At 38.6% G+C, this 144,179-nt stretch overlaps 4 protein-coding genes across 10 annotated transcripts; 2 read left to right on the top strand and 2 right to left on the bottom strand.

Annotated features, from left to right (window-relative positions):
• Nucleotides 1-41,540: 41,540 nt before the first annotated feature.
• LOC306828468 (cystathionine gamma-lyase-like) lies at nucleotides 41,541-50,809 on the bottom strand. Its single transcript, XM_079350975.1, has 12 exons — nucleotides 50,492-50,809; nucleotides 48,753-48,834; nucleotides 48,478-48,573; nucleotides 48,258-48,367; nucleotides 47,789-47,923; nucleotides 47,600-47,657; nucleotides 47,099-47,176; nucleotides 46,617-46,769; nucleotides 45,647-45,768; nucleotides 45,053-45,105; nucleotides 44,554-44,692; nucleotides 41,541-42,769 (listed from the first exon to the last, which is right to left on the bottom strand). The coding sequence occupies exons 1-12, from the start codon at nucleotides 50,675-50,677 to the stop codon at nucleotides 42,752-42,754; spliced, it is 1,230 nt and encodes a 409-aa protein (XP_079207101.1). The 5' UTR covers nucleotides 50,678-50,809; the 3' UTR covers nucleotides 41,541-42,751.
• Nucleotides 50,810-52,955: 2,146 nt separating this feature from the next.
• LOC306828412 (ankyrin repeat domain-containing protein 13C) lies at nucleotides 52,956-78,445 on the top strand. The gene is made up of 13 exons (XM_079350879.1): nucleotides 52,956-53,571; nucleotides 55,419-55,460; nucleotides 62,393-62,497; nucleotides 67,575-67,660; nucleotides 68,718-68,763; nucleotides 69,467-69,533; nucleotides 70,790-70,934; nucleotides 71,735-71,866; nucleotides 72,446-72,607; nucleotides 75,910-75,989; nucleotides 76,615-76,713; nucleotides 77,090-77,190; nucleotides 77,382-78,445. Exons 1-13 carry the CDS (start codon nucleotides 53,199-53,201, stop codon nucleotides 77,510-77,512), a joined length of 1,569 nt encoding a protein of 522 aa, XP_079207005.1. The 5' UTR covers nucleotides 52,956-53,198; the 3' UTR covers nucleotides 77,513-78,445.
• Nucleotides 78,446-80,092: 1,647 nt separating this feature from the next.
• On the bottom strand, nucleotides 80,093-87,667 carry srsf11 (serine and arginine rich splicing factor 11). 3 transcript variants are annotated; one of them, XM_079350967.1, is made up of 12 exons: nucleotides 87,278-87,667; nucleotides 86,055-86,188; nucleotides 83,129-83,238; nucleotides 82,781-82,870; nucleotides 82,653-82,699; nucleotides 82,420-82,553; nucleotides 82,120-82,201; nucleotides 81,853-81,966; nucleotides 81,597-81,686; nucleotides 81,393-81,464; nucleotides 81,123-81,300; nucleotides 80,093-80,877 (listed from the first exon to the last, which is right to left on the bottom strand). In XM_079350967.1, the coding sequence occupies exons 1-12, from the start codon at nucleotides 87,397-87,399 to the stop codon at nucleotides 80,671-80,673; spliced, it is 1,380 nt and encodes a 459-aa protein (XP_079207093.1). In that variant the 5' UTR covers nucleotides 87,400-87,667; the 3' UTR covers nucleotides 80,093-80,670. The 3 variants fall into 3 exon arrangements, with proteins under 3 accessions (XP_079207093.1, XP_079207092.1, XP_079207094.1); XM_079350966.1 differs by having other exon boundaries at nucleotides 80,093-80,898; nucleotides 87,278-87,666; XM_079350968.1 differs by lacking the exons at nucleotides 86,055-86,188; nucleotides 87,278-87,667 and adding an exon at nucleotides 83,502-85,762 and having other exon boundaries at nucleotides 80,093-80,898.
• Nucleotides 87,668-88,303: 636 nt separating this feature from the next.
• On the top strand, nucleotides 88,304-141,386 carry xxylt1 (xyloside xylosyltransferase 1). Of its 5 annotated transcripts, XM_079350969.1 has the most exons (7): nucleotides 88,304-88,941; nucleotides 89,884-90,513; nucleotides 98,623-98,770; nucleotides 106,743-106,875; nucleotides 116,090-116,405; nucleotides 121,881-121,954; nucleotides 126,825-126,882. In XM_079350969.1, exons 2-7 carry the CDS (start codon nucleotides 89,983-89,985, stop codon nucleotides 126,865-126,867), a joined length of 1,245 nt encoding a protein of 414 aa, XP_079207095.1. In that variant the 5' UTR covers nucleotides 88,304-88,941; nucleotides 89,884-89,982; the 3' UTR covers nucleotides 126,868-126,882. The 5 variants fall into 5 exon arrangements, with proteins under 5 accessions (XP_079207095.1, XP_079207096.1, XP_079207098.1 ...); XM_079350970.1 differs by lacking the exon at nucleotides 121,881-121,954 and having other exon boundaries at nucleotides 88,305-88,941; nucleotides 126,825-126,935; XM_079350972.1 differs by lacking the exons at nucleotides 121,881-121,954; nucleotides 126,825-126,882 and adding an exon at nucleotides 141,070-141,386 and having other exon boundaries at nucleotides 88,308-88,941.
• Nucleotides 141,387-144,179: the final 2,793 nt, after the last annotated feature.

The raw sequence follows: 144,179 nt of genomic DNA, 5'->3' as shown, positions 1-144,179 counted from the left end.
CAGGCAGAGCATTTTCATTTGATATGGAACACGTACAATTGAACTACTTAGTTTGACTCTAACAGGAGATATTTTGGCTGACTTTTTTTTGTTTTGTTTTTTTCCATTTTTCACCGTCACCTCCTTCAATGAATGACCTTTTTTTAATAATTGGTAAGTATCCTAAAACAAATGATGTTAAAGACATATTATCCTCCTAAGGTGGAGTATGAAACATTATCTTACATCCTAATGATTCATGTTTTCTGCATTGAAACAGCTTGACTTATGAAGATGACAATTTAACTGTGAATGATGTGATTGTTTTTCTCTGCTGAATGTTTAAAAACTGTGAATGTTGTTAAAAAAAATGCTGCCGGCCAGTGCAGGGCATGTGTAGGCTCCATTGTTTGTCAACCTTGTGTAATGTTTTTCCCGTGGGCCAATAAAAAGAACAATGTGGCACTAAACACTGCATGGAGAAATCATTGCATACTTAAGAGATGATGCACCACACTAAGTGTTCCCTATATTACTTCCTAAAATAAATGGATGCAGCATTTAATATATGCTGCATTTTTAAAAAAAAGACAGCACCCAGGAAGGTCACATTCTACACAAAGCTCATTTGTTAAAGCATTAGTAGATAGGTGGATTTGTTCAGCTGCTTTACACCTCCTCTCTGTTTCTGGGCACATGCAAGCATAGTGTAGAGACGTGATTGGTTCATAAAACAAGTATCGAGTGCAGACATTGGTCAAAGTTGTTACGTGTTTACAACTGCTATAGAGGACATAAATATATTTACTTTCAGGACCCAAAGACAACCTCAACTAAAATTAAAAAAAAAAGTTTATCTGAGGGAAATTACCTACCTGCCTTTAATTTGTTGATTGGTTGTGGAAATGATCAGGTTGAGTGTCTTGCTACCCTGCACACAATGTGGTTTTATTGCTGAATAAAGCTGCTGTCTGAATAATTCTGGTGGGCTTCAATGGAAAGCTTTTTGTTCAATTATTTATCCCTATTAAGTTCAGTAGACTGAGGAAAGACACATTTGAAATGTTTTGATTTTGTGGCAATTATTAAAGTAACTTTCATAAGTTAAAGTAAAATCAAAGTTCTTTACAGTCGCCTTGACCTCCGACCTTTACCAGAGACTTCTCTTTTTCATGGGCTCTGGTATTCAAAAATGTCTCTAAACCTCTACTGCTATTGTTTCTTTACTTTAGTGCGCTACCTCCATGGACCATTATGCTAAGAGAGATAAATGTCGTTTTACTCTGAATGACATAATTGCTCCTAGAGGACCTCTCAGGGAGAAGCAGAGCCATGACTTTAACTGAATTAATCAGGTTGGTGATGGATGCCTCTACTTTAACCTTGCTTATGCTTTTAATATATACTCTAAATGTATGGACTTGCACTTTGTGTGTAGACTTTGGCGGTACAAAGGCATCCACAGCTGCTGGGGTTTCTGAGTTTTACTTAATATCCCAAGGTCAGGTAAACAACTAGGGGGGGTCAAAACAGAAGATCCTGCAGCATCCCTGTATATAATTACTGTTGTTGGATTATTTGAGGAAGGAAGGTTTGGCTGTATATCCTCATGACATTCTTCTATTATGCCTTAAAATATAAGAGAGTATGTGTCATTTGCACACAATTAAATCGCCCCAACACACATGATTTGACCCCCCCTCTAAATTCTGTCTCTCTCAGTCTTTACCTTGATTAATGTTTTCTTTTTAAATAAGAACATGGTTAGTCTTAGTCTATCAGTTTCTATCGGACAGTCTGTCATTGTTGCTCTCTGCTGATCAAACCGGAACTAATGAAGCGATAAATCCATCCAACAAATGCTTTGCAATTCCATTTCAGCCAAAACAGCTTGACTGTGAGCAATAGTTATTTTATTCATGCAGTCAAGCAAATGGAAAAAAAGAACACAAATTCCTTAGACAATTTCCAATAGTCTTAAAGGCTGTGTGATGTTGCACACTCAGTGTTCATTGTAATAATCTGCTTTGGCCGCATATTCTGATTGTTGCCTTGGGTTCATATTGATGATACTGTAAGAGTGGCACATTGCTTAAGACTTTTGAACCTTATTACCATATTGTTTATTTTGTTGCAGACACATTTTCATAAAATGTGACTGCTCATAGGCAACGTATAAGATATGAAATGTTACTAATGACAACAGTATATACTACACAGCTGCAATCAACTTAATACATTATGTGGGAAAAATTGCACTAGTACAGCAAGGACACAAAACATTAGCTGTGAGTTGCAGAAGCTGCATTAAAATGATTTTCAGCTTCTTAGCAGCACTGCTATTTTATACACATGTAATACAATATTGAAAAATATGTACCTATGTTTAAAACACAAAACAAGAAACAAGACAAGAAAACTTATTTTTATGATAATTATAATAGCAATAACTTTATTTATATAGCACCTTTAAAAAAACAGACAGATGGCAAGAACTCTGACACAAAACAATAAACATCAACGGTAAGGCCAAATACAGACATTTAAACGGATGTACACAGAGACAATTTATGACAACAGGTTGAAAAGACAGTTAAGACCATTAAGCAATTTTACTAAAAAAGACAACCACATCACATCACATTACAGGTAATCAAAATAAAAATTGACACAAAAAGGGGTGAAATAAAGATAGAAGATGAAAATATAAGAGCAGCAAAGGTCAGAAGAGTGAGAAAGAAAACATTTATGATGTAAAGGCTTAGCCATTAAAAGAAGAGTTTAGAAGGGGTAAAAATAAAATTCATTTTCTTACGAATAAGAAACTGAGTGAAGGAAGTGAAACAGAAGCAATCACATAAAAGCGAGTCTATAGTTGTGAGGTTTAAAAAGTGATGTAAAAGATTTGACTGACTCTACCGACAAGGAAAAACAAGTGACACAACACCTCATTTGTAGTTGTGATTATTTTTAATGTTGTTTATTCTATTCATAGAACAGAGTTTTTATTGCTGTCATGAAAAGACATCAAAACGGTACACAGGAGGTTGTTTAATCAGCTACATCCCTGGCTTGCCAACAAATTATAGAATTGAATTTAATGGAAAATCTTTCAACAGCACGGTGTAATCCAGGAAAAGATATGTGTGTATGTGTGGTCTTTTTTTACAAGCTTGTCAATAAAGCTTTTTATGACCTTGCTTGATTTTATATCATGATACAAGGAAAACCAAACAAATAGGCAATGAGTCTGAAAGGCTTTTTTTCACCGTCTCAATATTGCTGCTGTAACACTGTAAATGTCTGTGTTTGTGAAATGAATAAAGGATTGTCTTATCTCTTATGACATTCTATCATATAATGTTTTCAGACAAACACTTTTATTAATGTGTTAGCATGAAGTTTACACTGTAACTTTGCTTCTCACAGAAAACAAGACAAAAAGACTTTGAATCCAAAACCCGGTTTGTTTCCATGGTAACATTGTTGCTTGTTGATGATGGCAACTTATCCTTGAAGTGACATTTTCATTGGTGTGAGATTAAAACCTAAATTGCTTAAGGTTGTCTTTTGAATTTGCCAATAAAAAGCAAATGAACAGTTGGTAGGAGAGTATAAACTAGTAAGAGAGAATATAAACACTAGACAGTGTAATGCCATCCGGCACAGAGTGTCGAAATTCAATACTCTTTAAACTGTTATTTCTCTTGGGTTTTCTGAAAAACCAATAGTCTCCTGCTCCATATTTAGACAGCTGTATGCACTATCCCTTCTGCAAGCGGCCCACTACAAATGTGCTTTAGTGCTGTCAACCGAGCTCAAATGAAGCTCTGGCAGTAGATACTACAGCACAACATAATTCCCATGTTCTAAAAGTGAAGGTGCCAAATTCATCAAGATTCATCAACTTATTAAAAGCATCTCAAGGTCAAACTCAATATGAAGGGAACTTCATGAAGATCTGCCTCAGCTTTTAAATAGATAATGGATTTAAGTCTGGACGAATGTGACAAACTAACTGACAGGTTGCAAAGCCACAAACGTTCCAGGTATTGCACTGTTACAAAGAAAAGTATTTTTCTTTTGTAACTGAAGCATTTGTTCTATCCACTGTTTTTTTTTTTTTTTTTTTTTGCTGACTGTGTACCAACTGTTTATAAATGACCAAGCATTAAATAATCCATCTCCTCTCCTTGATTTATGCACTGTTTGTGATCAATAGCTCTTTCTTAACTGCATTTGCATGTTAATATAGCTGTTCTTGAAAGAAGTTAAAGACAATTTAAGGCAACATGTTGCAGAATGTAACCTGTAAAACTTGATTTTCTGGGAATGCAATCCACGTATAGGGGGAATCTTGTTTAAAATCAGTAACCAAAAGAATGGAAACATCATTAAAGGTTGTGGTTAAAGCTCCCTGTTCACTATTTTACACAAATGCAGTAAAAGAAAGCTACATAACAGACTAATAATTACTTCATTTTACTACATGTTCTCCAGGGAAACACCGCAATAAAGGCAGTAATATCACCCAGTACGCTGAAGCTTCAAATATTTTAATAGACTTGTATATTTGTTTCCTTCTCAAGCCCTCAGAGTCTGCCACAGTGCAAAGCTTCTTATCGTTTCCCTTTTTTTTCAGTCTGTTAAATGTTTCAATTGGCTGGCCAAAAGTCTTTAGAGTCTCATGTTTCTTATATGGCTAGGCTCAGTAATGTCTGTCTTAGATGGCTCTCAAAATGACAGGCTTAGCATCCTGCTCTCTTCTTGGCACTGCAAAAGCACTGAAGGGCCATTTTCAACCACATACATCTTTATAATAGCTCTCTGAACCTGATTTCTCCTCTTTGGCATCCTGTCTCGGTCTTTCTTACCACAGAACAAAAATGACGTAAAAAAGATAAGCAGTGTGCTGACTTTTTTAGTTTTCTTAAAAATGTAAAAAAAAAACAAAAAAAACAAGTGTGACTGATGCTGACATCCCTTAATAGGTAACTTGATCGCAAACTATGAACAAAAAACATTGAAACAGACCTAATATCCTGGCTTTAACCTAACGTAACTGTAACAAGCTGTTTAATATGTTTTCCAGTCTGGTTTATGATATGCGCTATGCGTTGGTTAGCATATGCTTGTTTGCGGCTAACTGGTTAAATAGTGGAAATGCAGGGAGGATTCTGTAACTTGCTGCCACTTGCCAAATTGTTAAATAAGTGCAGGGACTTTGGGCTTCTGTGTTAGGAATGAAGGAAAATGGGAGTAAAACAGTCAGAAGTATTGCAAACTTAAAACCTATGCGGACCAATCAGTCTGTCCTCGGGTCAAGTTTACCTCCTACAAGTAAGTTAAACACGGCACATGGATTTCTTTGTGATCACTATGGCTTCAGGTAATACGATGTCCTGATGTGGTTGTCTGAATTTCTAGATGATTTGTTCAATTATTGTATAGACACTGACAGTAACAAGAAGACAAATAAAATTAATTTGTGGTCTGAATACAACAGTAAAAACCACTCTTAGCTGCATGTTTAGACACTTTCATTCATTCTTACATTTATAGAACAGTCAAATGTTAGAATTGCCATCTCTTACATATCCATGGAAAATGGTACCTTAAGATGAATAACCTCATGAAGAAATCTCTTTCAAAGTTGATCAAATATCTAAAAGAGCTCTATAACTGTGAACACTGCTGTGTACTGTAAAACCATCATCTTCATTTAACAGGTCCCCTGCTGTCCTCTATTTACTAATAATTTATTTCTTTGACACACACTAGTCACTTTAAGCAGCCACTCTTTCTCTCTCTGAGTGGATCACTTTTACTTTTGAAAAAACACATTTTTGGCTTTTTGTTTTTATTGTGGGAAAGATCAGAATTGAACCAGATAATATGGGGCAATACCTTGCATTAAATCATCTTGCAAGCTTTTACTGATGTATTCCTGTCGTAAAATACATACACTCTGTGTGTGTGTGTGTGTGTGTGTGTGTGTGTGTGTGTGTGTGTGTGTGTGTGTGTGTGTGTGTTTATAGTGGAATGTGCAAAGAGGGGGGCTCTCTCTGACTGAGAGCCAGTTGCCTGCTGACTGGCTACCGGCATGGAAGGGAAAAACCTGGTGGCTGCTACTGTAATGTTATCCATTGTTGAACAACTTGGAGTGTAATATTGGACTAGTTTTTATAACTCAACAACCCTTCCTTTGTGGAGATAAAACATTAATCATAATGTACATTAGCATGTAAAGAGTAATACAAGCTATATAATACATAAACTGCCTTTGCAAATAAATGTCAATCTGAATATTAATTATTCAGATTCATGTGTAAGAGCAGACATTTAATCAGAATGTGTAACTTTGCTCATCTAATCCTTTACACTTCAAAGGGATCAATGAAAATATTGTCAACACCAGTAGTCATTTTGGACCAAAACATTGTTGAACACGGACCGACTGACTCATGATTTTGACATCTTTTTATTTCATTTTCCTATTTATTGTATTTTAATTGTTTTTATTGTCTTTTTTATAGTGTGACTTCTGCCTGTACAGCACTTTGGTCAACCAAGGTTGTTTTAAATGTGCTCTAGAAATAAACTTTGATTGATTGATTGATTGATTGATTGATTGATTACCACAAATAAATAGATGGATAATTGAAAATTCTGACAAAACATTAATTTTAAGGACATGACACTGACGAAATGTCAATTTGAAAGAAAAAAAAAGACATTACTGTACATTAGATTGAGGCTAACAAATGGAGCAATACGATCGGATGACAGCTTATTCATGGTCAGTTTTGAAATGGCCTATTGACTTGTGTTTTTCCTGTATTGACATTTCTATTTGTTTACATAAGAAATCAATCTCTGAACATTTATAATTCATTTTTCCTCATGATGTAATGGGTTTTCCAATTTTACTAATATGGTTTCACTGGGAGAAATAGCCCTTTGCTGAGCCTGAATGGCCACCACTCTTTTTTTCCCGATGGGAGTTTGTAGTTAATGACTTTAGTAAATTACATTTTCTAGGCAGTAAGTGCATTTCTTTTCCTCCTATGTGTTTGAAGTACAAAGAGGAACAACAGGAAGCATTCTTTTTTCTGGCTAAGGCAAGTTGTTCTGTGAGTCTGTGGTGGCCAGTCCCATCCTGTTGGCTGTTGCGTGCTGGGGCAGCAGGCTAAGGGGAAGCAGACTCCAACAGACTAAACAGACTAATTCGCAAGGCCAGCGACATAGTGGGGGTGGAGCTGGACTCTCTGAGGACAGTGTCGGAGAGGAGGATGCTGTCGAAGTTGTGTGGTATCCTGGACAATGTCTCACACCCACTCCAGGACGTGCTAGTCTCGCACAAGAGCATATCGGAAAACTGGATGTGCAACCGCCACAGGAGGTTATTCCTGCTTATAGCCATCAAACTCTCCTCCTTTGAGAGTCAAACACTAGGACACTGTACTATTTAACATTGTGCAATCTGTATAATTGTGCTATTTGTCTATGAAGCAGTCATACACCTCTTCTTCATATTGAACTCTATAAATACGACATACGATATCCATACTGATTACTCATTGTATATATTAGTAACTGTAAATATTGTTTCATGTTCTATCTTTAAGTCACTTGCGCTTGTACATAGCTTTTTATTCCAGTCCTTCCTGGTACTTATTGCTTATTTTATTATATCTATTTGATTATATTTTTAAATATCTTCTATACCTCCGACTTCATACTGTCTTAGAGCAATGGTAACAATCGGATATCCCCCCCGGGATTAATAAAGCATTTCTGATTCTGATTCTGGGACATTGAGAAAGCAGATATCCTTGATACCCTGCATCTTATTTTCAACCCAACAAAAAGCATAGGAGGCATAAGGAGAAACTTAATGAAAGTTAAGAAAAGAAACTAAACATTTTCCACAATGAACACCCTGCCTTTATTATTGTACAGCAACTATTGGAAATGTGGAGGTGACACAGCCACTATCCCTGGTTGTCATTATCATCAGGCTTAGAGTACAAAGGGACTCACTCACTTTAGGAGAGAGGAAGGCAGTGTCAAGACACCAACCAGCCACTGACATTGGATCATAGGATTCGTCAACCTCAAGATCTCATGAGTGTCCCACAGACAACCTCTGAGGAAGCTGGCCTGTAATGTCTTGTACATATTGCTTCTATTCAGTTGTCCTACCTCTGAAAGAAATGACAAAGGATAAGCAGGGAGCAGGGTTGTGACCTCTATGGTTCAGATGTAGCTGTAACAATTCTTACCCACATCGGGTGATGTTCTTTATGTCAGGTGTTGGAGCAGATAAATGCCATGTGTACCGTAGTGTTATCTGGTTTGTATCTAAATTATCATGTCATGTCCTGTACTGAATTCCCATTTGAAGACAAAAACAAACCTTGAATGGATTCTACCTACAAGCACTGATTGATATGTATTATTCGTTTGTGCCATACAGTAGAGTTCTATTGTTGTCTTATACTATAAAAGAAACATGAGTTTCCACTTAGACCGATGTTGACATTATTATTTTATTATGCTGAAGCAAAACAAAGTAGTTTATTTTGAATGGAATTTAATTAAAGCAGTAAACCACCTAATCATTAACTATTTATCTCTCTAGTGTGGATGTGGTGTTAACAACAGAGGAAAACTGAGAAAGAACCCATGAAACATCACCTACACTAATTTTATAACTTTTTTGTCGAAGATAAAACATGATTCAGAGGAACAGTCTAGCTGGGACCAGTTGAAAGCACTAGGATATGGACAAATGCATTTTTGGCTTTAAAGTCGGTCATACCAGTTTGTGACAAGAAGAACTATTTCAACAAAATGTCAACCTTATAAACCCCTAATTAAGCAAAGATAAAGACTGGAACCTAATGAAGAATCTGTTCATTTAAATTAATAATCAAATTATAAATTGTTTTTAAAGGACCAATACGTAACATATCTACCGAAATAAATCAGAAAGTAACCTTTCTATAACATCAGATGTTAAGGAGTCATCAATGCCTCTCAACGATCAGTCATTGTGTTCATCTTCCCCGCAGTGAATGTGATGTGAAGCTAGATGTTTCAAGTCAACCCATTGTCTTACTCTCTGGATATCGACTTTGTTCTGCAAAATTATAATTAATGTCACGAAAATCATAAAAAAATAAAAACTTATTTTGTTCAGGGAAGCTCATGCAAAAGAATGGGATACTAACAGGACTTTTTTTTGCTGTTAAGATACAGCTTCATTAAGCCACTGTATGCCCCTACTTGTGGACAACTCTCATTGAAACCATTACTGACAGAACTGAAAACATTGTGCAAATAAGGTAAAATTCAATTCATGCTTAGTCAAGAAAAGAATGCATGTGTGGGTTGCTTTGACCTCAAACACACTCTCTATTTACTGAAACAGACAGTCCTATCAAGGTCCCCATGTTCGTTTATTCGGAAGTCTCAGGATGTACAAGGCCAATGCTAAACCTAATCTGCATTTTTAGCCACATGTCAGTTTTAAGCGCTCAAGGTTTTTCAGTGCTCATAATGCTAGTTTGTGGCATCATACAAGATTAAGTTCATGTCCAATTCTCGCACAGTTTATCTAAGCCAACAATTCTTTGTTGACATTTTCCGGCCATAAAGCTGATTAAAAGTTTGAAGAAGGATCTTTTGACATGTCAGGGTCAAGACTAGTCTCCCTTTGGAATAAACATGTAACTGACAAGAAGAAATGATATGATATGATATACTCATACTCCTTAGTACAATTTAATTATGAATTGATTCATTTTAGTAATTTTTTGGATATACCATTTAAATCTATCTACCATCTTAGGGTAATTCTTCTTTTAGGTCTGTCTCATATGTGTAAGAACCTGATAGCACCAGATCTATATTTGGATAGGGGCCATGTGTGTGTGTTGTGAGAAGAGGAAATATGATATGCTGAGGTTTAAGAAATGTATATGGCCGACAAGTGAAGGTAATATCTTTGTTTTAGCCTATTAGAAGTGCATATAAATAGAAAATAATCTATAGGCTGTACCTGATAACCAAATATTAGCAAGACTTACGAACAAAAAACAAAAAACAAAAAAGTTTGTCATCCATGTGCGTTTATAAGTTCCAGATAAGGACATTAAAAATAATGTGAATCACTTTATCTAGTCCCTGAGATCGTACATGTTAGGAGTTGATTCATTGTTCATGAAACGTCCTTTATCCTCAGTGCAATTGCCTCAATGCATTTTGGCACAAAACAGCACAGGCAATTTAACACCTTCCATACAAAGAATTTATTATGATATTTTGGAGGACAGGGAATGAATAGAATGTGTTTCCATTAGGCAGCTTGTGTCATTACTTTGAAATGGGAGCAGTGACAATGCCATGGCTGGCTGTTAGAAGAATCCTTGGTACTTGAAATATATAGCTTTTCAAAAAAAAAAATGAAATAGTGCAACATCCTTTCTAGTGGAGTACTACAGACAGGGCTTGAAGTAATAAATTGTCTTTTCTTCCTTTGACCACAAAGCAGTGCAAAGTCCTGTTTGAATGCATTTCACATTAATTCACATTGGACAACATAAGAGCTGATCATTAGGAACAAATCAGTGGTGATTCGCTTTTTCAAAAGAATTAACCACGTTGACCATCAACAAATACAAATAATGACTCAATGTGATTACATATAAAGGGGACTGTCATAATCTGAAAAATTACAAATTGGTCCCAATTGCAGATACCAAATAACATTTTTAGTTAAGCAAAAAGACAGAAGGCAAACAAAAGGTTACTTCATTAAAATGTCCAAACTGAAAACTCCACAAAAGGTCAAAAACACAGATAACCAAAGGGAAAGACTGACAACTAACATCTTAATGGACGGGGTAATCAAACACAGCGGAGACAAACAAGAAGACAACAAGGGCAATCAAAGCTATAGGGAAACACAGGCAGGAAGAAATACTATGGACATGATATACAGGGGTAAAAACTACAACGTAAAATCAGGAAACACTAAAGACAGGCTGAATGTAACAGTAACAATACACACTAGAAAATTAAAGGCTAAACTACCATTAAGAAATACACAAGGGAAACAAACACCAGGAAAGAATGAGGAAAAACTAAAACAAGAAAACCTAAAGTCTGAAATTACAAAACTAAACCAGACCAGATCATGACAGGGACGTACACCTCCCTCGCTTGATATCAATTGATAATGTAATTAATAGAGTAAACCAATCCAGAACTTTTAAACACTGTAGTTATCACCTGTTTTTTTAAACTTCAGTTTATTTAATAACAGCCTGAGGTCATCTGCATATTCTGTAGTTTCTACTGTGCAAAGTCTCTGTGTATTTTCCATTCACATGCTTGTGTAAGAATCTTCCCCTTACAGAAAAGATGGTGTTGATGTTTTTCATGTTTTGGTCATTGCATTATATTTCATCTTGCAGATTACGACAAACAGCATTTTCTGATCTCATGGCTGTTAGCACGAAGACATCACAGATAAACAACACTCCCATGTACCACAGCCATCACAAGTGAAGTAATTCAAAACAGTGAATGTTATGAAATGTTCACTTGAATTGTCTTCAACCATACACATGGAGTTTTGTTTCAAACATGAATGTGCTCCGTTTTGTTACAATTACAAATTGGATTTAGTATTGCCAGACATTGACTTTCTGTCACGTTAATCCAGTTGTCCTGGTGTATTTCTGTTTTATTGCATCCAAAGTTTTCATCTGCTGTAGAAATAGAATTTTCTTTCCTGCTAAATAAATGGACTTGATTAATTTTTCAAAGGGAGGAAATGAAAATTTATTCTTGAGAGCAAAATTTCAACCACACAGACTTATCAAAATAAATGCATGGGATCTACAAAAAAGGAGCTGTGTTCAGATTGACTGCAACTATTGAAAGGCAATTTTCAAATAAGCAAGTTACTGTTGGGTAGAAAACGGGTAAAAAAAAAAACAGGGAGGAGGAGGACCCAAACCCAGAAAACTAAAAAGGCAAAAACACAAACAAACTTACTAGTCTAAACAAATCCAAAACAAGAAAAAACCACAAGCATAACACAAAGTAAATCCAGGGAGTAGAGAACACGGGGAAACAAGAAAATCCAACTGCATTCAAAGAACAAAAGACAATGAACCAACAAGAGGGTAAGAAAACATAGAGACTAAATAGACAGGGGTAATCAGACACAGGCAAGACTAATGAGACAGGTGAGGACAATCAGGGTAATGAAGACAGGAGGGAAACACAGAGGCAGGAAACCAAACAACACTGAAGACCAGAACTACAATTTAAAAACAGGAAACACTGAAGACTGAACTAAGAAACATTAATGCTAAGAAACATTAAAGTAAAACAGGCAACAATATTAAAGACAACATAGAAGGACACGATGAAACAAAGTAGCATGGAAAAACGCGAGGGAATAAATAAAACAGAACTCAAAACTCAGAAATACAACATACACAAAACCAAACCATGACAGTTACAGCTTTTAAACAGCATCAGTCATTTTCCTTTCAGACAACTTAATGGTGCTGTGATATTGTGTAAGATATGTCATACAGTAAGTTGTTCCTGTTTTTTTTCTTCTTCTTTCATTCATGTTTCAGATTTCCTATGTCCTGTTTCAGTTTGTCTTTTTCTTCCCTGGTGTTCCTGGTGGCCCAGTGTTTTTATTTTTAATGTCTTATTCCTACAAATTTCAATCCAGACATCTTGCAGGATTGGTTATTCGATTAGGTGCTTGTTTCTGCTGCAGCCATAAAGTGGATGTGAGGTTCAGACTGCACTGATTGTTTTCAAATGTGTGCGTGTGTTTGAGTTTGTTGTCTGTCCTTCTGTGTTTCATGTGTCATCTTCCTATGTCATCTGGATTTGTAGCTTACCTCCCAGTGATTTGGTTGAATGTTATCCTCATTGATCTGGTTGTTTCCTGTGTTTGAAGGATTGGATCTTTTGTTGGACATTTACTCCCGGACTGTTACAAAGTAAGTCCTGTTTTGCCTTTTTGATCTCTGTCCTTAAATGATTATAGGTTTTTTTTATCTTTTAAATTCTGCACATAGTTCCTAATCTTTTTTTCTTTAATCCCCAGAGTGGCAAAAAAGGCTTTCAAATGATTCATTCATTTCCAAGAAAATTAAGTACTCAACTAGCAGGTGTGAAGAGTAAACAAAACATGACACCATAACATTTTAAAATTAACAGGCTATAAGTGAACAGGTGCATCTGAAATGTTCATTAGAGGGAGTCAGGAAGGTTGAATCTTGATTGTATATTAATGTCTGCCTGGTTGTTGCTTTCATAAGCAGCAAAACACTGATTTAACTCAACACAACGAAACACAAAACAATGTTGTTTCCTGATTATTTTTATTTAGACAACTGTTGAACAAAAGCTGTTCTTAATGATTACTTTGTTGGCCAGAAAACCTCAATTTATTGAGGTTGATAATTAGATTTTATCATGACATCTCTACGACTACATTGCATCTTTGTTATAAATAGTACAAAAGTAACAACCTATGCCAAGTTTTTAAGTAATCTTTCTGTCTGGCAGACAGCTGCAAAGCAGGAAGCAGACTTGTGTTATTATAGTTCACCTGCCAAGAGTGTATAATGATGTCCGGGGACACTTACGCCAGAAATTATTTATGCTGTTATCAAAGGTAGACTAAATATGCTGACTCATTTCAAAGGCCGATTGTGCCATTGTGGGCGATTTGAATTGTGAATGAATTCAGTTCATTCAGACGCATCATTACCAATGAAGGTCATATGTAACAGTTTAAACACAGGGAAATGTCAAGGAAAATCTTTGGTCAAATCCCTCCCAGCTTCTTGGTATTAACTAATGGGAAGTCACAATGAATAACAGAAGAAGTACTTAAATATTTGAAGGCCAGCACTCAAGTCTGATGACTCACTTGTCATTTACCAGAGCTGTCAACCTTCCTTGGTAAAGTGAACTACATCAGTACTTGATAGTGTTCTGGAAAAGATGAAATACATTTGGCATGGCGCGTATTTGATGATTGAGACAATAAAGAACACTTTTATTGCCTTACAGCCAGAGAGACAGAATATATCTGTCCGGGGTTGACAGGTTTGATCAAAAGCAATGACTTAGCATTTATTTCTATTAAGTGCAATGGCCCTGCAGAACTGATTTTCCAGCCAGTCATCTCTAGATTCAGACTATAGAGTCAACCACAAAGGATGTTTACAGTCTATCGAGTGAAAGTAAAGTTATATTTTAAGTATTTCAAAAAACTGCAATGTAAATTTTAAAAAAAAGTCAATCATTAAAAGGCATCACTGTGTTTTAACTAAATAACGTTTGATTTGCCAACATTATCTATAGTGATACTCTTTTCATCATCTCTTTTCATTATCAATATAGATTTTGGAGAGGAATTTTATCACACATCAGAGCAAAAGGCCAAAGCAGCAGAGGTATGAGGCAATACCAGGCAGTGTGGAGAGAGGTGAAGAGCTGTTTCAAGAAAGAGACAATTAGTGTTGCCATTATGATAAGTGTGCATTACTCAAGTAGAGTCGTTATATTGCAGCAAATCTACATTGTACTTTTAACAAACATACTTCGTCTAAGTGCTTTTTCGTTCCCTGACAAATGATCGCCAGAAGGGCTAGTCAAGCCTCTCCAATAGAGAATAGCCTGGGAGTGGCTGAGGAGGCCAAATAGCCCAATGCATTCTGGGTGTTAAGTAATTGAACCATTTGAGGTGTAAGGGATCAGTTCAATACTTACTTGACATATAAATGTATCCTATATTCTTTCCTACATTGACTTTTTCACTCCATTCTAATAATACCTCACCTAATATTAGCCACTGCTTACAGAGAGCTTTGTTATTTTAATGTGAACATGGCCTCTGGACTGAAATTACTAATGTCATTTTAGTTAAGCTTATTAGTACATGCAGCTACTGTTTTGACAAGAAGCTGCTTTTTTAAGGCTTGCCACTCAAGAAAATAATTTAGCGTTTTAAAGCATGTGGAATCTTGTGGAGTGGGACAACCTGTGCAACCTGATTGGGCTGCACACCGCTTCATGGTACCTGCAGTGACAAAGACAATAGCGGAACACAAAACGGAGGAATCTGTCAGGATGGATAAGGAAGGAGCAATTGTCTGTTTCCACGACATGCAAAACAATTCCTTTTATGGGTTGTCTTGCCTCTGCCTTTGTTTTTGTTGCACCTGTTGTTACTTTCATTTGCAACAAAGCAGGTGAAATGGATCTATATACTTGTAAATTATTCATATCCCTGAAGTTTATTGGACTATGTGTTATACTTTATGATGATTAACTGTTCCCTTAACTTTTTTTGAGTAGTGTACTTTGAAGTTATAAAGAAGTTACAAAGAAAAACTTACAAAAAGGATATTTATCTGTTCTCTACACCCAACATATTAAAATAGTTGTGACCTTGTGTACAAGAACACAAGGTTAAAAGCAAGTCAGCTTTATCTCTGGCCTAAGTCTTCAAGTATTAAAATAATTGTGGCTTTTGAACTTTAAGTACTTAAAAGCCTTAAAAGCTTTTTACTTTTTTCCCCTTGAATTATGTTTCTAACTCTGTTGAGCCTACAAATGCAGGTTTACTTTATTTTGTAGCTATTGAGTACAATTCTATGTTGTGTACTTTGGGCCTTTACTTAGAATTTTACTCTCAAAGGATGAGTTTCATATCTCACCCAACGCTTAATTCATGTTATATGCATGTGGAAATGCAATCTTTTAATTTAATGTAACACGTACTTAACCCACACATGCATTACTGAGATTACAAATCTCTTTTACATGAGTGTTCAGGCCAAGACAGGCAGCAACACATGTTACAGGCAAAGAACATAGAAGTTTGACAAATAAGTTTGTTAACATGAGTTTTGTTTAAACAAGACTCAACCCATGAAAAAATCTTGTATACAATACCAAAGGCATCTTAAGTGAGCCTGATACTGCAGTGAAGCGCAATCATGGCCCAACAGACCTCCATCTACAAAAACAAAAGAACAGAAGAAATCTCTTTTCCTTCCATATTGTTCAAGTGAAAAGTAATTTCTGTCGTGTGTAGTGGAGAAACAGAACTGTAATTACCTCTTTTGTGTGGGATTTCTATTAAACTAGACCCCTATGGACACAACAATACCACCATTGTGGACCAGTTTTACATGTGAGAAGAAATCCTTTTTCTCTTTAATCTTGTACTTTCTCATTTAGAGCCTTTTCCTCAAAAAATAATTTGCAATTCTTTATTACAGCTGCAGAGTTAAATTCACACAAAGGTATTTCTTTGTGTAAATTTCTCACAAACTACCGTAAATTCCGTACTATTGAGCGCACCTGGATATAAGCCGCACCGGCTAAAAATAAGTAAATAAATGTATTTGTACATATATAAGCCGCACTTGATTATAAGCCGCAGGTGTCCACGCTATAACAAGAGCTATTTACACAGACGTAGGCTACCGGTAACATCCGCAAATACTGTAGCGTCCGTACGGACGTTAAAGGACGACGAGAGCGTTCAAATAATAATTTTTAATAACCCGATCACTGTCGGCCGTGACCACGCCGTTTACAGCAGAGAGCAACACATAACTTGCCGTAACAATCCAACTCTCTCCTCCAGCGTTCTCTCATACAGCCACTCAACACGTTCTCGGTGGTGCATTCACTGACTCTCCACATAATCGGAATTATGAACACATTATCAACTACTGACTTTACAACATGAACCGTTACAATACGAAGCCTAGCCGACGGTGTCTGTAACACGGCTGATGAAAAAGATGACCGTAATATATTTCACAAGAAAAAGTCCATCCATTCACTGCCTCAGAATGACTTCATTACTCACTTCCTCAGTCTCTGTTGTCGCTGTCAGTGTCATCTTAACGTGCAGCAGCTCTGTTAGCTTTTTTGACAGCCAGGTCGATCGCCTTTAACTTGAAAGCTGCATCATATGTATTTCTCCGTGTGTTTTCCATCATGAGGGTGCGTGCATGAAGCGCAAAATGACTGATATTAAGATCCGACGTGACGAAGTCAAATGTTTTTGCGGCAGAAGCTCATTGTCCCCCATAAAAAATCCATGCATTAGCCGCACCGGAGTAGAAGCCGCAGTGCTCGAAGTGTGAGAAAAAAGTAGCGGCTTATAGTCCGGAATTTACGGTATGTTTTTTTTTTTAGAATGGATCCAGGAGGTTTCTTCAATGCTAAAACAACCAATAGCTTACTAGTAGTTTTCAGCTGTGAAGTTTTTTTTTTTTGCTTTTACACTGGTTCATGACCGCAGAAGTTAGCGGAAAAGTGTACAGATGGGTACTATGTTAGGTTCTCTTGTGCATTGCCTTGTTTCTGATGACAGATCCTCCTCTGGTGGAGGGATGTGACTCAATTGTATTCACCTTACTAAATGTAAAGGAGTAAGTGAAGCATAAATCAGGGTACACTGAGATACTTTAACTAATTTCCAGGAAAATGTCGCCACTAAATAAAGAAAGCAACCTGGCTGGAATTTAAAGCAGTGTCTTTTACTCTCCTCTCTGAAAAAGGATTGAGAGATGTTTGCATAACGTATTGTTCAGCTGTCTCTTTTGGACAGATTACCCTAAAACCTAACCCAAGAGCAAATTTCTTCAACCTTAATTTATCTGCAATACAGCCATCATAGAATAAACCATTTCAGTTTTTCATTGTGATTTACTTTACTTGTTTTCTAAACTATAGTCCACACCCCAGCTCACTAAAAACTTCCCTAATCCAAACATTGATATCCAGCCCTTTTTGAAAGGCTCTGTGTTACATTTCTGGATGAGCAGAATGTAATCCATTAGCGTGATTTGCACGGAAATAGATCAGAATGCACTTTCAGTCTGCACTCTCGTCTTGAAGATGGCACTGAGCCATCTCAGCAGCTACAGTCTCCTTGGAGTGCTGTGTTTCTCACAAACCATCTGGACTTGCCATAATTACCTCTGTAGAAAGTACAGATTTGTCATGAAGGAATTAGAAATGATCGACTGATGTATTACTCAGAGGGAAAAAAACAGAGATTCTGTACACACATCTTCCAAGAGTTCAATTCACATTGGTATAATTAGTGTTACTCCAAAATGTTCTTTTTTAAGAAAATTGAAGAAGTTGTGTCTTGGAATAACTTTAGCTCTTCTCTTTCAACGTTGTTTTCATGGAAACAGGCTAAAGAGATGAACATTTGGCTACCTGTTGGTCCATTCATTTATAAAATAAAGTTTGCATATAAAAACAGATTTTGTAGGTGAGTAACAATTTTCTTGTCTTCTTCTGTATAAAGATTAATCCTGTGATTTTTTTTTGTCTGAGAATTGTCACGAACAGGTAAAGAGACCCAAATGCACGACTCGAAAGGCAAAAACAGTTTCTCAAAAACGTTTAATACGGTCAGGGTTCGGTACACGGAAATCAGTCCAATAAGGCCAAAGTACAAAATCGGCATGCAGAAGGGAATCCAAAAAACACTCGGGGTCAGAACTAGGAATCAATACAAAAGAATTCTGGGACGCTGCTACTAAAGAGACAAGACGAACTGGCATGGAGTGAGGGAAAAACAGACATTAAATACTGAACAGAGGGTGGAGTTAACAAGACACAGGTTAGACACATCAGGTAATCAGCAGGCTGAGACACACTGGGGGAAGGGCATGCAAGGTCAGGTCAACAAACCTGAAACGAGACACAGGGTGAGTAACCAGTAAACACAAGCACAGGACATGATACACGAGGAAAACAGAAATAAACAGACACTTAACCCAGGGATGTGACAAGAATAGTCATCCAGTATCTTTAGAATGGCTTTGATTGTTTGCAGGAAAAAAACTGTGGAGAACAACAGAGTCAGAAATCCATTGGCTGTTATCTGTGTGTGTTTTAGCTTTATAATATATGCCTATAAATGTAAAAAGCCTTAAACTCAACAACAAAAAAACAAGGCTAAAAAAAACAAGTACTTTAATAAAAATAAATATGAGAAGCAACAGCCAAACTATAAAATAGAATTTAAAAAAGTCAAATATATAGAATAATAAAAAATACAAAATGTACAAAGGGTGTATTAAAGTAAATAAAAGTAAATTAATATATACACAGCGATAGAACTATTACAGAATCTAATATATCAACACTCACCTTACAAAAATGTAATATAACTTCAATAAAACCTAAAAGAAAAATACAATGAATGTCACCGGAACTCCCACATTGCATTTTAACAGTGACGACTGACTAATAATTACAAGACAGAGGATAATAAGAGGCAGCAACAGCTAACCAATAAAGACTTTACAGTTTTGTGATTATTTTGCAGTTTTCACCATCAGGTCCCTAAATGACTGATTTGCTTTGTAATTGTATTAAGAACTATAGATTGAGAATATAATATGCCTATTAATCATTCACTGCAGCTGTGCTGGGCTGGGCCTTAGGACAAAAGCAGTGTTCATTCTAGATGTGTGACATTACTAACTATACAAACAAAAAAAGCTGTACGTGAGCTGCTCCATGAGCACTTTCAAGAGTGTAATAGAACCATCAGTTGGTCATCATAGATTTAAATATGGTATGGTATATGATTAGTTCTACTGTACAATGATTAGGTCCAGAGATATTACAGAAGAACCCATTTTCAGAGTATATAAGCTATTGGCAGTTTGGCTATCAGTCACATTCAGAGTGCAAATTCCCAAACTTTTACTGTTAGCCTTCAAACTATTTGGATTTTGGATTTTACACATGGGCCTGTATAGCATAGCAACAACACTGATAACTTTAAGGAATATACAGGCTGATCTGAACCGTCTCAGTATTGGTTGCTGTAGCTGCTTAAATCAGGGTCAGTACCTTGGACAGTGACAGTGAGCTCCTTCATTGTTGACGCCAGCAGGCTAAGAACCTTGAAAGTGATTTAAATAGTTACAGTGCAATTAAAAGACTCAACACTGATCCCATAACAATCTCAGAGACAATCATGTTGAGCTGCTGCACATTTTCTTCGTATTTTATCTATCCAACAAGCTCAATGACAGAAACATGTTCCAGAAACTAGAAGCATTATAATTATTCAGCTACTCAATTTTGTCACATTGTCACTTTGATGCAGTTTTGCTCTGGTCCCCCTCCAAAGGTCATTACTCATGTTCATGCTTGATTAACATCAAGCTGTGAAAGTAATTACTCACACTCATAATTACTAACACATTTCTTATTAAAAGCATTTCTAATAACATCTCTCTCATTTAGAAACTAGAATAACTGCAAGCAGATTATTTTATAAATTGAATGTTTAACGATCACACTTAAAAACAGTCACTGTTTTCATAAAAAAATAACTTTATTTTGTGGTCTGATGATGGGAAAATTTAATTAAAAAAAAGGTTATGACAAATTCTTATTTAATAAACCTGAACAAAAACCAGGGAGTTGAAAATTAACCAGGGGGAAATAGCTGTTATGTAGAGGAAATACTGTGATAGTTTACTTTCAATATTTCTTGGACCTTGTTGGAGTTCAGTTTCTTGTTCAAGGAGCTCATTTTAAGAAGGAGGATGTTTGCCAACAAAGGCTTTGATCCTTTTTCTCCTGAAGGATTATTGAACAACTTTTCCTCAACCTCCCTGCAGTTTTTGAAGAATGTTGGCCATCGTTCAAAGAAACAACACTACTGTGCACAGCTTGTACAGTCCTGACAGCAAACACTGAAGGCAGTAAAAACAGTGGAAAGAAATTTCAGAAACTTAATGTTCTCTGTAAAAACAACACTCCTGCGAGAGTAACACAAATGAATGGGCTTTCTAAATCAATACAAATTTATTGTTTGTGGATTTTCTTGTAACAGTGTAGATGGACAGCTTCAGATAAAAGAAAAACAGTTATGTTTGCATGATAACTTATCACTCGTCCTAGATTAGCTCTCATAGAAGTCAATGGCTAAAAATCATCCAAGTCTATCCATAATGTTGCTCTTACCTTATAAGGTTGTAATAGCTATTTGAAAGTGACAACTAGGTTTATGTAAAGAATCCATCCTAAATTCTTATTAGCACTTTTTACAATCAGAATCAACAAAAAGTAATTTACAAAATCAGATTGCATCATTAAGAAATAAAACTACATTGGCTAAGCACTTTCTTTGCCAATTGGCTTCAGTTGTTTGACATAAACTTTATAATTGTTGGTTCAATCACTGCTCAGTGATTAGTAACATGCAATAATGTGCATGCAGGTTATCAGCACATACATTAGTACAACATATCTTCCCATCAAAAGTAATACACTTTGGAAGCAGGCTTTATCTGTTTGTTTGTTTTCAACAACCAACAATACTTACCATCTATATTCAAGATAGCCTCTTTTTGGAAGTTCTTTGAGCTTAAAGTTAACATGCTTCAAACTGATGACAATGGTTTTGATGTTGTTGTTGATGATGAACATGCGAATGATGATGGTACAGTTTGATTATGATTTTTTTTTTTCTTAAGATTTATTCTGGGCATTTTGTACCTTTATTACAGAGGCAGGACAGATGGACAGAGATGGAAAACAAGGAGCGAGAGTGGGGATCGACATGCAGGAAAGGAGCAACAGGCCGGACTTGAACCCAGGCGTGAGGACTAACCACTGCACCACCAGCAGCCAGTTTGATTTTAACATGGGTTTTATACTGATTAAATCTCCAAAGTTAGAACAGTTGTCAATGTTGTGCTTTGCCTCTGGGCAATGCCTGTCAGCACCTGTGTCTGATCGGACTTAAAGTTGTTGGTTTGCACTAACTGACATGGTTTCCTCTTTTCTAGATCCTTGCTTGTGTTGTTCTTTCTCTCTGACATAATGTTGCTTGAGATAAAAGCCCTAAGTGAATTGGATAATGCTTAGAATGAAAATATAGGTGTAATTTTTCCAATATTAAAAAATCTTTGTTGATACTGTTGACAAGAACTTTTCAACAAATAATGGGACTTTCGTTACGAATGAAGGGGATAAAGGTTTGTTGTTGATTGAAATAGGGACAGTGCACATTAATGAACATGAATATTTAAATTTGCCAGATTATAGCCATAGGCTAATTTCCATCTGTAGTCCCTTGGCAGATTAATGGTAAAGACGAAAACAAAGTTACATTAAAACCACAAAGACAAGCAAAACCAAAACAACAAGTAATGACAAAAAAACAACATATATGAATCTTAAGGCTGGTTGACACGGCAGGATAATTAAGCCACCCCGATCATCGTAAATGTTGTGATGTCGCCGTACGACAAAAATTGTGAAACCTCCGATTATTTATGTGCCATGTGTGTGGTCTCTATGGTTCGGGAAATCGGCCGACAATTTTAAAAGTCCTGCCGTGTGAACCAGCCTTTAGCTAACAGAGACACGTATACTAGTCTAAAGAGTGGCTGTAATTCTGTGGAGACAATCACAACCTATCCATCACATTTTTGTTGAGATCAATCAGTCTAAAGTAACCTGCTTGTGGTATTAAAGGAAAAAACAGACGCTTGCTAAAGTCATTGGGATTTACCCACTGGAGACCATTGTGTATACAAGCTGCCATAGCTATTATTCTGTTAGCTGTTGAAGTATTTCAATTTGGAAAAAAGCCACAATTACTTTAAAAACTAATCTTGTTGACCTTCAGTGAAATTTAAGGTAAATTTTTTAGTTGAACCATGGGCATGGACTCGTTAATTGCTTTTAGCGATCAAACATTTTTAAAAAAACGTGTTTCAGGATATATTCTAATTTAATGCTGTGTGACCAATAACCTCAAGGCCTTAAATACAAACTTTTCAGTTTAAATTCTTAGTAACAGAAGAATGTCTCCCTGAGCAGATGGTTCAATAAAATAATCAAACCATTTAAGTGCTGTCAATCCGCTTTTATGAGTCCGAACCTTTTATTGGGCACGAAAATGTCTGCATGCCACTAATGCATGATGTCACAAAGTGACGGGTATCTTAGTAATTGCCTCACAGGGGGATATGTCATGGTCCAGAGCCAGCAGAGCTCTGGCTCATGCTCAATTCCTGTTAACCAACCTGTTTGACTAAACGACTGAGAGTGGTGCCTGGGTTTCTATGGAAATCCTACCAGAGAATGATCTGCTCTGTAAACCAACCGTGCCTCTGATAAAACAGCTGCAAGTCAGAGTTAATGCCATTTCCCTTCATTTGCAGCATGTTCTTTTCAGTGTTGGTCTGAATGAGTCATTGTTTAAAATGGATTTCTTGATGTCAAATCCAGCAGCAGCTGGACATTAGGGTCCAACTGGTACACACAATGAGACTTTAACAGAGTATGTTTTTGTTTATAGTATATATATAGTTTACAATAAGACTTTACATCATTGTACTATAGGGTGAGGTACAGATTAATTGCTCAGTAAAATGTATAATCAACACTAAAAATGTAGATTTTAAATGTTCGATGTGTCCAAAGACATGTATGCAGTCTTGTGCATTACAATCTGGAACCCTGGTCCCCTATTGATTTTCATTGGAAGTTTCACATGTACATTTTCTGCTCTACAATTGAAGAGATAAGCACTTAAGTAGCATTAGAAAAATCTATCAATCAATCGTTTTTCGAATAGCGCCATATAATAACACGTTAGCTCAAGAAACTTTAAAAAATGCAGGTAAAAGACTTCCTCACTGTCATTGTTGAGTTACTGTAACTCCATTATTTGAGGTAACTAGTAATGAATTAGTTACTTTCTAGATTCAATAACGCCATTACAGTTACTGACATTTAAAAGCACTCGTTACTCTATAGTGTACAGCAAGCAGACGAGGTAACTATAGCGTCAGCAAAGCAGCATCCTGGTAGAAGGATTGATGGGCATTGTTAACAAACAGGCAGGTGATCATTCAGCCGGGAGCTCTTTGTCTCACCAACATTATTTTCCTTTGCTCAATTTAAAATAAGAAGAATAAAGCAGTGAGTTGTAGTCTATGTGCAGGAAGGAAAACTTCCCTGACAAGAACAAAGCACCGAGTTACACAACAGCACACTTCAACTTAACTAGCTAGACTCTCTTGCTGCAGACACAGGAGATCCAGGTGTAGCTACGAGCTCCCGTTAGCTTGGCAGACAAAAAAGGAGACACTCCATACAAGCAGCCAGCTTGATATAAAACACCGCCTGCTCAATGATCTGTTAGCAGGACTGTAGACAGATATTGTTGGTGATGCGCTTCATATCAACGGCTGATTCTGTTGCCTTTAGAGATCTACAGTATGTGGTAAAATAGTCACACCTTGTCAGAGCTTAAATCTGCCACAGTGACATTAATTGGAGCATTAATATGAGGATTAAAGCAAAAAAAAAAATAAAGCTTGAGTTACTGAGTTATTAACTAACTAGTTAACTAGTTATTTTTTACAACGCAGTAACTCTGTTTTGATAGAATTACTGAAGTTAGTATTTTAGTAATTTTCCAAACACTGCTCATTGTTATATTATCTACAAAGAACTGTCATTAATCCATCATGAGCACTAAGCAACATTTAGCAAATTTAAAGTGGCAAGGAAAAACTTCCTTTCACGAGGTAGAAACCTTTCACAAATTCATGTTGAACAGCCGTCAGCTAAAACCTTGTTGGGCTTGGAAAGTGAGATAGAACGAGATGCAGGAAGAAGGATTGAGACAAACAAAGCATTTTGTTGCTTGGGTATCATCGCCTGGCATACAGCAATAAGATGAGCGATTTTGCACCATTCACAGACATCTATCCACAGTGTAATTACAGTCAGTGCCATCCTCAGCTTACCCGACTGGTGCCTCAATGGAGTATGTTTGTACCTTTTTGGACTTGAGTCCTGCATAGCAACTCTCTTTGCCCTCGCATCAAATGTAATGAGGACACAGTTCAGCCTGCTGGAACAATGTGCAGCCCATCCAAGCCCATGGCTGTATGATGGCTTCTCATTTTAAAGTGGTATTTAATGGAGCAGCTACAGCAATAAATCAATGTGGGTATAGAAACTATTCACCTTAGTTCTAATAAAATGCCGTTCCCACAGTTGACCACCATACAAAGTGCAGGCTTTTTTTGATTACAGGGTGTTAGGTATGAGGCTTTTAGTGACTCATGTGTTTCAATAAATCATGAGCCAATTACATTAAATCAGATGGCCAGCTTGTTGCACAGAGGCCATTGGGTTTGGTTGTTGTGTTACCATTAAGCATGGACCCAGTATTTCCCCAGTCTCTGCAATCTCATCATGTCTGAGCCTGTCACTGTAGTTTCATGAACACACAAATCCATACCAAGCTTGGCCAATCTATGTTTACATAAATAAATGAGTAAATTGGCTGAATAAATAGATAAATAAGCAGCTCAATAATTTCACTTGGCACAATAGACTTTATGTCATGAGATTTTTTTGACATTTGAGGATATGTGACTTGAGCCACAGGCCCGCTAAAAACATTTTAAGTTACTCATTGTAAACTGATTTAATACCGTCTTAAAAGAAATAACTTAAAATACACATAAAGACGTTTCTCTTCTTTTAGTTTCTGTCCTGTAAGGGATCATGTTTTCAATCTCAGTTAGCTCAATAAAAGGGCTCATGCTCCTGTCCTGAGACTGAACTGAATTGCAATGAGCCCATACTGGACCAAATGGATGGTAATTACCTTAGCATGCACAGTCACATTGTACTCTCTAAAAGTCGGCTTTGATTAGAATATATGGATGAGACTAGATCCTAATGAAATGTAACATATGTGATGGATGCTGTGAACGTTTTGTTTACATGGAACTAAAGTGTAGTATTTCCTCTAAGCTGAGTGCTTTCTGAGTGCTACAACAAGTATAGAGTTCTTGCTGATTGATCTCGAGATTTTTTTCTCCTAACAAATCTCTCACAGACGGTGATAAATACTTTAAATTTTCTACCAGAAAATTGATCATTTGGGCTCAAGGGAGCACAAAGCCTGTATTTCTTTGATTGCATTTGCATCACAGACCTGTTGTAGTTGCTCAGGTATCACCGCCTCAAAACAACTTAACAGAGAGAGAGGAAAAGTCACAAACTGCTGTTCTGGACTCTGTCCTCAAAACAACTGAAAAAAACAAAATGAATTGATTATTTCAGCACCCTGCTTATGGGAAGAGCTGATTAACAGAGACGTATTTAGACTAAAAAATATAGTGTATGTGAGAAGATGTGTTGGTATTAGATAAATAGATGGATGGATGGATGGATGGATGGATGGATGGATAGAGATAGATAGATAGATAGATAGATAGATAGATAGATAGATAGATAGATAGATAGATAGATAGATAGATAGATAGATAGATCGATAGATAGATAGATAGATAGATAGATAGATAGATAGATAGATAGATAGAGGTTTTTTATTGTTGCCATAAATGTATAAGAGCAAAGGAACCACAATTTAAACAGTTGAGGAGTCAAAAAGCACAAGCAAACTCGATGTCTCTTTCTTTTTTAACTTCTGTCTTGTTTAGCCATGTACAATTCAAAATGTCAAATTCAATTTCTGCATTGAAGGGATTTAAGTTTAATTTTTGATTCATTGTTCTTATTTGTATTTGAAAAAAAGCAACATGAAGCCTTTTGTGGCACAAAGTAGAGCTACATGATATCAGATGCAGTGATTTCTCTTAAGTCGGTGATGGCTGGAGCTAAAGTAACTGGGGTTGTGTTGCTAGAAAGAAGTGAATTTAAAAGACCTGTTGCCTGCTCTATACATCTAGGCGAGGTGGTCAGGTGGTTTTGTCCTTCTTGATACCAAATCTAATACCTCCATTCTAGCTTTGGCTCATATTAACTCTCCTCCAATTCCAGTGCAGTTAAATGATAAACTGAAAAAATGATTTTAAAAAAGGATTATTAACAATTGAATAGCTCTGACTTACATCAGCCTATGTATGCTTGCACCACACTATTGTTAGTGATATTAATCCCACGACATTTACCTAAACCAATTGACTTTTAGGGGGATTCATTGATTAAGTACCTTGACTTGCATATTCACCAGTATTTGACACTGCTTTATGGTAGTATTAGCAATGTTACAAATACCAGTATTACAACAACCCTTGAGTTATTTTTTATAAATTACAAACAAAAGTGGAATATTCTCAATACGGAACCAGCAAATTTCTATACCCAAAAAATCCCCCTCATTAATGAATTTATCATTTTTTCAACTTAAATTCATTTTTAAGGTTCCACAGGGTTCAAGTTCCCGAGCCCCAGCAGTGTCACTGCCAACATTCATCTTTAGTTAATCAATATTGTTTATGTGTGCATGGCTCTCGCTCTGTGTTAACTGTATACTGTAATGACATAAACCCACATGTTAATGTTTACTGACTGCTCAATGTAAGACATGTTGGGCCTAAGCTGCAGATCCATCATCAATCCTCCTGCCTCTAATGGCAGTTAATGTTGTGGAGATTAGAGCTTTTTCCCCACAAACTAACCTGCCTTCACAACAGATGGTGTCTCTGCAGCCCAGGGAGGCTTGATCGCTTGTTTAAACAAATTAGCTCAAGGCGAAACCTTAAATGTTTTACAGTTCACTGCTCAAACGCATTCATAAAATCATCTGTATCAATGTTCCTTAGCCTGAGCTGGTCTGCTGTTTCTAGCAGATGGCTAGGAGTTATGAGATCAGTCAGGTTAGCACCATATGAATGTAGTCACAGTTTTATTGGCATACCTGATGGGGATAATGGTTGATTTTGCTCAGTAAAAGGTCCCTCTAAAGACTGTGGTTACTTATAAATCAAACATTTATATACAGTGCATGTCAGTAAGCAAACATGTCTTTATAAGATGTCACTTTCAATGATCTTAAAAGATTACATTAGATTTGTTTGAACAAACTGAGGAGCTGATGAGCTTACACTGCTTTACAATGACTATGTTTTTTTATCCATCTTTACAATGTTCTACAACTACCTCTGCACACGTCAGTTTTATCAGCAGCTTTGGAATAAACAAAATCTGTGGTTTGTCCAGCAATATTAATCATTTCAAAGCAATAATAAGTAATATGTAAGATGTTATCTGTCATTACATGCATCATTACTGTTTTTGTGAAAGTACAAATATTTTTGGCATAAATGCAGAACTGTTTCCATGTTTTAATCAAAGGAAAAATAACCCTTAAACTTGATGCTTTTAGAGACACCTAAATCGTTTTTTGTGTGTATTTCAAATGAAACCTCAGAAGAAAGATGAACTTGGGTCTGCCTTCTCATAACTTCAATACTACCCTGTTTGTTGGCCTTGCCTGTCATATCCACTGAGAAATGGTCCATTACGAATGGACACCTAACACTGTTGGCACTACAGGATGTATCAGTATGTTGATTGATGGTGATGGAGACTACAATGGCTCTTTGTGGCTTCTGAGTCAATAATTTTACTGTTCAGAGGTCATTACTGCCAGTGTCAGTGTTACCTTCAAGTGAGATTTGACAGAGAAAAGGTCATGGCTGAATGAAAGGAACTGCAGGTTATTAACTGTCCCAAGTTTGACAAAATCTATTTTATATTGTGTTCAATACATATAATCCTTGATTTGAATAATTTATTATTGTTTTATCAGTATTAGTTTATGTCCTCTTTACCATTGAGAACAACATTTTCAAGTGCAACCAGGTTTGTAACATCAATGTGTGTTGTTTGCATGCAATCAGTAGTGATGTAATGACAAACATTGAAAAGTCAACTTAATGAATATAAAAGAGCACTTGAATTTCTAATTAAGCACTGGGATTTTGTAATACTTATCTTATTGTTGTTACAGTTTGCCAAGCAAATTTAGCACATTAAGCTCCAGGATTGTTCACAATACAAGAAAGTAATACATCATGACACCAGAGTCACTGTGTTTGGATCTAAAGGTTCAAAGACTAGGAATTCTGTCTGGAGTTTATTTTTCATTATTTTGTTGACCATCAATAATTTCTGTTGGAGACATAAGTGTCACTCAGTCGCTCATTAGAGTTCAGGTCAATAGCAATCTTTAATAGGCTTTAAATGCCAAATATATAACAATAGCAACAGTCCCTAACCTATGCAGATATATTGTGGAGTAAAGACTTTCTAAAAAGAAAGTGAAATCAAACTCCCACTCACTTTGTTAATTCACCAGTCAGAGTGTCAAACATGTTTCATACTAATGTGAACCCCTCCCCCTCCAACTGGATAAGAAACATCCATTATTATTATCAGGAAACTGTCAGGGTAATTGTCCCTTACAAATCTGATGATCTCCTTCTGTTGCTGTTGGTGGTGCTGGTAGTTTCAGTAGTGGTTGGATTTCTTTGGGACTCCTCCTGTTGCAGGTGCCATTAATTGAGTATGTTGATTGTTGATTGGTTGCTGGGTGAGTGGGATGGAGCTTCAGGGAACACTTGGTTTGATGAATGTTGACATTTCTCTTGTTGTTGAGAGACAACATAAGGTGGTCTCCTCCGTATGCTAATTTATTCAAAAGATGGGGAAAATGAGACTATGAGACTAATATGAGACTAAAATGTAAAAGCATAAAAAAACAATCTTTTAGGAAGAGAAAATTACTCCAATATGTATTGTTCAGTTTTGAAGCAAATGCTAATTAATTTACTTTTACTCAAGGCTTCAGTCTGACATCATTCCATCTAAAATAAAGTAACTGGCATTACTTTAAAAATAACTTATTGTTAAAGCTATTATGGGGATCTTTAAGCTGGATATTAAAAAGACTAGAATTGATATTGATTTCTCTTAATGACCTCAAAAAAGCAAAAGAGACCATCAGCCACAAGATCAATGATTTCGTTGTACTTTTTTTCACATGTTAAACTGCTGAAAAGCAGGATGAGATCCTTGGTAAAAAACAAAACAAAAAAAACCCTGACTTCATATGTACAGGAAAATAAAAAGAAAAGCGATAACAGGTGTCAATATTACCACAGAGGTTGCAGAAATTGACACAAACCTCTAATAGTGTCTGTCTTAGAGCTGTGCTGGTGTTAACCAACTCCTGAGGGAAATATCTGCTATTGCTTTTGTTAGCAAGTGTAGTGATTGGTTCCTTTATAGTGGTTTTAACACAACCTTTGTCAGAACTTTAACAGCTACAGACCAGTAAAATTGCAAGCTAAGCCAAAACAATGAGCTGAAAGTAACTAAGACATGTAGAGTTGAAGGAATTGCCGATCCCTTGAATGGTTCTGTTGTTCCGTCTGTCCGGATGTAGGAGATTTATAAAGTACATAAAACCAGTATGGATACACTTTACACTAACCTCACTGGAAATGAACTTCAATACAGAAGATGAAAGGAAAGAGCCGGTGTAGAATATAATCATGTGCCTCACACCAGCAGTGTAAATGGATGTTTGGTTTTCATCCTTTTTGAGCGTATGTCTGTGATCTTGGTTAAATTAAATATGTCAAACCAAGAATATTTGCACATAGGAGTTTCTTCAAAGTGAAGCTTGAAACTAAAAAGGAAAGCTCTGTCTTCTGATTTCTTTATAACCTTCGCATCTTGTTGTAAAGATATTTCATCAGGCTCTTCATGTGTGGAAGGGGGCTCCAAATACATCACACCAGCCGATAATCAACAGGCGTGGTTTGCAGTGTGTCTTTAAAGTGCTGCTGTATTCTCGGCTGATCAAATACCCATCATGTGCCCAGCGGCAGTAATATTCACAGATGAAACACCAGAGCAGGGTCAGACACGTTTCAGCGTATCTATCAAAGTAATGTTATTACTGAACAAGTTCAATAACACAAGGGAACAATGGAGATGTGGAGAAGGTGATTCTCTGCTGCTCAAACTCCCATTGTAGCACCTGCTTCAGCTGAGTGCTGCTGCTGATTTGGGACAGTGAATTTCTCAGTCAGTGACCACAGGCCCTGTCAAGCCATGAAAGAAAAATAGGCTCAGAGAAATAATTCTCCTGTTTCAGCTGAACTGCAGATGTGGTGGTGAGAGTCAGAATAAATGGATTTCTACCAGAAGACAAATACAGAGCATACAGTAGGGTTGCATGTACAGGCGCTGAGTGTAACATCACACAACTATGCTCCCCTCTAGCTGTACTATATGTGTGACTTTGGTTATGAATAAATATGAGTAACGTTCATGTAATGTATGTTCTTCTTTTATTCTGTTTCACACGCATGTATGCTTAAATCAAAATGAAATTGGAAGTAATTTACAGCTAACATCACTTATTTTATTTTATTATGTCATGTTGAGGAGCATTAGTTTGCATCACATAACATCTTAAAGAGACTTTTTTATATTCGTAAAGAATGGAAGTATCTTCACCAAGCAGGATTACCGCTCAGGGTAAAGCCCTGTTTGTTTGCTAATTTATTAGTCCAATTGATTCACATAAAGCATGTACATGCATGCTGCTCTTCAAGGAACAACAACGATGTTTATTAACAGCCCACAGTTTGTCGTATCCCCTCTCAGCTCCAAACATTTTTTCAAAGTCGAAAAGAGATGAGTGACTCTGAAAACATAAAATAACTTCACCTGCAAGAGCTGAGTGAAAAGAGTATAAAACTAAGACTAAGAGAGAACAAGTTGCTGGAGGGCGAGATATAAATTTGATTTACTGCACTTTTGGACTTGAAGCATCAGATTCCAGTTAAGTGTTTAACAAGAATTTACTACACAATTTGACTTAATGCACCGTGCCTTTTATGATCTTTACAACATAAAGAGTATTATTTTGACCTATAACAGAAAGGAAAAGGCAAAGCAAAAGAGCCTGTAATTTATAACACTCTTACTCCATGTGGGATAAATATGCGATATAAATCATCTCTAAATACGCTTCCTCTGGCCCATAACAAGCATTTCTCTCTGCTGCATCCATGTGTGGTCAGAGAGAATAAGCTGCCTTTTTTACGCTACAATAAATTGGTGTTGTCAAGCATGGTTAGAAATGCAAATTCAGCATGAACGAGTGTGTCCTCTCTCTTTCTAATGTGGCTCTTTTTCATTATAATGCCTACGCAGTAAATAGAAGTTAGTGTGACGGAAATCAATTAAGATCTTAAGAGAGTCACTAGGTTAATGTTGAAAATGCATTATACAAAGCATTTATCATAATGATATCAATAAAAACATTTAACACGTTCTTTTTTTTTAATATGTGGACACATGACAATTTCACAGCCAAATATTGTTCTACTCAATTACATCTTTCTATAATCATCTGTGCTTTAAAGACTTAACTTAAACTACATTCCAATCAATAAATTATGTGTTATTCTGCACATGTAAAGCACCTCTCTTGGGTTACTGTCTTACTGTATTTTCTCTTCGTCAGACTTGATCTCTGTTTACAGCTCTCCAGGGTTGCAGTACATTCGTCTTCGCTGCTTGTCGTGATGTAAATGAGCTGATCGTGCCAATCGATTTTATGTCCATCGACCTGAGGAGAAGGGCACCACGTTGTAATCACATTTACATAATGAATAATGGTATGTTTATTCATCATCTTAGCTCGGCTGTCTTCCTTGAGTACAACTTTAAGACATGACAGGACCATTATATGAGCTGAAAAGTGTTGCTTTTTAAAAAAAATATTATGATGAATTCTTACACTAAAAATGTTTGCTGGTGTGTAAAATGACTTCTCCTTCACATGGTGCAGGACATAGCTGTGATAAAAACAAAAGCTGAATTCTCCTGTTAAAACAAAACAGGAACATAAATCTGGTTTCAGCCACAAGCCACCAAGCAACAATTTAACACCATTGCACATCTGTCTGTTTCAGTAAAGGGTCTTATAACTCAGCTTTGCCCCATAGGTCCAAGTATTCAGGATCATGCTGCTGTTTCAACCCAGTCCAAGCCTGCAGTCTGGCTTCTTCACATCTTTGATACCGTGCCCCAAATTGCAGGAAATTGTTCAGCCATGAGTGGAAAAAAACTGCTTGACAAATCAATCAAGAGGGCAATATAAATATTTGAGAAGCCTGGTGTTACACTGAATCTTTTCTTTCCAACATCCGAAGGTAGCATTTCTAATAAACTACTTAATCAATGTTTTTTGTGTGCCTTCAGCAGGAAATCGCCACAAATGGTTCTTGTGACGGCTTAATCCACTTGAAAACAGTGGAAAGAAAAAAAGTATTTTAAATGGGCAAAAACTCAAGCAGGATCAGAACCAGACTAAATGGTTGGTAACCATGCGTCTGTTGCATTATGTACTGTATTATGAGGTTCAGAGCTGTGTTGAAAAAAAAAAAGAACATAATTTCCCTTGTTAGGGACAAAGGAACGGGACATAGTAAAACAATGTAATTGTTTGAGTTATATTCCCTATAAATATTGCGTGGAACCTTGGATATAAGCACAAAACTGTGCCTTTCAGATGAGACACATTATGCACATAACATGTTAAGATAAAGCTAGCTGTCATTAAAGATTCAATATTATATGATCCAAGAGAGTTTTTGAAACACAAAACCCTCATTTTGCCTACATTCATGTAACCATCATATCACTGAAATGATAATCTATTTTGGAAGAGAACCCTGAGTAGAGCATTTTTCAGAGAGGAATGAAAAACTTGAGGAGATAAGATTTCAGCTGGATTGACAGCAAGAGGTCAGTTTTGTGGAATAACTCTTCTGTCAGAGTAAAGCAGATGATGAATACATTAGAAAACCAACAAGCACAGGTCAGCATGCATTGCTTCTATATAGTTTAATAATTTTCTTCATGGACGGAAATCCGGTTGTTGATATCACAGTAAATGTACTTTGTAAGACTTCCAACATGAAACGGTCTTAAATGTTTTGACCAATTTTTTGGGATAAATCATTCTGAATGAAAGGTGAAATGTCCTTCTGAACTTTAACCAAAGTCGAGTTGTCTTCTAGAATAAACTTTGAATTACCAAAACCTGGATTACTGAGAGCCTTCACAATTAGTTGGAATAGTTCAGATCAAAATTCAAATCGACGAATCACTGATAAGTAAGGTCCTTTACCTGCTTTTTGTAAACATAACAATGAGCATGGTCTTGTTACCTGCCCTTTTGTTAATGTTAACAGACAAACAGTAAGGTCCTTTACCTGCTTTTGTAAAGTGTCTTGAGATAACGCCTGTTATGAATTGACGCTATATAAATAAAGATTGATTGATTGATTGATTGATTGATTGATGTACTGCCACTGTAATGTACACTTTATTTATGGATATCATATTTCTTGCAAACGATGTCCTACACGCACGCATAAGTTCAGAATATTATCACACTTTCCTCTTTTTTTTAAGATGTGCAGACAAAAAACATTTCTTCTTTTTAATTCGATAGATTATTACTTTTTTTTTAATGGCCACTGCTTGTCTGCCAGTTTTATTATTTGTCATCTGTTTCGTTTTGCTTATTTTGCATCTGTGCTCAATTGTCTGAGGTCTGGTTCCTATTTGACTCATTTAAGGTGTCCACATTGTAGTCAGGCCTGTTTGTCTTTCTGAACACTCCTGGATTCACTCTAAGAAGAAATTTCATTTGATCCTCTTTGATCTTTGATCTTTATCTCATGCCAGACTGTTCCTCATTCAAACACCCAGCATCTGTATTTGCTTGGGCTTAAATCAAGTTGATGTGTGTCTTTACACATATTCATTTTATGGAGCACTAACTCATCAAAAAAGACAGTAGAGGACATCAGGCCACAATAAATCTGCAGTAACTCGATGTCTGATGGAAATGTGACAGGCTGCGGAGTGTAGAGCAGCAGCTTTGTGTCTGATGGTGTCGAGTACACCAACACAGATGTTTCATCAAATCAGGACCAGACTTGTTTTTTTTAAAGAAACAAGATTTGGTTTGTGGTCCTTCAAGTTTGCAGTGTCGTAAGAAAACAGGAATGATGAAATGTCAAAGAACACAACTGTTTTCAGACCTGGCCTTTCCACATTGAAACCTTGATTGTGGAGTATACTGTTCTGGTCTGCTTTTTAAAAATAGCTTTTTTTAAACTCATCCGAGCCTGGAAGTAAATCAATACATTTCTTTGTGTGTGTGCTGAGGCTGGACACATGGGCTGCAGCTGGCAATTAGCCACAAAGGCTAAACCTGCTCCTTTTAATATAAAGGGGGATTGTCCACAAAATAATAAACTAATAAAATAAACTATACTGCACTAAAATAGTTCTAATACAAAGTGACACAATATACAGAGATGCTGCATGTACTTCAGATTTCTGTAAAAAATAGTAGGCTACAACACAAGTCATTTATAAAAGTAAGTTACTTATTGTATTAGGATATGCTTTGCTCTGTTGTTTTAATGATTATGGTGGAGAGAAGTATACTGTAACTCTCACTGGTCTGACGTCTGTTTGACACTGTGACTTCATTGTAAAGATTGATTGATTGATTGACTGAAATAAAGAGTGGTCTTTTCTTGCATCTTATTACATATTTAAAAGAATTTTAGTTCATAAACGTAGCCTAGCATTTCATCACTCAAACACTAATGGGTGGGTTGTTATCCCACAACTCTAATGTTTTGTCAAATAGATTGGTACAGATGATGTTTCCTGTGAATTTACTTCCTCAGTTTGCTTCTTTAATTTCTTCATTAATCCAACACAGATTTGATCAACTCTGTCATTATTGTTTCAGGAGGAAAAGAGCAACAAAAGCAGCGGAGATAACAGCTTGGGTAAACAGCAGGTAGCATCCACACACAACACAGATAACATCCCCCGTCAGCTTTTGATACGCAAATGTTTTGACGGGCTCGCCTCAGGAGGATAACCATCAACACACACATCCTTTCCAAAAACTCCAGGCCTCTGGGATGTTTTAAGTGCTCAGTGATAGTACAGATGACATCTTCTGGGTTTTCATTATGCACTCAGAAATGTTAGAGGGTCCATGGCTCAGATTTTGTGAATCACACCTCATTAGAATATTTTCCATCTTCACATCACCCATCAGAAAAAGAGTGGCTATGTCTCTTGAGTACCTAGTTTGCATCTGGGACATTTTAGAAAAAGAACAGGAAAGTGTTTTGCTAATGTGGAACAGGAGGTACAAGACTATCATGTGGAGAAAAAATCCACATCTTTCCTTTGAAGGTTTACAAAACTACAGCAAGCCTGATGCTTGTTAAAAACATAAAACTCTTACCAAAGAAAACCTCCAAAATCGAGCTGCTCTGCTGTAGCTGGATACTGTGGGGGGTTTTTAGTTAAAAGCACATTATTTTTTAAGCTAAAGGTGCATATTGTAATTTTACAATTATATTGAACCAACCCCTTTATGTAAGTGAGAATAGTGATTATTATTATTTTCAATTTAAATGTATAAATATTGTCATGAGAACAGTATACTCCCTCACTGCTAGTTTCTTTAATCGTCCTGTTCAACTTCATTACCTTCAATTCATTGTTGCTCTTATTAAGGTCAAAATTAATTAAAAAGACGCTTTTCCTTATATATCATATTACATTACATATATGTATGACTGGCATAGCTTGAGTTGTATTTGTATAATATGAGGATGTACCTCATATTGTCAAGTGTTTTGGGGAGACAAGCTACATTTTTGCATTTGCTAAATTGTTGTGATTTTTAGATAATCATATTTCTAGTAGTTACACATGTTGTTTGATTTTGTTCGTATTTTTTTAAACACAGTCAGAGCTGTTGGTTTAACAAAACATGGTTCTTTATGTTTGCATTAGTAGTTTTAGTATTTCATAATCCTCTGCTTTGTTGCCTTAATCCTGACACTTTGAGTGAAGGTCAGACTTTTCAGAGGGGACAGAGGATTTGGGCTGCAACTACTTTTCCCAGATGATGAATTTCACACGGCAGAGATAAAGACTTCTGTGAAACAAATGAAACATCACATTGAGATCAGCTCCCTGATTCTTATCAACATCACAACATACCTCCGACTGTGAATAATTGATGTGATTCCTCACCTCAATGGGGTCAGAGGCAGGGAAAATATTCCCTCAAGCTCAAACCCCCAAACACATTCATCTCCTCCTAACACTGGCAACTCATTTCTTACACGGGAGTTATTCTCCTCTCTAATCTGATCCTCTGGACCTTGTTCCTGCAGAGAAACACAGACAGTGTGTTAATTGCTCCCTGAGAAAAACAAACAAAAAAAAAAATCTCAGCTGGTAAAGTAATAATGCAATTTTCTGCTCCATCTGTCTCCATGCATGTATTCAGCATGTTGTGCTGTGCTGGTATAAATTTTAGCCCCAAGTAAAGAAGAACATGCATACTGTATGTATTGACCTCAGTGTAACATGATCTGAGCTGCAAAGCCCTCCTCAGATATACTGCTGTGCTACCTTCACAAATTGTGCACATGATGAAAAATGTATACAACCATTATAAAAGTATGTTCATGGCTGAGCTTGCAAAGCTGTTTACGCTAGAAATGCAAATGTGTCCCTATGCTTCTGTACTGATGTGTTTTATGCCATGGTGTTCCTGTATGGCTCAGAGTTTCATAATGCAAGGTCAGGCAAATGTTTGTATTTACTTCAAGTCCAGTTTTGTTCATGTTGTTGAATTACTTTCTTATAACACATTGTTTTGTGGAGTTGCTTAAAGTATAAGAGTTGTGATGTTTTTCCAAGAACCCATGGAAATTACATTTTATTTGTTTTTGAAGTTTCTATACTTTAAGCTATCATGTTCCAACTAATGATGTGCCGTAGCATGAATCTTTTCACTGTCACATTGTAATGCATGGTATTTAAACCATCCTTTCATTTGCATGATCTCTCTCTATTGTCTTGATACAGACATTGATAGTAAGTACAGTACACAAAACTTGCATATTTAGTCCAGCCTGTCCTTGTCTGTATTTCAAAACTCTGTACTTTTACTTGAATTTGCTTGACCTAGTTGAGTGTGTACTTATTTCCGTAAAATAACATTTTGTATATTTAGATCTGAAGGCAAATTTATTTTGTCAAAATACTTAGTCATTAATGTTGATTTTGCATCTGAAATATGTCAGGTCTGACTGGGATATTTACAAATACAAAAAAGATAAGTAAGGCAACTCTGTATGCTGTATATAGTGTTAAATTGAACTATTTATCGCAATATGTTTTTAAAAAATGTGAAACCTTCCCTTGAGTTGTGTGCTTCTCAATGACTCCACATTTCACTAGCTCCTACTATAGCTGTATTAACCTTGTACTTATTATTGATAGTGTCCACTAAATGGCGCATACATAAGCTCCCTGTCATTGTCCTTGCAGACCTTTCTCCTTCTAGTATTGCTCATGACCTTTCAAATTTCAAAGCCACAGTGCTGCACTGCTGCCAGCATCGATATACACTGTGAGAAAGACAAAGAAATTGAAAGGCTGATCACAATAAGGAGAACGCATGTACTCTACCTGTCCCCTCTTTTAAGCAAATATTCACCAAGGTTATTAGTTTCCAAGGAGGCTGTGTTTACTGAATTTTATTTTGAAGATACCATTTTAAAGACCAAATAGTGCCACAACTTTTGTTCCTATTGAATGAACAACTGAATATGTCAGCCACTTGATGAGTATATCTGAAGACACTGTATGTCTATCCTGAGGGGGCTTTCATGGTGTTTCCTTCCATCTTCAATGTCATGATAATTCCTGGCTGCAGAGTTTAGTGGATAACATGTACTGACTGTGAGTCATATCACAAAGTCTGATCCACATTTACATTACAATTTACAATTCAGCTGTGGTTATGGCTAGGTAGAGAAAAAAAACAAAACACTCGATCTGTGAAGTGAGCAACTGCTACTGTTGCTGCCATTTATCGTTTTCCCGGAACAGCAGCATTATTGACAACATTTGAAATCAATCCAGGACTAATTATGTCATTTCTGTCTCTATCACAAGGTGGCTGAGAGAGGAATGAACTCATCAGACATTCAATTACCTTAAGGTGTAAACCTGGAACAGTCAATAGGAGCTCAGTCAGGTCTTTGTTTCATCACAAAAAAATAGGAACAACCTTTGCATGCTTTTTTACTTTACTCTAAAAGCCACCAAAGGGAGTGGCGAGTCAGTGACTGGATCATTTTTTTTATTATAAAAATAGAACCCTAGTTTCTTGAAACAATTTCAAAAGGATTCCGTGAAAAGCACGTCAAATTTCACTGTCCTAGAAACTACATTGAGTGAGAGCATATAAACGAGCTTGTGGGACAAATTTTCAGGACCATTCATAAAGAACAAACTCTGGTGGACATGCTATTAAAGGACTATAAATGTGGACGCCCATTACATATGGGCTTCATAACATGACAAATGTAAATGAAGTGAAGCATCCTGAAGGTCAGCAACGCTGTGGTCAAGTTTCTGTTCAGTTCATTTGGCTGTCACATTCAACTTACTGTGTCCATTTTTTAAGGCTAATGCATCAATTAGAATAACATTCGAAGGAGTATATACAGAGTATTGGGTTCAGTATTGTAATTATTTGTTGCAACAGTCTTCAACACAGTTGGGGTTTGATTAACTACCAATGAAGTTTATTCATCTTGCCATTTATCCCCAGTCATTTATATGTATATGGTACATAAAACACAGTGCAGACACACACACAGTTTAACCCATCTGTTTTCAGGAAAGGGAGACCTGAGCTTTATGTTGCAGAGAAGAAATTTGATATCAATATCAAAACTTTGTACACAAAATGTTTGTTGAGCTACAGATATTCTTCACCAACCATTTAAAAAAATCTAGATTTTACCGAGGGGGGGTTTAGGAAAGAGTGTATAAATACCCAGTACTAATATAAAGTTGTCCATGTTGACCATGTTTGAAGAGGTATATGAGATGTTAGAGTACCCTGAAAATAGCACCACATTTCTCAACTTTCACAGCTGTTGTTGCTACTTGGGAGCCTTCACAGACATTTTGTCAGCTTGAAATGTTGATATGTCTGACATGACATGAAAGCAAAGTAAGAAAATATGATTAGCACCCAGTTGTCTTTGGTCAGCATGGAGACTGTACAAATAAAAACCGTTACATGTAAAACAAAAAAAATACATCTGATAATTTTACATAGGGGTTACATGTAAGGGAATCTTTTGTGGATGAGTAGTCACTTTCTTGCTTGACAACCCCACAATGACGAGAAGATTTCAGGAAGAGACAGCCCCTTCACCCCAAAGTTGTTTATTCCCAGTTGAATCCATTTCCAGTTGAATTCTGCTACTACAAGTGTGCCTATAAAAACAAACTTGACAGGAAAAGTAAGCAGTCTCTTAAATAAAAGTGATTAAGCACTTCATCAGACATGCACTGCAGCCCCCACTCTTAAATCTTAGGTCTCTCTCATCTCTTTGGTATCTTTTGGAACTAAATTGTGCTCCAGTCTGACAAACATGAATGGGATGTGTACAGTTGGTGTCTCTTCTTTTTGGAAAACAATGTTCATAATTCAAACTGTTTTTGCTGCTAACTACCATTTTTGGCATCAGTGACACACTAAGTTGGGCTCCAAACTTCTTATCTACAGATTTGTGCACAGGAATGTGATTTACGTCTTCAGATGTGAGGGAGTGCAGACAGCCTAACACATGTGGGTGGTTTAGTTCATTCTAACAAAATGAAAACCCCATAATAGGAGCTACAAAAGAGCATTTGTTTATACTGAAGACTTGTAGTTGTATAGTTCAAACTAATGGCAGAGCACAGTTTATTTAATTTATTAGTCATATTATGTGTCATATAACACAAGCTAGCCACATCATAGCTTCTCATGCTTCCCTTAAGCTGTGTCATCAGTATTCTATCCATATTTGAGATGCATCTGATGAAGACATGTTTGTACATTAAAGGCTCAGGCTGACTGATGGGAGCTGAAGGAAAGTGAAAACCTGCACTGAATGATGATGTACTCAAAGTCTTACCACAGACTCAGAGTGATCCTGCCACAAGAATCAAGCCCGAGTGTTGAGAGCTGAATTTCAAACACTGCAGCAGCACTTCTACTTTTACTGCAGAGCATTTCACCTTTGACTTGAATCTATACAGTCTTACCAGACATGCCAGGCATCGTAATGCCTCTGAGGCACTGTTCGTTGGTGCTATGTTAAATCACCTGTTAAAAAGGTGATTGAGAAGTTCTTCAGAGGGAGAAAAATCCATCATTTGTCTGAAGGTTGCAAGACATAAGTTACAGCATACCCAAACCTTTAAAGATGATCTCATTACAGAGATGAAAAACTTTAAATCTTTAATGTTCTTGAGATGATTGGATCAATATGACAGCTACTTACCCGTTTGATCTATCAGACTGAACCCCAGCATGGAGGCTAACACTGCCCAGGCTAAAGTGAATGTGGCATATCACCTTATTGCACTGGAAGATGCAGGACTTATTATTACAACACTGTTTGTGTAACAGAGAAGTAAGAGACAGAGACTTCTATAGCAAACAGATTTTTAATGGATTTGTAAGTTGCATAATAACATTGATCTTATATGGTCTGGTCTAATGAAGCGTGTACTGAGCACTGATGCTCTGGAGGATCACAGGGGGAAAGCAGGTAGAAGGAGTACCCGAGTGAAACATTGTCTTTAACAGAAAACAGTGGTCAAACACTTTTCTTTTGTCATCGACATAAATTCTGAAAATCAAGTAAATAAAAAATTAAAAAAATTAAAATGAAATCAGCCTTTTTGTTTCAAGCAGTGTTCTGTGAAATCCCATTTTAAAGACTTTTTATTATCAAGATGAAATAAATATCAAACATATTTTTGCTTGGAGGTGATCCAGATAAGGCAAGTGCACACCAAATTCAAACCAATTCATCGGAAATACACCTCGATAAGTATTGAAAATGAAGGATGGATTTCTCTCTTCTTCACGTGGCATATATTTTTTTGAGACATCTAGTTGTTGCACAAAACTGTCTTGTAGTGCTTGTGTTGTTGCAACAATATACACTCTAAGGGGTTATTTTTAGCTAATCTGAGGTTTTATCTTGAGAATACATTTCTTACTCCTAGGCAGTCAGTTGCGACACTAGCTTTGCCTCCAGAGTCTGATTAGTCTGATTATTGAGTGTTCATTAAAAACACATCTGTCTTCAGAAGAGTGCATAATGCCAGTTATATTAAGGAGGCTCCTAATACAGATTACAGCTACAGATTTATCAAACGGTGATTATATATAGAACATTCCATTTGGAGACTGTTCTGTGCATTAAACGTAGGATGCGGCCTGAAGTGCACATGTTTATACAATGAAAAGAAACAGTAAATACAGTGTTTGGTGTTTTTCCTGAAGAACCTCAAACTGCTCATATCAGTCTGGACTGAGTGTCAAACTTAAGCCTTCCAAATGGAACTGAATTCAAACACATACAGCCATAAAAACAAAGCAAACTCAGCATTAGATAAATAAGATTAAAAGAGAAGTTAATCAAAAAGATCCTCATGTAACAATTGAGTCAATTATTCACAGATAGTATCATTTGTTTTTAAAAGCTGTCCCCTGAAAGGCAAATCTCTGCTGTTTGTGCGCTTAACTGAGGTACCGAATGTTGATCTGCAGTGATTTAAAGACTTCGTGTACCTCTCAGCATCCTCCTGATCAAACGATTCAACCTCAGCCTTGGAGGTCGACCAGCGTTCACTTCTTCTTTGGATGCTAATGGAATACAAAAGAAAAAACTGATAAGTCAAAGTCAGCAACATGCAGCAAGAGTCAGGTCAAAACTGGATAAAAAAAATGGCCCTGTTGCAAAAACATTAACCTCAAGACCAAGCTTTTTTCAGCAGATACAAACTCATCCACAGATGAGTCACTTAGTTGCAAGTTTAGCCGTCTGCCCCCTATCTCACCTTCCATCCCTTCCAATTAAACGAGTCAGCCATCAGAGCTGCATCTTCCTGGGAGCACAGGCCATTCTTTGAGATATTTGTCTTCATTTAATTTCCCTTTGCTACAGCCGATACATTATCTGAATCCAAAAGGTGCAAGTCCAAAGTGCATGCTGCCACGCATGATAAAGCTATACAAGGTGCCAAAATGGGTTTTAGGAAACTCAAATTTCCGACTGATTGTAGAGCAAGTGATGGTTGAGAAGTTGTTGTGACACATCCAAAGTCTGCAAAGTTGGGCTCCATAAAATACAGTTTTAATGGGATACAATCTCAGTCAACTTTGGTCCTCTTATGCCAAAATGATTTCAGATGAGCTGCTGCATTTTTGCTGATTCGTTACTTTCATTTTTTCCCTCCTTAATGTGCCAATGCATAATAAAAAATACACAGCTATAAACCTTTTGCACCAACAAGAAAAATCAATAACTTGATCCACATATTTTGCATCTGGTAAAAAAAAAAACCCCTCAGTTGCCATGCCAGGATAGACAGAAAGATGGAGGTGTAATAAATGTTCAGATGCCAACAGCCGCCAGTCCAGCAGAGAACTGTGATAAAAATCACAGATGTCCGAGTAAACGCAGCCAGATCTGAGAGAAACAGTGCACAGAGATAACCGAGGCTGATCCCATGCAATGAACTATTCAAAAGTCCACAGCAAATGGGAAAAAAGGGCAAGCCACAAACAAATCTACCCAAAGTATTTTAAACTCTCAGAAATTTGCTGAGCATGTGCAACATGGACGAACATCCCCGGTGAATGGCCCTGAGAGAGAGACTCAATAAACTGCAGCACAGACACAGAATTCTGAGAGTGCATGAAGGATGTGGTGATGCAGCAGGAGGTTTACGGGATGAGTGAATACCCCACAATCCCCGACACAAAGTGCACATCCTGCAACTGCTGCATTCCTAACCCAACCTCGGTCAGCAACTGTTCCTGTTCGGACTCTCCCAAATTGTTCCCAAGATAAATCCTACTTGGTCTCCACGATAGATTCGTCATATCATAATGTGACATTTGCTGAACTTTACATGTCAAATGTGTACTATGTTTTGTGCCTGGTAATGTTGTTTGAAAGTAAGATAGGAGCATATTTTTTCTGAAGCTTCCTCAAAATATATTCCCTGGAAATTTGAATGCACCCGTAGATTTGTTATTAAATGATACTGGATTAAATCACACACAGCTCTGAGATGAGCTATAACTGTGTACTTGCAGAGAACACACAGGCATGGGTGGATTTATCAGCATTGGAACAAGAACACAAGTTTTCATTTCTGATTTGATGGATTTTAGCTGTTATTGCTTTTAACATTTTAAATTGTTAGTTATTACTTTTAGTCTATTTGTTTTACATATTGTATTTTCTTGCCTTTTTTTTTTAACTGGCTGCATTTCCTGGTTATACATTGTATACAAGGATAACTAGATTTCATATTTAGGCTATTTTTTTTTAATTACATTTCACACTTTATTTAACTTTAGAAAAAATATGTATTGCTTTGAGAATCTTTTCCTTTTCTCCACATTTGGTTCTTACTCACAGCAGCATTCAGTGCCTGCTCCACGTCTTCAATGATGTCGGCCTCATCCTCCAGTCCAACAGAGAGACGGATCAATGTGTCACTAATTCCTAGGACGATCCTCTCGTTTTCCGGAACTGACGCGTGAGTCATTATCGCCCTGAAATTATGAATGAGGCGAACATTCTTAAATATGAGCTCCACACAGGAACACACTCAGCTGCTGTAATAGTAAACACACTGACTGCATAATGGACACAAAGTGACTCAATTGAAATCTTTCCAAACAAACAAATTTTGATCTCTGCTACCCACTTGTGGCTATCTTGCCATATTACATCTCTAAACTTTTTTTTCCTTCACTTATCAAATTTGTAAATTGATTATTTAACAGTGATATCCTTTTATAAAATTGGTTTTACACAAAACAATTTTTTTACTCAGAGTACCTTGGAAAATCCCAAAATAAACAAATTAAAAACACAAATTAAGAATAAATAATCAATACAGTGACACTTACGGGTGTTCTGCTAAACTTTCATATCCACCCAGGCTCTCAGCAATCGCAAACAACTGAAATAAAAAAAGTGCATGTTAAACAAATGTAGACCATAATCAATGAGTACAATTAGTAGAAATTAGTATCTTAAATTAAAGAAAAAACACGCACAAAAAGATAAAAAGTAACCAACAAAAAAAATAATCCAGGCTCATAACGCATGGTACACATCAGTAACAGTCTTCTCGTGTCAACACTAACCACGTCACCTGCTGAGGCCAGATTAGATTGGATTAAATCATGTTTAAAATGGGCTTAAAATTTAAATAATTTTACAACATTTATCAAAAAATATTTTTATTTAATTTTTTCCTCAACTTTAGGGGTCCACTACTGCAAATGAAAAACATCTGAATTGATTATGATGTAAAATATTTCAATCATCTTTCCACTCATGGACATAAATTCTTCTACTAAACAGATTGCAAACAGTAAAATAAGCGACAGGTAATGGCATGCAGTTAGGACCTAAGATCTTTGCATTTAGACCTGTCTCTGTTGTAACACTGGAATAACTAAACAAATCATCCACATAAAATGTAAAGAATTAATTACTTTGAGGTTACTAAGGAAGGCTGATGCATGCTCCAGTTTCCCCTTAATGTAGAAGGTGATCATCCCAGGACATCCGGTGCACTGTCTCTTCATTACATCATGCTGAGGGTGGGAGGGCAGGCCTACATTAGGGGGAGAGACCAGGATGAAACTAGTCAGGTGGGAATAACAGGATGATTGTACTTTGCTAAAGTGAAGACAAGTAGAGGTATACCCGCTTACACAGTTTGTAAGTTTTAATACGCTTTAATAGTTATTTGGATGGCTGAGAGTCATTTTAAATGTACTGTGCATGCACGTATCGAAGCATCCTTTAGTGTTAGTCTGCTGTGTTTCCTGCATCAAACAGCTGCAGGTGAAGACGTAACATCCAGCTGAAGATGTCCTCTGAGGTAATCCTGACCTCAATATAAAATGCACAAATAGTGTATGAGAAGACTACTTATAAAAACAACAAAGAGCAAGCAGCTGTTAATGATTTCTACATTTTATAACACAATAAAAGAGGATTGTTTCTACAGCATGCTACTTGTGAGATGATTAAACCTTTTCTCATAATCATACATCTTTTTCGACTTTAGCCGTCTGCAACCAAAGACAAACTGTTCGTACAGAGGTCTAATGGTTTACGCTTCAACATCTCTGTCCTCAGATCACCTATACACCTATTCCTTCAGCAGCAGTAGCTCAGTGTGTAGGGACTTGGGTTTGAAACCAGAGGGTCACTGGTTCAAGTCCCGATGAGCATTGAAGTATGGAGGTTCGTCTGCTGGCTGGAGAAGTGCTAGAACACTTTATAAGACAGATATTGCACACTCCCTGTGGAGCATGTTTGTGCATGTCTAAATACTATGAGTCTATTAGTGAAGCATCAGAAAGCTTGTCTCAACATTACTCTGGTTTAAATATTGTTAATAACAGGGTTAGGTTATTGTTGTTAAAGCCATACACTGCATAGCAGAAACATCACCTGGGAAGATGACACGATCCACCCGAGGATCGGCCTCCAGGAACCTAGCCACAGCCATGGCGTTCTTAAAGTGCCGCTCCATGCGCAGGTGTAGCGTCTTCAGTCCTCGATTACACAGGTAGCAGTCGAAGGGAGACGGGACGCAGCCAAGTGCTGAACCAAAGCAGGATGGGGGGAGGGGGGGGGGAAGAGGTTACAAAGAAAAAAGAGGTTACAAAGGCCCACAAAGCCTAGATCTAGCAAAGAAGCCAAAAAAAAGCCAAAGAATGAACAAAGACTTCAGTCTGAAAAGGTTTGAAGTAAGGTTTCAATTTTGGCCTCAGACAACGGTTTGCTCTCATGATGGATAAATGACTCAAAACACAAGTCGATACATTTACAACACCACATACATGTTGGTAGAGTACAAGGCATAGAGTCCGTTACGTAACCTGATGAATGGCATGAAGTCATGTCATGTAGGGTGTTCACTCTCGACTCACCATTCTGCAAAAACTTCAGACGATCATACAGATCTTCCCGATTCACAGAGATCAGCCCCATGACCACGTCACTGTGACCTTTCAAAATAAGAGGCAAGGTAAAGAAATGTTTTGAAAAAAACAAACAAATTTAAGTCACTCAAGAAGCAAATAATATGAAAGTATTCCACTTAAAAATGACCTTATATTGAGAAATGTTTAGAAAGTTTAGATTATGAATCAGATTTAAGCAGAGCTTGCAAATGGTTAGTTTTCATAAACGTTGGTAACTTACATAATGCAGCCCATATTGCTTTTTGATACCAATTATGATATGTGTAATGCATTACTAGTGTTGGTTGACAAATGTATTAAAATATGCGTTTGTATTTCTTTCTTGACTGGTTGTATATTGCCTTATTTGATCTACTGCTATTACACGAGTTTTGAGTATCTGCACAACAGTTATTGTGAAAAATTATGATCCTTTTTTTTTTTTTTTTTTTTAAGTTCACAACCTACCGTTCATGTATTTGGTTGCTGAGTACATGCAGATATCAGCTCCCAAAGCCAAGGGGCGCTACAAGCACACAAGACAAAAACAGGCTTGTTAATCAGTGACTTATTTCCACATGAGCTGGAATTCAACAGCAGGAAACAATTAAACCGCCACTTCCACTTCAAAAGAGGCTGAGGTGCTGTCACTCTCACCTGGAAATAGGCGGACATGAAGGTGTTGTCCACGACCACCACGATGTCCTTGTTGTGTTCGTGGACCATATCGGAACAGACTTTGATGTCAACCACCTTCATGGTGGGGTTGGTGGGGGTCTCAATCCACACCAGCTACGTCAGGACAGAGATGATATCATTTCATTTTGGCAGAATAATTAGGAGAGAGATATGACGGATAGATCATTTACTGATACGGTTTTATTTATTGCACAAAAAGCTGAGTCATAATGACTACTTAAAGTTTTCCCAAAGCAAAGTGACAACGCCCACTTGTGCAACAATTATGTAACTTTGGAGTTTGGGTTTTTGTTCGTTTATGCACCTTAGATGAATAACATCTGTTAAAAAAAAAAAAAAACAGAGAGACTGACGAAATAAACACCCGCAAGTTTTAGACCGACAAAACAAAATGCCCTTCATCTGTTTTTATTATCCTTTGACTCACTTTGGTGTTGTTCTTCAGAGCAGCCTTCAGTTGCTCTGGCTTTGTGCAGTCAGCAAACGACACCTCAAGGCCAAACTCCCGAGCAATTTTTTGGAAGTAGCGGTTTGTGCCTAGCAATTGAGAAAATTGACAGTACTCACGATATGCTTCTGCTTTCAAATGGGTAAATATTGGTTATCTAATGGCACAGTGAAACCTATAATAAATGGCTTTTTCTCACCTCCATACACGTCATCCATGCAGACAATGCTGTCACCAGCCTTCAGCATGTGTGTGATGGTCAAAGTGGCTGCCAGTCCGGAGGCAACAGCAAGAGCTGTATGAAAGAAAGCACAAAAGACTTTCAGGTCATAAATCCTTTAAGGGCAGTGAACACATGTACTGCAGCTTGCACACTTAAATCTCTCTTGTTAGGTTAAAAACATTGTGATTATATACTTTGTGTCTTTGTGGAATATGCTCAGCATGATTTTGTTATATAACAGTGGTACTTACAATATTTTGCTCCATCCAAAGCAGCTACAGCCTTTTCCAGACAGTTTCTTGTAGGGTTTCCACTCCGACTGTATTCATACCCCTAAATAAAACACAACAGTCTGTCAACAAAACCAGTAATAATAATATTAACTGATGTCAAATAACTAAAGTAAACATTCCGGTAGCAGACAAGTTGCCACACATAAATTCTTTCACCAAACAGGTTTTCACAATACCCCTGGATTACCACGATCACAGATCAGCAACACCAGTCTTGTCCACTGAAACAGGAACCAATAATTTAACTAAAAACAGTTATTTAAGCTCTCTGTTGGAAAACACTACAAAGCTGCTCTGGTTTAAATTAACGCTGCACACATATTTTTTCTAAAAGTGTGTTCATATACAAGAATCTTAAAATTGTCAAATGCAGAAAAAATGGTCTACATACAGTAGCTTATACAATACATATACAGGAAAATCAATGTGCGTTTAAAGCAGCTGTGAAAGACAGATAAATGAGTCTATGACCACTAGCAGCTATTGCTTTAGACCCAGATGAAGTTAAAATGGCCTTGAACAGAGTGTGTGCTCTGTTTTGGGTGAATAATAGGCCATATAATCCTTAATGTTACTGTTGTTGTTTGACACTGACATTTATTCATGTTATCAGTGAATAAGCAGCAGCTGTTTCTTTTCTTCAAACATTGACATTTATACTAAGGATATTGAGTGTTGCACATTGTTGGTGGGTCTGAAAATGCTACAAAACAAGGTCAGGAGGTCAGGGGATCCGCTTGAGCAATGGGCTCAGTTGTTGGTCAGTTAATTTAGGATGAACTTTAGTGGTTCATGCTTTACATTTGCTATAAAAGATAAAAACTAAGAGCCATAGAGGACTAAACTAAACCTATTGTACATTTGTTCCAGACTCAAGAAAACCTAAATGACCTCTGCTCTCATTCATTTTATGGCTTGTTTGTGTGAGATTGTAGTTAGAATGGCATATTCAACATTGTAAAATGTAGCCTAAGCCAATTCATGAATAACCTGGCGTATAATAATTACCAGAGACAATGAATGACAGTTGAACAACTCAACATCTGAAAATAGTTCAGGTCTGTTCACAATTAACAGATGAACGGAGACTGGGTTTTTTGTGTGACTTTTTTTTTTTTTTACATGCAATTCAGGTGTACAGTAAGCAGGTGTCACAGGATAGATAAAAAGACCTCTGTTCTGTCATTCTGGATATTTCCAAATGAAGAACCTTGCTCCAAAAAAACCCAACAAAAGACTAAACAAAGCCTTAAAGAACATGCATGGGACATTATCTGGGACGTTTGTCTACAGGTTCAGACTTTGGCTCAGTTTTTGTTAGAGCTCAATTTCTTGATAATATCTAAGTAATTATATTTTCTAAAATAAAAGTTTGTGTAATATCTCATTAGGACCTATCAGGACTTTAATTGTTTCACATTTCTTAACTTGTTTTTTAAATGTAGGCTATTATTTTCATATATATATATATATATATATATATATATATATATATATATATATATATATATATACATACACACATCCAAAGCTGCGTCTGGGAAAAACATCTTGAAACAACTGTATATTACATCAAAGCTCACATAAGTCCTTGTTCATGACCATGGGCTGTGCACACGTGCATACCACCAGATCGTTCCCATCGTCCCCCTTGGCCCCATCTCCTTAAGTAACCATAGTCGTATCGTGCTACTTACAGCGTGGTTTCCTGGTCCGTTCTGCTTGAACGTGGTAGAAAGAGAAATCGGCGGCACAACAGCCAATGACTTCCATTGCTCTGGCTCCTGTCCGACGTGAATGGCCTCTGTGGCGAATGATTTGAAAGCCGTGTTAAAACCGGCGTACAACTCGCTCTGCTCGTCTTGTTTGTGATTTTGCTCCATGATGTGTGGCACTTCAAATGAACGTGACCCAACTGAACTCAGGGTGTCTGAGTATGCATTACCGCTTTATGGTAAAGAGGAAAGCGATTTAACGTAGGTCTACGCTGTGCGTGCCAGCGTCAACCAATCAGCGCTCATCAACAAGCAGGGGAAGGCGCTGATTAGAGGTTCTGCAGGGGCGTGCAAACCACGTGACAGTGCACGTTGTTTGCGTTCTGTGTGTACTGATGTAACATTTCCTGTAGTTTGAGTCAATACGTTCACGTTTAACACAATTTACTCTGTTTTACAAATAAATGCATTGTTTTTTTCAAGTAGTCTATATTAATTACAGTTTAATAAATACATATATATAATTGTTCTGATTAAATGTTTTTAATCATAATCTACAAAAAATAAGTATTAATCGCTACTAACGTGTGTCCAGACATCCATATCCAAACATTAAATCCCTTACCCTGGTGGACAAGAAAGGCTTCTTACTGCAATTACCACCACCACAACCAGGTGTTGTATCACTTCGATTTAGTAGACCTAGGCTATTGAAAATGAAAGACAGTTGCTGACAGAATTTGATCGGAGAAGAAAAATCTGAAGAAGAGGAAACAGTGGACAAATGCTGTTTGGCCAGTTATTACATGTGTTAGACGCTCCATTCGGAAAGTGAACATATGAACTGACTTCTCCCAATCCTGAAATATTACATGTTACATTAAATGAATACTATTTTTATTCATCACCGCAATAGTTTTCTTGTTGAGATAGGGCCTATATTACATTGAAAGCCATCTATTATTGTTCCTCAGGGAATTTTCACACCAGCAGACGTTTGAGTTGTGTTTCCTTTCTTGTACCATAGGGGGAGGACGAGCTCTGTGGACCTTGTGCTGACTCAGTGACATCACTACTACAACTCAGTTCTTCCCTGCTTGTCAAAAAGCTAAACGTATTCGTCAGTAACACTTTAAACACACCTACTTCAAGAACGTCTTTGAAGCCAAGTGACAACTCACAGATAAGAACAAATACTGAGGAATGAAGGAAAAAGACATGTTACTCTCAAACTGAACACTCTATGTATCAAGGTTTCACTGTGCAATCACAACCTGCACAAATGTTTAGAACACAGTCTACCTATATGCAGAGAAAGAAAAAAAATATTATGAAAATATTTTTAACTATAGCCTAATGTACAATGTAAAGTCTTTTCTGAAAGATACTCATCTTTTGTTACTTAATGTTATGAATGTGCGTAGGTTAGCTTAATGGAAAATGAACAGGGCCTAAACTAAATAAACCAAACTAAAGCAAGCCTTTAGACACTGCAAACAGTTGCAGGGCAGTGTTTATGGTTGGAGTTTATGTTAGAATTTTTCATTGTGGGCTATAAACTTCTGATTTCTTACATTAAAATTGAGATTTTTTTGTCTTTAGTTCTTTAAAGAAGGCCATGCAATACAGATTTTGATGCTTGATAAATTATGACTATACTTGTACTTTTTTACTATAGCAAACCTATTTGCAGATATCTGAACTTGTGTTAAACCAACTGTTAAAATTACAAAAACCCAATCCCCTTAATTGATGTAAAACGGGTGGTCCCCATGTGATAACCAAACAGCAAAACGCTAACAATATATGTTATGTAATACTATAATAACAATGCAATTGGATATCACTATAATGTGATCTACAAAAACACTCAAAGAGGCATTTTCTGAACCACTTCTAATTTCAAGGATATTTTAGTTATCATAATTTTGAACTGGTACTGAAGTAATACTTTCTTCACCAAATAGGCTTACGCAGTGGGAAAAGAAAATATTAACACGTTTCAGGCGAGAAAAAGTAATTAGCACAAACGTTAAGTTTGCTTTAAAAATATAATTATTTGGAATTTAAATGGTGTATCTGATTGAGGTGGGATTCTGTCTTTTTTAAATACAGTTGTTTAACTACATTTTAATAATGTCTTAAACGATAAAATAATGTTTTTCACCAGAAAAAAAAGACCCTGCAGCTGTTGTTCGTGAAATTTCCTTAAATGTTTTTTTTTATTATTATTTTTTAATTTCCTTAAATGTATGAGCCTGTTTAATGATTTAACTTAGGCCCTCTTTTTAACTTCACATCAGAAGGAGTAGTATTTGCAAATGACCGTTAGTAACCTTCTCTGAACTCTCGCGATAGTACCAGGCGGAAGAGTCGACTCTTCCTTAGTAGTCAAGTGGAGCCGCTTATGTTGTAGAGCGACCAATAACTGACGACAGCTTTGGACAGTAGGAGGAGAGAGCGAAGTGTTTGTTTTCTGTGTAAACCTTTCAACTCGAGCTTCTACCTGTCTGTCTTCGTGCCGCCGTTTCTTTGGTCTGTATTGCGAAAGGGCAAGTGTTTTTCATGTTGTACAATTTACAGTGTTTGCGAGGAGACTTCCAGCCGGCGGATCGCATCAGGTCGCTCGGAGGGTCATCGTCAGAGGCGACACCCTCTGCTCCGTCAGCGTCCACTCTTTCAAAAAAAAATGACGGGAGAGAAGATCCGCTCCCTGCGCAAGGACCACAGGCCGAGCAAGGACGAGGATTTACTGGAGCCGGACGAGGAGGCTGCCACCGGGACATTCACCGCCTCCAAGACGAACAACAAGAGCAGAGCGAGTAAAATCTTCAGCAATCACAAGTTAATCAAGTCTTCATCCACACAGCAGCAGAACCAGCAGATCAACGCCAACACCACCAACACGCTGTCATCATCAGAAGTCATCGATGACAATAACAAGAACCCCATCATCCGAACCGGGCAGGACTTCCCGGTGCACGAGTGTGTGTTTAAAGGAGATGTCCGACGCCTGTCATCGCTCATACGGACGCAGAATATCACCCAAAAGGACGTCCATGGTGAGTTTGTCAACTTCTCCTATACCCAAAGGGCAGCGTCCAAAAAAAATCCACTATGATGATTCCACAATTTCAAGGTCCGATGAAGCTTAGTTTTAGTTTGCTAATATAGGCCATCATTCTCCAGCAGCACGAGGAAAAGGCTATAAAGGCTTCTCTTTGCCACTGCAGGCCTGGGTAACTCGTAAAAGGAGGAATAGTTTGATTACACCACTTCAGAGTGTCATCAAATCTGATCCTTTTATAAGCAGGACCAAACAAGGTTTTACGGTTTTCAGAGGCTTCAACGTTGAAATCCCTCATCATCTGCACCCTCGGGGAGATCATCTTTGTTTTTTTTCCATCAGTAAAAAAAGATGGGTTCTTTTGGGAGACTGATCGCACCTCTCTTGCAGTGCAAAGTGTGCTCAGATAACATTACTTAACACCACAGTTTAACCCCACTGAACTGACAAAAAGCACAGGCTTGTTTTGTGCCGGTTCACCTGCCTTAAAAAAACTAAACAAAATGGTCTATGAGCTCAGTGTCTGCCCTGGAATGCGGTTTGTTCTCAGGTACTGTAAAACCTCTGACTTGGTGCAATAAAACCTGGTATCAGACAGGACAACTGCCTCCTGCTTTGTTTTAGGAGTTGAACTTTTGTCATTTAAGAGGTTTTCGTCAGCGTGTTGAAGGTTTGTTTGTATTCGTAGCTGAAGTTTGTGTGTTTATTGGCACATTGGTTAACCATCCTCTCTGGACTATAACTGTACATCAAAAATCAGTAGACTATGAGCAAACAAGCCACTATCAGCCAAATCATTGATTTTCCACATCTATTATTTTTTTATATAGTAATTGTTTAAAAAGCCTAAGACGTTACTCATTTCATGAATATTAACAGTGACACAGGGAAAGTTTTCACATTGGAAAAAAAACTAAACAATTTAATATCAATACAGACTGGTGTTAAATTCGTATAAGTTATGGAACCTAATACTGGAGGTAAAATAATGGCAAAACCCACTGAGAGCAAGGACGGGCTTATTTAGAGTTAGCAAAACACAGATATTGGAAAAGAAAATGACTTTCTGTAAGCAAATAAAATTCCCCATACCTCAACTAAATTTGGCTCGGCGGCCAACGTTTCTGAGACAGATGTAAGACAATTTCAGGGAAAACAAAAGCAAGAGAAACTTGAACTTCAGGTATGTTTGTTGGAGTCTAGCTGTTGTGCCACTGCCCTACCTTTGTAGTGTATTACAATGTAAAGTGGAACTGCTGGCAGATCCCCAGCTTGTGTTTTCACCCTCATCAGTTAGCTTCGTTGGGGCTGGCCCTCTTTACTTTGAATGCCTTCCCACCACTCCTCTTCTGGAAGAGAAGCCTGAAGGAGCTGACAGGGCATGTTGGCTTCCTCTTGAGGGATTTTCCAAATGCTTATGAGGCACATTTTACATCCTGGGAAGAGTTTATCCAAAACTGGCTTAAATGTTATTTTCCCTAAATGCATTTCTTACTATTCAGTGTTTACTTCATGACTCTGAATATGCAGTGCCCCCTCTCAGTTATATTCCTCATATTTGGGGTGTGTGTGTATGTGTGTGTGTGTGTGTCTGTGTGTGGGGGGGGTTCTGAAGGTTAATAGACTATAATATTGCTTGATACGGTAGGGGCACAAAAAATAGGCGAACACTTACCATGTCATTTTGAATTTAGTGGATTCTGCCTCCCAGTTTAACCATCTCATTGACTCAGAGTGTGACAGCCCTGGAGGCACAGAGCTCGTCACAGACTCTCCTCTCTTATTGTGAAATTTAAATGCAGTCCACGACCTCATCGTTTTTTTTTCTTCCTCTTCCTATAGGAAACACACCGTTACATCTGGCTGTCATGATGGGGCACAAAGGTGAGTCATTTTCTCTGTCTATGTTGCATTTTAAACCAATCCGTCTGCAACTCTGAGTGTGGTAATGTTTTTCTTATTAACTTTATTTAGTGTGTTTGCGCGTGTGTGTCATTTAGATGGATTTGTTTTTGTGTGTGCATTTGTCACAGATAGCTACACGAATCCCAGACACAAAAATTCTCATTTGCGAATAAAGAGGTTTGGTTGATGCGTTATAGCCATGATGAAAACTGAGATTGAGCAAGAAAATACAATTATTTTTTCTTTTAATACAATTATAGAAATTATCAGAACAGATTTAATTAGGGGGGATTAGGTACTTATGATACTGCAAGTAATAGGATCTCCTCTGCAGCTATGGTCTCCTTTGAGAAATGTTCCATGGCGGGTTCAATGATTTTTAAATCTGGTAAATAAGGTCATTAGTAGAGATTACGCATGTCATTTTCAGCTTCCCCAACATTTGGTTTTTGCACTGTTATTTGTTGAAGAGTTACTTTTTATTCACAGTACTTTTTTTTGGGGGGGGGGGGGGGGGGGGGGGGTGTGGTTGGGTGATGTCTTGTGAAGAAAATGGCACAAAGCTTTTCGATTTTTGGCCCGTTTCACACAAATGATGCAGCACTGAGTATTAAAAACAACAACAACAACAACCTTGAAAATCAAAGTGGTACAAGTTGTGTTTTTACAAATCCTAGCAAAACAATCTGTCCTATTTGTTGAGTATGCCATGATGTCAAAGCTTTGTAGAAGTTTGTTGCATGAATTTGTTTTTAGCTGAAAGCATGTGCATCAAATATTAATGCACTGCCCCTCAGTGTAGCGACGCCTACATTAAATATCACGAGGAGACTTCAGAACATGCTTTTGAAAAATTAATCCACAGCAGCCGGCTCATAGCAAAGCATAGGCTTACTTATACTGCACGTTCCCATTTGTTTAGCGTCGAGTGCAGGTTTGAATTGATTCCACATTGACAAAGTTCAGTTCCCCTCACCAGAGTGAAGGCCCCCGCTGCTGCCTATTGGTAATTCAAACTGCGAGGGACCAACTGTAGTGGCGGATGGGACGCTGTAAAATTGATTGTTCTAATGAGGCTGCCTGAACAGCCTCCCCCGTCCTCCAGAGACGCTCAGGCCAGACAGGCTGAAGGCTTCAGCATGAGATCATCATGGGTGTGGCTGGTCCGACGGGATAGAGAGGACAAGGCTGTTTCTGTGTCGGTGGGATTTACAAGGCTGCTAATGGCCGTATCTTTTACCCTGTTAACTTGATTAAAACTGTTGTGAGAAATAATACTGTCCGTAAGCACACTTCATTTGTCATACTATGGGGTTCTGCCAATGCATACAGAACTACATACGAATGAGAAAAAGCATTAGTATTTTTATTGCTACGGGATATTATTTTGAGAAATGTCAGCCTGTTTTGAAGGTAGAAATTAAGCGCAGCACATCAAACTGTAACACTTTATCCACGCTTTATTTCTTTGAGGAAAAATCTATCACGCTGAGTCTCCACTCCTAATACAGCAACCTTTTTTTGTGCTGCTGCTACAACTAAAATGAATCTGTCATGTATTATTTTCTCTCTTTAGGACTTGAGATATCTTGGACCTTTTCATATGTTTCTCTTTGTCCGACTAACAATCCACAACCCAAATATAGAGAGCTTAAAAAAATATAAGGAAGAAAAGAGATGAATGTTTATGTTTATGAAGGATTTGTTTGACAGTTTGGGATTGAGGAATGAGATTTAAACATTTCAATAAAAGAAAAATCCAAATAAAGTTTCAACTAGAAAACTATGAATGGAAGCTTCGGTGATGTTAATGCAAGGTGCACTGTATGGACAAAAAAACACAAAAAAGCAGCAGTGGACCTTCTTACCTCGGTTTGGTGGTGGAGTGGTTACAGGCACACTTGTGTGGCAGTGGTTAAGGTAGAAAGGTAAAAAAAAAAAAAAAAGCGTGGAATACGCTGACACATTTCAGCCTGATGGCCTTCGTCAGGGCATCAACTGTTGAGAAAGATTTAAATCCTTATATGAAGTAAACAAAGACATGTCAAACAGGTTAATGAAATCAACCAACCGCCAGTTCTTTTTTCTATTCATTAAAAACTATTTATATCTTTTATGACTTGAAGCAAGACCTGAATAATCTGCCTGAAATGAAACCTTAAAATACAGTAAATTACACGGTTTCACCACTCATTAAACAGTTACACTGCGGTCAGAGTTGTATACATGAGACAGTTATCTCATGAAGAATTTTTCCCTTTGTGTCCTCCTCAAAGAACTATTTTCCCTTTTTTTTTTTTCTTTTTTATTATTATACAGAGTTTTACAGAAGAGAATAAGTCTAGTAGTAAATAGTGCTAAGGAAGTCTTTATCTGACAGACCAAAGTGACACCTTTTAAAAGGCTGCCCATAAAGAAAATGACTGGTTAAAGCAAGAGTGGATATTAGACTCTTTAGAATTCTGTCTCGAGAAGAAACAACATGAGTAACCTCTGTGGCAATGTTGTTCATCAATTCCTGTTTGATTCGGTCACTGAGTGCGTGTGATCGATGGAAAGGAAGTGAGTGAAAAAGCCTGTTTACAGATGTACCCAGCCCAGATGAGAATGGGTGGTGATGTCGGGGTTTTAACAACCCACAGAGCCTCTTAACAAGTGCTCCATCTGTAGCCAATGCACGCAGTGAAGCATTAGATTAGCACTTTATTTCTCCATCCCGCGCTGCCTCTCTCATCCCTCAGTTCGAGTTGTAAGTGACTAGAACAGCACCTCTGTACACCTCCTGCATGTGCAATCAACCCGGAGACCCAGAGGGAGAGTTCTTTCTGTCAATACTTCCACCACTGCGTACCAGAGCGAATTGGAAAGCCAGCCAAGCTAATGAGTTATAGGCTAAAAGTTAATGTATCCAGGCAGCTCTCATTGATTCAAATGAGTGGACTGAAGTTTGATTATTCTTTTCCAGCTTCCTACACGAAAAGTACAGAGAAACAGCAACTCGAAAAACTATAAATTATATGTATTGTATGATCAAGAGCTTAAAATACTGCACTGAAATACACAAAAAAACAGCTTCTGACTGTTTTCATGGGGGAATGTATGCTTTCTGTTTGTTATCTGTGAGTTCTGAATGAAAGTGAGGAAAATAATTCAAGAATAGTCAATCGACCTGCGAGGTATTGCCCCTGCTGCTGTGCCTATCTGGGGTATCAATTCCCAACCAGAACCGAAGAAAGTATACGCCAACCAGTAACTATTTCAAAAATCTATGAATTCTTTTATTTATTTTCAAGCAAAAAACCCCTGATATTTTCAATCAAATTGAATTTTCTATAGAATCAGAAATAATGCAACCCTTACGACCCTAAAAGATCATGTTAACGAGTACAACACAGAAAGGAAAGCCATCTTTTTACCACATATTTATAGAATTTGAAATGTATTGTGTAAAGTACCTGCTCCCATCACATTCCAATATTTTCATCAGAGTTGGTTGTATACAAAGCTGGACAGTCTGCTCCTGAATGGCTAAGGCCCGACCCCATGCTAGCAGATTCACAGTACAGGACACATGGCCTGGCTTTTCCCTCCATGGTTATGTAATGTATAGCATGTTGTCTTTATTATTACACAATCATTGGTTTTAGCAGGTTGATATTTAGGTCAAAGGCCCGAGGGGAGGCTTACATCGGAAAGCGAGCGCTATAACACTCGACGTCAACCTCTGTTATCAGCATCTCCATCCCCAAGACCTGGCACGGATCAGACTAATACATACACACAGAGGTCCACTGATGTAAGGCTCTTAGTGAAGCACTTAGCAGTTACGTCTCCTTTTGCTAGAGCCATCACAGCTTCCTTATTTAATTAAAACATGCGACAATATTAGCAATTTTTGCCAATCTTACTAAAGAAGTCGCATTCCTGAGTGTTTAAAGTTGCGAGATCACGCAGAGCAGAACTGGGCAGAAGTTAAAAAGAAACCTAATTCCGACATAGTCATGAGCGAAGTCTTTGAACCTCAGCTGCTCCCCTCGTGAGATTACGAGGACTTCCCTTCGGCCTGTCTTTGTCTCATTTTCTTTGCCACACTTTCGCCTTAAGGAAAGCTGCAGAGTACATGAGTGTGATAGCGTTGCTATTAATTGTCTCTGTGAAGAATATAGCCTGAAAGCTCTATTATTGTGTACCTACACTTGGTCCAGCCATATTCCTTTGTTGTGTGGATACAATGTTTAATAATTAGGTGTTTCAAAATGTATTCCTCTCTGTCATAAAGAATGTATGAGACCCTGGCCTCTTTCCCATGAATAAAACAGAGTGTGTATGTAGATCGGGGGAGGTGGGGGGGGGGTGGACTTGGTATTTTAGACTATGTAATGATGTTTCTGTGTGACACTCTGGCTCTGTGTATAAACTACTTCAGGGCCTTTCTTTAATAGCTTTCATTCGGATGTTTAACATTGAAGCAGGTCTGAACATGAGGGCAGTAACCAGTTTGAATTTGTTTACGTGACTAATATGGATGACTCAAAGGATCGCAATGAAGGAGTATATGAATGGAGAGCTTCCTTTGTGACTTTTGCCCCCCTAAATGATCATTAAATAGACGGAACAGAAAGTGTAACGGCTAAGCTTCGTTATCAAGTGAACGCCTGACATGTGCTCTCAGCAGTTAGCATTTCTGCCTTACATTTGAGTGCTTCGCTGTTTCCAGGCCTGCGACCGTCTGCGACTGCCTAATGCTGAGGCAGCGATTGACATAGATGCCAACATTTTGATGAATGATGTCAAGACAAAACTGACAGCCGAGCCGGAGCAACAAGCTCCATTTTTGTGCTGCACCCACTGCTGATCTTGTCACAGAGAATGGGAGAAAACTGTCCGGCTGCTTTTCCACGGTTGGAATTATAAAACAGCCTGGATAGTTACTCTGGGATGTGTTTTTGTTTAGTTTGACATGTAACTCCAGTAATTCCTCATTCATTTTACAGCAGTATAGGCCCTGAAGTAGAATAAAGAGTGTTGTGTAAGCATTGGTCCCGTATGGCTCAGTGGTTAATGGGTCAGCTGTCATCTCAATCCAACACACAGTCTGTACTCATATAAAAGAAGGCCTGCTTTTTCTGACAAAATGCTGAAGGAAACTCCTCCAGTAATTATCAAACACGTTAAACATTTGAGTACAGTCAATAATTGGTTCAAAATGTACTCCCAAGTCCAGTCAAATGAGTGTGTGATAAACGTGTTATCAGAACAGAGGTGTGCAGCAGAGTTTGTAGAGAAAGGCAGCACAGGAGACAAAAGAAAAAAGTAAAAAGTGGCCTTCATTTCATTCTGGTTGGTTCATTTCTTGAAAATGTGACACTGTGCTGGCATGCAGTTACAATGAGTTTCTTGGCCTTGTTTTGTCACCGTAGCAACATCAAAGTTGATGACAAGTCGGAGCTCATTAGTCTCAACTCATTGAACTCCCGGGGATACTGTAGGATTTTTTTTAAAGCTTTAGTGTTTAAACAGGTTTGTCCACCTGTGCGTGTTTGAAGCCAAATATTGTTGTCTTTTATGTGTGGGCGTTTTGAATGTATGCTCTATGAAAGTTTAGAATCCCAAAATACAAATTTGTACGGCTGAAGTGTTTCCCTTAAAAACACATTTTTGGTAGCAACATAAATCTTCTGTCCATCTGTTGAATTTATTTTTTCCTCTTTTATTGAGAGCCTTCTTGTCAGGAGTCTTAAACTTTAGGCCATGAGTTTTGATTTGCTCTTGTCAAAAGGTGGTGTGGGGCTACATTTGTTGTTTTATATCTTATTGCTTTAGTTCAGTTGTCTCAGATACCTTTAGTCTGTGGCGATTCTAGAGTCTGTTGAGGCCCAAGGCAAAAATCAATAGGGGGCGCTCCAACCAGCGTTCGTAACAATCATTTCTGCCGCTTTCTCCTCTTCCTTGATTTACCCGTTTCTTTTTTCTGTCCTGTAGACTGATAATTCCTCTTCATCTTTCTTTGTTCGCTTTCATCGACAACATTTTCGAGTGCTTTGAAGACGGGGCCCCCTTAGGGAGGTTTCCTACTGTCATTGCAAAATTTGCACATTTTGGGCCACTGCTTCGGTTCAAATTTGTGAGCACTCAGCAGCCTTCTACTGGTCTGGGGCCCGAAGCAGTTGCCTTGTTGACAAGCAGCACCTCTGCCTTCAGTTACCTAAAGTAGGATTTAAATGGGAGAAGCTTTAAGCCAGATGTTTTGGAATTCTCTGTGCAACCCACCTGCAATGAGTCATGAAATGGTCTCACAAAAAAAGACACCTGCCTACCTTTATTCTTGTTGCAAAAGAAAATCCAGCCACAAGGTTAGCCATGATAATAATGACGCACTGCAGGCCTCGCCTCAATGCTCTCTCATAGGTTTGTTTCTGCACCATAAGTGAAGCAGAGCAAGTTCATATGTTTGACATGTTTGTGGCTGAATACTTTCAAAATCTATTACTTCTTCTGATTTCTCTTAAGTTGCAAAACCCACCTCTAAGCAGAAAGGAGCATCTGGAAATGTTGCAAGCAGTCAGAGGAAAAAAACCCCCACATTAGATAGATCACAGGTTGACACCACACTACAGACGAGCTGTTCTTTTTATACAGCTCAGAGGTTCACTGGAGGTAACGTCACTTTAAATGTGTTCAAACACCGTCCCTCCTTTCTCCAAATCTGCACCTAAGACTAAGAACAAACAGACCTCTGTATTGGGACGACTGAGTCATGTTTGGAAAGCACATATTTATGTTAATGTGTTTCTCTTTCCTCTCCAGTCTTGTTCGTGTACATACTTCTCATTTGTGTCTCGTTTGCCTCAGTTGTAAGGAAAGTAAATAAAGCTGTTCTTCCCCTGATTGTCCTCTTGTCTCTCTTACAGAGTGTGCCCACCTGCTGCTAGCCCACAATGCACCTGTGAAGGTGAAGAACGCTCAGGGATGGAGCCCTCTCGCTGAGGCCATTAGCTATGGCGACAGACAAATGAGTAAGTGACTAACTGAGGCTCCAGCTGTGCCACAATCAGTAACCGTCCTTCAGTTTGGGTTCTTCTCTTATAAAACAATAAACAGTGATGAGGGGTAGAAAAGTTCCGATCAACAGATGCAAATCAACTGTTGCCTCTGCACATTCTTCCACGCCGCTGAGTCCAAGCGAGGTCATGATGCAGGCCTGTGTCCTTTGTGCCTCAGAGTGAGGGGACATTCCTCAAGGCCCTCTGGCTTTGTGCTCTTATGAAAGGCAATTCACTGGACGTTTCTCTCTCTCTCTCTTCTCATAGGCTGATTAGGTTCAGGCCCCCATCTGGCTTGTTTTCAGCCTGCAGTTCACAGAAGCTGAAACTTAAATTACAAATAGGTTGAAGTTGTCTAAGCGTCGTGCATTTATTCTTAAATAGATCGCTTCTGCGACATGAACTCATTTCTGTTTCAGTTCAGTTAATTTTTACAGGTACTAAGTGTGATGAGCTGAAAGTTCACACTGTACCTAAACAGGCTGAAGGGCCAGTGTAACAGCTATGTTACAGCTAATTGTTTATTATTTTTATTAACCCTCTAACCACCAAATACTGTTGTTATATTCCCACCAATACAATACCAACAGGGATCTTATAAATATGTGCCCTTTTTTGCTAGGATGCGTGTATCTTTATTCCTGCAAATGATTGGCTGGGAGTACATTGTCACATGAAGACATTTATAAATCGGCTACTGTGAAGTTGAAAGGCAGGATCATTTTAAAATCTTCAACTTCACTTTAAGTGCTTGGCTTGTTTGGATGAAAGAGTGTGGGCTTATTAGCACTGCCACTTGGCACCAACACTAAGCAATCATACAGGGAGGCAGCTTAAAGCGTCTCCATTGACTGCATCCTCTAATTAACTCTCTAATACTTACCTCACCAGGTTTACAACGGGGGTTCTATTGACTCCAGCCTCGAAATGGAGCACCATTTTTCTGTACAATTGTCAGGTGCTCCTCACCTCGTCTAGCTTGCACAGACCACCGTGTGATGCAACTGCATGACATGTTCGTGTTTGAGTTAAGAGCACACCTCTCACTTTTTCCCTTTTGGAAAATACATTTTAGAAATACAGAATACAGAAAATCGTTAATTAGAAAATAATTATTTGCATTTCAAACACAAAACACATTACATATAGTGTTCATAAGATTATTTTACAATGTAAGATTACTAAGGCTCTTCTCATTTAAAGATGAAGAAGTTCTTCTTTCTAATGTTATCTCAGGTTCCAGACACCAAATGGAGTATGGTGAACAGGTGGGGGGTGCCCTTACATTAAAGTGACTCAGAGACCTTAAAGAGTGTAAGGATAGAGGTCCACAGTGACTGTCATTGCTGTTTGACCCTCTTTGTGTTTTCTTTTTTTTTCCGTTCACATTACTTTAAAATACTAGAAAGAGCCCCTTTGTAACAGCTCATCTAGGCACTGCTGAGTCTGCAGTATATAAAAAGATAACACTAAGCGTTCCTTCCATAAAAGTTAACCTGGCGGCCTCGATATCGTAAAAAGAGGAACGTGGCTAAAGGAAACTGTGACTGTTTTCTTCATTCAGTACAATAAATGTGGATTTTTTTTGCAGAGCCCTTCCTGGTTAGATACTCAGTCTGAGCTGAGTCAGTGTAAGTCAAGTCTGTGAGGGAGTCAAAACCTGGGAGTTTTGTTTGATTTTTCTAAAGGCAAAATGTCCAGGCCTAGAAAGGGCTGAAAATGTAAAAAAAAAAAAAAATCATATATCATTATCCAACTAAAGCTGCGTGCTTATCAGTATTTGGCAATAGAATGAGATTTTTTAGGGAAACATTTTATTGAATGAGATGAGAAAGAAAAGTAGTCACTGTGTCTTTTTCAGCTTCTGTTCTGGTCTAATTTCCATTGATGAAATCCCATATTCTGTTGTGATTTAATGTATTTGTCACCTTGAGTTGTGTTACCAACAGCTTTTCATTTGAACAAGGAAGCACAAATGTGCCTCAGAAATAGATTTTGTCATTTGCTCAATAAGAGCTATTTCTGTCCTGCACACAGCTGGGTTTTCAGCTTCAGGAGCTTGTTAAAATGGTGTCACAGTCGAGTTGGTGTTTATTAGTCAGGGAACAGCTTGCTTGCTTTTGCTGATTCTGGCCAAATTCTAAAATGACAAACAATATATTAAAGGACCAGTGTATAACTTTAGTCAACAGATAAAGAGATGTTTTGTCTTTATGTCCTAAGGTCATGTGACATTCAAACCAATGAACAGCTCTCTCTGTGTTTTTTGAACATCCTTTTATTTGGGTTGTGTTTAGAATATGATAGTAAGCTTTGTTCCTATTAAGGTACTATTCAGTCCAAGATGAGAAATGGACTTTTAAAGCCAGTACAGCCAGTGAACAGCCTGTCACTAAGATCCTGCTGCTTTCATTGCAGAGTGATGTCATTAGCCATTAAAACTGAGAATGTTACATGAATAAAAGTAGATGTGTTTCTATACCAGGAGTTACTATATGGAATGACCTGGACCATCATTGAAAAAAAAAATCCATTTATTTGAGGATATTTAAAATACAGCTTAAATCTGTAATTTTTGGGAAATATCCACAACAGGAATGAATAGAGTGAATTGATTGTATTCTTGTATATTGTTGTTAGAATTATCGACTGTTGTTTCTTTTTTGTTTGTTTGTTTGTTTGTTAGCTTATTTATTTTTTGTGTATTCAGAGAATAAACTTTACCTGAATTGTGTACAGGGCTTGGCATCATAAGTCAAACTTCAGCCTAAGCTCTTCGGTCATAAATTGTGTTTTTTTAAGTTTATGAAGAATGTCTATTTTCCTTCATTGTTTTTTGACCGAATAAACATACATACATACTACTACTACTACTAAAGGAATTTGTGGTCCATGTCCGTTAGTGACCTGGAGGCCAGATTCCTCTTCCTAAGTCTTTTTCGTCCTCGAAAGCTGGTGTCATTTCTGATAGACTTATATCAGGAGCTCTACACTCGACAAGTTTTGAGTTATCATCATCCAATTGAACTCTGTTGACTCTTTTTGAATGCCTTGACAAATGCATTCACCATGGCCTATTAAGTTCAAGCATCACTATCATCAGACGTCGTTCTTGCTGCTTCCTGCATGTTGTACACTTCCACACTGCGTACCTATGTCAGTACCGACAGGTTCAGAGCCGTGGAGTCCGGCAAGCAGCAGCAAACTTCCTGTTAGATCACAGGCCTGTGTTGTTACAATGGAAGCTGTGTTGTCGTGTTAGGGATTTTGGTGCAATATTGTCCTGAGGCTGCCTCTTTTCATTTATGTGCAGGGGTGAAATTACTGAGATCACTCGCCTAATTACTGCCAAGACGGTGCCCTTATCAGTACCTGGGTGAGTTAGCGCCAGCATGGACAGCCAGTTCGGGTTAGCGTTAAAGCCCTCAGCGTCAGTCTCTCGGCCTGTGTTGGCTGGGTGGTCCGTGGCCAGATGGTTGGATTGCTTTTTTTTTTTTTCCTGGTCCTACTGAGAGGCAGCGAGGTTTAGGAGGAGCCCCGTCTAGAGCTTGTCCACACTCATTACTAAGCCGAGCAACAGAGACACCCTGGTCCTGTACTTGTGTCTGTGTCTCAGCCGCCGTGCGTGTCGTCGTGTGTGTGTTTTATGTGTGTGTGTGTGTGTGTGTGTGTGTGCGCTGAGCTTTCATTTGGCCTAATTTTACCATCACTGCCCCCTCTGTGCTACCTCATGGGGAGTCGCAGTAAGACAAAGTGAAGAACATGTTTGTTGACTCACCCCGTGGAAGTCAGGAGCTAGACTTATGATGGTGGCATACATCCACAAAGCTCCATGTCACAAACAAATGGGTGTGAAAGCAGATTTTTTTAATAACTGTTTCCATTAGTTTATTAGTGGCACAGTCATGTCATCATTTAATCTCCATCTGGAATTATCAAAGCTGCAACAATTATGTCAGTGAGTAATGCTTCCACTCCCTCTATAAACAGCAGCTAGCGATGGAATAAACGCCTGCTGGTTGGGTGTGAATCCTGCTATTGTTCCACAAACATGACAATTTCTTGCAGCCAATGGGCTAAAGAGCTTTGAATGCTTGTTAATGCGACCCGCTATGGTTAAAGTCTCCTGCGAGTGTGTCTCTCCCCTAGGTCATTAAGGAGGTTAAAGGCGCTGCTCATTAGATGGCGGCTCCATATCTGGCGGGCTTATTCCCTTTGAACTTCCTGGAATGGTTTTGATCCCTGCAGGCGGCGTGCGGAGATTGGTGCGACGCAGTCGGGAGTGTCCTTTCTGGCTCCGGGAAGTCAGCATATCTCTGAACCTAAAGCCGTCATTACTGTAAACTGCATGATCTGTGCCTTTAGCATGTGTCATTGTTGCTAGGATTAGCATAGCGAGGCTGCTGCTGTGATAATGGAGGTGACTTACGGTGGATTCATACAGAAAACATGTGCTCCTGTAAAATTCAAACCACACAGTCTTGACACAGAAATGACACAGTAAGAGTGGAAAACTCAGAACTGTCCCTTTAGCTAAATAGTCTTTCACTTGAATAATGGTTTTTATTTTTGTGATTTGGATAGATAGAGTTCTTGTCACATTTTGGATCATTTATGTGGATAAAGGATGATCCAGCAACCAGAGTGCTGCTTGGCCTTTGCTCGCATTTGTTTATTGCCTTCTGTCATTATGTTAACATTATTACTCATTATTTTAACATGAGTAAGGAGGGGCTTCTATCAGAGTTCAGGACAACTTGCCAAGATTGGCTTTCATATCATGTAGAAAATGTTGCCAAAAAAACAAACAAGCAATGCAGTGAAAAAATAAGTTGTTGATGATATTTATAAATGTTCATCTTTTACAAAGTGTTAGAATCCGATGCAATAAAGCAAACCAAAAAAAAAATCAAAGGGGAAAAAAACCCCTCTGCAGCCATTGCTTCCCCCCCCCCCCCAAAGCTGCTGAAAGCTCCATTTACTGTTCATGCTTTTAGTCTCACTTGTCTTTTTTCTTCTTTCTGTCCCTTTGTTTCCCTGTGCCTTTCAGTCACAGCCCTACTCAGGAAGCTGAAGCAACAGTCCAGGGAGACCGTGGAGGACAAGAGGCCCAAGCTGCTGAAAGCACTGAAAGAAGTAAACACTTTTAAAAAGACTTATGATCGTATTATCAGTGCTGCTTCTTTTGTCTTAAAGCTGGAGGATTTTTTTCTGCTCATCAGAACCTCCAACGTCTCTTCTTTTTCAATGCTTACAACAAAAGCAAACTATACATACAATACAAAGTTTGTCTTTTACAAGTGACTGTCATCTCAACAAAGCAAAGCCAGGAGGGACACACATAAGCAGTGTCTGTGTACACACAGACACACATTATCACCTGGACAGATTTAAAGTTGTGAGGTTTGGGCCTAAGTCACACCAGCTATTACAGCTGCCTGCTCTGATGTCATGAGTACACACATTATTGTCAACATTTAATTGTGAACAGAAACAGAGTCCCAGCTCTCCTCTGCACAGATTTCTTTTGCAGCTTTCTGACTGTATGTTCAACATACACTTACATTTCAAGTAGTCATACACTTAGGCATACATGCTTCTCACAGCAAATGTATGTCATCTTCATGTGGGGGGTTTAATTTCCAGGTCAGCTATGAGCTCCAGGTCAGAGGTACATTTAGCCTGGTTTAGTGGATTTTTACCTTAAGTCTTAATGTACAAATTGTCAGTAGTTTGTTAAGTATGTGATGGCAGTGAGGGGATGAATTTCTTCCTGGATGATGATCATCATGAGCCAAGGATGGGCGTTTTCTTAGGTTCCATCATCACCCACCAGCATGACATAATTATTAAGAAGCCAGGCTAAGACCCTCGGTTGAGCTGTAAACAATCTGTTGGTGCCTTCCAGACACCTCCTAGGTTAAACCATAGACGTTAAACAGGCAGTATAATGTGTGATCAGTCAAAGATGACATACAGGTTCATGTTTAAGGCCTCTTCTGTAAACAGAGAAGCTTTGCTAAATGATCTGGATTTTTGTTCTTCAAGTTTGTAAAGTTGGTATAGCTTTAAAAAAAAAAAAAAAAAATTCTTTCATGCAGATAAAAGTCGGCAACAGAACAATTAACCCTTTATCTTTAACTTGGTTGTTTGTTTGTTTTTCATCAGTTGAAATTGTGTTTGTCATTTGCAGCTTGGAGACTTCTACTTGGAGCTTCACTGGGACTTCCAAAGCTGGGGTGAGTCAAACATCCTCTCCTGCTCTCTCACGATGAAAAACATTGTTTTATAGTCATTACGGTTCCTGTAAATGGACTCGAATTTAGTCTGAAACTCCAGCAAAAGACAAGTGTTAGAGGCTGAAAAATATGGTGGAGTATATCGCTGTCTGCCTGGTAAGAGCACATTGATCTGTGGACAAAGGGACCTTGACTTTTTGGGAGCACAGGCAAAAAAAATCCCCCTCCTCCTTCTGGACCAAAACTGGCACATCTTCTCCTGATATGTCTGTTTCTTGAAGAAGAAGAAGAAATGTAATATCTGCTGCTATAGTTTAGTTCAGATGGTCCCCAGCTGCACTTCAGTAACACAAGCCATGTGCTGGTGGACTGTTACAGAGAACATGTGTGTAACAGTAGGTTGCATACTGACTGGTGAAATAGTCTGGCCCCAGAGTGTGCACCGGCTGAACTCACTGTGTTTGTAAATTATTGACAAGGTGGGCAAGATTATGTAATAAAGGCATGATAGCCGACACATATAAAATGGTTGCATAACTGTACATATGTAAATGGCAATTGTGAACATTTACACTTTATAAGCATATTCTAGTCAGTAGAGCTACATGCCTCCGTGGCTTTAAAGATGATGGTGACTTTCATTATTGAGTGTACTCTCTAAATTTAGTTTCACATGTTCTAACTGTATCTTTTCACGTCGCAGTGCCTTTGCTCTCCAGAATCCTGCCTTCAGACGCGTGTAAGATCTACAAACAGGGCATCAACATCAGGCAAGTCCCGTCCACAAATTTAACGTGTGATTTCTTGTGACAAAGAAAGGCAGTTTGACAACAGTAAAACTTCTATCAAGGCACTTGGTTACTTTTAATGCATGCTTATTAAGATGCCGTCTTTCCCTGCTCGTAACAACCTCTCCTCTATCTGCTCGCTGTATCTTCCTGTCCTCCTCGTTTGGCTAACTAGGGTGTGAAATCAATTCCTGGCAGTATGAGGGAAAAACTAAGCAGCGATACCTCTGAGCACAGATCTTTTACTCCTGTGTTTCTATTTAAATCAGAGCGCTGCTGAAGGACAGTTACAGCAGTGTGTATTCTGCTTCCTCCTTCACTTACAAAGGGCATCAGCAGAAATCCGTCACACTCTTACGAAGGCTGACACAACAGTGGATAGGCAGCGTGTTCTTGAAAGGTCTCGTGGGGATGAATTAACACGAGGCGCTCACTGCTGGGGCACATGCACACATTAACGCATGAATTTTTCGACTTACAACAGGGGTACATGTAGGATAAACAAGAACAGACCTTTATCAAGTACATACAGATTCATCTATATTTGGGTATGATAACATAATGCCTTCAAATGAAGACAGAACTGAGTGCAGGCGAGGGTGTGTTTGTGTCTCTGCGTATTGTTCCTGGATGAGATATCCTTGATGTGGAGCTATTCATTATTCTCTAAAACTGCTCCTGGCTGTCTAATTTGGTATTCAAAATGCCCTCTTATTATCCAGGAGTTTCAGGGAGGAAGAACAGGGGAAAGAGAGACAGACAGAGAGAGAGAAAGGGAATGAAAGAAAAAAAAAAAAAACTGTCACAGCAAGTTCATTTACATTCCCGTGCTACAGTGTGTCAGGCCTGTCATACCTACCCCACAGCACCTACCACTTTGTGTCTGGGCTTTCACAAAAGCATCAGTGATTCTCTTTGCTGTCATTTCCTCATTCCAGAACAACAAACTTTATCAGAGTTGGGGGGGAAAAATCTTGAACCGCACGGTTGGTCTCCCATGGCAATGATTAACATAAACATTGTCTCTAAACTTTCAGAGCAAATGTGCAATGTCCATCACATTATTTTCTCTCTCACTTCCTGTACGTGTGCAAAGTGTCTTGCATTTGGCCAGTGTCAAACTGGAGGAAGCTCTATTGCTGTCCTAATAGTTCCCTTTCCTTTTTCTGCTGTCCTCCTTTTTCTTACAACAAACCTCAACTCAGCATGGGCATCTTTGTGCATCTGTTTTTGTACAGATTGGACACGACCTTAATAGACTTCTCAGATATGAAGTGTCAGCGCGGCGACCTCAGTTTCATCTTCAATGGTAATGCCATCCCCTCTGAGTCCTTCGTTGTGCTGGACAACGAGCAGAAGGTCTACCAGCGGATACACCATGAGGTGAGTGAAACGCTGATGGCAGACTTAGAGACTACTGACTCACTTGCACCTCCTGAAGTTTGCTGTGTGCCTCACAACCAACCAACAGACTAAGAGACAATTCTTTCATCTTAAAATAATCTACCAAGTAATAAAAAAAAAGAGAAAGAAATGGCACCATTATTTCTTAGTTACACTTGTCAGTTAGTTAGTTGCTTTTATTTTCTCCCTCAGGAGAAATTCGTACATCACAAAGAACACAGCCCAACACACGTCTGTATATTATGTCCAGATGCCTTTAAGATCAACTCAAAGTTTAATGGTCAAATTTGTTAATTTTTTTTAGGCTAAAAAAGGTCAAAGGAGCATTTGCTGGCATATTTAGGGCACACTTTTGTCATGTTTAGGATTTTAGAATATTTACATTTTACCAATTTTTTCTTTTTTTTCTCTCTCTCCTGCATCTTGAAACGTTTGAAGAGAACAACACTTTTTGCTTTTCTAACAGTTTAGCCAGCCAAATGATAATGCTAACCCCACATGTTGTACTTCTCCTGTGATTAAAAAAAAAAAAGGAAAACAATATTTACCCAGATAGATAAAACAGAACATTTATCACACCACAGTTTTGCATATTAGTACTAAAATTCAGTCTATGCTGTTAAAAACTCCACTTATGTGCATTTGTTTCTTCTCTTCCGTCCTTACTCTTGTCTGAGCGTGTTCAAAAAGTTAGTTAAGTTATTTTGAGAATAGACAAATCCCTTTCACTGAGTTTCTATGGCCATGTTATTTCCTAATACTGTTCTGTGTGTGTTCAGGAGTCAGAGATGGAAACCGAGGAGGAAGTGGATATTTTGATGAGCAGCGATGTGTATTCGGCCACGCTCTCCACCAAGTCCATCACCTTCTCCAGGGCGCAGACCGGCTGGCTGTTCAGAGAAGACAAGACAGTGGGTGTTGTTGTTTTGTTGTTTGTGATTATCCCCTCTGCTACAGCTTTCTGAAAACCAGCTGTAGATCGCTGTGTTTGATCTGGCTGGGTACCATTACATAACTTGTGTAACATACCCAACAATGTCACTGTTTTCATCAGGTTTACTCAAAAGGAACAAAGACTGTTTCTGATATGGAAAACAAATGTGATTACTATTTTAAGTACTTGGTAGTTTTCTGACATTGTGCTGGATGTGATTAAAAGAACCAGAAAATGTCAATCTCTCTACTACTTTCACTTAACTGTAAATAGATCTAGAAGCCTGCTTTTCTTTTCTTTTGTAAACTCTTCTTCACGTGTGTCCAATCATAACTTATGAATCTGAGAAGCATCAGTGGTTTTCCCAATATGAAACCACAGGCTCTAGGCCCAGAGTTCAAATCAACACAGACATGGCAGGGGTCTCAACGCGTTGAATGAGTTATTTTGGTTGGACTTTTTGTCATCTACTGTATCTCCTCTATTTTTTTATTTTTATTTTTTCCCCACACAAGGGAAGATGTTGTCTTATCTAACGGCTTCCTCTTCCTTCCAGGAGCGCGTGGGAAACTTTCTGGCTGATTTCTACTCTGTGAATGGCCTGGTGCTGGAGTCTAGGAAGAGACGCGAGCATCTGAGCGAGGAGGACATTCTGAGGAACAAAGCCATCATGGAGAGCCTAAGCAAGGGAGGGAATCTCATTGAGCAGAGTTTTGAGGTGAGTCAGGAATCAAATGTGGCCGATTTATCAGTTGTCATCGGGCAGTGTGGTGGGAGCAGAGAGGAGGCTATTTCACCAGAGAATCAAATTAACAGCCCCCTCAGTCATTACACAAAACCTAATTAAAGGGTTATAGGGCCACATGGAGCACACATCCAAAACTTCCTGTTTCCATGCTCAAACTATGATACTCCCCTGCAATGCCTGAATGCGGCAGATTCTACAATATGTAATTTAACAGTGTTCAATGTCATGATACCTGTTGAGGAAAATGATCAAAAATGGACTCGATGCAATAAGACTCCTTAGATTCAGATGGCTCACGTTGATGAACGTTTATACACCAGATGAGTAGGCTTACTCATGGAGACATGATTCAACATCGCACTTGTGATTTAGTGTGGTGCTCAAACATAACTGCCAGACTCTTCCAAAGACATTATCATTAGCGCGGTCACACCGAGAATTATCTGTGACATCTAGGAGCTTGGAGCGAACAACAACAAGTATTCCTAAACATCCCCGCAGATATCAGGAAGACCTGTGGAGACTCTCTAAGCTGTCCTTGGTTTCCTAGACAAAGCAGACCTGTATCGGGACTTTACGCATTTAACTAAGTAATTCCAGATATTCCACCACACGACCTTTCTGACAACATTTTTTTAATGAACTTTGGAAGCAGACAAACTGAAATCTGGAACAAAAAGTGCCCTACATGAGTTGCAGCACTTCTTACAGCATTTTGTGTTTGATCAACCAGTCACATTCAGTCCTGTCAACTAGGACCAGATGTTCATTGGCCATCAGACAATACAACATACATGTAGAGAGGGGACACTTTTTTTTTTTGCAGTACAGCTCGAGTTACTTAAAATTGCTTCTTGTGTAGTAGTAAAGTCTTCCTGGTGTGACTGAGATACTTACCTATCAGCATATCCCCCTCCTGTTTTTTTGGTACAGGTTCAATCAGGCCACTTACTGTTACAGATAGTGAAACACGTTCAGGTTTTCAAATGGAAAACTTGGATGTTTTCTCAGTATATAATAGAATAGAGGATGGTGTATCGTGTAGCTGAAAAAAGAAAAACAATTTTGGTTACTCTTTAACTTTAAAAAGAAAGAAAGTCAGGTAAAGTATCAAAATGTGGATGAACATCATGTTTACTTACACCTGCAGCGTAACCACCAGTCCAGTCCTGAAACTGTCCTGTCCCGCTGGAACCTTGGGGTAGGACATGAGCCTCAGACTAAATAAACCTCACAGTTCCCACTTATCTATCAAAGATAGAGCCAGCATGGACTACCTGTCAGACTCTGTCCATTAACTCTGCATGTTGTGTTTTTTTTTTTTTGTGTATGTGTGAAAACATTCCTGTCTGACTGTAGTCTCTTTGATATTTAATGTTGATTGTATGACAGCTCAACCCCACCCTTCATCCACCATGCATGGATATCAGTCCCTGCACTGTCACCTAGTGGTGAAAGCTACACAGCTGCACTTAATTCACAGGGATGACTCTCACACTCACCATCCCCTAAGCACAGTATGTTCCAGAGTTTGCTTTCTAAGCCTTTGTCTAAACATTGAACATAAAGCCAGCTGCACGGTGAGGACAATGCCTCTCAACAGTCAATAGATTTTTTTTTTTTTTTATGGAGACTCCCCCCTTGTTCTGTGGGGGGCCTTGTGTGATCACAGTGTCCTCTGTCACTCTATTTACACTTGTTTGAATCAGTGCCCACTCATGTTGAAAGTGACCCGGCTGTGTTTGAGGCTGTCGATGTGGAAATAGTCTCTCCTCCCACTCCAGAGGGCAGGCACAGTGAGAGGAAAATAAGCAGCTCACAGTGACGTAGCTGTGTTTACCACAGCAAGGGAGAGCAGGTCAGCTCTGTGCCTGTGGACACAGGGAGGCGCGCGGGGGGGGGGGGGGGGGGGGATTTCAGGAAGAGCTTGACACTATTGATCAAATGGATGAAGGCTAAAACCCCTGGTGCCATGGAATGACGGAGGGGCAGGACTCGGCATACCAACACATCAGTGCCTCGGCACGCTGTGTGTACTCTGTCCTCGTCACAACAACACGCCAGAGCAAATACACACTGTGTGATAGAGAGCATTTAATAAGACCAAAGCCCACACTGAAAAACTCCAAAACACTTCCGTCATGACTGCTTTACCAGTGGAGATGAAGAGCTCCCTTTTTATGCCCAGTACAAACAGTCGACTCTTGGCAAAGTCAGCCATCACATTCGTCCACATTATTCTGCCCTAGTTATCTTATTTAACCATAGCTTGCAAAAAAAAAAAAAAAGTGCAGCTAATGTTTTTTTTTGTTTTTTGTACACAAACTGGCAAGACCAGCAGGTTCATTTTAGGAGAAAGTCCATTTCAGGAGGAACAAAATGGGGATATAGCTCATACCAGTTCAGGCTCAGCGAGAACAGATTACTGCATCCTCAAATGAACTCCTGCTGAAGAACTCCACGGCTCATTTAAGAAGACCAAGCCGAGTCATTTTCCTAAGGATGATTTCATATGAGAGGGAAAGTATTCCCTCCAAAACACATGGAGAAGGAATAAGGGAAGGAAAGGCTTGAATTCACGTTTAGTCTTTAGTTCCATCAACCACGTTTCTTTCCGTAAAGCCCTGTAAATGTGGGCCTGCTTATAATCCTGAATATAATAATTTTCCTGTAACAGTGGGGGGGGGGGGGGGGAATTCTGCAGCCTCAGTTTGAAAAGCTAACATTAATGTTGAGCTGAGTGCTGTACCGCATAGCACAGCAGGATTAATGAGGTCTATGGAGGCTAAAGCTAAAAGTTGGTAACTACCTGTTATCCCCAAACGGACTTTTAGGTTTTATAAAGAGATATAGTGGGGCCCTCTAGTGGCCGGGGTTGTGCATATCACTGCACAGGTGGAACAAAGAAGGGTTAAGCTTAATGTTAGACTATTCTCTGTTAAAAGACTCATCAGTGTTTTTTTTTCCCCCTTCAGTGCCGAGTTAACTTTTTGTCAAGGTTTGACTCTGAGGAAGAAGCAGTGGCTTTAAACGTTGAACTTCTCTTTGCCAGACTGAAATGATTCATGTGCTCCAGGACTTTCTTTGAGTTCTGCCTGAGAGAAGGAGTCTGTTGAATTAGAGAAGGACCGTACACTTTTAAATTATGAGAGCAGCTGAAGCGCAAGAGTTTTCTTCTACTTGACATCTTGTCTGTTAATAACCATCAAGTCACATCATTGTAAAACATGACTCTAAGATCCAACCTTTTCCTCTGTCTTTTTGTTCCACAGCCAGTACGGCGGCAGTCTTTAACTCCCCCTTCTCCCAACACCATATCCTGGGAAGAATACATCAGTGCTGACAATGGAAAGTAGGTGCCTTCATCTCTGTCGACCACAATTTGAGAATTCTACTAATGACACCCTGGACAATAAAAGGACAATAATGTTACTGACATCATAGACATGCCATATTTCTCAATGAAGGAACTTCCTCTTTCAAATTAACCTTTACTTTACTCCAACTCTGAAAAAGTCAAAAGTCAACCTGTAATCATAATGTTTAAGGTATACAGATTGTGAAAGTAGAGTTATTTACTATTATTATTTATTATTATTATTATTATTATTTTTGTTTTTTTTTTCAGTTTTAATTGTGGGTCTATTGTCGAGACAGGACAGTGCACAGACTCTTTGATGTTATCATGAACATTGTAGACTAACAGTCTATGCAGATTTGTAAGAAATCCGAGCATGTTGAAATGTGCATCTCAAAATGTTCAATCTCACCAGTAAGGTCTCGTCTGGTAACAGTCAAGAAGAAATAATATGACAGACATCAGAGTGTGTTACTTTAACTACAGTAACTGAACTTCATAAATACATGATTTAAGTTGGTAAAATGTGACAAATGGCAGATTTCTGCATAAAAACGGCTGTGAGCTCTTCTTAATAATGTGATTCAATTCTAACAGTTTGATGACTCTCTCCCCACAGAGCACCTCATCTCGGCAGAGAGCTGGTTTGTAAAGAGAGCAAGAAAAACTTTAAAGCCACAATAGCCATGAGTCAAGACTTCCCTCTGGGCATTGAATCGTGAGTGTTCTCTTTAACTTGGCATCCACACTTTGTTTTTAAAAAGCTCCCTCTGGCTCTTTCCACGTGTGTGCAAAAGTGGTGATTAAAAGGGAAGTGATTTCTTTGATAATAAGAAATTTATGTTATTGGGATTGATGATTTTCGGTTTGTTTGTGCGCAATGTGTTCCAGTTTTTTTTTTCCCTATGAAGTTTAGTGATTGGTTTGTTTGTGTTCATATTAGGAAAAGTTAGTAATTCTATGAAAAACATTCAATGTAAAATTTTTTTTTTTAAAAGTAGTGATTCATTTGTATTTCAGCCATGGGTGTATTTGTGAGTCGCCTCCAGTCGTTAACCTGTCACCCTGAGATTGATTGTTTTGTCTTCCTTCAGGTTATTGAACGTTCTCGAGGTCGTCGCACCATTCAAGCACTTTAATAAACTCAGGGAGTTTGTCCAGATGAAGCTCCCCCCTGGCTTTCCTGTCAAACTCGGTGAGTAGATGCATATCTATATACAAAGAACCAAACACTGCAAGATTGAGTGGTGGAAAATAAATATACGATCAGCAGTCTAAAGGGAATGTAATATTTGATTCGACTAATATAAAATGCTGCAAAAGTCCTACACCGTCAGTTTGAAAGCATGCCTGTAATTTGTAATTCTGCTTATTCTCTCCCTGCAGACATCCCTGTCTTTCCTACAATCACAGCCACAGTGACTTTTCAGGAGTTTCGCTACGATGAGTTTGATCAGTCCATTTTTACCATTCCCAATGAATATAAGGAAGATCCCAGCCGCTTCCCTGACCTTTAACATCTGAACCTGGAGAAGGAAACAAATCGAGGCAACATTATGCTATAAAACACTTTTGGATTCCCAACACAAACAGTGGACAGAAAAAAACCCATCTACGATGTTCTCAGCCCTCGACAAAAAGGGCACAAGATGACCACAGTTTCACAAACGAGATAAACAAAAACAAACGCCTTCATCAGACTCGACAGAGGCTTGTCGTGACGGAGGGGTCAACATCTCCTCACACGCTTTTAAGTGTTTTGAAGCGTACAGCTGCAGATTCTTTATCTCACTCCAAATTATGTTCAATCAAGAAGCCGAGGCAGGAAGTGCAAATATCTTTTGAGCTGAGAGTCGGTACGTCTCATCAGTGAAAGGGCATTGAAGATCAAATGAGAGCCAGCTGTACATGGGGCATGAGAGACTGACAACCAGTTCAGTTGATGCTATGTGTTCAAGTCTGTAAGTAATGTTTATAAGGGAATGTGTTCTAACTGACCTGTTGTAAAGCACTGACGTGACTATGTGGCACACTTGGGAGGAATTCCACCAAAAACAACTTTTTCGGTTATTTTTCTCTACTTCAATAGAATTTTCAGAATTCTGTTTTAGTAACGTGATATCAGATTTCAGATCAGGATTTGTATAGAATCTCACTCAATCCTCTTAGATGGATGTGTAGGAGAGACTTTTTTTTTTATTATTATGTTTTTACACTCAATTCATTTTCATGTACAAGTTTAGACACATTTCCAAAGATATCCTGACAGATGTGATCTAGAAAACAGAAAACAGAATTTCTGGTTTTATGAAATTTGTAGATTTAAAAACCTAAAAATTGTGTTTTTGCAGGATTCCGCTTAAAATGCTGCACATGATAATTTGTGTGTGTGTGTGTGTGTGTGTGTGTGTGTGTGTGTGTGTGTGTGTGTGTGTGTGTGTGTGTGTGTGTGTGTGTGTGTGTGTGTGTGTGTGTGTGTGTGTGTGTGTGTGTGTGTGTGTGTGTGTGTGTGTGTGTGTGTGTGTGTGTGTGTGTGTGTGTGTGTGTGTGTGTGTGTGTGTGTGTGTGTGTGTGTGTGTGTGTGTGTGTGTGTGTGTGTGTGTGTGTGTGTGTGTGTGTGTGTGTGTGTGTGTGTGTGTGTAACACTGACTTTTATGGGCATGGAGTAGCATCACTGAACTTTTGGACACTAGATCTATTTCAGCTACTCTTCATTCAGCTGAGTTTATAGACATGGATTTAGCGATAGTCAGCCCTTAAACTTGCATCTGGATATTACTGGTTTAATAAAGACATTGCCGAAAACATTGCAAAATGTAGGGTACAAGTGTTATTTTTGTTTGAGTGGCAGCAAGCGTTGAGTCAGTTCTGTTTCTTGCAACAACAAAAAACCCTTTGTAAACTATGTTAAAAACTGGGGATTGTAAACTAAGTAGATTCCCTCCATTTCTACACATGACGAGAACTAACCCCCATTCCCGTCCCACACAATATGTACATACAGCTTTGTCTTTTATGTTGTCATTTCTTTTTTTTTTGTGCTGCTAATTTTAATGTCTTCTGCAAGAGGAAACGTATGGATTTTTTTTAATGTAATGTCAGATGAATTAAATTCAAGGGTTTTTCTTTTGTTTTTAACATGTTGGCAGTTGTTCTTTTGTACATACTTGTAATGTTTTAAAGAAATAATCTCTTCATTCTCCTGTCATTTATTCTTTTCACTTCACTGGTGAAAGTTTATGAACCATTTGAAGATGCACAAACGAAGCAATCTATCTTTTCAACAGAGAGAAAAGCTAAAAAATGACCAAGGAAACATCCAGTTGACTGGAGGCTGCTACTTATTACTGACAGTCGACTAATACATGATACATTTTTCATTATCCTAGAGAGAAGTAGATACTTTTCTGTACTTTACCTGGTAGAAAGAAACAAATGTGTAGTCTTTTAGGGCTTTTAATAGGTCTAAAGCGGAATGATGGTGAGGTTATTGTATCAATACAAGGTTAGATTAGGCTGTGCTGCTCATAGTGATACATGTTCTCTGAGTGGTTTAAAACTGCTGCTGCTACAGTTCACAAGTTCTCTCAGATGTTGATAAAAACATTGCTCATGTTTTGGTTAACTCCTTAGCTTCTGCATTTTAAAATAATTACTTTGGCTTGATACACAGACTGTTCCTCATTACCAAGTACAAGTGTGAAGTTCACAGTTACAGACATCTGTACTGCACAACTCTTTAAGTTGCCGTTAGAAAGTCCTCAAGCTAAATTATTTCCACCTGCCTTCTGCTGATAGTTCACTTGAAATGAGAACATTTCCATTCCAAGTCAGCCACTTGGACATTTAGCTAAAGCAAGTTTGTCTTCGTTTACACTTTTGTACACGAGTAACCAACTACTCTCTACCAGCCAAACACATCTCTATCAATTCAAAAGTAACAGTATGTTTGTTAAAAATCAGACTGTATAAAGATTATTTATCACGTCATTAAGTCAAAGCAACATGCATTTCGCTGTGTAGTTGACACCACTAGTGTTGACCCCAGGAAGTGATAAAGAGTCCAAATTCAAATTTCTTTCATTCAATAACACAAGTTAACATTTTGACATTTTGTTTTATTAGTCTCCTTTGGAAAACCTAATGCAGACCAAGTATTTAATTGCAACAACACATTTCAATCTACATTGTACACTTACATAGGGGTGTAAATAGGAAAACCTGCTGAACAGGACTGGATGTGTCGCACTTGAAGCAAAAAATTCAGCCGAACCAAAAAACTGACAAAGTGAGTGCTGGGTGAAGAGTTACTTACAGCCTGAGGAAGGAAAGGACTCGGTCTTGAATTGTAAAATATTTAGACAACATTTTACTGAATAATTGTGTATTCTCTACAGATGGACAAAGTTTTAACACAAAGGCAACAAAAATAATAAGGATCTTAAAAAAGTACAGTACTGACAATTTAAAACCATGTCTCATGTTAATCAAACCTTCGTCTAGTTTTTATTTATACAAAATTTGCCTTTCTTCCTTCTACAAACACCCCAAATGCTTATACATTTAAGACAACACATCTTTTATACTTCTTGAGATCAGGCACAGACATGTCACCTATAGTAAAAATATAAAAAGGGGAGAGTGGGAGGATAACACAATCGGGTTAAAGATGTTCTTAGTCGCTCATTTCCATATCTTCCTGATGGTGATCGTCTCCGTTCAGCTTGGACTTTTTAGGGATTTGACCCTCAGGTCTTTCCATCTCTTCTTGGCCTTTTGGGGATGAGGCTGAATCAGAGTCGCTCTTCCTCTCGTCATCATCCTCCTCGGCTTCTTTTTCACTGTCATAACCTTGCTCCTCTTCATCGTAATCGCGAGTCACCTGTTGAGACAATTTGCTTGTCTTAACAAAAGAGGCACAGGTTTTAAAGGTTAATTTTCTCAAAAAAATAAAACCTGTACAATGTAAAAAATAAACAAGGTAAGCATCTTTGTCTGCGTTTCTCAAAATAAGTGATAATGATGACAACAAATATTTATAAATAACTCAAAATCATGGCTATTAATCCAGTGAAGTGTCAATATTAAAGAGAACTTTGAAAAGGAAATTAGAAGAGTCGAACATACCTTCACATCTCCTTTCTCACTATCTGATTTGCGGTCTCTGTCTCGTTCCTTGTCTTTGCTCTTCTTCTTCTTGCTGGTGGAGCGTTCTCTTTCATCTCGACTGCGGTCCCTGTCCTCTCTCCTATCTCTATCCCGGTCCTTTTCACGCTCCTTGTCCTTCTTTTTCTCCTTCTTGTGCCTGCAAACATGATTTTTTTTTTTTTTTTTTTAGTTCTCCATTTGATCCATTTTATCTCTATGAACTGGGTGTCGATGCAGCTGACAACTCACCGCCTGGGTGATGGAGACCTGGACACCCTCCTCTTGGGGGAGCGGGATGCACTGCGGCTTCGCCTGTGCCTCCTGGGACACAAAGTTATAAAGAAGTCAGAAATACTGATGCTAACTTTTTTAAATCCAGCTTTTTTTAAATACTTTTAAAAAGAAAATACTAAATATGGACCGCTTCCATTTACTGTTCTGAATAAAGCTTACCGATTAATGCTTCGAGACCTTCTGGCGCTGCTGTAGCTCTTGGGTGGTGTCTTAGACCTCTTTTTAGACTTTTCCTCCTTTCTCCTGTCCCTAAAAATGACAGAAGCAGGACCAACAACATAAGTAAGCATTAACCCAAAGTAGGAAAACAAGGAAACCTTTGTTTTATCACACTTTTTTTTTAAGGCTTCAGAGACAGAAAACCAGAGCTTCAAATTCTGCAACTGTAGTGAACGTGTGAATGAAAAATATGAACCTTGATCTGCTGCGGCGGCCTCTCTCCCGGGAGTGGGACCTCCTCCTTCGTGGACTCTTTGACCTCCTCCTACTCCGAGAATGGGACCTCCGCCTAGACCTGCTCTTTGATCGTCTGTCAAATCAAGAAGCAGAACATTGTATATTAAAAAAAAGGACTGCTAAAAATGTAATGTATTGTTGTTTAATGTTCATGTAGACACTACGGGGCCATTATTCTCTGCTCACATCTTGTACTTCTAGTCCACAAGAGAAATGGCTGGTATACCTGTGTCTTGAACGAGATCTAGTGCGCCTGCGTCGTGACCTTGATCGGGAGCGGGAATGTTTCCGTTTGTCATCTTTCTTATCTACAAAAACAATGACAGAGTTAAATCTCAATGGAGGTACGAAGTACAGATAGGGGAACATATTACAGCAAAATGGAACAAAGGGACATTACTGCACACAGTCACCACCAAGACTACAAGAATACTAAAAGTCTCTGGGCTACATTGAGAACATTATCCTGAAGCGGCATAGCGGACTGTGTAGGCTGTACTGATGGGGAGGAAGCAAGAGAACTCACTTCCTGGTTCAATTGCTGCAGAAATGAGAGACTGGGCCTCTCTGACTCTCTTCATGGCCTCTTCAATCTCCTTATTGGAAGCATCATTCTTCAGCCCCGGATTCAAGTTCAGTCCGGCCGCTAATGGATTCAGCCTGCAAGTCAAATTAATTATTTAGTTTTCTGCAAAGTAACCACACCACGAGGCCGACTGGATGGAAAACCTATGAATTCAAGTGAGGAACAGTTCTTACTTGGGGTCCATGGATTGCATGAGCTTCAGGAAGTCTGCAGAAAGAGCCTTAAAATGTGAGGGAGACAAGTTTTATTACTATGAATCAATTATTAACTTGATTCTGAAAATGACCGGTTAAGTGCTCACCTGGGGGTTCATGTTAGGCCCTTGCATTCCCATGGCAGCCATTTGCTCCATGTTTGGAGCTCCGAGACCTCCGAATGGTGTCCCTCCCATCTGGAGTAAAGAACACAAACATTCAGGATACTCTGCAGAGCACGTGTAGAAAAACTTGCCATCTAATATTTTTTTGCCAGTTAATCCTGAATACCTGTGCATAACATTTATATACATGTATAAACATGTATCAGTCATATTAAATGAACATGTCTAAAGCATCATCATTGAAACTGAACTTTGGTCGTCAAGCATCAAATATGGAAAAATGTAAACTCTCAAGGAGACATGGTAAAAAAAACAAAAAAAAAAACTTACTGTCGCAAGAGGATTGGGTGTTGGAAGAAGGCCTCCCCCAGGCATCATTCCTGCCACGGCATTGGCTGGAGCCAGCAGAGACATAGCTTTAGATTCATCAGGAATGACTCCTGGAGAGAGACAACATTTCAGTCCAAACCCAGAGCAAACATTGATCAACACTCAGACAAGACTTGCAGACAAGCCACCTCAGTCTAACTACTCTGAAGTAAAAAAAACAAAAAAAAAAGTCAAAAATTCCACTGTTTGTCTTGTCTGTAAATCTTGATCCCTGACTTTTTTTTTGTGAAAGTATGATTGATTGTAGGATTAGCATCTTTGAGTTTAAAAGTCACAATACACACTGTGGTCAACACTGCCAAGATTTTATCACCTGTACTTGTTTTTTAAGTCATGAACCAAACGTAAGCAAGCACAGCCAGTTGTCCCGTGGGATGTGCTCTCAACTTTCATTAGATGTTTTATGAACAAGCGACTCGCGCCGGCTGCTTCGCTATAAAGCACACAAAAACATTGAGATACAGAAAACAAGTTCATGATTTGGGTGTAGACACAATGGTACATTTCAACATCACTTACCATTACCAATACAAAAAAACAAACAGAAAAGGTTTGGTCATATTACCTTTTCTGGGCTATTGTCGGTGGTTACGGTGTACAATCCCACCACAACAAAAAAAAGATATAACTTACTTTGCAACCAGAAATAAAGTACTGCTAAGAAGCTACTGTACTGATAGATTATAGCCAATAATTAATCACTGAAAACACTAAACAATGTCAAAGATAAACTGAACTAAACATGTTAATGCTAGTGCAAGCAAAAGTTATGATAATACAATAACAATGTGCCCAAAGCTGAAGGAGAACCAAACAGTATAATCAAAGGGACAATCTTAAAGAGATGATCTTCCATGGCAGTGCAATCTGAAAACAGGCTAGTTTTGCAATGTCATGTTTTACTTTTTTTCTTCTTTTTTTTTTTAAAGGGGGGAGAGAGAGAGAGAGAGAGAGAGAGAGAGAGAGAGAGAGGGAGAGAGAGACACACATGCGTGCGCGCACACACACACACACACACAACAGAAAGGACACTTGAGAAACAGGATAAGGCTGCAGAAGACAAAACTGTTGGTGGCATTTTCAGCAGGGCCTGGTATATAGGGCTGGCTGAACCAGGAAAAAGAACTGTAAAACACAACAACAAAAGAAACACCACTGTTAAACGTGAGAGTCACTCAACTCTTTCAGAGTCATGTTTGGAGAGGGTCAATAAAAGCATATTTTACTGCAACATCAAGCAGAACTACGTTATCGTGTGTGTGTGCATGTGTGTGTGTGTGTTAGTGACAATTTGGAATTACAGATGCAGTGTAAAATGACAAGTCTTTGGCACATGAAGCGGGTCAATGCCAAAGGCCGTTTAGGTGCTACTCAGAATTAACAGCCAAATTATTTGCTAATTAACTTTCAACACATCTGCTTAGTGAAACTGTAGATGGCACACACCTTCACGTCTACTCTGGCATGCACAGCTGATTAGTTCATCTATCCTGCATGCTTTGTGCTTGGTGTTGGGATGTCCCGAACAGGTCTCTTCTCAATCTGAGCCCTGATCTTATGTTTATATTTCCCTTTGAGACTCAAGTTGCGCAAATCCTTCTTCATGCCAACATTGGAATCAATAATAACGTATGAATTAGTGAATAGCTCAGCTTTAAGTCAACAGAGAACCTTAACAGCCACATTACACCTGTGCCAGTGTTTTCACTTAGTTTGCTGATTACAGTTCTGCTGAAAAACTCGTGGACCTGCAAGACTGTGCCTCATCCTGCTACCGTGACCTGAAGCACCTGACGAGGAGCGGCAACTTACAACTGGAGTGTGATGTAAGAAAAGTCCCACAGCATCCCATCCTGTTTGAACCTAAAAATACATTTAATCAGCCACTAACTGAAAACACCAGCGTGTATGTGCAAGGTCTTTAATGGCGTCCAAGCGTCAGCGTGGAGGCAAATGATCCACCTGTATGCTATGTAACATAAACAGTACGAGTTATGAGGTTGAGGAGATAGGCTTAAGTTCTGCAGAATGATGCTAAAATGGAAGAGACCTTAATCTTCATCATTACTGTAGATACAATGAATAGAGATGCGTTTCTAACTTCAAATGTTTCAGGCATAACAGAAGACTTTCAAAATTGGCGCACCCAGAGTTCAAAATATAAACAGAAGATCAGAAGCTCAATGTTGATTGGATACTAATTGATTAACCATGAATAATTAAATATTATGTATTATATGCTGCTAAGTCTTGATGCAATTTGAGCAGATCCGCTCGGGGCATCCCTTGTTGGGTGTGGCTACTAATCAGCAAACATTTTTATTTTAAAAAAATGATTGAAATCCTTTCAACATTTAAGGAATTGAGATTGCCCTGCACCCTCATCCCAACCCCCTGTATTTGGTTTAAGAGTTGTGTGGCTACTTTTTTTTTTGTAAAGAAATGATGCCTTGAACAGAGAACAAAAAAGTAAAGAGTTAATATTTTACTGCAGAACAAGAGAAGGGGGGCTTGCGAGCCTGGTGCCATATTTTTTTTCTAATCTCCTGATGGCAGTAGAGGACCACTTTCAGCCAGCAAGGAAGGGGCTCTCTGCAAATGACTTGTCCACTATGAAAACCACAACACAAATAACAGAGAGAGAGGTTTACAGCTAGATTTTAAGACATGGACACAAATGTACATTTTCCCTTTTACATACCTAAAAACTGCTAAGCACTGAAACGCTTAGCTAATATTGCTTGGTCAGAAGAAAGAAAAAAAACTCACAATGGCTCACATTGACATTTTCATTTAAATAATCTAGACAATGAGATGTATGTTCAGAGAGTCATCTGACAGCAACAAAGACAAAACAGATACCCACCTTCAGCAAAAGGGACCACAATCAAGGCTCTGTCCACGAAGACGGTGTTTGTCAGGTGTTGGGAAACTCCCACCGATTCAGACTCATGGAACTTTACAAAACAGACACGTGAAGTCACAGGCAAGGGAGAGTCACTGGAAAAAAATACAGACATGTTGTGCAAAGAATACAAACAAGGAGACCAAACATGCCTTCTTCAAAACGACAACTGAGTTAAACGAGGATTATTGGATGTATAATATTGTCCAGTCTATGATGTTTAACCCTTTCTGTTGGACTTACAAGTTACCTCAGAACATAATGTTAATGATTTTACTTTTTTCCAGTTTTTAAGTGAACGTCTCTTGAGAGTGAAATAATATTCTCAATCACTCATGCTTTGAAACGTCATGTTTTACTTCTCATTGCCTGTGAGTGACACTGTGATTAAATAGTTACTAGTTTTGTGGTTGTTGTTGCTGCCGTCTTCACATTTCCTACCTGCCCAGAAGCCAGGTGTATTTCAGTTGAGAAAAAATACAAAGCAGAAAACAATTATTTTTTTCTACTGTGCTCATTAACAAATCACCTGACGAGAAACAACATCCCACGTGGGCTAAAGGGAACCCCAACAGGAAGTCATGGCTTTAATACGTTTACTTTGTACACAGCATTTAATACAAAGAAACAGCTGTGAATAACATCTAAGGTTGCCACTTTTTAAAAAACAAACAAACAATATCGTTTGATCATTTTTACTGTTCCACTCATGACAACAAGAAGTTACGACATTAATATGAAAATAAAAAAATAACTTATTCCAATTACATGACGTTTAAAAATTAAGGCATCATTTTACATCTCAATTTTAAAACAACTTTCAACATTGGAAGTCGAAACAAATACAAAAGTATGCAGATGAGTAGCACAAACAAAGGTTTTGCTTTCATTTTAAATCCTGATTCAATCTATGGAGGAATAGTCACATAACAGAGTCATTTACTGTAAGAATGTATTTATATCCCGTTGTCTGAGGAAAACGTGGACACCTATGGCTGACAAAAGTGTGTGAGAACAATTTAAGATAAATTCAGCATGTTTCTCTCCCGCAGTGACCAGGGGCGCGGGCTAACGTTAGCATTAGCATTAGAATGCCATCCAGTGAGGCCTACTTTACACTACAGGCCTCGAGTGGAGTGAAGCTTCAGCTGGATAAGAAAACCTTTCGAGTTCATAATACTCACTCAGGTGGAAACAGTTTGAGCTCCTCTATGTTTCCAAGGAATCCAAACAGTGTCCTCATCTGCTCGGACGTGGTACTCGGGGAGACATTTGTCACCTGAATGACGTGCGTGTTAGAATTCATTTTATCGAGCTCGCTAGCTTTACGCCAGCAACGCGCTTGAATTCACGACAATACGAAGGGGGTTCCGATAATTTTTAATAGAAAAAAATAAAATTATTAGGCGAATACAAAAGAGAGCATCTTTCCCTTTCGACTGAAGTTAATAAATATTTGCTGCGGACGAAACGACAACGAACCGCGAGTCGAGAGCAACAATGCCGCTGCTAAAAATGTCGCGAGGCAAGGATGCTGCGTTCACGCACAGTTCGTAAAGTTGAACTATCAACCCGCTCGGTCGTTTTAAAGAGCTGCCATTAATTATACTATATTCAAGTTAATTGGTAGTATCACACTTTAAACATACAATTTAGACATCTGTTTATCATCACTCTGTAAAAGAAAATGTGTAATTTATGACATGCATGTCAGATACCAGGTAACTGATTTTATTGTTTTAAGGAGAAAGACAGACTTCAAGTGTGTGTGTTTTTTTTTTAAATTAAATGCACACTTGAAAAACAAAGTTTGTTTTTTCTTATGTTCAACAACATCTGGTTGTGAAATTAAAGTCAGGGAATCTGCTGGAATAGCTATTATATTATCACGATTATTTTACACAGGTAAAATATTAACCAGGAAGCTAAAAACTGCCAATTGTTTTGTTTTAATGAATTTCTGTTTTTATGTCTGTAAAGCACTGTGAATTGCCTTGTGTCTGAACAGTGCTATGTAAATAAACTTGCCTTGCCAAATGTAGAGGAGGAACGATGTACACAGTTTTCACTTTGAAATGCAGTTATTAATTATGTCTTTTGGTTGATTTTGTTTACAGTCTATGGGGAAGGACACATTAGCACAGGTTATAGAGGTTAATTCAGACATCAAATGAAAATGACTTAAAAACAAATTAATACGGATAATTTGTATAATATAAACAAGTGTTTAAGTCTAATTATTAGGACATCCGTACATCATAGTGAGATTGAACAATCTGTTTAAAAAAAATGCCATTATCTAAAGGTCCCTGAAGGCAGCATAAAGGGGCGTGGTTAATCTGGTTACGTCACAATATTTTGTTGCTAGGCTGCTAGCTGGTGATTCTGCCAAGTAGTATTTTATGTGCCGACTCAGCTCGATGTAACAAGGATATGCAAGGGATAGAGTAGTAATTTGAGAGCGAGAACTGTTTGCAACGGTGCATTAAAGTAATTTTAAACAATAACCTTACTTTGTGCATGGGTTTAAAAAACAGGACCCGAAGGGCAACTCAACGACCCGCGTCAAGGCGCAAAGTCGTCGCTTGCTAACGTAGCATCGTTGCGAGTCGGTATGTCAACAGGTCGCCTGAGAGGACGTGCCAGGAGATATTTTTGATTAATTGTGGCTGCCGTGAAAGCCACGGGTTTGATTGCATGTCATAGTAACATCAAGGTAAAATGATGTAGTTTGATGCCTAGCTGTTAGATGCTTTCGTTAAGTGAGGAAAGATCCAGAAAACTTAACTCTGAATAATTGTCGGACCTGAGTCAAGATGGAGCTGCAGAGATCATGGACATGGCACAGGCAAGTCAATACGCTTCTGCCCCGTTTCTGTAAAGGTTTATTTGCTCCTTTAAAACACGGTTTGAATGTACTGCCTGAAGAGCTGAGAAACCAGACATCCCACGTTTAAAACAATGACTTATGACAGTGGTGTCCTGTATCTGACTGCATTTAACAACTCAGAGCCAAAGACCACTTTAATGTGCTTCTACTGGACTTGATTTCATCGACATTGTGTTTTACACTAGACTGTCATATTTCAAGAGAAACATAACTCCTTACTTCACGTCATTTGTAAATCAGCTTAGCTTCTTCTCTGCACTGTTCTATTAATATTACAGATATACCAACTAATACACTGTTGCATTCTCCATGAGACTCCTGCTAATGATGAATTACCATAATGCTTTGGTATTTAACCATTTATTTTGAAACAGCACATTCAGAATAACAGGCACTTGAATAAATGTAGCTCTTTAAAGTTAATTGACGATCTGAGACTTTTTCTTTACTGTAATATTATTAAGTGTACACAAATGAAAGATCTTAGTACTACTTCCACCTTTTAATTTAAAAGGACAACAAAGAGGTGAAATCAAAGATAGATAGATAGATACTTTATTGATCCCGAGGGAAATTCAACAAATTCAACATGTGAAGCGTCAAATGGATTTAATAAAAACAGATGGAGAAGTACTGGTGAAAAACTCGCTAAGTTAGTATGCTTGTGAATAGGGCTTTTTATGCATAGTAGTTTTTTTTTTATTGAGACCATTAAAATGATTCCATTTCAATTCAATCAAAAGTGCGAGCAATGGCTTCATCTTTTTTTTTCTTTTAGCAGAAACTTTCATTAAAAGTTAATTTAAGTAGTGAAATTAGTGTGTTGATTCCAGTTTTTTAACCTTCACACTATCCCTGTTTTGACAGCACTGCACTACAATAATTTTCTTTTTCTTACAGGAAAGAGTTTTCATCTTATGAAAACGAACAAATGGATGCCACACAATGACGAATGGTTTCACATGTACGTCCGCATTCTCATGACACAAGCACAGCGATATGGGCCTCTTAAGACTGCTCGCCAGAATCATGGGTAGGATCAGCACCTTCAGGTCGTATCAGTTCGTGCTCCTCCTGGCTGCTGCGCTGGCCGTCGTTGCTTTTTACTACTTTGGCTCAGAGAGACAGAACTTCTCTAGCACCACAAAGAGGATCAAGCAGAGCCAGGCCAGTCACAACACCAACAGAAATGATGCAGACCTGACTGTGGACACCAGGCTCACACAGCCGGCTGGATCTGAGGAGCAAGGAGGGCAGGACTTGGGAGGAGAGAGCGATGGGTTCGTGTCGAGGAGAGGGGACAGTGGAGCTGTCGACCAACACTACCACGCACTCATGATGTTCACCAAGGTGGACAAGAGCCGCAGCCTGCAGGACAAATTCAAGGTGGCTATGTTGTCTATGGTCAAGCTGGCCCGCTTCCTGGAAGGAGAGGTGTTGGTCCTTCATTTTGTGAGTGACCCAGCCAGCAGAGAACTGGGAGAAAAGATGCTGCAAGAACTTCTCCTTGATGCAACATTTAAGTATGAGGTAGGAGGACAAATCCTGTCTTTATGTCGATTTCACTTTCTCTCTCTCTGATGTGCATTTGTATCAGTAGACTTTGGTCGTCATTTCATCGACATGGTGGATATTTCAAAGTATGTTTCTCAAGAGTTGGCCAGGCTTGTTTCCCCTTTATTTGATAGTACAGTGGAAAGAGTTGGGGATGGGGGCGAGCGAGCTGGGAATGACTTACTCCCTCAAATGATTGAACTTTTTCTACTTGAAATAATCCAACGCCTTCTGAATTCTTAGTGTATCGATATCAATGTAAAACTCTGGCTTCTTTAAATGAAATGCCTGCATACTGTAATAATTGAGAGGTTGTTGAACAAGTGTGGAAAGGAGCTGCAGGAACGGCCTCAGTCAAGTCTGTCACTTATGTCTCGTCCAGTAACACGACCTCCATGACCTCAGTCTCAACAAGCTCAGATAAGAGACTGGAAATACACAGGTTGATATGATCTAACAATTATCATAGTTCAATGTTTTTAAAAATGATTGTGTTCTTTAGATCTTCATTATAACGGTCTGCTAAACCTGAGAAATAGTGGTCGACCTTTGTAGTAAACGGCAGCAGAGGGATCGCTCTATGAATGGAATACTTTAGGTTTATTGTTGCACCTGTCTTCTACTTAAATGCACATCTGTGTCTGAAGAAGCTTTTTTTACCGAATGAATTCAGTTATTGATCATGCAGAGGCAGAAAAGCATTCACAAGTTAACTCGTGTCTACAGTTTCACAACGAAGCACATCATTTCTAAGCGGCGTTTTTCTACAACACTACAATTCATTTAGCGAACGTTTTTGTCCAAGTTGACGTCCATCTTTCGTCTTTGATGTGGGTGCTGTTTTGTGTGTGTGTGTGTGTGTGTGTGTGTGTGTGTGTGTGTTTGATGGTGAGGAGAAGATGAAAAGTTCTAAAAGACATGAGATGAGTGATGTAAAATTACAAGCAATTTAACCAGCTTTGTTTAAAGTAGTGCAAACAAAACTGAAATATTTCAGTGTTAGACATCAGCGGGGGAAACCCAGAGCTTCAACCACGTATTTAGATGCTTTCCAATCAGGACAAAACAAGCTCTAAATGTAATCATACAGACCTCTTAAATCAAGCGTCCTACCAGAGAAAAACAGACTAGATTGCAACTTCAAACACAAGGTGGCAGTGTTGCCCTATCAAACCAGTCCTCGGTAATGGGGATATCCCCCCCTCCCCTCCCCCTTCCTCCCTGTTCTCCCTGCCAAAACACAGGATTATGTCCCTTCTCTGTTGCGCTTTCTGTTGCATACAATGTGCTGCCCTATTTCTTCTCTTTTTGCGTTATCACCAACGAAAGTGGTTGAACATTTTCTCATGCTTAGAAAAATGTCCTCACCAGCCGGGAGTGTCTCATCCTCCACGAAATCTAGTGTGCATGTGATTTGCCTGTGTCAGCTCACACTAATCCCTTCTCTGCCTTGGATTTGTTGAGGGTTTGGCTTCTTGGCAGTTTTTGGAGCTTTTAGTTATGTTGCGGCCTGATTGATATGACGAGACTGAACTCGAAGACGTGCAGCAGTACAGGTGAAGTGCGTGTCACAAAATAATACTGGGCGAGTTTAGTGTTCAGTGATGGCAAAGTGCATTTAGACTAAGCTAAGCCAACAGAAAGGCTCTATGGTGTTATGTTTGAGGACCAGGCCAAGTGTCTCTTTCTTGGAAATGTGACACAAACTGGCCTGTAGAGATGATCCAACCTACTAAGTTTCATGTATGAGTCAGCCAATTCCCAGCAGTGCTTTCCCTACCATTCGTGTGTGACTTCCCGCCACTCTAAAAAAAAAAAAAAAAAAAAAGGCAGAAAATAATGAATAGATTTGATGTAGTTTATGTGCACTTATTTTATTTTGGATGTGCGTCAATGTCTTTCAGGCGTTTCACCATCCTGTTCAGCCAACGGAGAAAAACATTTCCAGGGTGCTGTTACGGTTTACAACTTGTAATGAGGTTGGCAGCACGCATCTAATAGTACATTTGCCCCGAGCCCACCCCTTGTTGATGTTATTTTCAGACCCAGTTCTCCGACGTTAGACTACAAACCTAAACAAACAAGCACGTCCGTCACGGAGCCTTAATCAACTGCTCTTACCGAGCAAGCGTACGCAGCACGAGTTCTGCGTGCAGCGCGTTACAAACAGACAAGCGCTCCTTTCCAAACGTTCTCCAGTTGGAGTCGGACTCTGTGTCTCTCCGTGATTGCACCATAGACTGTAAAAATAAGTCATCTTCCAGAGAGGCAGACTTTACATGCTGTTAAGATAAGGAACTGAATATTAAAGGGATACTTCACCCATCTGCATGAAGCTGTGTATCATTAGAAACATGGTAGTAGTGTTGAATGGTCGTGAATCCAGCCCTCATTTTGCCCTGAGACGAGAAAAATATGTTTTTCTTTGCCTGGAAGTTTTCTTCATGTGATGCAATATGATGCTTTTTGCATCACATGAAGAAAGAAAAAATAAATTTTTCTCGTCTCAGGGCAAAATGAAGGTTGGATTCACGACCATTCAACACTACTACCATGTTTCTAATGATACACAGCTTCATGCAAATGGGTGAAGTATCCCTTTAAAATGATATTGGAAGGTGACGGTGTTTTTCAGTGAAAATCCCCATGTGATTTTTCTTCAACACTGCTAATCCTTGTTTTCTTCTTACCACCTTTGTAACGCACAGCTCACGTGTGTGCAATCCAGTGGGTGTGGACTGTAGCTGTTTCCAATCTTTGAAAAGATTCTGGGCGGACATTTTGTTAACAGAAAGGGTTTGAATAATTCCATCATAGAATGTTTAAAAAAAAAAACAACAGAATCAAAGGAATCCCAGAACTTTGTGTGATCAAAGACGTTTAGAATCCAACCAGAGTCAACCAAAGCCCACAAATCAAATCAGTCAACCACAACTCGCAGATCAGATCAGTCACTCACAAGTCCAGTCTGAGATACAGCATTGTTAAAGAGACGCATCAACAAGATTGCTAACAATTGCAAGTAAGACACTCATTCTAAGAGCTACAGATCCTAGAGAATGAAAGACTCAATGAGGAAAGGTGCTGAGAAGAAGGAGCAGAAGATGATGGAGGTGCTCAGAACAGAAGTGCAGCATCAAACATTGAGGGCTAACAGCCAAAAGAAGGATTCGTCGGAGGTCAGGATTGAGCTTTTGGAGGACGCTAACCTGACTCTTCAGAAGAGTGTAGACAACCTCCAACAAGACATGAACATTCAACTGTTTATTAATGACAGCCTACAGAAAGAGCTGCAGGAGGTCAAGAGTGAACTTTTGAAGACAACTGACCTGAACAGGTTGAGGGTGGAGAGGCTGACTGCAGAGAACAACTCTCTGGTGAAGAAGATGAATGCCATAGAGGAAGAAGCCTTCAGACAGGACATGCAGAACTCAAAACAGCTAGAGTGTTTGAAGATCCAGCTGCAAGACAAGACCAACACCTGTTATGAGCTGTCATATAAACTCATGTTGCAGGAGAAGACTAACCCTCTGCAGAAGAAGGTGGACGAACTCCAAAAGGACATGAAACTCAAAGTGTTGATTGCAGAAGACCTCCAGAAAGAGCTGGATGAGGTCAAGGATCAGCAGCTGGAGAGCACCAATAATGAATGGATGCTCATTGAGAGCGTGAATGCAGAGAATGACTCCCTGAAGCAGAAGTTGGAGGCCATGAACACAGACGCCATGCTGATTGAAGAGCAGCTGGAAAGTTTAGAGATCAGGCTGCAAGAAAAGACGAGCAGCTCTCTAGAGCTGGCCTCCAAACTGTCAGCACGGGAGGAAGAAAGTAATGCAGCGCTGGAGGTGATGAATGAGCTCCTGAAGGAAGTGGAATGGCTAACACCGAGGGCTGACGTCCCCCAGAAAGAGCTGGAGGACCTCAGGCAGCAATCATACATGCTTGACGTCCCCCAGAAAGAGCTGGAGGTCGTCAGGCAACAGTCATACAGGCCCCCCCTTCCAGAGGACAACCATCTGGTTAGCACGGAGGAGATCTCTCTCTGGAGGAGGTTCAAGAAGTTCACGACTCCAGATAGCCGCCGTCAATTCAAGCGTCCAAAGAAGCTGGACCAGTAACGACAATCCCAGACCGTCCACCGCCTCCCCGACCCCCAAGTCCTAAACAATCACACAAAATGTAACAGACAGGCAGGCTCAGAGCGGACATGTAAAGTCCTGACTGACTGACAGACAGACAGACGCTGTTGGGTTTCTGTCTGCAGGTTGTCATATGTTCCTAAAGTGTCTGCGTGGGTTTTTCTCCGGAGACTCCGGTTTCATCCCACACCCATAAATTCAGGATCAAATTGAAAAAACTAATAAATTAAACATTAACAGTTATTGACATTCTTTATGCCTTGTTGGATTTCCTTCAACCTTGTTTTAAATTTCTCATGCTTTTGTTTATATTGAGTGTGATAATGTGAAAAAGTAGAGACTGTTTTGAGACCACTGACTGGAGTGCCCTGCAAGAGACTCATGGTGAGGACATGAGAGAGCAAACCATAGACTGTGCGTTACAAAGGTGGTAAGAAGAAAACAAGGATTAGCAGTGTTGAAGAAAAATCACATGGGGATTTTCTCAGAACGCACCGTCACCTTCCAATATAATTTTAATATTCAGTTCCTTATCTTAACAGCATGTAAAGTCTGCCTCTCTGGATGAGGATTTTTTTTTTTCTTTCATAAACAATAGTTGCACCTTTGCCTCACCTCATCTCCTGTAACTCATTAACGCTCCCCTTTCCAATAAAGGAAGTAAATATCTTCATAACATTTAAATGAATGTTATGTCTCGAGTGCTCTTACTTTTACTCCTGAGCTGACAAATGTTTTAATGCTGTTACATCATTCACCATTCAAATAAATAGAAAAGATAAATACTGATTTATCTTTGAGGCTTAAGTTGGTTCATATTGGGCTAGTGTACCATTTATTTAAAAGTGCACTTTTCTGTTAAATAGACATGCTCCAACACTGCTCTCTCTCTCTCTCTCTCTCTCTCAAGCTGTACGCCCACTCGCCCAGAGGTTTCAGCATTTGCATTTTCCAGACCAGTGCTTCATACCATGATAATCAGGCATCATAGGAAAATAAGTCATGGAATAATGTTCTGCATCCACTGACACAAGTACAGCCTCTTCCTCCTCTCTGCACACAAACACTGAATCTTAGCCAACGTTGCAGATGAGACAGTGAGTCCCGGGGGGGGGGGGGGCTGACAGAACAGAAGCATGTTTATGAGCATGTAGACATCCTTGTCTGCTCATCTCAAGTGTCATTCCTTTTTCAATTATTTATCTTAAAGAGCATGAGGGAACGGCCGAAGTTATGCAAGAACCTGAGCATGCATGGCTTCTTAACAGTGGTTGATTCAACAAACAGCCTGAGGAGGCGAAGCGCCTGGTGGCTGTTCTCCTTCCTTCTTACCAACATTCACACAGTCCTGAGGACACAACGTGCTGGAGTCCTTCTGCACTCAACACATCAATGAAACGTTTCTCTCTTATATCATTCTGATTAATCCAAAGTGATCCACATAATACTGGAACTTTCTTTTATCTAGAGCTCATGAACAAACTAGAATGAAGCATCGTCTTTTTGTTTGACCAACTTTAAGGTTCATGGTTTCTTTATTAGTAATAATAAACGTAAAGTTTTTGTACAGACAGCAGAGGCAGTGTTCCAAAGATCAATTACTTTCACAACCTTACTTCAGTTCTTACTGGCAGATTACCCAAGACTGTGTGGTTGATAATATTCTGTAACCAGGTAGCGCAAGTATGCTCCAGTAAAACGAATAAATGTGTCAGTTTGTGAAAATGGTAAGAAGGATATCGAAGGGTTAAATGTAACGCCTGTCATCCTGAAGCAAATCTACTAATATCTTCCCACCCGTATGGACATGTGACCTGGGATTAGGCGTCAGTGTTTGAATCAGTCAGTCGGCTCGTGTTGATCAGGAAGTGCTCCTCGGCCTGCATCCTTTTGAATATGCGTCGCTCCCTCGTGCCACACAGGAGTACCAATACGTTCTGTAGCAGTTATCAGTCATCATGACCTTTTTATTCAAAGCTATTATCCATTTGAATGCCCCAAAATATCCAGGACAGTCCCTTCCAAGCTTCCTATTGATAGAGAACACAAACACATGTGTAATGATTAAATAGCCAACTGATGACGGTTTGAAGGAAACTTAAAACTTTGAAACCTTTCAACAGCAGAGCTCTACTTTCAAGGTAGCTGTGCTCCCATTGTTCTGCCCCCCCCCCCCTTTAAAAAGAAATGCATCCTGGGCAATTAATGTTCTATTTAAAGGTGAATTTCAGATCTTGAATGAACACTTTACACGGCACAGATATAAATATGTAATGTTAGTCTTGCTGTCAAGGCTTTATGAGTGCAGTCATTTAAGCCTGGCTCACACTGCAGGACAATCAGGTCCGATTTAAGGTCAGATTCCTCCTTCCCAATCAAAGATTCGTTCCCGATTTAAGGCTCCTCCAAAACGGATTATTTGATCAGATTATCTTGTAGTGTCAGTGGTATAAAGATCCAATCTTAACATCCCCGATCTGCTCTCCGATTTTCGGGGACGCTGCCATGAGGTAAAGGGAGGAAAGTAATAAATGGAAAGTCGTGGCACCGACGGTTAACGGTTACAATTTGACCTCCAGATCCCAGTGAAGAATATATAACCCATGTTGTCCATGTTTCCCAAGACATTTTTACCACCAAACATTTGTCATTTAAAAACAAAAATGTTTTGTCCTCTGCACAAAGCGTAATAATCACAAATGTAACCGTCGGCTCTATTGGTCATGTGAGGTGGTGCGTTCCCCCATCGAGCATGATAATCTTGATGAAATCCTGTAGTATGAGATGTGCCAAGATTTTTCGTGTCTTGCAGTGTGAGCATGTTTCGAGATTATGGAAAAGAATATCTGTTAGGAACAGGATTCTCCTCGTGTGTGTGTGTGTGTGTGTGTGTGTGTGTGTGTGTGTGTGTGTGTTCTCATAATGGGACTTTTAATTCTGATTTGGTGTACTGTGGAAATTATATTCAGGGCTGATTCAAAAAAAAAAAAAAAATTTAAAGCTGTTCTGACAATTTGTTAGTTTTCATCCAGATATTAAAAATATTAAACTGACTGACTGAGGATAAACACTAAGACTTTTTTTCATAATATCTTTAGCGTAACAAGAGTGCACTCTATGAAGATGAGTAAAACCAACCTCAAAATTTATGTTGTCCCTTGCAAACATTTATCGGAGCTTTAGCAAGACAAGTGACTCTTCTGAGAGCAGTCTACCATTACATCACATTACAAAGAGTCCAAAATGACACTGATTTCCATAAACACCTGAGGGCTTACCTTTATCTGCCGCGATCATTAAATAACATTTGCCCTTCGATGCACATCAGGCTGATTTCTCATAATGCAGCCGAATAGTGAAGATCTCATCCAAAGCTGAACACAAACAATGACTAACACCAGGCTAAACCTGAAAATGCTTCTCCTCAGGAAAAAATTTTTCTTCCCATTTGAACACTTGATATTCAATGATAATCAGTGAATCAAATATTACAAATAGAGCAGAAACTGCTTTCACTCATTTGGGAAAAGAGCGCCTCTCATTTTTCAACTTGGGCGCTTGGAGTGGCCGCACAAAATGAGTTAGAACACTCAGAAAGAAGACTCCGGGCGCTGCACTTTTTGTCCAGACGACAGCTTGCTGCTGCTGCTGCAAATGCTCTCTCATTGAAAACAATTGAAAAAGACTCTGATGCTCACAAAATAATAAGCTAGGCGGAGATGGGGCCTTACTCACTCATAGGGCAATATGATAACATACACACTGGCTTGTAGTCTTTAGGTCGAGAGAAATACATTCAAGTTATATAGCAGCAAGTTAATGAGGATCTTGGCTGATTTCAACAAACAGTCTCACACCTGGTACTTCAGTACAAGTTCTATTTCTAAACTTAACCTCAGACGAACATTGCGTTCATATCCTGATTTCTTCTGTGTTGAACTTGCAGGTGCTGTTCCACGATGTTGAGGCTCTCACACACAAGCTGTTCCCCATCGTGGAGGCCATGCAGAAGCACTTCAGCTCCGGATCTGGCGCTTATTACAGCGACGCCATCTTCTTCCTGTCTGTTGCCATGCATCACATCATGCCAGAAAGTAAGGAAAATGTATTTGGCACTAAATCCCCCAACACGGTGATAGTACATTTTTCATGCATACTTTCCTTCTTGCTTTGTTTTTGTAGTTTTGGGGTGGGTTTTGTTCTCTGAGATTTCCAGCACGACACTGGGAATTAATAGAATTTCTTTTGGCAGCACTGTTTGAGGGTGCTGGTTTCGCTCAGTCTGCAGAGCAGAATAGAATGACAGAGGCAAAAGTCCTGAAGTGGCAGGTTCAACTCCCAGCCTCAGCCCTTTGATGCACATCTACCCTACTTTCTCCGCTCCACAGTTCCTGTCCCTAATCAACTGTCTAATCAGTGATGAAGAAATGCCACCAAATGTTAAAAGAAACACTTGTTTGTCCATACTCACTGTTACTCTGTATAACTTAAAGTTAGTCTTGTGTTTGATTTTTCTGCCGACCGTGCTTTTAAATTCACTCAGATGCTCACTTCTCTATTCTGGCACAGCTGGAGCACAGCTGGAGCAGGCAGGTTGGGCAGGTATCTAACAGACACGTGGCAGACTGCAGAGGTCCTGCAGAGTGTGGAAGGAAGGATCTGTTCCGTCACTGCTGCCCACATTAATGCCCCCCCGTGTTGGTGCTGACCCATGGCAGCCATCTCCTCTGCTGTGCACTGTTGTGGTTCACTTCAGTGGGTGAGCAGCATGGGGCGTCTCTCCACAAATGACCCTAAACTTACGTGCTTTTGGAGAATCAACAGTCACCAGAGGCGCACATTAGAAACCTGAAGTGTCTGTGTTGCAGACAGCGGGGCTTCAGTACTTTTTAAGTGATTTAAACTGTAACTCTAGCTGGGTGCACACCAGGTACAATGTGAGCGCTTCAGAGTCTCACGTTTCTCTGCTTTGAAGTTTGCTCGTCAGTGATTCAAGTATAATATTAATGAATCACTTTCATAGGGGTTGACAGATAATAAAAAGGAAAACATTTTTTTAAACAAGACAGTATCTTGTATAGAATTAATTTTTAAGAGCTCTCTGATTGGACGAGAGGCCCTCTATGAGTGACGATATTGGAGAAAAGCAGCGCTGGGACTCCTCACAGCATCTTTCACTCCTCAACCAGAAGCTCTGAATAATTTGAAATGACATTTATAGCTGACACTGTCTTCATGAACCATCTCATCTCAATTCAATTAAAAAAAACTCAATTTGTCCCCGTGGGGCATTTCAAAGGCACACAGAGCCTTAAATGAACGACAGTGCAGCTATATTATGATTGAACCAAAGATAAAGTGTCAAGATGCAAGTACAAAGCGGTCAGGAGTTGAGGAGCTGGACAGCCCTGGGGGACAAAGGTTGCTCTTCTCCTCTGTGTCCTGCAGGCAGGGACATCGAAGCCAGCGTCCTGAGGGGAGCCACTCAAACGTTGGGAAGAGAGCCTGTGAGGGGTCCTGCAGGATCTGACCTGCTAACCTGTCTGCTGCTTGTAGATGGTAGACAGACTCCTTACAGGAAGTCTGATGATCCGGGAGCAAGACTGTGACCATGCTCTGCAGGAGGTTTCTGTTCTGGAGGCTGGTCGAGTGGAACCAGCAGGTTATGGAGAGCATACCTGATAATCACAAAACAGACTCTGACCTCACTGGTTTCAAATACATTTCTTTTGACATGTACTAAGGGTTTATTCTATAAAGTATAGCTGCTCTATGGTTACGATGGACACAAATTGAGTAGCAAGAGTGCAGTAGAATAGAATGTATGGGTTGCTTGGTAACAGTCTAGTTCTGGTCAAATTGAGTTGGGTGATCATTGTGTTGTTGAGTTGTACTATTTACTTGTACTTTCTGCTTGTGTAACTGTTGCTTTAAAAGCAATATCACAGTCCAGGTCAAGGTGCTGTCCTGGATATCAGCACTGCTGTGGTTTTCCTGAAGGCTTGACAACCCCTGTGGTCTCATTTAGCCACTTCTTAGCAACCACCGTTTTAAGTACACATACAAACTTTAAAATTCACAAGTTGGGGTTCTTAGCTAAAATAGTTTATCTTGTCTAACAAAATGTCAACATCTCTTAAGCTTGTTAACCACAGACCTTATATCAGGCATCTAACCTCAAACCCATTCAAAATCCCCATTGACTTTTAGAGTTTGGAACCCATGGGGCTAAAATGCTAACTCACTTCCGGGTTTTAGAACTCATTCTTGTGCCAGTCGAGACTATACAAGCTAACCCATTTTAACATGGGATGGCAGGAAGTTAATTGGGGAACAGGAGGGGAAATGGGAGAACAGGTTGATAAATTAAAGATTGTGTTTGCAGAGAAAACATGTATGTGTAGTTGTTCAGCTGTCCGCTCTTGAAGTTATTTTAACCCCAATTTTTAAGATATTAGCCGGATGAACTTTTTTTTTGAGTATTTGTCTGATGGTGTCTCACACTGTGTCCTTGAAACACTTATTGATCAAGCACATGTCTGTCCTCCAAATGGTCGCACGCTATATTTAGAGATGGCTTTTATCTATAAAGGGCATTATATGTTCGCTTGAGTTGACAGAGAGAGAGAGAGAGAGAGTGGGGCGACATGCTGCTCCAGCCTCCACATGTGACTTTCTTACATCATCCTGCTTTGATTGAACTATTATATGAAACTCTTCACATTCACACACAGCAGACACATATCATCATTAATGGTGAAATAAAAGTGGCATCACAAATAGAAAATAGCATGTGCAAGTGGGAGGGCTGGAAATGGAACATCCTCTAACTTGTGAAGTGGGAGATATTCAGGAGATAATAAAAATCAGCACTTTGGATTTAGACTTCAACCAGCCAAGAAGACTTTTCATATGAATAAGAAATAAAAACTTGTGTTTTTAAACCTGTGGTTTCTAGATTAACAACTTAACTTATCTGTCTATTTTTAACTTACACATTTCATGAAGAGACGCATTCAGGTGGATAACACGCACGCACGCGCACACACACACACACACACACACACGCACACACACTAGTGTTGCGGTACTCAAAAAATACACTGACATGTTCTTTTTTTTTTTTTTGACAAACAGTATTGGTCCATTTAATCTCAGCTTTTTAAAAGCAGCTTATCTTGATTTGAATTTTCTGGAAACTGATTTTCTCTAATAAACTCAGTGTTTGTATATGTAAGTGTTTAGCCAACCTAAATGTTCATAGACAAGTGCAAAAGGAAATATTCAAGTACAAAACAAAGCAAAAATGGGCTGACTGTCAAACTCTGGGCATCTCTGAGCCAAACTGGATCCCACTCATATCTCCAAGAATGACCAAAAAAACACTCTGAGCTTTCTGCTTTTAGTTGCTATAGAGCTTTTATCTCTGACCAGGAAATGTCTAGCGGTAAGTCCACAAATGTGTGAAGACTCTAGTCTGTTGCCAACAAGTTACTAATGCAAACTAGCCGGCTGTCTGCAGATATCAGACTGATGTTCTGTCAACACAAGCAGCACTGATGCATTATTAAGCAGTGCATCTGCTGTAGATGATTGAACCCTCTAGTACTGACTTTCCATACATGCATTCATAGCTCTTTTTTATGCGTGAAGAGTGAAACCCTTTAGAGGTGAGCAGGTTTCTTTTTTTATTCTTGCACATTCGCAGTCTTGTTATTTTGCTTTTGATGCAAAAGTTATAAAAATAAATGCTTTGACAGTTTTTATGACTGGGAAATGTGTTTATAGTTGAGCCTTTCATGTGCAGTATACACCATTCACTACCTAAAACAACAACAGTGCTTCTCACTTGTTGAAAGTGTACAGTATACAACTGTGTGAGAGAACTTCACCAGTTTAAAGTTTGCAGAATACAATGACAGATGTCTGCAAACAAATGACTTAAATGTCACATATTATTGAAAATACATTTTAACATGTTTTTTTTTTTTAGCACTAATGTGTCTCGAGTCTTTTTTACATACCCCCCCAATTATGAGAAAAGTCCATCCACTATCAGTTGCTTGCTCAACTTTTTAGAAAATGTGTGCTCAAACAGGCCGTTTGGAGATTTTCCCTTCTTGACATCACAAAGGGCAGTAACCCCTCCCCCAGGTGGGGGACACTCCCACAGCTAGGTGTTTGTTTCTGCCCCCTGAGCCTGTCTTCTCAAAAACAGGGCGTGGAGGCGGGCGACCTAAGCCTCCATAGCACTGACAGAGAGAGGCGTGGTCAGACACAGCTAATTTGCATTTAAAGCTACAGACACAGAAACAGCCTGTTCTTATCACGGCTGAAATAGAGGGGGTTTATGCTAAAATACAGGATCAGAGTGCATTTATAACTAGAAACTACAGAGTTTGGGGATCTCTGCTACCTATTTAAATTTGTTGAAGAGGAGTATAATATGTGACATTTGAAAGGAAGACTGTTTTAAATCATTTGTTCATGGAGGACAATAAATGAAATTGCAAAATAAAAACCTGCTGTAATAAATAATATGCACTCCTTCCTCGGAAACATTGTTTGTGTGGGTGTGGGTCCCTCGTGAGGTTTCTACATGCTAAGACTTGAGTTTTTCCTACAAGTGCAACCTCTGTTTCCACATCAGGTAGAAGAGGCATTGCTTTTTGTGTGAGCTGCTTTGCCTAGAGTGTAATATAAAGTACCTAGATGTAGCTAAAATGTTGGTTATCACATCCATACTGTACGTTTAAAATAAAGAGCTTCGAGCTCTATCTTTATTCACACATCCTGATGGTGCTTAGTGAATTCCCAAGATGAAACTGCAAAATCATTATTGCTATTAAACAAACTGTCTTTGATGAATGTCGCTTTGGACAAACGTTTCTGCTAGATAGATAGATAGATAGATAGATAGATAGATAGATAGATAGATAGATACTTTATTGATCCCGAGGGAAATTGACGTATTTTGTACGTCCTTGCTTACCTTCACCTTGTGTCTCCAGAGCTGATAACAAAGGGGGAACTCTTTCCCAATCCATCTCTTCTCTATCTCACACAGTGATAGTAGGACCGCTCAATAAGCATCTGTTCTATGTCACAAAAGCAGTGTAGAGTCCTTTGCAAACGTCTGATACTGTTTATTTTGAGAAATGAGGTAGAAAAATATGAAACTCCTGAAATTAACTATAAACTGTCAGAATTAGACGTTTTTTGCTATTGAATTGTAATTATATTTTCATTTAAGCATAAGCATGTAAATTTCTCCATTTGCGAGATGAATTAAGGATTATCTTATTTTATACATCCCTATATATTATGCGCTCTTTGTTTTTTGTTTGTTTACCACAAGCAGCCATACAGAGCAGTTTGGTTGCCACTGGATACACTTCAGACTTTTTGGATGTAAAGTCCCATTATGAGAGTCATCGCAAGTGATCTCCTCCTGAGTGTTTTTCAGACAGTGTTGGTCAAAGTAGAAAACAATAAGCCTTCATACAGGCTGTAAGTGCTCACATCAAGGCGGTCATTAGGACTAAATGACGTTGACCCACTTTCTCCCTGAAAATAATGTGATAACAGTGTGTGCGTGTGTCTGTGTTGTTGTTGTGACGCTGTGGCTCAGTTCAGCTTCAGTCAAACAGTGCTGCCTGATCTGACCGGAGCCTCAGGCGAGTTGTACGGCACAACTAACAACATTACTCCTGCAATAAAATGTGATCGCCTACGCACCTGATCAACATTAAAGTTAACCTCTCTCAATTTCTACTGAAGAATGGATAGTTTGTAATAAGAGGATGACTTGAAATAATTATGACGTCTGCCTTGATCAGTACATTTGATATTAGTATTTATTTTATATGTGTTCTTCATTCGATTGCAATGTCTGAGAATATTTTTACTATGCCGGCAAAAGACAAAGACTGAATCTAGGTGAAAGTCAGTATAAAGTATTGTCTTGTTTTGAAGAGGACAGGTCGAGCTTTCAGTCAGCAGTGACTGAAGGCTATTGAAGATTTTTTATTTGTTTGCAAGAAAAGATAAACATAAGAGAAATATACACTCACATTATTTCTATCTTAGGCTGACCTTTTTTTTCAGGAGCTCCTCTAAAAAGCCTGAAATACTAATACACTCATTACAGATGTTTGCAGACTCTGCTTTGATTAGTTTATTAAATAATTCCCTTTATACTTTCCTGAAATCTTGAAGGGAAATTGAATCATATTTTTACAGACATGAGGACCATAACATGTTGTGATGACACAGCCCGTTCATTCACCTTCACACGACTTTGTGTTGACTCACTCATCCAACATCAAACCCACTACATCACTATGTTGTACCAACTCCAGGCCCTCTTCCTGTTACACTCCCACTAGTAAAGCCCTGTTAGTACAAACACACTGAGCCCACTATTGGTGTCTGCTCTTTCAGGCCTCTCCGTGTTGCCACAGCGCATGAACCCATTGTGATGGAAGCTTCCTTGTTTGGAGAGCACAGAAAACAGGTCACTGCAATGCTGCTGAGTCTTCCTTTTCTGACACTTGTTTCAACAGCCAGCTCAAAATCATTTGCACCAGAATTATGCTATTCATATAGTAACAAGTCCACACTTCAACTGTTTTGAATTTCATTTGGTATTATGGATGCACGGGTTGTGATGTTTCCCACCATTTTATTTCATCTAGGTTGAATATTCTTTTTTTATTTTAAACCTGCAGTTTACTTAATACCTTTAATGAAAAGGTTCAGTATGGTAGATGCATTTATTTAATTGACATAGTTTGAAATGTTTTAAGAGGATTCTAGTGCATTCAGTCTGATCAGCTTGGTTGGTCAACACAAAGCACCACACATCCATTTGTCCTCCTTCAATACCAAACAATAGATTCTAAATTGTTTGCAAGGGAAAACTGATATTTACGGAGCCGGGAACTAAATATTTAATGGATGCAGTGTGGGCTGCCAGTGTGCGATCATGCTCCTTACCACGCTATATCTAATGTTCCATGCTGTTAGGTCAAAAAAAAAAAAAAACAGCAGCTCAGTTAGGGGAGCTGTGCACATGCTGCCTCAAAGACTATGTGAGAGTCACTTTACTCTGCATGATTAACTATAAACAAGTGGCTGATAAATGTGCTATTAGCATACACAAACAGTAAAATGTGTATCTCTCTTCATGGTAGTTTTACATTAGTAATAGCAGGTTTAAGAATAAAAGGCTGCCTAATCTCAAAAAGGCTTTGTGGAACCTGAAACGGAACTTAATTCATGACATTATATTTGAACCCTCCTCTTTTAAAGCTTTCACGACCATTTGCACCAATGCAGATACTTCTGTCAAATCAACCATTTGCCAACAATATTTTTCCTCTCTCTTCTCTTTCACAGTGTGTTTAACCCTGACAAGTGTTTTCATCAATCCAGTAACCACATTGTTCCCCTGACACACCATGCAGGAGTATTTCCCATCCTTTCATAACCATAGAAACCAGCAAAACATGGGAAGTTGGAACAATGAACAGATGAGGATCTGAATATCCTGGATACCTTTGTTACTATATCATCCAGAAACAAGATCAACCACTAATCCTTTTTGCTTTGTATCGAACATGCACTGTTTCGCAGGCATTGAATAGTACATGTACATTTTTTCCTCAATTCATGCACTTGTTTTTGTATGTCATTGGAACACTGAATAAGTAAAAAAAAAAAAAAAAAAGTCAGGAACAACTTGACTGAGCAACCATTCGAGATTTCAAAGACTCTTTTCAGTGTCCCTTATTTCCTCGAGCCGTCTATTCCTGGAATGACTCTGAGATGTGATCAGGCAGACAGTCACTGGATGATGTGCTGGGTCAGAGAAATTCAACCTACATGCACAGTTTTACTCAGAAGTACATTTCCTGTGATCATTCTATAAATAGAGGAACACATTTATCCACACTTGGATTCTTTCTCTTTGTTTAACAGTGTCCTTCTTTTAGAAACCTGCGCCACTTAAAAAAAAATCGAAGGATCTTTGAGCCTGATTGGTGTGTTGCGTTCTTCCCTCAGGTCTGACGCGGATTCTCCAGCTGGACTTGGACCTGAAGTACAGGACCAACATCCGGGACCTTTTCCAAGAATTTGACCGTTTTCCTGCCGAAGCGGTGATAGGCATTACCAGAGAGATGCAGCCAGTCTACAGGTAGGCACTTCAGTCTGACATTTAGATCACTTTATAGCTTACTATAAATGTAACTCATGCAGAGTTTTAAAATTGATTACTCGTCAAAGTGACAAAATGATTCTGGCTAAGGTTGAATCAAGGTCCATGAGCTGTAAAAAGATTGAAAAAAAAGAAACAATTCTTTGCCTCTTTTGTTACTTTGTGACAAATGTGACAGAGATTCTGTAGACACAGTTCAGTCAAAAAGTTTCATTGAAAATGATTAAACATTTAATTCTTTTCTCTTTCACTTTCTCTTTTTTGTCTTTAGACAGATAGTTTGGATTTTATTAATCAATTGACTGAACTAAGCTTGTCTCCTTTTCGACTCACATTGCATGTTGCGCAGACAAAAATGTTTTGCGTCGAAACTTTTTGGACCTTTCATTACTTTGATGTAATGTAATTATATTATGTAAAGACTGATGTAATGCGCAACATTTTGAATCTCTCCGTGTTGTGTGACCCCAGACGGATTGGAGCTTCTCAGGCCTCATTTACACTTTCACAGTTACTTTCTCTCAGTGTGTAAGTGAGAAAGAACATAAGCAGTCTCTCATGCAAGAATTTCAGCAGTGATAACAGCCTGTAGTTACACAACTACGAACAAGAATTAAAACTTTGTTATGCAACATGTACAAGAAGACAATAGTGGCCCGGTTTGTCAGTTTTCAGTGATGCAATAATGCAGCTGAAAATCTTGGTGGTGACAACGAGGAAAATAAATGGTTTGATGGATTTTGGGTTAGCCTAAACGCTGTGGATCAGATCCTCACGGGCTGACTTTGAAAGCTTTATTGTTCTTAGGTGCAGGGAATTGCGTTTTAATTTTTCAAAAGCAAAATACGTAGATGGTCCTTGGGGGAAAAATTGGTTTGCTTAGTGTAAGGAGCGTGTTTTTATTTGTATAGTGCGAGGTTTCACAGCTGTTGGGCTCAAATCATCTTACTGTGCTTCAGCTGTTCATCAACACAGGGATTCATGATAGCAGCTACAGGGTCAAAGTTGCAATATTTTGTTCAATAGCACGCTATTTAAAGTCCCTCCTGTCAGATAAATAATTGAAGATCCGGCAGAATCTAAGCAGGGAGATATTGCTTGTCAGAAAATGTTTTCCTCTCTTCTTGTTATTCAGATCTGTCTCCTGTCTATTTGTCAGACCCGTCAGCAGGAAATAAACAAACAGCTCGTCAGAGCCGGCGAACAAAGTGACAGGTTCCATGAGAAAAAAAATAATAATAATTTTTAACTGGTTTTATTTCACTGGAAACTTGACTGTCATGAAGTCAACTTATTGAACCAACATGGTTTCAGCACCTGTTGAGAATAAATCTCTCCCTCTCTTTTCTCATCCTGTTTTAATCCATAGGAGTATTCACATTAAAAGGATGTGTGTGAAAGAGTTAACGTCAACACAAGTATTGAAAGTTAGAGTTAAAACCTCACACCGAAACAACATCATGAACTAAGAATTAAAATCAATTCTACAAATATTGTTAAAAGACACAAGAAAAAGTCTGATTTACTTACTGCTGCTAAGTTAAACATGTGCGTCTGTACGCAGACTCAGCTCTTTTCTATCAGTCCTTAAAAGTGTTAGGAAGTTATGTCAGTAAGAAAAGATAAACCTTGCACACAGTCTGTCCCAATAACCTCTGCTATCAGCCAGGTTTTCTGTCTCATATTTGTTTTTGATCTGAAGCGTGTGATTAAGATCATGAACATACAGACAAACCACTCAATAAAAACAGCAGCTGGTATTCCTCTAAATCCAAATGTCTTATTCATTACTGGCAAGAAATGGTGTGTGTGCACTTGTGTGTTTGTGCGTGTGCGTGTGTGTGTGTGTTCATGTTCATAAACAGGGGACCTCATCTGATTTTTCCGTCTCTTTCCAAGATAGTAAGACAAACATGCCTGCTACGTTTAGTCTACTCAACTGTTTTCCACTCAGCGACAGCATCAAAACAGGACGTCACTCTGTGTGTGTGTGTGTGTGTGTGTGTGTGTGTGTGTGTGTGTGTGTGTGTGTGTGTGTGTGTGTGTGTGTGTGTGTGTGTGTGTGTGTGTGTGTGTGTGTGTGTGTGTGTGTGTGTGTGTGTGTGTGTGTGTGTGTGTGTGTGTGTGTGTGTGTGTGTGTGTGTGTGTGTGTGTGCGCGCGCGCGCGCAGGATAGTGAGACTAAGTGAGGCAAGGTCAGGTGAAAGGGTTTTATGCAGCAGCTGCTTACTGAGATAAACATACAGCCAGGTGGTTTCCTCTGGGCATATTAATAAGAGCTTATTGATAGATGTGTTTGAATGTCTTCATATTTTCCAATTTAAACTCCTAGGCAGAGTCAACTTTTCATGTTTTTTATGTGATTGTGTGTCTTCATCATTTGTATTTGTTCATCATTTTTATCAACTTAAACACGTCTGCCAATAGTAAAAAAAAAAAAAAAAAGCAAAGACGTGTTTATTTATAAAACAGGAAAACATGTAGAAGAAAAAAAACTGTGTACAGGTACAGAGTGTTTTCCTTTTTCACAACACAGACTTTCATGAATTAAACGTTTTAACTGTCAATTATACAGGTTCCTGTTTGTAATGGACAAATGAAGTTATCCTCTCTATTAGGATTTTTTCATCAACACATGTAAAGCCAGACTCTCCTGTGAACGCCTTTCTGGAGTAAGAATTTTATAGCAGCTACCAGCAGTCCATTCATCAAGTTTTCATCTGTTCTCCACCATTCTCAAGTTTATATTCAAGCTAGGAGGCCTTACGTTCACAGTTTAAGGTCTTATCAGGCTTTATATATTAAACAATGCAGAATTATACTGCAAAGTAGGGATGAGCAATGTGCGTGTTTATTTATTGAGCTCATGTGTGTACACAAGGCCAGAGAAAGATATACATCTTTCACTGTGTCACTGTGCCTTTTCATTAGAGAAGCTTGTAACTGAATATGAGCGGTTTTAAGTTTCAGTTTTTCCTGCAGAGGTTTGTTAAGGTGGTGGCTAATATACAAAGTTTACTGATATGACTCTGTCATGATAAGAGCATCCCAGCAGCTTGAAAAGTGGGGACTTTTATTGTGACAATGTAGCAGAAATAGAATGCGAATGTCATTTTAGCTTTAATGGTGCGGCAGTCAGAGATTTTCAACTACACCATCTGCACTGTGAGTCAGAACCACAGCTCGCTTCCTGTATCCCTGTAGGATTTAATACACATGACATAAATTGAAACGTACATTTAAGCAGTTATACACCTGTCATAACGGAGATGCAGATCCCTTCCAGCACAAAGTCTATATCAAAGCCCCAGACAGAGAGAAAGAGACGCACTGCAGACGAGCACACCCACTTATCTGGATGTTATTTGCTGAAACTTGGAGAGGGGAGAAAACAACTTTGTCTGAATGCCGTTGCACATTCTAGTTTGATTTATAAACTCTCGTACCCGCTCTAATATGAGGAGGTAAAGGCCCTTTGATCGGTGAGCCGCTGGCTCTGCTCTGAGTGTCAGAGGGAAACGAGCAGAAATCTTAAGAGAATCAATATGAGCTGTTGTCTGTCACTAATCACTATTTTATGCTGTTTTTATTTTCAAACTACTGTGGCTGGTAGGTTATGCAATCAGTGTTGTCTCGTGTGTGCACTACAACCAAACATGTTTAAACCGGGGATGGAGTTATGGCAAAAATCCATGTCTTGACAAAACGTAATACCGGTTAACAGCACACACCTACTGCATATATGGCAGAAAATAGTAGGTGAATTTTTATGTATTGTTACAAACCACTGAAATAAATGGGTAGCCTTAGCTATGATGTGTGAGTAGCAGTAGACAATTTACAGACTAGTCACTCTTGATCAATTGTATGTAGGAATAGATGTTGGTTTTAACAGTTAACATAATAAACATTACCATTAACTATTTTGGGCTGGATTCATTTTTTTTTTTAACAAGTGTTAAGTACAAGATTTGACCCAGAAGCCGCAGTACCAGGGGCAGCAGGTATTTAAAGGTTTGGATTTGGGGTCCAAAAAGCTGGATCATAAAATCCTTTTCAGAGCAGATTTGTTGGATACCATCATGATCTAAAAGCTTTGGGGGAAAGGTACGTTGTCATTGAACAGGTAGTATTTGTTTATATATGTGAGACAAAAGGCTTATTTTTATGACTGTATATATTAGTGATGTCAGGTTTTGGAAGTAGAGCTTGTTTCCTGCCCGGGCTCCAGTTGGCACCAGCATCTCCAAACAAATCTCTATCTCTTCCCCGCCATTCGACTGGTTCAATGGGTAACCCAGCCTGGGAACCCCCTGCTACTGTAGTTCCTGTGGGCCTGGATAGACTCATTTCAAACACTACAGGATGCTTTGCCTTTCAGTGCCAACATCAGGAGATCATATCCTGTAAGCCTTTTGAGTGTTGAAGATGATTAGGAGATCTTTTGATGGTTCAATTTAAGAGCTAGGGGAAGCAAATTCGGAGACCTTTCATTTTTTTATTTTTTTTATTTTTATGAATGAAATTCTAAAAAGGGTTGATAGATTTACATCACACTAAAGACTCTCAATGATTTACTCTCCATCTTGTCTCGTTTATGGTTTCTGAATTATTTAGGAACAACAAGGCGATGCTCATGGAGGTTGTGACTGAACTGTTGTGTCCTGTTGTGTTTTGGACCAACTTCTGAACACAATCCAATACAAAGTGAATTACAGTCAACTGACTGCAAGGTGCAGGTCAAAGGCCTCTCGCGTTGTCTTTGTTGCAAAACTGAATTAGCTGTGAAACTGTTCAAATAATGTTATAGGAATTCTGGGATAAGGAAGGACAAAAGGGAGACTCATGAGAGACTCTCTGAGGACACAAGAAATAAGCTGGGCAACATTTTTGCCTCTTGTTTGCAAACATTTGAATTAAACCTATTCAGTTAGGAGTACTTAAATTGTTACCAAGATTGTTCTGGATGAAAAAAAGATCATTCAGTCATGGCTGCTGGACTGCACCCCAAAACACACAGGCACGGTCATAGTGTCAGTTTACTTCATGTTTCCTTGAAGATAATCCTGCCACAGTGAATATGTGAGAACTACATTTGCTAGTAGCCTGCTAGCTGCTCTCTCTCTCTCTGTGCTAATGGACAGAGTATTATGCAGGTTAACGTGTCCTCCCACCTTCTACATTCAGAGCACATCCTGCCACTGAAAGTTATTTATTAGGAAGAAAAAAAAACTCAATGTCTTTTCCCCTGCAGCTGTGTGTAATGCTTTTAAGCCCAAGAGACGAGACCCACTCACATAAGTGTCACAAACACTCACACAGTAGACATTAAATAAGTGGCTCTGCCTTTGCTACGTGTATCCAGTCTTCTTTGTATGATACATCCCACATATTCCCACCTTTTTTACGCTTAGATGAAATCAACTTTTGAATATGAAACATGGATTTCTTTCAAGACCACTCACCTGTTATGTCATCATTTGACTCAGTAACAATCATTTTGGACTATAAAGTGTCGTCATGATTTTCCAAGTTCATAAAGAGTCCTTTAAGGCTTAATTAAACCTTCAGTTTTCTTTTTTTAAATAAATGTTTTCATATTTAATATTATTTTATTTATCCAATTAATTCCAACAAAGTGTGTTCTTCTTTGATAAACCTCTTTCACATAGCCAGACTTCACTGTGTTAAGAAGCACCAGATAGTTCATTTGTGTTCCCCAGGACAAGACACCTGTTTGTCAGTGAGAGAGTTCCCACAGACTTCAGAGAGCAGGCGGTTTTCTTTTTCTAAACATCATGGTGGAGGACACATTGAAATTTTGTAGCACAGACTGTCCCTCTGTCACCTGCTAATGCTTCATTCTTTCACCAGCGAGAGGAAGGAAAACACTTAGAAGGGTGGCAGTCTCGGCAGGAGAGGTGTAGTGGTCTGAGCTAAGACTTTAAGTCTGGTTTTAAGAAAGCCGGTACTTCATGGGAACAAAACTGCGGTCACTGTGACAGAGAAAGGATTCTCACGTTCTGTACCCGCTCTTCAAAATCTCACATTTTGAAAGCAGAAGTCACGTTTATGGAGTACTGAAGCAAGGCTGATCGGATTCACTGTGCCCTTGAATGTTTAAATGTTTTATTTTAGAAAATCCAAGAAGTCTATGATTTTGTTATATATACATATGTATGTAGATATACATACATGCTGTACATACACACACACACACCGCTAAGGACAAAAAAAGTTATATTGAAAACTGAGAAAAAGCAGACTGCTCTGTCCAGAAGAACAAAATCTGCCTGCCAGCACATTGAGCAGATTTCATCTCATTTGTTTACCTTGCTACACATAAGCTAATGTAGGAAAGCGTCCATTCCTCAATGTAAATGTAGCAAATGATTATTTAAATGCAGTAAATAATCAGTCTCCAGTGGAGAACCAACAATAACTTCAGCACGCTTTGGTTTGTTAACTGCTCCTATCTGTTCTTTCTTGTTGTTTTATGACTGTAATGAAGATAAATAATGCAAATTTATAAAAATAAAAAAAAATAAAAAAAGTGAGTAACATAACAATATTAAACGATGGCAAACGCCTCTTTACTGGCTCACTATTCCATCTGAGATGGTTAATAAGCAGCTTGCTTGCTGTAAATCGTATATTTTTGCCATAAACAGCAACATGTTGCTCTTAGTACTTTCCAGTGTCTAAACAGTCGAAGGGAAATGTCTGTGTACATGTTCCCTCACTGGAAGTACTCACCACATACGTGTCACGGGGCACGTAGACCCTCGGGTATGTCTTACTAATGACAAACGCTCTGCAGGGGCTACAAGTCCCCAGCTTCCAACAGGCTGTGCTAAACTGTGTGGACAAGCAATAGCTGCTTTATATAGGCCAGTGATAATATCAAAGTATGATTCAGAGAATCTGTTGCTCCCACTAGACTTTGAACAAGCTGCAGCGAGAAAGACACATCCATTACAATATGAATCACAATTATCCCCATGTGTTAATCTGAAAATAGCCCACAGAGCATTGAGAGCTCATCTAATTGTATATATCACCAGTTAAGTAACCACCGTGCAATAGATTTTCCTGGCTTCTATCCCCATGTGTTCGAGCACACACATTTCCCCTTTAATCCACTGTAGGTCTCCCCAGGCTGGGCCAAAACCGTGAAGAATCTCAACTCTGTGGAGAGTGTGTGCGTGTCAACATGCATGCAATAGTGCATTGCCATTCACTCTCGTGTCCTGTAGGAATAACACATGATTGCACTGGCTTTTAGCATAGAGAAAAGGACATCATGTTCTTTCCTTAAAGAAACAAAAACACCTCTTCCAAAAAGAGTAAACTTACATCATGGTGAAAGTACAGAAAGAAAACACGAGATACAGATACTTGTTTGTCCCATTTGGGTTTTGTCCTTCGTCTCCAGAGAGACAAGACACATTTCACATACATGCTTGTACATCAGGGGTCCAATATGGAAACAAACATTCCCTCTTTTAAGTTTTTATTTTTATTTCGGGGTTGCAATAAAGACTGTCCCAGCTTTAGGTCAGTTAAACTGGCTCTCACCCAAACCTTGCTTCCTTTTTTTTTTGCTTTCTCATAACCCTACTTAAATGTAGCTGTCCTCCTGAAGCGCAGTTTTCTTTAAACATCTGGCACTTGTTAAGAAACTGATATTTTTCACAGACGAGTCCAAACATTCTGTTCATGCCATTGCATCATCTCTTTGTAACTCAGTATTTTATTTGGAGAGAAAAAGTTGTCAGACACATACAATGCTAATATTCTGGAGAAAATAAAATATTATTTTACATCTGAGTTAATGCTTGATCACATTTTTCATACAAACTACAGCTTTGTTCCTGGCACAGATATAAGTATAGTGAGCCAAAAAAAAATACTGACCCCTTATTACACCATGCATTGCATAGCATAAGGAGTTCTATCTGCTACACTAGACCTAACAAGTCTTTCCAGAGTAAAATTTGAACATAAGGCAATATTACAAAGCTCCACAAAAGGTCTTTACTTATGTGTACACACGTCTTTGCATACAAATGCTTTCTGAATAAAGCTCTGTTTAAGCGACTGTAGAGTCGGTATGTTGGCAGAACAGGGCGCTGAGTTGGCACAAGCGTCTGGCACTCCAGCACACTCGAACACTTCTGGACCAGCTCTCTTCCTTTTTGTTTTTTTATTTTTTTTTGTTTTTTTGTTTCAGAGAGGTTGGTTTAGAGATTGTGGATTGAAACAGAGTTGACTCTCCCCTTAATTGTCTAAATGTATAACAACCCTAACCCCTGTAATCTAAATGACTGTCCTTTATAATACCAACACAAGAAGCAATTGGGTTTATACTTATTGATGGTTATATAATACCATTGATCTTGTTGGACTCTCCTTCTCTCTCTCTCTCTCTCTCTCTCTTCCCCTTATTGTGTCCTTGTCAAGTTTCCTTATTGGTCCAATTCTTTATTGAGTCCTCTTTTGACTCATAATCATTTTTTGTGGGGGAAGAAGCTGACCCTGACAGTTTTTCAGCATCAATCGAAATGGGTTTTTTTTAAAAATAAAATTTCGGCAACTGTAGCAACAATCAGTCACTTCTGAAATATCTCAGATGAAAAATTAGTGGTAGAGAACTAGTTTTTCTTTAGGATTTTAAGCCTGAATGACACTGGTGTTATTTTAAATGTGAGTACTTGTAAAACAGTTACAACATTCTGCAGTAAAGATTATGTGCATCTCTGAACCTCTTCATGTCTGTAGGTTGTGGAAGTGCTTCACAATTACTAAGACCAAACTACAGGAAATGCATTATTGAAAGTTTTTCATTGAATATATGGAATATATTGTATTTCTCCACTATAATTTCCTATATTTCTTTTGGTATTGCAATATATATCACAAAAAGAAAAGGTTGCATCGTCGGTTTATAAATCACACATAGGTCAGTTTCATTTTGAGCTGACACTTTAGAACGGATTCTTAACATGAATTGATGGTCCACTGATCATCACAGTAAAACAGCAGTAACCTGATACCAGTCACAACAGTCGCTGTTAAGAATGAAGGTTATTACCAGCACCTTCAACGCTACAAAGCAAAGATACCACGAATTTGAGATCATGGTGTTTCCCATTTTAATTGTCATGTACACTTCTGTTTTTCCTTTCTCTTAGACATACCTTCTGGCAGTATCGTAAGGAAAACCCTCAGACTAAGGTAGGTGAGCCTCCTCCTGATGGACTCCCAGGCTTCAATAGTGGCGTGATGTTATTGGACTTGGGTGCTATGAGGGCATCAGCTCTCTACAACCAGCTGCTGGAGCCACACAATGTAGCCAAACTGGCAGACCAGTACCACTTCAGGGGCCACCTGGGTGACCAGGACTTCTTCACCATGATCGGCATGGAGCACCCTGAATTGTTTTATCCCCTGGCCTGCGGATGGAACCGGCAGTTGTGCACTTGGTGGAGGGACCATGGATATGGAGAGGTGTTCCAGTTGTATTATCGCTGCAGTGGACCAGTCTATATCTATCACGGGAACTGTAACTCCCCAATACCAGATGGCTGAAGTACAGGACTGGACTTTTAAGTTCTACATTTAATTAAAAGGGAAAGTTCTGCTTTTTGGAGCAGAGGATTCTGACTTTTAAAGCAGTTTCCTTTTTGTTTGTTCTGCATACTCAACCCCCTGCTGGCCAAGGGGCTTCTGAAAGTCCAACCTGTACAACCGTGATACAAATATGATGCTGACATTTTCCAGTAAGACCAAAAAAAACCTGCTGCATAACAAAGCAAGAAGCTGTAATAATAGGAGGGTTTTCTCTCAGGTACAGAGTTGAGAAACAGACTCACGAAAACAACGTTTTGGGAGAAGATGTGGTGCTTATCTACCTGTTAATATGCTGAACCAGCAATGTTCTCTTGCTTGCTTGTATTTGATTGGCCAATGCAGCTCCTTCTTAGATGAGAGTAAATTGTTGCAGAATTTAAACTGTTTCACAAGTGCCCTTTAAGTGCAGAGGAGGGCTAATGTCAGAATGAATGCAGTTAATAATCACAAAATTAAAGTGAAATAGCTTTGTCGTCAAAAACTTAAATGAAAACTGAAAATTGTTAGGAGGAGAAACCACCATCCATTTCCCACTTATTTGGCTCACACATTTTTTTAAACAGTTATTTCATCAGGAAAAGTGTTTTTTGGCAGATTTCCTGACCCTAGTCTGAAACTAAAAGAGTCTCATAACTGTTTTTTTCTTCCTCTTATTCATTTTGAGCACCGCATGGGCTGAACTGCACCCTGTGTAATCTCATACTCATGCAAAACTGCTGTTGTTTAGGGGTCATTTTTGGTCATTAGCTGCCAGCCTCTGTGGCAACTTGCAGTGTTTAAAAAAAAAAAAAGAGGCCAATGCAGAAATGCAAAAAATTGCAGTTTATCAAGTGTTCACTTGAGGCTGGCTCAAAGAGTCCTGGAAGTTACATGCTCACTCCATTTAAAAATGCCGTTTTTTTACAGCAGAAATGAACATGTTTACAGTCTGGTACACAATTGGTACTAGATACCTGATGTCCTCATGGGGATACACTCTGGGGTGAATCTTTTTGTAATACATTCATCATATGAACGATACAAGTAATGTTTAGTTAGGCCTGAAGTTGACGTGATTAAAGGCAGGGTGCCATGTATTGGTTTTTTCAGGAGGCTAAACCCCACTTCAGCTTCTGCTCTTTCCCTGTGATTAGGATAACTGAAGCACGGAGACTGCCATTAACGAGGTTCCAGAGCCCCCCTGCAGTAATCTCTGGCTGAGGTCACTCAGGCTTCGTCAACACGTGGGAGCACACTGCCACAGTTCTATTCAACCTGTTGTTACAAGTAGAAAGAAAAGTACAAAAAGCTGCAGAAGATTGAGGAGAAGGTGCTGTGGGGATATTGGCTAACAATGATGGCACTTATGGCTGTTTGTGTCCTGTGTTTGCAGTTTGAACACTGTTCCATCAGCCACAAGTCAATCTGCCAGGGAACGTGACTCAAGACATTGACCCACTTTTGAGTTTCTCTTGCTGTGCTCGCTGTACTGACACACAGATTCAAAGAAATGTCAACACTCAATATTCACCAGTCAGGAAACACACGGACACACACACACACACACACACACACACACACACACACACACACACACACACACACACACACACACACACACACACACACACACACACACACACACACACACACACACACACACACACACACACACACACACACACACACACACACACACACACACACACACACACACACACACACACACACACACACACACACACACACACACACACACACACACACACACACACACACACACACACACACACACACACACACACACACACACACACACACACACACACACACACACACACACACACACACACACACACACACACACACACACACACACACACACACACACACACACACACACACACACACACACACACACACACACACACACACACACACACACACACACACACACACACACACACACACACACACACACACACACACACACACACACACACACACACACACACACACACACACACACACACACACACACACACACACACACACACACACACACACACACACACACACACACACACACACACACACACACACACACACACACACACACACACACACACACACACACACACACACACACACACACACACACACACACACACACACACACACACACACACACACACACACACACACACACACACACACACACACACACACACACACACACACACACACACACACACACACACACACACACACACACACACACACACACACACACACACACACACACACACACACACACACACACACACACACACACACACACACACACACACACACACACACACACACACACACACACACACACACACACACACACACACACACACACACACACACACACACACACACACACACACACACACACACACACACACACACACACACACACACACACACACACACACACACACACACACACACACACACACACACACACACACACACACACACACACACACACACACACACACACACACACACACACACACACACACACACACACACACACACACACACAGTTAGAGTAAAGCAGCTGAATGCCCAGCACAGTCAATAGAGTCGAAGAGGCTGTTGGAAACACTTGAGGCTTGACATTATTCTGGATCAATTCACTTTCCTTGAACTCACCCTGAAGCCGATCAATATTTCTTCTGCCTTTTGCAGAACAACACTCTCAATCCTCTAAGGCTCTAAAACCCCTTTTTAGGGAGGAAAAAATTCAATCAGTGTAAACAAAAATAAAATGAAACCATTTCCATCTTCAGCTCCTGTTTGCACTTTACTACTTTAAAGCATGCTCCATCAAGAAGGTTTTTTTGTACCTGTTATTGTTGTTTGTTATTTTTGAATACTTTACCAATATTTTCCGTTTAGTCCATATATTTAAGTTTGTGTATATTTCCTATTCTTTGGATTCCATTTCTGTACATTAATAAAATTGCAGAGACTTAATATAAGACCAGTCATCCATCACAGTTGACACTTCTTGCAGTTTGTGAACATGGACACCTTAATGTCCCAGAATAGATCAATATTAAATCCCATTGCGATTCAAAAGTGATTATGTGCTGTACATACCATTCAAAAGTTTTAGTGACATTTTATTTTACCTTTCCATAACCTCAAACTTCAGTCCAAATCATCGTTGCTGTGAAGTCTCCAGGAAATACATGTGCAGTATATTTTAATACTTAGAATATGGAAATAGTTTTTTATTGAATTTCTTTGGGGAGGGTTGTTTTATTTAGAGACAGGACATTGGACAGAGACAGAAATAAGGGAGCATAAAAGTGGGAAAGGAGCCGCAGGTTGGATTCAAACCTGGGCTTCTCACTTGAAGGGCGATAGCCTCGGTACATGCGGTGAGCGCGCACTAACCACTGAATACTAGTATTAAACGTTTAGTTTGGTCCATGAACTTTCTTTGAGCTGAAGAGAAAATCTGGGAAATGTAACCTAAGCATGAGTCATGTTTGGTGTGCTGCCTTTACCCCTCAAAGACCCTCTCTGTTGTGTTAGAGTTTAAAGATGGATTAAAGTGAGAATCATTTTCTTGTTTTTCTTCAGTGTAAAAATTGTAAATGTTTTGTATTCATGTTGAATGTGCAATTATAACTTTCAAGGGCTAAACAGGCTTTCAAATGTGAGTAAATATGTGCATTAATATATCATTCAGACCTCACTAAGAAATGTCTTGACATAGTAAAGAACCACTTTTCATGTTTCATGTTAAGTACTTGATATGGTTAAATAAAAGGAGTGTACAAGCAGCTCAGCAAGAAGCCAAAATCTTTTTTTAATGCTCTTTCTGCCACAGAACTACTGTAAGCTTGTGTTACTTTGTTTGTCTGTTAACTTCTTGTTCAGCTTTCCTAAATAAATTATTACTAATGACCTTTTTTTATTATTTGTCTATTGTATCATTCACTAAAAAATAACCTGAAATGGAAAGTGCTAAAAGCCCTTCCATCACTGTAGAAAAATGGAGACTGTTTTCACTTTTAAAAAAAAGACCAGCCCAAGATGTTTGACAACATTATACGAACCTGTGCTTGTTCTTGTTTTTCTTCTATACTTTAAACACGACCTCTTTCTGTCACTCAGATCTTCCAACACAGACAGAAACAAATGACATCAGCTTTGACCTCTGAATGTGCTGATATTAAATAACCCGATTTACACCTGCATCTCCATGTCCTTCTTGTCAACAAATGGTGCAATATAATAATTTGTCTGTTAAGCACATACTGAGATTGGTGTTTAAGAAAAAGGGCTTTTGCAAGTTAACATCAGCCCATTACATTTGAATGAATTTGAACAGATGTCTACTTTTTTCACAATCAGTGATCGGAAGGAAAAAAGGCCTTTTAGTTTTAGATTATTTCGTTTTCTGAATCTTATTTGGTTTAGTCTCTGAAGGGGGTCATGACATAAGGTTTAAAATGACAAGTGAAATATGATAGATCGACACAACTCACAATAATAATATAGAAGTTGGTCTGGTAGCTAGAGAGGTTCCAGATCGCTTCTTGGCACTGCCGAGGTGCCCTTGAGCAAGGCACTGAACCCCCACCAGCTCAGGGGGCCCTTCCAGTGGGGGCAGCGGCTGCACTCTGACATGTCTCCATGAATGCATGTTCACAGGTCCTGCTTGTGCATGTGAGTGAGTCACGTGTGTGAGAAGTATGTCTCTAAAATAAAAGAGTGGGAACCACAATTCCCCCCCTCAGCGACTAATAAAGAATATCAAATTAAAATAACATTTGATTATGTAGCCTAATATTGTGCTAAAAAACCTTCAGTCTGAATTCACTGACAAAAATGTTGAGTCCAAAGCCCACAGAAACAGAAGACTTCAATAGATTTGATACAGCTGAAGCACTGATGTTTTATCCCAGAAGCACAAACTGTTTACTGCAGAGCTCAGTGAGACTGTTCCTTTTAATGTGACAGTAAACTAAACAAATGCTATGTTGTTGCTGTTGCTTCTAAACATATCTATCAACACTTTCAAAGCCAAAAGAACCATCGCATGATGACACTCCTACAAAAACCATGAGAAGCATAATGGACTTGTGTAGAAGCCTCATGTGCATATAATACATGACACCGGACAAAAGCTGTTGAACAAATCGACTGAGCCACTCTTTTTACTGTGAAGCACACAAGATATACATTTATGTATGTAAATATATCAGTCAAACATCTGACACCACCAAAATGTAGAATATATATCTGTAACCTTTGAGGACTTTGAAACGTAAGAAGTTGTTGCCTGTCTCCTCTTTCCCCCAGATGGTGGTCAGCGTGCCCATTAACAAGCTGACCAGTAAGAGGCCTCTGTACACATTGCTCACTTCTAGGTTCCAGTAAGTTTCTCCTCTCCAGTCATCAGATTTTTTTTTTTTTTACTGACAATAACAGCAGGACATTTTAAGGGAATATTCTTTGTTTCTGCTTTGGAGAGATTTGGATTAAAACATACACTATGAGAGCAGTTATTTTAATTTATGAAGCCATTGCTAGACAAATAAATCAGCTATCATAGCATAAAGGCAACAACAACACAGTTCTACTATTTAATGTTGTAATTGGAGGGAAATAAGAAAATGCAACATTGCTTTTTAAATGTAATCTCTTAACCAAATAAATTTGTAGCTAATAAATGACCAGCGACACTTAATCCCTAATGTCTGATGACTTTGCAACATTTGAAATTTCCAAAAAGTGAGGACATTTGCATTTAGAGCAATAAAAGCTTGCTTTTACACAAAACACACCAGAAAACTTTGAAATTGTCCAAATGATGTTTTAAATTTTACAGGCCATTGTTTCACTCCTGCCTTAGCTTGTTGGGTTGAGCTATAATAAACACATCCTGGAGCAGCCTACCACAGGCTCTGGCAAGAGTATTTCAACTTTATCCTATATGGATCTTTTTAAAACTCATATTCTTGTAGGGTGCTGTGTTTAAACAATCTCTTACGTGCTTTGACTCACATGACTTCAAGACTCAAAAGAGAAACATTTTCTAAATAGGTAGCTTTCAGAAAATCTCAATGAGTCCTAACTGAAACTTTTATCCTTGATCTTTGATTAAGCATCATTTTAAAGTAAATTAATCATACTTTTTCTGTGTTTCTTTGTTAATTTCTGTTTTTGTCTTCACACTCTAATCCTTACTTTTTTTTTTGCATTTGACACAAATTAACATCTGTCTTACATGCACCACCATCTGCGGTCCTCAGAGACTGCTCTGTTTTCACCACTCAGTTTCAGAACAGCCGTAGCTTATAAACAAGACGGAAGATTATGATGACAGTGGAGAGTCATTTTGTACAGTACCAGCGGATGAAACATCAGCCGAAACAGCATGGCTAAAAAAAAAAAGGATCCTGTCCTTTTAAGATTTTTAAAGCTAAAGTTCCTCGACAGCTATCTAAACTGAACTAGGATACACTAAATTAGTAAGAGAAACAATGTTTTCACACAACCAAGGAAGATTTAAGAACAAAAACAAGTATAATGTTATAGTTATTCTTTTCTTTAACGTAGTTGCCCAGTTCTTTAGTTACACTTTGATCAAGTCTTCCCATCACATCAAACTTCACTGAACCTGTCGGCTACACCTTTTTCCCAATGAAGATGTCTAGTACAAAACGTGTTGGCATTTTGGGTGATAGCCCTTTTCACTTTATTCTTGACAGTTGATGTGATGTTGAGCCTAAATGTATTGATAAGACAAAAACCTTTTTCAAAAAAGTTATGTTATAATTTTATTTTTAAGAAATTAGTTATAATTATTATTCTTTTCATTAATATTGACCAGTTGCATTTTCCCTTTTTTGGTCGGCTTTGTTATTATTACATTTATGAAATATTCCACTCATTGTGAGGACACGGATCACATGTTCGTTTAAAGTGTGCCGAACAGTAACAAGCTATACTAACTAACTAACTAATTAACCAATTAACTACTACTAACTTTTCCTCACGATGGTAACATGACTGCCAGTGAGCAGATTATCAATGCAACTCAAATGTCCGGGCTGAGTTTAGATGCACGTGGAGACATTTACCTGAGCTGAATGTGGTGGTGCAAAAAAAAACAAAACAAAAAAAAACAAAGGCCTTTGAGAGACCTTTCAAATCCAGCATAAGGGGACACCTATGGTGGACTTAGTTTTCAAAAATCGCAACCGTCAGAAGGTAGGCTTGTTAAAAATCTCTTTGGCCGCCACCACTGTTTTAACAATGTTCATGAGGAAACATTATTGTGTTGAATTGTGACCATTGGCTGTGTGCTGTTTGTGTAGAGGCTGTTGAGGGTTTTGTACCTGTTGTCAGATTATATTGCACATGAAGTGCTCATGTAGTTTGTATGCTGATTTCATGTTTGTAAGGAGGATTTGCATTGTGCTACATGGTCTAGGTTCACAGAGTGTACAGTATGAATATACAGTCAGTTCAAGTCCATTCAGTCCAGAAGTGTATATGAGTTTTATATATGAACACAGAATGTGGTAAAACCTCTGATGTAAAGTGTTAATGAAAACTGAAAGGGGCTTATGTAAATACTGTACTGATATAGTTCAGGAAAAGGGAGAACATGGACCCTTGAGACGTGTTAGCCCAGTTAGATCATACTCTATATGTTCAGGTATTATTCATGTAGCCATGACAAAAATGAATAGTATCAGGCAGATACATCGGATGAATTTTGGAGGTGCGTCACAAACAGCAGGACACATGCCTCCTCACAATGAGATACAGTATGTGAACACGATGTCTCAAGCTGTCCCTGGACATATAACAGCCATTTATTCACAAGATATTGAATCATAATGCCTTCTGGGATGAAGCAAACTGTGATCACTGGCCAGGAGGCTGACCCACATAATATATGTCTCAATCTAGCAGAAATTGGGTCTCTATGTCGCCCTACTTCAAAGTCCGAGGAGAGAGAAGTCAGTGACAGTGTTAACAGCTAATCTTGTATTCAGCTGCAGGATCAGACTGAACATCTAAGGTGGTAAACTACTCCTGAGATCTGGAAAGTTTGATTAAACTTTTCACTCTGCAGAAGGGTTCAATCAATTTATGGGACTTGCGTAAAAAACGTGTTTCTTGAGATAATTTAGACATTAGTTAATTGCACTATTGTAGTAAGCTAGTTCAAGTGTATCCGCTGTTCCCTTTTCAAAAGGCACGTTTCAAGTGGATTGGTTTGAATAAATGATAAAAAGGGGCATTTCATTAAAAAAGTTTAAGACAACTTTTGTGAAGTAAAGTTATTAAAACTAAAACTTTAAATTCTTTCCAGAGCTTACATTGCAGAACCAGTTTACTCTTAATGAATGTGTCCCCTTGAATTAATAACTCACTTTCTATAAGTAAAAGTGTCAATTATGTAATCACTTTGAACTGCTGTTAAAGGCTGTTGTATTTACCTCCAGGAATGCAGGTGTTACTTTTGGACACTGTCACTGACTGTATAGTTCTTCTGGCACTGCTGCAACAGTGAAAAGCCTTCCCTGAATGACTTTAATGACTGTAGACTTACAAGTGCTGAAATGTATTTAACTTTTAGATGACTAATAGTACTTTGGTGTCTGAACCTCACCAGAAGTAATTTCCTTTTTGTGTTAGGTCAGGGAAATGATCATTGTTTGGGCTTTAATTGGATCAACATGATATTTTTTTTCATAGAGAATGAGGTTTAACCTGCTGAATAATCTGATGAATTATAATGGACAGAGATGCATGGACGTACTTGTATCATTGGGGTAGCTTTTAAACTCATTACATGTGCTTTTTATGGAAACAGATTGAAATTACATGAGTATTTAATTTATTTGTTTGACAGGGACAAATGCAATTACCTAGGTGTACAAATACAAAGTAGTTGCCATGCATGGGTTGTAGCCACGGACTGGGTGCAACCCCTGTCCCTCAGATAAGGTTGATTTAATTGTACTGAAGAGTATTGAACGCAGAAGTACAGAAAGTGCTCCTTGGCGGTTTTGCATTGATTCAAAAGTCATTTATCAGAGTGGAACAAATGGCTCCAGTAAATGTCAACAGGATAGTCTGAGGTCATGGTGGACATGACCGGGAAGAAAATGTATCTGTTGTTGGGCTTGATGGAAATAAATCAGATTTTAAAAAAAAAAGAAGAAAATCAATCACCAAAGTGTCAAGTGAGATTACAGAAGTAACACAAGGCCATCTCTTCTCCAATGAAGTCAATGTCTTTAATAAGATAGAAACACTGAAGGGTCAAAGTTTGCATAGAGATTTCTTCTCTAGAAACCTGCATACATTCTTTCCAATTTCATTGCTTGAGGCAGAAACCAGGTGAACTTTTAGACCTTAAATAGTTTCGACTGAAAAGAATATGAAGGTGGGAATGACCCACATTTTATAAAGCCTCTCACACTCCAGGATCAGGATCAGGGATAACACATATTTGAGATTAAACAGCAAGTCTGCTTGGTCCTCTTTGAAAGCATAAGACATGTCTGTTTTTTCTTTGATGGTTATATATCAAGTTCATCCAGTGTGTTTGTGTGTGTCAGGTGATTTTGCTTCACGAGGATGCTCGATGTATCAGTTACTTAATGAGAAATAAATGTTGACCCTATTTTGTGGTATTTGTAGGTGATAATGAAGACTGATGCTTGTGATCGCATCATGAGATGGCATTTAAGTGAGATTGTTGGTGTGTTATTCAGGTTCTGGGTTTCAGTTGGATATTAAAGGTCAACAGTGCTTACAAAAGGACTGCAATGTTCCTGTTCTGATTTGTTTTGTGACTCTCAATCAGAAGACACATATAATATTACCCTTACATTCACTATCTGTCACACACATTTCATGCACGCACAAAGCTTTTATCTTACACAAGCTGCTAATGGAAGCAGCCCAGAGTCTGACAGGAAAACCTGAGGGAAAGGTTACGATAAATGAAGCCCTAATGTGGCCGACCCATTCGGCTGCCTGTGTGTCAGGCACGTTATAAGACACAAAGTACAGACCACAAAAGTAGGTCAGTGTGCTACATCACATGCAACAGGCGAACAGTGGAGAAGCTTCAGTGGTGATAAATAGCCACTTGAATCATGCCAGTGCATAAATTGTGAGGATGACACATATTATTACTGGATAGGTTTTAATGAAACCTGTGTCAGATGAATCTGCTGTTTAATCAATTCAGTTTCATCACTTTTTTTCTTTCAGATTCATAACTGGAAATATTTCAGCATATCCCACAGAGGTTTGATCAACAGATGGGGTTTGTCAGACAACCAAAAGCTTTGGGTTCAGGCCTCATGACGGTGAGCAGCTGTCTCACTGGAGGCAATGAACTCCAGTGGGTTCAAGCTGCGCAGTATAGTGGCTCTTGGAATCTTACTAAGATGTACACTACAGTGAGCCACTCGCCCTTTTACATTGCCTATTCAAGACAGACGGCACGTCTATGTATCTTCTTAGTTGACCTGGTGGTGGGTTGAAGTCATTCCAATGGTGAGCCTCATTGGAGATGATACAGGAGGCTTTTACAGTGCTCTATAAATGCCAGAACAGGTAAGACGCAGTGTATCTGCACATCTTTTTGTCTGCGTAAATAAAGCCTGTGCTGTTTTCCATTTTTTACATGCCCTTTCTTTTCTGCATCTGCAACACCATCAAGCAATGTATCTACTGTATCTATCTATCTATCTATCTATCTATCTATCTATCTATCAGCTGTGCCACATGCATCCTACACAGACAAGAAAGGGTCTGCAGTAAAGGTCAGTCATTTCTAAAAATAATGATTGCACACAGATTTTTTTCCACTTTCACTGTAACCCTTTGTCCATCCAGCAGCTTTGTTTTAATAAGCATTACAGCCTCGTCGAGCAGCAAGCACAGCCATATAAAGTTTTATTTTAGAGTAAAGATGAAACAAGCTTAAAAAAAAGGTTTTTCTTACAAATTTCTGGACTTGGTTCTTGGCACCAACAACTAGCGTTACCATGGCAACAAGCACACTATATCTTGTAAACAAGCCCTTTTTCCATTGTTCGGAGCATCATTATAAAATGATGCATGCTTGACAGAGAGTCAGCGTGTCCATGGCTCTGTCCCTTTGCCCAGATGGTGAGCTTCCACACCCTGAGTCCCTGTCAGAGCAGAAACTGACTGTCATTTACTGAAGAAATGTCATAGCTTTCTTAGCCATTGCTGATGCCAGTCGCTGCTACTTTGTACTTTGACACATCTTAGTCTAATGTAATGAACATCAACAATGAAAAATTCAACAGTGTGAATGCAAAATTGACAGGGCAACCTGAGATGATGCCGACTACAGAATGCAGTTTCAACCATGTGATGATGGGAGTAACTCAATTAAATAACATTCAGTTCTATTTGTTCCCTGAATTTATCTCTCTCTCTCGCTGTTTAGCATGTCATATAAATGTATGATTATTTATAGAAGATTAAAAAAGCAAATACTAAACAGACTTAATTTTACAATATCATGTAATAATGATAAAATGGGGACCAGAGAGATGAAAATATTGGTAGCAGCTGAGGCAAAGCAGGTTTGAAATGAGTATTAAACATTTCAATTAAGATGTTATAATTCTGAATGATAACAGGGTGAGGATAGGGGTATGGATAGATGGCGACACAAACACTTCATCTTGGCGTTAACGCATTTCTTTTATTGATAGCTGTCCTGTTTTTTTGGAAAGGTATCCTTAAATGACTTCAATTGTGACTATTACTGATGTCTAAAAGATTTTGTCTTGTTCATTGACTATTATGATATACTGCCTTTATTGCCTGTACTTTGAAATACTTCATTCAGACACACACACACAGACATGTACAGTGTAAAGTCATTACCTGAAATACGGATGGAAATGGGTTCATTCTGTCTTTAAATCAACATCCTCCACTGAACAGCAAATCATCCCATACTTTGTATCTACATCAATATGTTTTCATTTACACTCACACATCAAAACATACACTTGCCTGATGCTCTGACATGGCCCCAGCAGAGCATTTGTCATCAATTGATTTATGCTGTATTTGAAGCGCAATATAGATCCCCCCCAACCTTCCTGCAATTGAAATTTGTATGCTCAGTCTTGATTGGTTTATATTACTGCCTGGATAAGGCTTGTTTATAAACTTGAAATTCTATTTTAAATAGGTTAAATGCTCAAGTTCATTCTGGGTCACGGACTGTAGTGTTACACAATAATGCAGGTCACTTTAGTTTTTTGTTTTTTTTTAATCTTGTGTGTGAGTATTTAATTTTTAACACGCTTCCCCTTTATGACTAAGAGCATAAATGAAGATCAGCCCTGTTAGAGAAAGGCCATAAATGACATCAAAGCTCTGAATGACGCAGAGAGAAAAGAGGAGAAAGAGGAGGGGGATGCGTGCAGGTGAGCAGCTGACTGATGTGGACATGCCCTAAATGAGCCACAGAAACATGTTTTTGTGTAAAAAATCATAAGCACACACTCAAACACACATCAGGAACTGTAGAGTAAATTAATTTCTAGAGAGGGGGCATTTTTATGGAGTGTAAGTGTCAGACCTCCATGAGTTTGACCCACTTTCAGGATCTAAACAACATGCAGATCTCTCACTCTCGTTTGTTTTATCCCAGATTAGCCTGTGATGTGACAAGAGGGATGACTAATGAGAATGACTCATATCTCTCAGGTGGAGGTGCTCAGGAAAGCAAACTACTGACATTGTCATACATGTTATACTATTTCATGCAGGGTACTTTCTGCTTAGGGAATAGTGTGTTTCATAACAAATATAAGCTTTGATTCAAATCAAAAAAGCTTGAGAATAAAAAGCAAATTGCAAAGCACAACCAAGACAAAGCACCCAAAGGGGCTTCATAATTTCTTTCTTTGACACAGGTTGCCTAGTTGCACATGAGAAATACAGACCACATGCTGTCTGCTTTTTAAGGCAACAGGGGTGCCATTATGTGTCTACTGAAAAGCTTAAGTTTATCTCCTGAGCTATTATGACACTGCAGGTATGTGTGCGTGTGTATTAGTGTGCGCCCAAGACCTTGATATGAATCGAAGCTGACATGCACATGGTGTCCCAAATTTACTGGACACAGACTTGCTTTTTACCTGCAGTCACGTTCCAGCTGTCCGTCCATCGACAACTGTGCTCTTTCACAGATGAACCAATTATGTACCATATTGACTCATACTGATGGCAGTAAAATAATACCTGAGGCAAATTAAAGGTGGTCAGCTGCTAACCACTGCAGATATTTTGTTGCTTATACTACCTCATTGAAAATCATTAATAAGCTGATATAACCGGCTTTGTCAAACAGACCTTTTTAACTCTGTTAAGGTCTTGTTTTATACTGATCAGCTTTCTTTATTTCAGGCACACACCACTGATACAATATGTATGTACTTCAATTATATTGTTACCACACATTTTAGATACTGAAACACTATTATGTGTAAGAAAAATTAATTAATAACCTTTGAAACTCTCAAGTTTATCCCCAAGTCTCATTACAACACTGTTTACGCTAAAAGCCATTGGTGATGTACTGTTGACCATGCTAGCAAGTCAGCTAATGTAGCTGGCTAGCTCTCCTCTCATCTTTCTTTTTTCTCTATTGGGCTGTTTTATCCCTTTTGTCAGCTATCAAAGCTAATAAACATGGTAAACTTTGGTTCTCTTATTTTCCACGGAGCTTGGTTTTAAAGAGAACAGTAAGTCCACCACTTCTTTAAAAGGTGCATTTATACCATGAACCCCTCGTCTGCCTGTCATGTCTATGTTGTCCAACAGTTTAGGTTACAACAGGTGAGCTTTTAAAGGGGCAGCTTTCCTCCCCTTTTGACCCCTTAGTTATTGGTTTCCTCAAATGACAGCAGTGTCAGGACAACTTGCTATATGCTGGCAATGCCAAAGTCATGTGCCTACATTTAACCAGAACTAATTGTTTTTTTTCTCTGTATTTCATCATTTGAAATGCTGGGTGCTCTGTTTGGTATTTTGAAACATAGTTGTTCATATTTTCCATCTTCACTGATTTTCAATCATCAGTTAACTTTTGACTCATTCAGGGTTACTAACTAGTTGATTAATAGTGAAGGCATGACAAGCTGTCTGATGAATTAAAAGGTGTGGCGGTGATGGCAGATTCTGAAAATATATTCTAGCCAACCCTGTAAAATTGTGTCTCAGGCTTCCAGTGTGTTGCTGTTGCTGTAGCTTGTGCTCAAATGTAGGCTACCATCTGTACAAATCCTGTCGCCTTGCCACCCCATGCTTTAGATTGCTCTGCTGCTCTGTTTCTAGGCTCTTTCGTCCATAGCCTTATTCATCCATATGTTTTGGTGTTACATATAAATTGTTTAGTTCTGAGTGTGATCATATCAATCAAATAACACACCTGTTAAATTTTAGTCTGAAGGGTCTGATCATTTCCATATTGGAGAACACACATGGACTACACACAGACATTTTTCTCAACAATTAGAGCTATTACATACCATATGAAGACCATCCAGTGCCTGTGCTGGAGATATTTGCAACATACTCAGTTGACAGACACATCAGTTGATTACAGGAATTACACACAAATATAAACAAGCCATGTATAGAAAATATGGTGATACCACACCAAGTATCACAATACCCTGTTACAATTTAATAGCAATATAAAAGCAAGGAAATGGCTTTTTTGAAATCTAATTTCTAGAAAACTTTCATAGCTTTTATTTCAGCTCATATTTTTATTAGCACCTAATCATAAGAAACATCATCTCAAGACACTTTACAAAATAGGTGGTAAAAGACTTTACTCTTCATTGTACTATTTACCCAACTAGACCCAACATTAATCCATCATGAGCATAGTACGAAGCAACATTAAGCATAGTTACAGTGGCAGCAGTTGGAGTCTGAGGTACCAGAGCAACCTATGAGACAAGCGAGCACAGGAGTGCAAATAAACTTACTCCAACCCGAGACTTTGATGCCTCAAAACACTCAAACTTGATCTGACATGGATAGCACTACAACCACCCGGCACAGATCCCACCCCCATAGCAGTGCCACTTCCTCCTTCTGCCCCAGTAGAGACTGCCAGTTTATCTTTAGCACATGGACATGTTAGCAGCCTGGACTACCCACTCATTTCTGCTGGGACTTCTGCTGGAGTGACACCAGTCACAGCAACTCTAATTTACTCTGACAGGAACACATACATATATACTGTACATACATATCAAAGTGTACCATGAATATCCTATGTGTGCTATTTCACAAGAGGAAAAGATCTTTTCTCTCACTCCTACATGCCCAACTGGTCTAGTTAACAGAACATTTCACAATGCTCGATTCTGCATGTGTACAACATAAACATGAAGAAGGGGTAGTATTAAATTAGAGAAGGAGTAGTATTAAATAAGTTTATTCTTTTTGCTACTCCTTTTTGGACATGTTAAACTGTTTAAATATTTTGTTGGTTTACTTTCTATATCGTTTTATTTATTGGCAAAAAATAAAAAATCTTATTTTGTTATTATTCTTATTTCGTTTCTTTATTTTGTTTTGTTTTTGTTATTCTTTTCACATGATTGAAATAAAAATAAATAAATAAACTAAACACATGCTCATCCAACACTTTAAATTATGTACACACTGTTGCTGCAGTGAACAGGGTAATGTTATTAGGCTCTTCTTGGAACTGCAAATGGATGCCGCTGTGCTTCCAGTTTATTGTGTTATGTAACTTTAGTCACAGCTCATTATTTATGGAAAACACTGCATGGCGAGTTTGATTAATCAATGCTATTTAAACGGCAACTGCTCTCATTTCAGTACATGCCAGCTCTGTGGTTAAGGTGACATGCCTTTGTATCAGAAGAGGACAAAACGTGATGTTTGCTGTCATATTTAGTTATTTGTTCTTAGCCTGCCTTCAAAATTCCCTATGCTTACTGCTGTCTGGTACGGCTAAGTGGACGCTTGCTTTGGAACTGTAGACGTATTTTCAAGTAGGCTGTTCTATGAAAATCTTCAACTCATCTTCATGAGACATCCACAATATTTTCTTAATAGCTGTGTGGATCATCTTCCCTGTCATTTGGCTATCACTCTTGTTGCATTGTAATTTTAATGGACCTTTTATGTTTTCCTAAATAATAAACTTTAAACAGAACAATTTTAAGGTTTCAGACCAACAGTCCATTTGCAGAGTTATTCTTCATTTCAAACAAATAGCAGCTCAAAAAACTGAGCCATGAAGTTTGTACAACAATAGGAATACAATTCAGACATGGTTAATTTTTTTTTTTAAAGTTTCCATTTAATATTGTACAATATAGAATTTTTAAGTAGGTACTACTCCACCGTCAGTGTCTCAAAGTATATAAGTATTAAAATGACAGGGAGGGGTGGATTCATTTTAAAATGTGAGAGACCCCACACATTACAACAATCCAGACCGATTAACATTTCAGATCTCATAATGTGTGGAGTGCAACGAGATGATCAGCTCACCACACGCATGCTAACCAATTCATTCACCAACAAGCAGAGTCTCGGCTATCAAAAAAGGTAATCTTGGGGCGGCCAAACGCGATTTAAGAATGACGTTCAAGCTAAATGTGGCTAGCTATTAGCTCGTACATCCAAAACATTTTGGTCCTCTTTTTTCCTTGTCAGTTAGATTGTGGTTTGTTTTACATGACATGTTGCAATATAACTAGTGCTTTTACCACAAATCGAAAAGTTTAACTAACCTATTTAACTTTATGCTTCATGATTGCAGTTGTTGCCATGTGCTTCCTGCTACACTCAGCTTGTTTTCCTATTTGCTATAGCTCCGTTCCACATGACAATTCACAGTCCGTGCTCAGCTGACCTGTGTTCTCCCACACACAGGATTTCTGATTGTAAATCTTGAACACGTTTTATATTTCCGATCTTAAATCACCCCGATCATCTTCTGAGCAGATCAGGGAGGTTAAAATGAGACTGTTGCAATAGTATAATTCTGCTTATAGTTATATGGGCTGGGAAATTTCTATTAAGGAATGGCAGAGGAGCATGTAAGACTGCAGCTCTGCCTCCTGGTCTGGAACTCGTGTTGTCATGGTTTTTAAAAAAATAAACTCAGCCATGTTTGGAAAGAGCTGCATCATCTTAAGAGGAATAGATGCCCTTTATATCTAAAAGACAAGCCTATCATCAACAAGACTTCCAGTTAAGAAACCCACATTGTTTTTACACCAATTAACGTCTGGACATATTACATCCTGTGCTTTGCATTAAGGATCTATTCACAAAGAGCAGAAAACAGGCTAGAAAGATCCTGCCTACTGGAGGCACTGCTGCTCTAACAGCAATATTGCTGCTGCTAGTGAAATAGGACAATCCATTTGCTCTGCACACGTGCCACAGGGACATGAGGTTCATATAGAGCACCATGTAATGTAATTGCTGCCTAAAAAAGGACTCAGTAGGGTTTTGATTTTATGAATGGAGCACCAAACCTCCTGCTTTGAAAGTCTAAATGAAGTTACACAAGCTACAATAGTCATGCAGCACTAACAATGAACTAAACTAGCTGTGCATTCATTTTCTGATATTAAAATATCTGAAGTAAAAAATCTGATGGGTGTCGAACAAAATGACTCTTCAAGTAGAAAGTTTGCATGTTGTATAGCTATAGCTCTCTCTACACCTTAGCAAGAGTCTTTTGACAACACTTCATAACACAAAGAAAGTGGTAAAATAACTATAACTTATTTTTATCATTTTGTTCTTGATCTTGGTTAGTTTTGATTGGTTGAGTGGCTAATCTACCAAAGGGCTGCGGTTACACGAAGCCTTACATAATTTAAAAGAGAATCTATTTGCCTTCCAATATTTCCCATCATTCTTTTTAATATCATTTCTCAAATTTTGGGGTCCTTCATTTTTTTATTTACTTACATGTCCCTCTCACATCTGTTGCCCTATTTATAACATCCATTTCCGATTATTACCTTATAATCTATTTCTTTTGTATGCCCACTTGTTTGTTTATTCGTGTCTGACGCTCTTCCCTGACATGTTTTCCTCTCTCTGACACACTAACATACATTTCTGAATTGATGACCTACATTCGCAACACTGGACTTCCATCATTCGCTACAGCATTCACCGCTTCACCTTCATTCACTCGTCTCACCTTGTTTATCTCTCACTGTCTACCTTTTTAACCAGTCATTCCCTTTCAAGCACTGTTGTTGATAATCATCTGTTGCTGCCGCATTATTGGCTGAGTGGTCTCTGAATTGTGTTTTCTTTACTCACATAATTATGATGGTGCTTGTGTCTATATAATAGATTGGGTTTTGTTCAACTTAAAATCGTTTTTCCTATTTTTTTATTGTCAAAAGAAGTACCTTATTGTGTTGTCCACAGTACAATATTTGTTGCGATATTAAACAAAAGAACAACATTGGTGATTTGGAAAAAAGCCCATTTACCAAACAATAATTGAACAATGAGATAAGTCAAATCATTAGGAGATAAAATAATTGCACAGCTAGACCTTGTAAAAATGTTAACAAAGTTAGTCCTACTCTAGTGTAACGTCCATCCTTTTTTCTAACCTTCTCTATGCTGCTACCAAGCGACCTTATAGGTTAGGCAAATGCTTCCTTTGAAGATGGGACTGAAATAAAGAAGATTACAGAAGTAATCTAAAGTTTTTCCAGTATATATTGGTTGTGTTTAAAAATACCTTTAAATATTATTTGTTCCACACATGTCAAAACACGAAATGTTTACAGAAAAAAAAATTACCAATCCAATCCATGTTCGGGAAGGAGCTGGGAGAAGAATATAGTTAAGTTAATAAGGAGGAAACACACAAAACACACTAACTGCCAATTTTATACAGACTAAAAACATTCTCGTTGTAGATTTTTTAAAACTGAAATATTTCAACACAGCTCTTTAAGTCATTATTTAAAGAATTCCACAATTTGATGAAGAAGCTCAGGAAACTGAGATGAGGGGTGTAGTACTCTTCTGTGTGTGATGCTTCACAGAGGTGTAGTTATGTTGACAAGACAGACAAGGGTCAGAAGTCAGTGATGGGTGCAGAAGGGGGGTGTTGTTGGGGTGTTCAGGTGAAAAGAGAATGCTGGAATAAGGGCGTCTTCACTGAAACTATATAAAAATGGATGACATTTTGCCGTGTAGATAACAGTGTCATCAGCATATGAGTGTAATTTTACTTTGATTTTCTTACCTTACTCATAAATAAAAATACAGAACAGAATAAACCCCAAAATAGATCCTTGAAGGACACCTCTCATGATCTGAAGAACATTTGATTTGTGGCCTTCTGCAATGACACACTGACTTCTAGCTGTAAAATAATTTCTCAACCAATTAACTATCTTATAACTGAAACCAGTGTTTCAAAGTATTGTTTGCAGCAATTCATGGTCCGGTTCATCAAGTGTATACAGAGAAGTCTTTTGGTCTTACAGGATGGCTTTACTTAAAGTGTTCATTTAGAGGTATTAAATGATCTATGCAAAATGTAAACTTGACGTATGATTAACCGCACTCAGTGTGCAGGGGAAAGCATTTAAGAAAAAGCACTCATCATTATTGCAGGCTGGCTTGACACTGTCACTGGTGAAGCAGCAGGGGGCACATTAATCATGTTGAGGAAGTGACCACTGTTGAAATTATAATCCCCACACCATGTTTAGATTGTTTGAAACATCAGCAGGAGAATGTGTCGATGGAGTATTTAGAGAAGTACATCTTTTTTAAATGCATGAACAAATCCTTTTAAAGTTGGCGACTTTGTAGTGTTATTTGTATGCACACAAGGGCACCAATAAACATGTAGATATGAAGACTAGGTGTAAATAAATGGATGGGAACATATTTGTCCCCCTTCTCTCTGTTCTCTCAACCCCTCTGACGAGTGCAATTGAAAGAACTACAAAAAATATCCTCAATGACTTTTTTGTCTCCTTTCATGGTCTTTTTGTTCAATAGCCCAGCATTACATGCCTCTATAACTAAGACAGCAGTCACAGTGAAATCCTGTGAGCGTGATGAGATCAGAGAGAGATAGGACCGTCATTATCACGTGTGCCACACTTGCACTGAACGTGATCATAACAAAATAGATTTTTGCACCCATCGACCCTTAAGTTCTTACTGAATTCTTCTGCCTTGTATATGTGATCTTTTTTTTCGTGTCAAGTCTGTTTTTTTATCGTGTTGCTTTTTTCTCTCCATTACTCTCTTTGTCCCTACTAAATCTCCTCTGCTTTGTTTTCTATTTCATCATTTTTTTCTGTGTTTTTCCCTCTCTTACTTTTCCCTTTTTGACTTTATTTTGCTTCCCTCTATTACTGTGTTTTCCGTGGACATGGAATGGCTGCTGTCTGATGCAGCAGGTGATAAATCATTTCTTTTCTGCACACAAGGCACCAGGGTGCCACACCAGGAAACCATGACACATGCTTGTGGGTTGACACTCCTCCTACCCTCACAACCCCCACCACTGCGCAAATCCAGCCTCTATTCCTGAGCTACCTGTGTGCTTTTTTTTCTTCTTTTTTTTCTCCTTTTTGCTGCTTTGTGACCATTAACTGAACATTTACAGGACTTTTTGCGTCTGCATATAGAATTTAGCCATGATGTATTGTCAACTTGAAAATGAGATAATGCTCCTCAAGGGGCTGTCCTTGAATAAATTGTTTTGGGGTTTTTTGTCACCTGAATATTTAAAAATTTACCATCAATTATATTTGAATCAATAACCCTCTCAGCAGATTTCTTTAATCTCTTTCTTTTTCATATAAAATCAAGCTTTACCGAAAGAAATAGCAACAGTTTCATAACAGTCAGTTGGTCACAGTGATACAATCTCACTTACTATTCTTTCTGTGCTGTTCAGTTTATTTCACACAGTTTTAGACCTGTCTACTGGCTTACTCTGTATTCCCTGTATGGCATATCCTTCTTTATTGTTGTTTTTACTGAAACTTAAACAAAAAATAATTTTTCCAGTTACATGTCCAGTAACACCCCCCCCCCCCCGTAAGGTGAAAAAGAAGGCAGACTATAAACAGAACTGCACAGCTCAGTTCTCACTCTCACTTTTGCTGGTTTGCTGTTAAATGTTGCACCACTTTATCACCTTCTCTGCTCGCCTGATGATCCCTTCTCACAGCAGTGAGACAATATTCACTTTTTGTGCTGTCTGGATGAGAACCTAAAAATATTCTTGTACAAACAGACTGGACACATGACTGAAGAGGCTGACAGAATCTGCTGTCCACTCTCCCTCAGTTACACTGTGTACTGTCAGGAATCTCATGTCTCGTGAACTGTGAAATGAGTCCACATTTAATTGCACATCCAACAGCTGAATTTTAACAGATTGAGTTGTGAGAAGCACCTCTTATAAATAATACCAGCCTATGTTTGATCAGTTTTTTCTATTCCCATGACACACAGGTTGTCATTATGTTAAGACTTCTCTGCATATCAGACTAAAAAGAACAAGAGAAGGAGCAATTCAAAAGATAGGGCTATACAAATAGACAAAGGGATAAAAAAAAACCTCAATCTCAGTGTAAGCGCACAGTCTAGTATCCAAAATCAGTAAGAGCCATGCCAAGGATTTTATTTCAGTCTTTTCATGCAGGACATAATGGAGAGATACAAAGATGTAATACAAGGAGAGAGATATAGATAGAGAAAGAAATTGCCGGCTTGTCTTTCCACGTCTCCACACAGCTGACACTGATATCTCCACTGAAAGCGTTAGGAACAACTTTAATTCTTAATTCAGATCAGATTTTATAGGTCATTCATTAGTCAGACTTGACTTTTTTATAACCAAGCTGCACTACTGGTTTTAAACTCAACATTAAGTTACAAAAAAACTGTGTAATATTATTCTGTGTTTGAAGTTATCATATTAACATGTAAATGTTAATATTAACATGTGAGTTGAGAATCTCCCTTTTTGGCCTATTTTTCAGGTTTTATTTTTTGTTGGTTTGTTGTCATCACATTAAACTCCATCTCCTTCACTTTCACATCAAAAACTGCAGAAGCTTACTGACAGTAATCCACTTCCTGCTTTTTATTTGACTTCAACAGCTGCATAACTATTTTTCATAACTGCTCTGGCATTTTGAGTGTATTTCTATTCAGCTTGTTGGGGACCACCTCAGACACAAAAGAAATACTGCAAAATATATAAATAATAACGATGGCAGCTATTGTCAGATTGTCAGCTGCTGCATGATACCTCAATGCTTCTTTTTCTTTTATATTGTTTTCTATTTTTAGTCTAGCTTCTATACTGCTGAAAGTTATGATGAGTTGTGCTTTGTTAAACCGATGCATGAATCAGAAAATCTGTGCCGCCTCTGGGAGGCTGAGAAGAAATGACAGAATGATGGGAAGTTGAGGGAAGAAAAGCAAAGAAAACATAAAAGGACTTATGAGTAAAGTTACCTAATTTTTATGTGTTTCAACACATGAAATTTCAATTTAATTATTTTATATTGTCGCGGAAGGGGGCATCCCTTTGGTACACTGCCACCTCAAAAGGAGGAAGGTTCTTTTGTGATTTTATTCTGGGTCCTATGGTTTCCTCACAGAGTCCAAAGACTTGCGTGTAAGATTCATTAGTGACTCTAGTTAGCATGCAGGTGTAATTAAGAGTGCTTGGCTCACTCTATCAGCCGGTTCACTTGCTGGCAGCATGTTGAGGTTGTTCCTACAAAAGTCTTAAAAATAGACAAAATACTTTGAATACACAGCACATGACACAAACTTCAACTTTAAATCAAGGTAATAATACCTGTGACTTATCAAATGATGAAAGAAAAAAATGAATTGGTTCTCATACGCAGGAGGAAAGGTGTGCAGTTCTCCTTCGTCCATAGCGTGGAATATTCCTTCAGTTCTTAAGCATTTTATGCTTCCAAATTTACCCTTAGTAAATGTCAGATTTTCTTACTGCTTCTAGATTTCTGATGTGAAAGTTCAGTGACATGAACCTAAAAAAGGACCTTTGACTACAAATGCCAAGCAGCTTGGCGAGGGCTTATGGCTGAGTCCTGTGAGGGAGCTCTGTGCGGGTTTATGGTGCCTCTTACCATCTAGCACCCTGTACTGCACTTGAATGAGCTGTATAATTACAAATGATCTTTCAGAGCTCCTGTAGCATTTCAAGCCAGTATGTGTTTGGCCTGTCCTGAGAGAGCACAGCACTTCACACCCTCTGCCTGGATGTGATCTCATTATGGTCTCATTGGCCAGCTGTCAATATGCAGCAGTGCCAGGGTGAATATCAGGTCACAGAACATGTTTCCAAGAGCACTAACCGTTGATATTAATTGGTGCTTCAGTCAGCCGAGGTCAACTGTCCAGTAGGGGTGTAATGGGGAAAAATGGAGGTCGTCCAGATTGGTCACTCCTCTCCCTTTGTTCCTGTGTCTGTCTGGCATAATTAACTTGCACTCAGTCACACATATAATTTGACATAAAAGCATGGAGGCACTGAGGCTCTCTGTGATAAGAAATGGAGAGGAAAAAAGGAGAGCTGAAAACGTGTGAGAGATTGAGAAGCAGATTTTCCAAGAAGGAAATACACCTGCAGTTTCTGCTGTGATGACGAAGTGATAAAAAATATAGTTTGACACTGTTCCCCACGAAACATTCAATGTGTGATTAGTTCAATCCTTACTCCTCTTACTTCATATTCTGAAATATTTTACTGTAACCTGAAAATGATACACTTCATACAGCTGTAGATCACTTTGCATTAACGGGGAGCATATACCATTTGATTTTCATGAAATACATTTTATGCGTTTCTTTGTGAAACATTCAACTGGTATATTTAATTAGAAAAATTAGCACATTACATTATATATACTACCATCACTTTCTCCCTATTTTTCCATGCACACATGGAGTACCAACAAAAGATTTTTAGCTGATAGGATGACCTGTCGTGTGTGTGTGTCTCTCTCTCTCCCCCCCCCCAATAACTCGCTTTAGTTTGGATTAATCAAATCAGTCAGGGCTGCAGCATTACATTTGCACATGGTTGAATGGCTGATTGGTGAAATGGTTGATGGTGAAAAAAAAACAGCTGGAGGGACGAGGTGAGAGTGAGGTTACTTTGGATTAAGGTCTGAGAACTCAATAAATGGTAACATTTTTTGTTTGTTTTGTGTTTTAGTACAACTGAGAAAATAATGAAAAACACAAATGCCCATGTTCGATTAGGTTTTTTCCTTCATGTTAAAGATACAAAGATGCTGACAGGAGTCAGCCCTGTTAAATTATGTTTTGTCTTTTTTCTGTCATATTTTCTTTGTTAATTATTGTTTTACTTACCCTTGTCTCTGTGTTTCAGATCCTCCTCTCTTGTTCACCTTCTGTGTCAAGACCCTGCCCCTGATTACCTGCATGTGTGTCTCGTTACCCCTGATCACCCACACCTGTGTCTCGTGGTCCCTGATTGTCTGCCCTATATAAGCCTCATGTTTCCTCCCTCATGTTGCCAGTTGGTAGTGTTTCATTCATGCACCTAGTTCTAACGGTTTCTCTCTTGATCTTGTTACGACCCATTTGTTCCCATTGATGATTTTTGCCTGCTCCTTTGGATTTGTTTGACCACCTGTGTACTGAACTTGTTTGTATTAAAAGGACTGATTCTTGGAAACTTCCCTCTGAGTCTGCGTGTGCCTCCATACACCCACCGTTGTGTCAGATACTGGCCCATTCAAAAAGAAAATCTATCTCTAATTTAGCTGACAGGCTATATGTGTCAGCTTCAATGGCTTTTCATAAGTTTCAAATAAAAGGCTCAACACAAAGAGACTGGCCCTGAGAACATTTCTCAGTTTTTTCTTTTAGTCGTGTGACTGAGGTGGACCAAATATGGTCAATGCTTCCTCCACTGGGTGTTGTTGGATGCTTGTAAAGACACACGTCACAGACTCACAGTGGCCTTCATACAAACAGTCAAGTCAATTACAGGACTGCATGTTTCATTTCCTCGCTTTAAGCACAACAAACGTTTCACTTGATACTTCAAACTCCTGATGGACATCTGTCACTCATAAAAAAGGAAAAGGCATCAGAGTGTAGCATCAATCCACTCTGATTAACACATAAAAGATTTAGAACACAGTACTTCTAGTTCTTGTGAATTTCATCAAGAATTTCACAGGCAACATCCTGATTCTTGTTTTCTTCTTTAACATAAAACAATCATTAATAATACGAACTTTACTTTTACATTTTTTGACTTCATCTCCATTATGTCACTTCATTAAACTTTACATAGAGAAGTCCATAAAATCCACAAGAATATCATCAAAAAGAGATTGTTTTGTAACCTTTTGTTGAACTGCCTTTGGGCAGTCTGCTCCCTCTGCAAAAGCCTCAACTATAGTGGAACGCTCTGCCAGACAATATGAAGAAATGTAATTCTATTGGCAGCTTTAAAAACAAACTGATACGTCTGCTGACAGACACACAGTTCTGTAACCATGATTTTACACAACACTATTTAATTCATTTGCCAAGTTTTTTCATTTTTTAAAATCTTTTACTTGAGTCTCAGGAATGATTCTGCCTCTGTTTGGGACAAGTGTCAATATGAGAAGGCCTTTAATCATTTTTATTTTGATCATCATGCAGGAGACTCTGCGAGGAAGTGCTTTCATACCTTGAAAAAGGATTTTAACAATTAATGCATAGACACCTCTACTGAGACGTGTTGTTACTTTTCAAAAATGTGCAGCAACATCAGGATAATAAAAAGAACTGGGCCTTAAAATGGGATGGGCTTTGATTTTAAATTTTACGGTAATACATTTTTAATGTGTGTATACTTTAAAGCTAAGTCCTGCAAAATATATCAAAAACAAAGCTTGAGTGAAACATTATATCCAATATATACACATGTAACAGAAGGAAGGTTGACCAAGAGTGGATCTATTTAGAGTTTTTTTCAGCCTTGCTTGCCACTTGTTTCCTCTGAGTTTATTGACATAAACATAATTATTTTAAACCTGCGTATGAATGCACAGTAGGGAGATTGCAATTTCCCCCCATCTTTGACCGTGTGGCTCCAGCTGGGTATGAGAGAAATTATACAAATTGTCACAAATCCTCAGTGAAATTATTATAAATGCTCAATTTAAAAATAAAACTAAATTTTTGAACTTTTAAATTATGTCAGTGTCATGTGGTGTATGACGGGTTGAAAAACAGTAGAGAACATGGGGAAACATCCAACTGCACGCAAAGGACAAAAGATAATGAACCGACAAGAGAGTGAAGAAACACAGAGATTAAATAGGCAGGGATAATCGGACACAGGTGAGACTAACAGACAGGTGAGGACAATCAGAGTAATCAGACAGGTGGGAAACACAAGGAACAAAGAGCACAAGACCAGAAAACTGAGGAGTGGACAAGTAAAAAGTAAAACCTGACACTGAAAACACTAAAGCTGAAACAAGATATTACAAAATAAAACAGGGAACACGAAACACCAAGACTAAGAAACACTAAACACCAAACAAAGAACCTGAAATACAGCAAATGTGAGAAAAAGGGGCACATGATGTCCACAACAGTGGACATCCCCTACAACTTAACATATTGTGTTCAAGAACTTTTTTTTCATCCCCTTAATTTTCCCAAAAATATATAATCTATAATTCTCAAATTTAAATTTTCACAAGAGGATATAAAATATTTTTTCTGCCTTCTCAGGATCCAAATGACTTTCGAATAACCTTCTGATTTAACAAATGTATGCCTTGGTGACCTGAATTGCTACATTGACGTTTAAACATGAAAAGTAGCTGCTCGGGGCCCTTTGGCAATAAACAAAGAATAAGTAAGCTGACTGATTACACTGGAAGAATTTGGCTTAAGTGCACCATGATGACAAACATGCAGTTCTTGTGTTATGTAAGAAAACTTGTTAAGTTAGTAGAGTTTATTCAAACACAATATTAATGCTCTACAAAATCCTGAAAACAGGCTTACTACAGATGACTGGTCTGACATAACAGACTAATTCTGTCCAGAACTTGTAATGGGGCATTTTATTTTTGTACTCTTTTTGTTTCAATGCATCTGAGCCAGTAATAATCATAGTATGTTTTCTCAGTCTGTCTGTTATTGTTTTGATCACATGATTTAAAAACTGGATTCATCCAACTCGATTACCTTTCAGATGCAATTACAATGTTTTTTTATAAAGGTTTTCACCAGCTGACTTCAAAAGAGGCTAACAGATATTCCACTGCTTCTGAGCCCCAAACTGCATAGGCCAACAGACAAAAAGCCACAACAAAGCAAGTTGAGTACAGTTTCCTCAATGGTTAGCTTAAACTAGGACATCTATATGTACTATCTATCTAAAGAGAGACTGGGGATATTCTGGACCATCTCTTTGCTTCTGCTGTAAATCGCCCTCCATCACCACTAAGGATCAGTTTT

This window comes from Symphodus melops (genome assembly GCF_947650265.1).
Source record: "Symphodus melops genome assembly, chromosome: 8".
NCBI classification, from domain to species: Eukaryota; Metazoa; Chordata; class Actinopteri; order Labriformes; family Labridae; genus Symphodus; species Symphodus melops.
Note: the sequence above shows the minus strand (reverse complement) of the source record. Positions and strands in the feature narration are given on the sequence as shown.

Excerpts from the sequence above, each read along its gene's own strand:
- LOC306828468 (XM_079350975.1), bottom strand. The coding sequence starts at position 50,677 with ATGGAGCAAAATCACAAACAAGACGAGCAGAGCGAGTTGTACGCCGGT. Across the intron at positions 48,835-50,491 it reads ACGGACCAGGAAACCACGCT|GGGTATGAATACAGTCGGAG; the intron begins GTAAGTAGCACG and ends TGTTTTATTTAG. Across the intron at positions 45,769-46,616 it reads GGATCGTGTCATCTTCCCAG|GCCTGCCCTCCCACCCTCAG; the intron begins GTGATGTTTCTG and ends CCCCTAATGTAG.
- LOC306828412 (XM_079350879.1), top strand. The coding sequence starts at position 53,199 with ATGACGGGAGAGAAGATCCGCTCCCTGCGCAAGGACCACAGGCCGAGC. Across the intron at positions 55,461-62,392 it reads TGTCATGATGGGGCACAAAG|AGTGTGCCCACCTGCTGCTA; the intron begins GTGAGTCATTTT and ends TCTCTCTTACAG. Across the intron at positions 69,534-70,789 it reads AAACAGGGCATCAACATCAG|ATTGGACACGACCTTAATAG; the intron begins GCAAGTCCCGTC and ends GTTTTTGTACAG.
- srsf11 (XM_079350966.1), bottom strand. The coding sequence starts at position 87,399 with ATGAATTCTAACACGCACGTCATTCAGGTGACAAATGTCTCCCCGAGT. Across the intron at positions 82,871-83,128 it reads CACCCAATCCTCTTGCGACA|ATGGGAGGGACACCATTCGG; the intron begins GTAAGTTTTTTT and ends TCTTTACTCCAG. Across the intron at positions 81,967-82,119 it reads AGATCTCGTTCAAGACACAG|ACGATCAAAGAGCAGGTCTA; the intron begins GTATACCAGCCA and ends TTGATTTGACAG.
- xxylt1 (XM_079350969.1), top strand. The coding sequence starts at position 89,983 with ATGGGCCTCTTAAGACTGCTCGCCAGAATCATGGGTAGGATCAGCACC. Across the intron at positions 98,771-106,742 it reads GCATCACATCATGCCAGAAA|GTCTGACGCGGATTCTCCAG; the intron begins GTAAGGAAAATG and ends TTCTTCCCTCAG. Across the intron at positions 121,955-126,824 it reads TTGCTCACTTCTAGGTTCCA|ATTCATAACTGGAAATATTT; the intron begins GTAAGTTTCTCC and ends TTTTTCTTTCAG.